At 51.7% G+C, this 105,140-nt stretch overlaps 9 protein-coding genes across 25 annotated transcripts; 6 read left to right on the top strand and 3 right to left on the bottom strand.

The window, feature by feature from the left end:
* Positions 1-4,897: 4,897 nt before the first annotated feature.
* On the top strand, positions 4,898-6,882 carry Ccdc166 (coiled-coil domain containing 166). Its single transcript, XM_036208659.1, has 2 exons — positions 4,898-5,583; positions 5,671-6,882. Exons 1-2 carry the CDS (start codon positions 5,149-5,151, stop codon positions 6,613-6,615), a joined length of 1,380 nt encoding a protein of 459 aa, XP_036064552.1. The 5' UTR covers positions 4,898-5,148; the 3' UTR covers positions 6,616-6,882.
* Positions 6,883-15,738: 8,856 nt separating this feature from the next.
* Positions 15,739-21,958, bottom strand: Znf707 (zinc finger protein 707). 2 transcript variants are annotated; one of them, XM_036208261.1, is made up of 4 exons: positions 21,366-21,958; positions 18,829-18,988; positions 18,393-18,506; positions 15,739-16,822 (listed from the first exon to the last, which is right to left on the bottom strand). In XM_036208261.1, exons 1-4 carry the CDS (start codon positions 21,468-21,470, stop codon positions 15,972-15,974), a joined length of 1,230 nt encoding a protein of 409 aa, XP_036064154.1. In that variant the 5' UTR covers positions 21,471-21,958; the 3' UTR covers positions 15,739-15,971. The 2 variants fall into 2 exon arrangements, with proteins under 2 accessions (XP_036064154.1, XP_036064156.1); XM_036208263.1 differs by having other exon boundaries at positions 18,829-18,982.
* Positions 21,959-28,437: 6,479 nt separating this feature from the next.
* Positions 28,438-36,403, bottom strand: Znf623 (zinc finger protein 623). Of its 2 annotated transcripts, none has more exons than XM_036208790.1 (2): positions 35,991-36,403; positions 28,438-32,235 (listed from the first exon to the last, which is right to left on the bottom strand). In XM_036208790.1, exon 2 carries the CDS (start codon positions 32,157-32,159, stop codon positions 30,663-30,665), a length of 1,497 nt encoding a protein of 498 aa, XP_036064683.1. In that variant the 5' UTR covers positions 32,160-32,235; positions 35,991-36,403; the 3' UTR covers positions 28,438-30,662. The 2 variants fall into 2 exon arrangements, with proteins under 2 accessions (XP_036064683.1, XP_036064684.1); XM_036208791.1 differs by having other exon boundaries at positions 36,289-36,403.
* Positions 36,404-42,822: 6,419 nt separating this feature from the next.
* On the top strand, positions 42,823-47,877 carry Gfus (GDP-L-fucose synthase). Of its 2 annotated transcripts, none has more exons than XM_036208223.1 (11): positions 42,823-42,921; positions 43,595-43,751; positions 44,106-44,220; positions 45,640-45,768; positions 45,856-45,929; positions 46,091-46,224; positions 46,353-46,417; positions 46,674-46,740; positions 46,874-46,953; positions 47,175-47,274; positions 47,551-47,877. In XM_036208223.1, the coding sequence occupies exons 2-11, from the start codon at positions 43,606-43,608 to the stop codon at positions 47,604-47,606; spliced, it is 966 nt and encodes a 321-aa protein (XP_036064116.1). In that variant the 5' UTR covers positions 42,823-42,921; positions 43,595-43,605; the 3' UTR covers positions 47,607-47,877. The 2 variants fall into 2 exon arrangements, with proteins under 2 accessions (XP_036064116.1, XP_036064117.1); XM_036208224.1 differs by having other exon boundaries at positions 42,832-43,026.
* A 4,047-nt stretch (positions 47,878-51,924) lies between these two features.
* Positions 51,925-56,893, top strand: Pycr3 (pyrroline-5-carboxylate reductase 3). Its single transcript, XM_036208291.1, has 6 exons — positions 51,925-52,062; positions 54,114-54,178; positions 54,772-54,951; positions 55,195-55,407; positions 55,964-56,056; positions 56,211-56,893. The coding sequence occupies exons 1-6, from the start codon at positions 51,972-51,974 to the stop codon at positions 56,391-56,393; spliced, it is 825 nt and encodes a 274-aa protein (XP_036064184.1). The 5' UTR covers positions 51,925-51,971; the 3' UTR covers positions 56,394-56,893.
* A 6,763-nt stretch (positions 56,894-63,656) lies between these two features.
* Eef1d (eukaryotic translation elongation factor 1 delta) lies at positions 63,657-78,884 on the top strand. Of its 14 annotated transcripts, none has more exons than XM_036207812.1 (11): positions 63,657-63,931; positions 68,185-68,199; positions 70,299-71,398; positions 73,029-73,149; positions 73,642-73,713; positions 77,012-77,068; positions 77,385-77,484; positions 77,562-77,662; positions 77,867-78,088; positions 78,439-78,633; positions 78,782-78,884. In XM_036207812.1, exons 1-11 carry the CDS (start codon positions 63,893-63,895, stop codon positions 78,818-78,820), a joined length of 2,061 nt encoding a protein of 686 aa, XP_036063705.1. In that variant the 5' UTR covers positions 63,657-63,892; the 3' UTR covers positions 78,821-78,884. The 14 variants fall into 14 exon arrangements, with proteins under 14 accessions (XP_036063705.1, XP_036063704.1, XP_036063711.1 ...); XM_036207811.1 differs by having other exon boundaries at positions 73,026-73,149; XM_036207815.1 differs by lacking the exon at positions 63,657-63,931 and adding an exon at positions 64,667-64,690 and having other exon boundaries at positions 73,026-73,149.
* Positions 78,885-79,950: 1,066 nt separating this feature from the next.
* On the top strand, positions 79,951-83,498 carry Naprt (nicotinate phosphoribosyltransferase). Its single transcript, XM_036208294.1, has 13 exons — positions 79,951-80,454; positions 80,611-80,738; positions 80,835-80,917; positions 81,032-81,162; positions 81,248-81,363; positions 81,698-81,894; positions 81,975-82,115; positions 82,405-82,489; positions 82,583-82,663; positions 82,759-82,861; positions 82,940-83,094; positions 83,180-83,287; positions 83,383-83,498. The coding sequence occupies exons 1-13, from the start codon at positions 80,235-80,237 to the stop codon at positions 83,443-83,445; spliced, it is 1,611 nt and encodes a 536-aa protein (XP_036064187.1). The 5' UTR covers positions 79,951-80,234; the 3' UTR covers positions 83,446-83,498.
* Positions 83,499-85,363: 1,865 nt separating this feature from the next.
* Positions 85,364-90,853, top strand: Mroh6 (maestro heat like repeat family member 6). Its single transcript, XM_036209042.1, has 14 exons — positions 85,364-85,693; positions 85,928-86,080; positions 86,269-86,423; positions 86,943-87,060; positions 87,232-87,416; positions 87,502-87,639; positions 87,770-87,884; positions 87,967-88,110; positions 88,194-88,367; positions 88,620-88,787; positions 89,029-89,148; positions 89,353-89,455; positions 89,549-89,614; positions 89,747-90,853. Exons 1-14 carry the CDS (start codon positions 85,406-85,408, stop codon positions 89,974-89,976), a joined length of 2,157 nt encoding a protein of 718 aa, XP_036064935.1. The 5' UTR covers positions 85,364-85,405; the 3' UTR covers positions 89,977-90,853.
* A 5,435-nt stretch (positions 90,854-96,288) lies between these two features.
* On the bottom strand, positions 96,289-100,960 carry Gsdmd (gasdermin D). The gene is made up of 11 exons (XM_036208396.1): positions 100,793-100,960; positions 99,721-99,941; positions 99,297-99,489; positions 98,529-98,697; positions 98,179-98,281; positions 97,886-97,939; positions 97,521-97,610; positions 97,238-97,410; positions 97,019-97,163; positions 96,842-96,915; positions 96,289-96,706 (listed from the first exon to the last, which is right to left on the bottom strand). Exons 2-11 carry the CDS (start codon positions 99,935-99,937, stop codon positions 96,464-96,466), a joined length of 1,461 nt encoding a protein of 486 aa, XP_036064289.1. The 5' UTR covers positions 99,938-99,941; positions 100,793-100,960; the 3' UTR covers positions 96,289-96,463.
* Between the last annotated feature and the right edge of the window lie 4,180 nt (positions 100,961-105,140).

Here is a 105,140-nt window from a genome sequence, read left to right as displayed (position 1 = left end):
TGCTTCTGCCACATCCTCTCCTCCCTTTCCTCCGGGGTTTCCCTCTTGTTAAATACTTTCTCTGCCTCCTTCAGCAGATCCGAAAGATTCAGTGTCGACAGTCCTTCTAACCTCTGTATCTTAGTCCTGATATCTGGGCTCGACTGGTAGATAAATGACAGGATAACTCCTGGCGCCTGCCCTGGGTCCTCTGGATCATAGGGGGTGTACATTCTATAAGCCTCTTTTAGCCTTTCTAAGAATGCGGCAGGCGTCTCCTCCCTTCCCTGGATAGTGCTTCTTACCTGGGCCAAATTAGTGGGCCGCCTAGCAGCGGCACGGAGACCCGCTAAAAGCAACTGGCGATAGAGACGTAGGTGTCCCCTACCTTCATCGGTGGTATAATCCCAATTCGGGCGCGTGAGGGGAAAGGCTATGTCAATGAGATTGGGGAGCTGGGTAGGTCTCCCATCTTCGCCGGGGACCAGCTTCCGTGCTTCCAGGAACACCCGCTGCTTCTCCTCCACAGTCAGGAGGGTCTGCAAAAGCTGTTGGCAGTCATCCCAGGTTGGCCGATGGGTCACTAGGATAGACTCAATCAAGTTGGTTAATGCCACGGGATCTTTGGAAAACGGGGGGTTAAATTGTTTCCAGTTATAGAGATCAGAGGCCGAGAATGGCCAGTACTGGAGATGGCGGCCGGGCCCTTCTCTGAGGGGAAAGGCCCTTGGATTCCAGGGGGGTGTCATCCCGGCGGGCCCGAAGGCGACCGGCAATGGGTGAGGGAGCCGGGGTCCCCCCTGTGTCCCCGCCAGTTGCCATCTTCTCAGGGGCTGCTGCCCCTCCGATGGCCGTCATCCCTGTTTCCGGTCCCGCGGCTGGCGCGGCCGGTGCCGCGCGATAAGGCGGCGGCTCAGCTGTTAGGAGGTCAATGAGGGGAGAGTCTAGGTCGGAGGGGAGGAACGGAAGGCTTGAGAGCCTCTTTGCGGGGAAGTATAGGGTATAAAGAGGAGGAAGAAATCGCAGGAGGTGCGGAGGGCGGGGGAGAAGCCAAAGGGGTTGTAGAGGGACCTAGGAGGAAGGGCTTGACCCATGGAAATGGGTTTTCTACCAGGGATCTCCAGATGGCTATGTAGGGGACCTGGTCCGGGTGCCCGTGGGGTTTGGGGGCAAAAATCTTCCCTTCAATCTGTGAAATCAAAGAGAGGTTAAAGGAGCCCTCTCGGGGCCAGCCAACACCCATCATAACCCATTCGGCCTCGCAGAGAGTGGTCCATTTATTCTTTTTGATGATGACTCCTTCATTGTTGCCACGGCCTTTTACGTCCGACCAGCGGTCGAGAGTGAGGCTCAGGGGCGTAGCGACGGTTTGTCCCATTCTGGTGTCCTAGATAAAGAAGAATTAGGCAGCAAACAAGAAACAGACAACAACAGACGTTACAACAAATCGCGCTGCGCGGCTTCGGCGCAAAACCGAAAGCAAGAACTCAGTCGGGGATTGGGAGGGTTGCGCCCCCCGTCCCCTGCCAACACCACGTATCCCTCGGATACCTGGGAGGCCCCGAAAAACCGTGCCCCAAAGGGGACTTCAGACTCCCATGGAACGTCTTCCAGGGTTGGTGAGCGAAGTCCGGGCTCGTCAGCCCCTTCAGCCTCACCCCGATACAGGGCACTAGGGGAGATACCCTAGGGCGGGACTCAGGCGGCCCGGCCTCACGGCAAGTCTGCCTGCCTCCTCTCCCGGCACTACAATCAGGCGGCCCGGCCTCACGGCAGACCTTGCCCGCCTCCTTTCCTGGTCCCTCCGGACGCTGCGCAGGAACAGAACTCAAACACAGAAACAGACAGTACAGAGACAAAACGGACACAGGACGGCTCGAGCTTAAACATAAATACCGAGGCCGGCCGGCTTACCTCCTGATGGTGGGTTAGTGGTCCGTGAGTAGAGGGTCTCTGCCTCCTGGCTGGCTTGCCAAATGAAAGACCCCCGGAGAGGTCTCCCCTCAGGAGAGACCCCCGGCTCAAGGAGCACACAGCGACCACGGATCAGATGCAACAGCACGAGGTTTAATTTAAACACAGGTACCTGGGGCAACCAAGTCTCTCGGAAAACTTACGCACCTCTGGGTTGGTAGCATGGGTTTTTATAGCAAGAAGCGCGGGAAAGCATTAGTCAAAGGGTTCTGATTGGATAATTTAAACAAGGCGCGAATGGTTACAAAGCTCTGATTGGGAACAATTCAAAGCTGAGGGCGCGAATAGTCAAAGGGTTCTATTGGAAAGTCTGTCAAAGTGAGGCGCGAATAGTCAAAAGGGTTTGGACAAAGCTCTGATTGGACAATTCCAAAGTGAGGCGCGAATAGTCCAAAGGGTTCTAAATTGGACAAAGCTCTGATTGGACAATTCAAAGTGAGGCGCGAATAGTCAAAGGGTTCTAATTGGACAAAGCTCTGTCAAAGTGAGGCGCGAATAGTCAAAGGGTTCTAATTGGACAAAGCTCTGATTGGACAAATTCAAAGTGGAGGCGCAAATAGTCAAAGGGTTTCTAATTGGACAAAGCTCTGATTGGACAATTCAAAGTGAGGCGCGAATAGTCAAAGGGGTTCTAATTGGACAAAGCTCTGTCAAAGTGAGGCGCGAATATATGAGCATAAATCAAATGGGGTGTGAACTCAGGCTCAGGGCGGTTTGTGGGTTTTTCCCTTGGTAACCAGATATGTGTGTTGGCTCAACCCCTATCTAGAATTCCAGCTGCTCTGGCCCTCCCGCACTGACGCCAGGCAGTCTGCCCCTGACATCCTGCTTATCTATCGGCTATCTGGGCTGCAGTGGGGCCATTCTATTTCCTGGAACTGTCTTTTGTTCCCTTATAAGCCTTGCAAACATAGCATTACTATGGGGGTGCCGGGGGGTCTTTCATTCCTTGTCTTGAAATTTGGTATTTATTTGTGTGTACCAAATATGAAAAAAAATATGAGACAACTTGCATCATGTGGATTCCAGCAATCAAATTCTGGTCATCAGACTCAGTGGCAAGTCCTGCTGAGCCATCTCACCATCCCCTAACCCCAAACTTAGTATCATTTTTTAAAAATATTTTACTTACACTTTTCTTTTGAGACAGGGACTCGTGTAGCCCAGGCTAGCCTTGAACCCCTTGTTCCCTCTGCCACCACCTTTCAAGTGCTAAGATTACAGGATCAATGACACCAAGTTGTGTTTATATGTTTTTATGAGGAGGTAATGCCTCAATTACCCGGCCACACCTACCCAGCCAGGCCTAACTAATAACAGCAAGTTCTCAAAACATTTTTTAAAAAAATGCTTTGTAGTACAGCAAATTCCACACAATTGTAACATTCCCTCTTGGAGGGAGAGCTGCTCCTGATGCTCAGTGTCTTAGTTAGGGTTTCTATTGCTGTGAAGAGACACCCTGACCACGCGGTAACTCATATAAAGGCATTTACTTGAGGAGTGGCTTAAAATTCAGGGGTTTAGTCCATTATCATCACAGCAGCGAATATGAGGGCCTGCAGGCAGAAATGGCGGTGGCTGCATCTTGATTAGAAGGCAACAGGAAGTGAACTATCTCACTGGGAGTAGCTTGAGCATATATGAGATTACTTCTTCAAAGCAAGCATCCCTGATGACATCGTCGGCATCTGTGTCTACAAACTTCTCACCAACCATAGTGAGGGACATGGTGAAATTGACGGAGCCTGGTGCCTCATTCCTCACAGTGTCCAGATAGCCATCAGCTAGATTTTCCCCCAGTGAAGCAAGGACACCATGCAACTCTTCCTTGTCCAGGAAGCCAGGCCTCTGTTCAGATCTGTCCCACTAGCCAGCTCTTAAATAACCACACTGAGTCTTATTAATTATAAATGCTCAGCCAATAGCTTAGGCTTATTAATAACTAGCTCTTGCATCTTAAATTAACCCATATTTCTTATCTACACTCTACCACATGGCAGTACCTTTTTTCAGCATGGCATGTTCATCTCCTGCTTCCTCTGTGTCTGGCTTGCAACCCCACCCTCCTTCTCCTGAGCTCTCTTTTTGTCCACAAGTCCTACCTAACCTCTACCTGTCCAGCTATTGGGCCTTAGCTCTTTATTAATCCAATCAGAAGGCTCCTTGGTAAAGACACATTTTCAAAGTATAAAAAAAGATTATTCTAGCTGGGCGGTGGTGGTGCACGCACTTGATCCCAGTACTCGGGAGGCAGAGCCAGGCAGATCTCTGTGAGTTCGAGGCCAGCCTGGTCTACAGAGCGAGTTCCAGGATAGGCTCCAAAGCTACACAGAGAAACCCTGTCAACAAACAAACAAACAAAGATTATTCCATGTAAGTTTTAATGTGAGGGGCATTAAACACTCACTAATTAACCACAGACAAGGAGGGGGCACTAGTTCCCTGTCTTCCCTAGCTAGATGCTGGCACCTTCTTACCTGGGGCCCTTTTTAGTTTATCATAGGTTGAAAAACTACAATCTACTAAGCGACTATGCCCGTGAAAAGGAAAGGGATGAGATCTTGAGTGCCAGAAAACTGAGGAATTTGCGATGGGAATTACCCTAGACAAGAAGGAAAAAAATGTACTTCCCTGAAATAGACTTCACAAGGACAGGCAGGGAAGGGCTCGCTCGAGGCTGGATGGAGGGCGCCTGGGAAAGAACCCCCTTATGCTGTGAGACCTGAAGAGTCCCTGGTGGAGTGACAGAGAGCCCTAAGCCCCTGGCGAGTGGGGGAACGGGACACGGAAGTTAGTTCAGTGTCTTGAAGCTGACTGTTTGCCTGACTGCAACTATACCCCTGCAGAATCATGCAAAGATAAGAAACCGCAGGGAATGAAAGAGCGAATCAAGCCGTTGCCAGGGCAACAGAATGGGGTGGGTGGGGGACAGCGACTTCATTCTGTCTCCATAGAGGTTGCGCAGGCTGAACATCAACATTCCTAGATGCATGCGCCAGGACGCGACAGCCGAGGTCTGGAGCGAGCCCTCAGACACAGGTTGGCCACTATGCTTTCTGATCTCTAATCCTGCCTGCTCTGAACTTTCTAAACCGAAGACTCGTCCCTGAACCTAGGGTGCAGTTCTCCAGAGTTTTTGGGGTAAGGAAAGGGGGTAACTGAGCAGAGGGAGCGGGTTGGCCCGGGCCTCAAGCCATGGCGCCCAAGAAGAAGCGCGGGCCAAGCGCCGGGCGCAAGCAGGCGAGCGACAATGCAGAGGCCCCGCTCTCGGAGCGCGCGCAGTACCTGCAGCGCGAGTACATGCTGCTCTCAGAGAATCTAGTGGCCTGTGAGCAGCGGGTGGACCAGGTGCAGCGGGACAATGCGTTCTTGGACCAAGAGGCTAAGCGCTTGCGCGAAGAAAACCGGCTTTACGCCAGTTACGTGAGCGCGCACGCGCAGCGCTGCGCCAACACCATCGTGCGCCTCGAGGACCAGAACCGCGTGGACCTGGCGCAGATTCGGTGGCAGCGAGCCGAGCTGGCGTCGCTTTACCTCGGGCGCGAGGACGGGGTGCGTGCCCAGCTGCTGGAAATGAAGATGCGCGCAGAAAACATGGCACAGCAGGTGCAGGAGCTGCAGCCGTACAAGGCCAGTGCGCGCGCCCCCGCGGACCGGGCGGGGTCGAGAGGGATGGGCGCGCTCCCACCCGTGAGCTGATCCGCGCCCCCGCTGCAGGAATTGCAGCTGGAGCAACTGGCGCGAATCCGGACCCTGGAGCGTGAGCTGCTGCACATGCGCGTGGAGCACACGCAGCTCCTCCACCGGGTGAAGCGACGCTTCCAGGAGGACAAGTCTGCTTTTGAGCGCGAGGCGCGCCTCCAAGTGCAGTCCCTGACGCGCCGCTCAGAGCGGGAGGCCGCGCGTGCCCTCATTGCTCACACACAGGGCATCAGGGCCGACAATGGGCGTCTCCGACTTGAACTCCTGAGGGTTATCCTCCGGGCCCAGGTACTGCAGGATTTGAAACTACAGCTGCTGGAGCAGCGGGAGCAGCTGCGCAGGGAGCATGAAGACGTGCGGAACCTGAAGTGTGTGCACGGCTGGCTGCACCGGGGTCCCGGGGGCCCAGCACTCTGGCAGCCGCCCCAAATCCAGCAGCCCAGTTTGCGCATCGGGTCACTTGCCACCGTGTTGGAATCACACTATGCAACTTTAGGCGCCCAAACACATGTGGCCTCCCGGGCCTCGTCGTTGGCCCAGTCACACCGAACCTCCCAGACTCCTTCTGTGAAGTCTTTTGAGTCTTCTCTGACCCCGTCTCAGAAGGCTGGGTCTGTGGTTGCTCTCCTGAGTCCGTCACATCTGGGATCCCGAGTCCCATCTCTGACTCCCTCGCACCCGGGCTCGCGGATCCCGTCCCTGACCCGGTCGCAAAAGAGCTCCAGGGTTCCATCCCTGGCTGTATCGTCAGCTACTTCTGTCTTGCAGCCGCGCAAGAGCTCTCGGGTCTCTCCACAGCCCTCCTTGCGTGAGTTCTCTCAAGACACTGACATCTCTTCAAAGTCTAGCTCCAAGCTTCTCTCCGTTCTGTCGCAGGATCGGGTCCCTCTCAGCCCACATTCGGAGGAGACAGCAAACACTGATGATGATGCCACAGAAGGTGTCTTGGGGCAAGCCTAAACCTACGGCAGAGGGGAGGCCAGTAGGACTGTGGGGTGGGAGAAACATACCCTGAAAGCTTTCTTGGTACATAAAGATGTTAATAAAAATGTAAAATAAACCCCATGATGGCACCTGCCTGGTTCGCTGCCCCTGTATTTCAGGTGTGCAGAGGCCTGCCGTGCGTGACACAAGGGAGCTTGATGTCTCCTTGTTTGCTGGAATTCGATGTCCTTCCACCAACAGCCAACCTGGGAGCCAGCAAGGCAGGCTGGGGCTGTGCACAGGGAAGTTGAGTAGTGTTAATTTCAAGGGAACTTCCGCAGAAGAGAGCAGGTTGTGTCCCCATCACCACAGGAGAATCTACTGGGGCTTTCCCCATCATTTAAAACATATATTTTCCAGTTTAGGGAAGACTGCATTAATTATCCAGAAATTCCCATTGCCACGCATCTAGACAAACGGGTATACGATTATGTTTGGGTCTTTGAATCATCTGGGATTCTGCTGGAGACGGCTGTGCCCCTTAATTTTAAACACAACCCTGTGTGTTTACTGGCTAGAACTGGCCTGTTTTTTTCTGGGGCCAGGGTTGAACCAGGGCTACCTGCATGATAAACAAACCTGAGCTACCTCCCTAGCCCTGTCCAATATTTCTTCAAGACACGATCAAAATTAGGAAATTTACCCTGGAGAAAATACTATCAACAAAATTATACGGGCCAGTCAGATTTCATCACTTGTCCCAGCGGTGTCCATAGATAGCTATGCCCTTTCCTGGGTCACATCTTGCAATCCATTGTCCTGTCCTTTTATATTTGTTTTGCTTTTTGTTGTTGTTGTTTGTTTTGTTTTGAGACAGGGGCTCTCTGCCAGATCAGGTTGGCCTTGAACTCAGAGATCCTCCTGCCTCTGCCTCTCGAGTGATAGGATTAAAGGTGTGCTCTACCACCACCCAGCAACAAAACTGTATTTAAAAACATTTTTTTTTAGGGGTTGGAGAGATGGCTCAGCACTGGTTGCTCTTCTGGAGGTCCTGAGTTCAATTCCTAGCACCCATAAGGTGACTCACAACTATCTACAATGGGATTTGATGCCCTCTGTTGGTGTGCACATGTACATGCAGAGCACCATATACATAATACATAAATCTTTAAATTTTTTTTTTGAGCTGAGGATCGAACCCAGGGCCTTGCGCTTGCTAAGCAAGCGCTCTACCACTGAGCTAAATCCCCAACCCCTAAATATTTTTTAGATTTGTGTGTGTGTGTGTGTGTGTGTGTGTGTGTGTGTGTGTGTGTTTTACTTTCATGTACATATATGTACCATGTGCATGCCTGGTGCCTGCAGAGGTCAAAGGGGGTGGCTGATCTCCAGGAACTGGAGTTACAGATGGTTGTGAGCCATAGTGTGCGTTTTGGGAACCAAACCTGGGTCCTGAGCAAGAGCAACAACTACTTACTTATCACTGAGCCATCTTTCCAGCTCCCTACATGTAGTCTTATAGACAACAGTCAAGTTCCAGGACCTACAGAATTGCTGAACAAAGAGAGGAGCATGTAGGCTGTGGGCATCCTACTGCCCAAGAACAGCCTCATGACCATCCCTCTTCTCTGTCAGATCCAACATCAGATACTGAAATCTCCCTTGTATGTGCTATGTATGTCTAGAAGCAAGTTTGCATGCATATGGGTGTGCTTGTGAAGGCCGGAGTTCAACATCATTGGGTCTTCCTCCATCATTCTCTGTGATTAACGAGACAGGGTCTCTTGCTGAACCTTGGCTAGTCCAGCTAGCCAGCTTGCCCCAGCAGCCCTGTCTCCACCTCCCGAACTCTGGATGATGGGTGGGCCACATGCTCATCCAGCATCTTTCTGTGGGTGCTAGGGATCCAAACTTGGGTCCTCCTGCTTGCATAGCAAGGTCTTTAGCCAATGAGCCGTCTCCCACTCCCCAGACGCTACAACCTCAGTGTGAAAAACTTGCTGAATATTGCTACTGCCATCTGGGCTGATTGCCCAGGCACCCTCACAAAATCAAGCCTATCAACATTCCCTGTCAAGGGGGTGGGTCATCAGACCACATCTAAGATCCAGACCGCTCCCTACTTCCAGTCTCCAACTGTGTCTAATACTGCCCCAGCTGCAAGCGGGCCCCAGAAGTGCTAGAGTATAGGGGAGGGGTGTTCAGTGAAGGTGGGACTATGCGTGAGGCTTTTCCATTATGTAGCTGCTATGAAATAAGTCAAAGGCTGGCTCGCCCCGGCTGGACTCGAATGGCATCCTTCCCTTGATCTCTCGGCGGTGGCTGATGTCTGGTGAGTACCATGGCTTCTGGGGTGATATGAAGGAGAAATGTTCCCCACAGGCTCCGCTGCTTGAGGGCTTGGTCCCCAGTTGGTGGTGCTGTTTGGGGAGGGTGGGGAGGTACTGGCCAGCTAGAGGAAATGCACACTGGGGGCTTTTCATCGAAAAAAAGCCTCATCCAACTCTGTCTTTGCTTAGTGCTTATGGTTGAAGATGTGAGTTCTCAGCTTCCTGCTGCTGCCGTGCCTTCCTGACTCACGGACTCTTCTTCCTCGGGCACTGTAAGTCAAAATAAACTCTTCCTTAAGTTGCTTATGGTCACTGGTTTTTGTTGTTGTTGTTGTTGTTTGTTTGTTTGTTTGTTTTGTTTTGTTTTCTTTTTTTTTTTTAATCACAGCAACAGAAAAAAGTAACTCATACAGCTTTCCAGGAAAAGTCATGAAACACTCAGCTACCTTTCACACTTCAAGTGCCTTTAAAAAAAAAAAAGGTACTATTGGGCAGTGGTAGCGCACACCTTTAATCTCAGCACTCGGGAGGCAGAGGCAGGCAGATCTCTGACTTCGAGGCCAGCCTGGTCTACAGAGTGAGTTCCAGGACAGCCAGGGCTACACAGAGAAACCCTGTCTCAAAGAGAAAAAAAAAAGTATGGTTGCCCCTCTTCCTTTGTATGGGGCTTTGCAGTTTTCTGCATGGCCTGTGGGCTGAGAGCATGGGAGCTGTGGTGGGCACTGGGGACAGTGAGCCCACGGCAATTGCTAGATGCAGATTCAGGACAGTGCAGATGCTGTGGTGGGGCAGGTTTGTGACCCCAGCACTTAGAAGGCTGAGGAGGCAAAAGGGTCAAGTGCAGGACCAGCCTGGGCTACATAGTAAGACACTATCTCCAACAAGCAAGACAAAAATAACACTGTAGTTGTAGATAGGGGACAGCAGGTGGGAGACACAGGGGCACAGTGCAGCTGGCCATCGGTGTCCTCCCATCCCCCTCTAGTGAGGCTCTCGAGCCCTGACACAGAATGTGCAAGTCACCATGCTCAACAAAACTGAGACAAACCCACCAAACAATTCTTAGGTCCAGTCAAAGAACCCACTTACTTGCTGGTGCCGGGTAGTCAGTGAGCATGCTGGGAGACAGATGGATCACCGCAGGCTTGCCTTCCCTTGGCTTTGGAATGGGGAGTATCTCTGTAGCTCCCATCTAGCAGGGAAAACTGATACAGGTTGTCAAGTCCCCTAACAAGTATGCTGAGGCAAGGGCAGGGCCGCGTGAGGTGTCAACTCTACTTAGGTGTAGAGGTGGCCCCAGACTCCTGTCATCCTCAAGTGGCCACTGTGAGTGGATCTCAGGTTCCCACAGTGTTCTGAAGACGTGGTTGGCACCACACACACACACACACACACACACACACACACACACACACACAAAGATGCCTTTCCAAGTTTTCAATCCAATGTGCTTCCAACATTAGGTCACTGAAGAGCCAACTCTTTCTGTCACTTGAGGGTCTACAATGCAGATCCCAGATACCAACACAGTGACCCTTAGGGATAGACATGTGCTGAGAAACAGGTCTTCCACCTCCACAGAACTCCTGTGGGTTGAAGAATCTCCAAAACACACACAGCAGACAACATGTCATAACTGCCACGTGCCCCAAATCCTCACCTAACTGGTGTTCTATCTAAGGAACCCACTTATCCATGGCTTCCAGATGCTGAGGGAAGGGTGTGCTGGTTCTGGAGGAGACACACTGTGTTCTTCCTAGCTCTGTGGACCTCATCTCTGAGTCAAGGTAACCATGGTTTACCAATGGTACATGGTTTATAGCTTGCTGGTCAGTGTCGCCTGAGATCAGGGTCACAGGCATAGTGCTGCTGTTGGTCCCAAGTAGCCCCATGCACACATACCCTATAGGGCCGATGTGGTCAGGAGACACTGCTGACCACTCACCTGCTTACAAACACCCAGTGAGACCCCCCCAGTCTGAGAAGGTAGTGAGATGAAACCACTCTGACTGACGTTGTCTTCACTGTCCCCGGGCCAACTGCCGGAAGTTTCCTAAGTGACAGGATGGAGGAAGCGTCTCTGAGCAGCCAGGGGCACAGTGCTTGTCCACAATTGTATTATAACTCTCTAGAGGTGGCAGGACAGAGATGTCTGCCTGTTCTAGAGCCCACTTAGCAGGGAACAGGAAGCAGGCTGGCCATGCCTTGGCTATCAACTGGACAAAACCGCAACCAAGCACTCGGACAGCCTGCTCGGACCAACAGGCAACAATGAGCAAATAACTCACAGTTCACTACCAAGTTCTGTCACGGTTAACCTCACACAACTATGGTGAAGTGAAAGCATTATGGAGGGTCAAAGTCAGGTCTGTGGGCCTGGGGGTGACTCAGTGGGTAAAGCGCTTGCTTGCTGCTCAGGTAGGATGCTCACTCATTGGCATCCCTCAGCACCCACATAAAAGCCAGGCATTGTGGCACATATGTATCAGTTCAGGGGAGGGAATGTCACAGAGGAGTGAATAGCCTCAACTTCCTCGCCATCCATTTTAGCAATTGGGGAGTTCCAGGCTCAGTGAATACTCTGTCTATAAATATAATAAATAAACAAACAAATAGTAGAGTGACAGAGGACCACTAATGTCTACCTCTGGCCTTCACATGTACACACATGCACCCACCTGCAGATACACACACATCACACCAAACCAAACCAGGTAGAGGCCAGCTGGTTCTGGAAAGTCACTTAAAACTCAAGTTTGTAGGGCCTGGTGGTACAAGCTTGTAAACTCAGCTACTTGGGAGGCTGAGGCAGGAGGATGGAAAGTTCAAGATCAGCCTGGACAATGTGAGGCTGTCTCAAAGAGGGCTGGGGTGGCAGTTCAGCCCTTGCCCAGCTCCAGCTAGGTTCAATCTCCAGAACTGCAAACCACTCAAGTCCAAGTACCTACTCCCCACAGACACAAGGCAATGTGCTCCAACAACAGGCCTTTGTACCACCACACCCATCTCTGAAAGGCCTTGCCAACTCCACCTACTAGACATGAACTGACACCTGGCAGTCCTTCAGTGGAAGGTGAACACGCATTTTCGTTTAACCAAGTTTGTATTGTTAAGTACAGGGAATGCCATCTGCATCCTAGATGTACATCCACTCACTGGCTCCTGACCCACAGCAGCCCAGATAAATTGCCGCAGACTTCACAGTTCCTTTGTTGGAACTCCAGACTCAATGGCATGAATTTGGATACGGGGTCTTGAAGAAGTGACCCAGCCTGAATGAAATCACACAGGTGGGGCCCCAGTGAAATCAGCGCCTTTGTAAGATGAGAAAACAAGGCTCCAGCTGCCTTTAGAAAGCCAGGAAGAGCTCGCACCAGAAAGTAAGATGTTGCCATTCTGGTCTCCCAGCCTCCAGATCTGAGGAAAATGGTTTCTCTTTAAACCACTCTGTGGTATTTTGTCACGGCCTCCAGCACAGACTAACTTTGAACAATGGTCAGTATGTACCAATTAACTTAAGGAAATACTGAAACTTAAACACTCACTCAGCTAACAACTTCCTGTTCCGTCATACAGCCTAACACCCAAGCTCTGTTCACACTGCCATGATTGAAAAAATTACTTTTTACAGGGCTGGGGATGTAGCTGAGTTGGTATACTGTCTACCTAGCATTAAGTCCTGGGTTTGATTCCCAGCACTGCATAAAACCAGGAGTATGGTGGTGTACAACTGTAATCTCAGCATCTAGGACGTAGAAGCAGGAGGATCAGAAAGTCCTGATTTCCTGGAGCTTTATGAGTTCAAGGGCAGGCTTGGCTTAAGTCTTGAAAACTGGAACAACAATGTCTTGGGGGTTACGAGCTCTAACACTCTTGCAGAGGACCTGGGTCGTTCCCAGCACCTATGGTGCTCACAATCATCTATAAATCTAGTTCCAGGGTAATTGAGTCTCTTCTAGTCCCCCACGGGCGCTAGGCACACACTTGCTGCATACAAACATGAAGACAACATACTCATATACATAAAAAAATTTCTTAAAAAAATCTTAAAACTTAAAAGCTGGACATGGTGGCGCACGCCTTTAAACCCAGCACTTGAGAGACAGAGGCACGTGGATCTCTGAGTTTGAAGCCAGTCTGGTCTACAAAGCAGGACAGTCAGGATTATCTCAACCCTCCCACAGAAAACCAAAACCAAAACCACAACTTAGAGTAGCTTATTAAGACCAAGGCCATCTCTCAGCTCCACCTTATTCCTGGGTTATCCAGTATCATATCCTATGGAGTGTAGACCAGCACTTTCCCAGCAGAATTGGACCCTTTGCTTCCCATTTCCTTTAAACTCCTTCCCAATCCATGTGCATTTTAAAACTGGAACTTCGAGACAGGGTTTCTGTGTAGCCCTAGCTGTCCTGTAACTCAATCTGTAGACCAGGCTGGTCTTGAACTCAGAGAATCCTCCTGCCTCTGCCTCCTGAGTGCTGGGATTAAAGAAGTGTGCCACCACCATCCCGCAACTAAATGGAACTTTTAAAAATTAGGTGGATAGGCCTGCATGCATATCGGTATACCACATGCATGCCTGGTGCCCACAGAGGCCAGAAGAGGGCTGTGGTGGAATAATCTTTTTGCCCACTGTGAAGATGTCTTTGCCAAGGCACCTTCTGATTGGTTTAATAAAGAGCTGAATGACCAATAGCTGGGCAGGAAGAGGTTAGGAGGGACTTCTTCTGCACTGAGAGAGGAAGAGATGAATCTAGACACTAGATGCCAGAGGACACGGAGAGGAAACAGGAGGTGCAAGATGGAAAAGAGGTAAAAAGCCATGAAGCAAAATGAAGATTAATATAAATGGATTCATTTAAGTTATGAGCTAGTGGGATGAGCCTAAGCTATAGGCTGAACTTTCATAGTAAGTCTGTGTTGTTTTTGTGAGCTGGTGGCCCATAGAGAAATCCATTACAGAGGCTGTTGTATCCTCTGGAACCGGAGTTAGACTTGTAAATTGTCTTGGGGATTCTGTTATTTGAACCTGGATTCACTGGAAGAGCAGTCGGTGTATTTAATTGCTGAGCCATCTCTCCAGCCTCCTGGAATTCTTTCAAAGTATAATCTGTTATCAGACCTAGAGCTAAAGCTAGAGAACCTGATTTACAGTGGAGACAAGTGCTTGGTCTCTTGAAGAGCTTGAATGCAGAGCTATGCCATGAGAACCTGCCTGTCTCCATTTTGAAGGCAGGAGCCATTATGTGCTTTTTGGGGGGTTTTGGGGTTTGGTTTTTTGAGACAGGTTTTCTCTGTGTAGCTTTGGAGCCTATCCTGGATCTCACTCTGTAGCCCAGGCTGGCCTCGAACTCAGAGATCCGCCTGGCTCTGCTTCCCGAGTGCTGGGATTAAAGGTGTGCGCCGCCGCCACCCGGCCTCTATGCTGTATTTTTAAAAATAAGTTTCTATCTACTGTGAGAACTGAGTGGCTCTTTCCTGGAACCTGACCTTCCCCAACCCATGACCTTGATTGGTTTTACTCCTTATAAGGGGCCCAAAAGATGGATTCAGGGCTGCTCCCTTTAACTAGACTTAGGAGGCAGTCGCTGGCCAACTCTTGGATGCACCCAAACAAAAAAAAAAAAATCAAGCTTGCTTCAAATTTGGCTCAAATTGTGGTAGAGGTCTTAATCTCATCGTTGGGATTAACAAGACATTTCTGGCTGAAAGTTGACATGCTGCTTTAGAACTGAAGACGTCCTGTGATGCACAGGGCCACCTCACACTGCTGTTAAGGCCTGGCTTATTTCTAGGGACATGACCAGCTCCCAAGGCACCAGGGTCAGAGCTGAGCACAGGAGCTTCTAGAGCAATGGCAGGCAAAGGCCACCGCTTCTGCATGGGTGGACCTGACCCAGCCAGCTCCTGAGCACCACCTGACAGCCAGCAGCAGAGGAGCCTCAGGGCCACAGCCTGTGATAGTGTAGTAGAGGAGTCTCATTCCTGAGGGGCCCAGCTTGGTGGCCATCTCTACAGCTCATGAGCCTGTGCAGAGAAACAGGACCAGTGAGAAACATCCAGCTCTCAACCACATGCCCAGCAGAGGCTCCAGCTGCCCCTCCCTGCCCAACACTAGAACAGCTCTATGCAGGAACAGAGCCATGCCCGAAGCAAAGGCTCACCTAAGTTCCCACACCATTGTGACATAACCTTCTGGTTATGCTTTAATGAGACCAAATCAATAGAACCAAAGATCCGGTACCTCTAGCTGAATAAACTGCTGGAGAAACAATACTGAGGACATTTCAACAAACTTCTACCCAGGTGGTCCTGTACAGTCTGTGGCTGCTTCTCCACATACCCCCACACTGGATACCCGTGTGAACCCAGGTCTCTCTGCAGCCCTTTAACATAACAAGGGTGTTTGTTTCTATGGCCACTTGTTGAGGTTAAAGAAGCTTTTCTTTTTTGGGGGGGCTTTTCGAGACAAGATTTCTCTGTGTAGCTTTGTGCCTTTCCTGGATCTCACTCTGTAGACCAGGCTGGCCTCGAACTCACAGAGATCTGCCTGGCTCTGCCTCCTGAGTGCTGGGATTAAAGGCATGCACCCAGCCTTAAAGAAGCTTTTCTCCTCCCATTTATTTATGTATTGATTGTGCGTCTGTATGCACACATGTGCTGCAGGAAGTCAGAGAACTTAGGGCACCTGGTTCTCTCCTCCAACCCTGTGGGTCCCTGGGAACCAAACTCCGGTCCTTGGGCTTTGCCGCAAGTACCTTTACCCACTGGGCCGTCTTGTCAGCCCCAACCTCCCTCCCACAAACAGGAGACATGGTCAAAGAACCAGAAGAGAGAGGGATTCAATAAAGTGCACTCAAGCTGACACTCAGGACAGGGACAAACTCCTCAGCGGACACAGCCAGAGCTGTGGCCGGCTCTGCCTGCATGCTCGATGCCCCCTCCCCTGTGTCCATTTCCTGGCAGAACTTCCTCAGAGACTCGGGGACCACAGGGCCTTTAGGCTTGAGGTTCCCACAAGGCCCAGAACAGGGAAGGACAAGCTGCCTACAGCGGCCTTCATACCTCCCCACGCCCGTGAGTCCTCTGATGCCGCGTGAAGAAGCCCAGGTGCCGGAAGCCCTTCCCACAGTGTTCACACTGGTAGGATCTCTTTGTCAGGTGCAGCCTCTGGTGGATGCTGAAGCCCTTGGGCCACCTGAAGGCCTTCCCACACTCGCCACAGGTGTAGGGCTTCTCTCCACTGTGAATCCGCTGGTGGTGGCTGAGGTTCTCTTTAGTCCGAAAGGCCTTCCCACAGCCGTCACAGTAGAAGGGCCTCTCTCCAGTGTGAACGAGTCTGTGACGGAGAAGGTTGGACTTCTGTTTGAAGGCCTTCCCACAGTCACCGCACACATAGGGACGGTGCTCGGTGTGGATTTTACGGTGCTGTGCCAGGCGGTCCTTCAGGCTGAAAGCCTGCCCACAGACCTCACAGCAGAAGGGCTTTTCACTTGTGTGATTTCTCTGGTGGCGCAGGAGGTTCGACACCCAGCGGAACGTCTGGCCACACTCACAGCACTCGAAGGACCTGGTCCCGGTGTGCACTGTCTGGTGAGCAGCCAGGCGGCTGTGGCAGCTCAGTGCCTTGCCACACGTGCCGCAGATGAAGGGGTGTCCCTCCGCACCACTCCTGCACTGCTCCTTGAGGCCTGGCTGCTTCCTGCAGGTTTTTCCACACATCCGGTCCTGGAAAGCTTCCTGTGTGTCCACTCTCTTCCCAGAGCTGGCTCTGGGGAGGCGCACCTTACCCAGTGTCAGGACACTCTTCATCAAGGGAGCCCCCATCTTGGCTCCCATCCGTGGATGGGCCCTCTCGTGAACTGAAGCCAGAACACGGGGTCTCTTACGATCTGTGGACTTTCTGCCTCCTGTGGAGGAACAGACACATTTATCCAGAACTGGCCCTGGGGACAAGCCAACTTACAAAGCAGCTATCCAACAAAGGACAAAGGAAAAGCTATCAAGTGCCAATCAACGCAATCTACTTAAGGACTCAAAGGAAAATGCCATGAATTATGAAGAAAATGTGTTCAGTGTACACAGGGGAGCTAAAACTAACAAGACTTAAAGTGAGCCCCAATGTTCACCTGACCCAGCTGGTGGAAGACAGGGCCAGGTACTCTGACACAAAAGAAACCATAAGTGGGTTTAAATGGCCCCAAATTCACCAACTGTCCATCAAGCTTGGTCGGTTCAAGTAACAGGCCTTATTCCCTACCATGGAGGTGGACCTGAGGCAGGCACTGAGAGCTAGCTCTCTGCAAATCAGAACCCTCTGAGCCATAAGCTTCCTGCAAAGAGAGGCCAGATACACTCCCAGCTGGGGGCGCCACATAATCTGGGGGCCTCCCAGCTTGTCTCAGGCATATAAAGTGCCTGGGTCTGCCAGGTGGTGGCGGCACATGCCTTTAATCCCAGCACTCAGGAGGCAGAGTTAGGAGGATCTCTGTGAGTTCGAGGCCAGCCTAGGCTACCACATGAGTTCCAGGAAAGGTGCCAAGCTACACAGAGAAAAGCCAAAAAGTGCCTGGGTCTTACTTCTTGGGAGGATATGAAGTAAAAGACAAAACTCAGGGCAGAGGTGTAGCTCAAGAAATGCTTGCTTATCTAAGGCCTTGAGTTCTATGCCTAGTATGGCAAAAAGAAAACAAAGCCCCAGTATCACAAACCTGGAACATGTCAGATACACACACACACACACACACACACACACACACACACACACACACACTTATTCACTCTGTCTCTCTCTCTGCTCTACCAAACAGCTATCACAGTCAAATCTCAGCCGCTCCTAGACTTATCACAGACAGTGCTAGGACACCGCCTCCCTTTCTCAAACATCTCCCTTCCACAACAACCTCACCACAAGGGTCCATTGACACATGTACACATCTCTCCCATCAGAGCTTAGTGGCAGAAACATGCCAATCATCCACCTCCAGAGACCCTAATTAAGAAGGCACTGTGTGGGCTGGAGAGACAGCTTAGAGGTTAGGAGCATTGGCTGTTCTTCCAGAGGTCCTGAGTTCAATTCCCAGCAACCACATGGATGCACACAGCCATCTGTAACGAGACCTGATGCATTCTTCTGGCGTGCAGGCAGACAGAACACTGTATACATAATAAGTAATTTTTTTTTCTTTTTCTTTTGGTTTTTCGAGACAGGGTTTCTCTGTATAGCTTTGTGTCTTTCCTGGAACTCACTCTGGAGACCAGGCCGGCCTCGAACTCACAGAGATCTGCCTAACTCTGCCTCCTGAGTGCTGGGATTAAAGGTGTGCGCCACTGCCCGGCGTAATTTTTTTTTTTTTAAGGGCACTCTGCATCCACTCTCCCACTGTGTCTGTCTGAGGGGTGGGAAAAGTGGCTTTAATCAGTGCCAGGAAATGTGGGGGGGGGGGCACCCAAGAGCAGCCCAGCCTCCATCCTGCTTACCTGGGCAGACACCTTTTCGTGCTTCTAGAAACTCAGGTCTGTTCCAATCTTCAACCCATGGTTCATCCCACTGATCCAGGTGACAAATAAGGTCTGGTCTGGGGCCACGGTATCCTTTTCAAAAGTGAGAAATGGTATCTGATTTGTGTAAAAGACAACCTAAGTCTAGGACGCAGACTAGCTCTGGGCAGCACAATGACCCCAGCAGCCTAGTCGGCCCCTGTAGATCCCCTGGAGAAGCTGCCTGGCAGTAGGAATGAGGAAGCCAGAGGTTTACAGGAGGGAAACAGGAGTATGCCTGCCTGCACATGAGCACATCCCATGCAGGGACCTAGACTACCTCCAGAGGAGCCCAAAGAGATGACCTTGATCAGACACAGCACAGGGGTCTTATCCAGGACCTACTGGGCTCCAGAAACTGACACGCCGCCCTTACCCAGCTCGATGAAGTTCCTGAAGTTTTCAAGCATCACATCCCGGTAGAGGGTCCTCTGGCTGGGGTTGAGACACTCCCACTCTTCCCTGCAGAAGTACACAGCCACATCTCTGAAGGTCACTGGCATCTGACACACAAATGGCTCCAGAACTGCCTGCAACTGGGTGAGAGTGAGTCAGAGAGAGCATGCCCAAAACCCCCGCACTGTACGGGGAGAAGGGGCGGGGCAGGCAACGATCTCTGTGGTGGTTGATATTCATTGGGAGACACCTAGGAGACACACCCCTGTGAATGTGTTTGTGAGGCTGTTTCCATAGAAGTCTAACCAACCCTGAATGTATGCACTATCATCCCATGGGTGTGGTTCCTGTCTCATGAAAAGGGAAAGAACAGCTAGCTGAGCACCAGCGTTATCTTCACCTCCTAGCCAAGGAGGCCATCAGTCCAGGTGCAGCTCACACTCTTGCCTCCACGATGGGCTGTATCCCTTCTAACTGTGAGCCTCAACAAACCCTTCCTCCCTTGAGCTGCCTATGTCACAGCAATGGGAAACGTCACTGAGACAGAAAACATCCTCACTGTGCTGGGCATACAATTCTCCAATTTGTCCTGTGCCATTTGAAAACGAAACAGAGTCATAGTGGTGCACACCTTTGATCCCAGCACTCAGGAGGCAGAGGCAAGTGGATCTCTGAGTTTGAGGCCTGAGTTTTCCAGGACAGCCAGAGCTGTATACAGAGAAACCCTGTCTTGAAAAAACAACAAAAACCAGAACCAAAAAGAAGGACCATGAACCATCGTTAGCCACTGTTGTGGTTTGGCTGTAGGCAAGCATGACCTTCTCTTCACTGATCCCATTGCTATCAAGAAAGAGATAATCTTGAGTCTGTAGTCAGGACAACAAGATAAGCAAACAGCACAGTAATAACTAGGTGTACTGCAATGCTAATGAGTGTTCACAGTCTAGCAGGAGGGGTGGGCCACAACATTCACTACAATTTGACCCACAATCCCAAGCTTCTTGTGCTCAGCCCTCTTTCCTTTTCACTTGATCCAGGGTCCAGTTCCTGAAATGGTGCTACCCACATTCGGGTGGATATTTCCACTTCAGCCAACCATTTATGAACCCCCACCCCCATGGTGGCTCCTGCCTTTAACCCCAGCACTCGGGAGGCAGCGGCAGGTGGATCTCTGTGAGTTTGAGACCAGCCTGGTTTACCCAGTAAGTTCTAGGACTGCCAGGGCTGTGCAGAGAAACCCTGCCTCCAAAACCAAGAGGGGGAAAAAAAAGAAAAGGAAGGAAGAAAAGAAGAAAAGGAAGTCCCCCCCCCCCCCCCCCCCCCCCCCCCCCGGGTGAGCCGACTACAGAGACCCAATCTCAAAAACAAAGAGTTCAAGGGCAGGAGCCCTGGTGTCAATTCTGCTCCTGAGATAGAATTCCGACAAAAAACAGAGAAGAAAGGCTTATCTAACTTACAATTCCAAGTTATAGTCCATTGCTATGGGGATGTCAAGGCAGGAATTCAACATAGTCACATCGTGGTCAAATGCAGAAGAATAAATAAATAAAACGTTTAGAACTCCAACTTGCTTTCTCTAATCTTCCATAGTTCAGGGGACCCAAACCTGTGTTTGCCCATCAATTAAGCCAATCAAGGCAATGCCCCACAGGCGTGCCTAGAGGCCAACCTCAATTTAACAATCCCTTACTGAGACATTCTTCCAAAAGGACTCTAGATTGTGTCAAGTTGAGAAATTAATCATTACACCTACTTCGCCTACGCGGCTATGTCAAAGACCGCTCGGGATACTTAAAAAGCAAGCCAAACAAAACAAAGCAACAAAATTTAATGGGACCAATAAAACTTAGATTTTTCTGGTTCTAAAAAGGAGTTAGGAAGATAAAAGGGCAAGCTAGAGGAGATATTCCCAATTCACCATCCTGCCAAAGAACTAGTGGTATCCAGAATAACTTTTACAAACTAACGGTAAAAAGAGAAAGACATTCTGTAAGGGTAAAAATAAGCTGTACTAATCCTAGCAGTCAGCAGGAGACAGAGGCAAGGGGGTCAGGCACGATTGGAGCCCAGCCCGACTACAAAAGCGAGACCCTGTCTATAAACAGGGAAATTATGTTTAACACATAGCACAAAAGTTGCGCCTAGGGCATTCAACCCTGTGACATTGCGCCTGGACTAGTTTATCTGCAAACGCGCTGGTCTGCATTCTTATCTACAAACGACCTGCAAGGCCGAAAATTGGGACACACCGAAGCTCGGGAAACTCGGGTTCGGGTAGGGACTGCCAACCACAAACAAGCTGATCAAATGAGAACATTGCTCCTCATCTGAACACCTGAACTGGTGCAAGTGCAGGAAATCCACCTGAAAACAAGCAAGACTGTATGTAACCCTGGAGGGCAGGAGCCGACACAGACCCGGGCTGAGATCCGAGGGCTGCCCGAGCGCAGGACCAGCCAGAGGAAGGAAACCGGAGCGCGAGAGCCGTGGGATTGTGGGGAGAGGGTCCGTACTCACCGGAGGGTCCTCACGGTGAGCCCGCCCGGGAGGAGCGCTGTCCGGTCGGAAGCAGCGCTCGCGTCCAGCCTCCCGGGGAGCAGCGGCAGCGAGATGTGGGTGCATCTGAAGGCCGCAGGGGGCTCGGGGTGTGTGTGTGGGGGGGGGTGTCCAGTCGGCTTCAGCGCAAGCGCGGTGGCGCGGAGCAGGGTGACCCAGAGCTGCACGCCAGGCGGGCACCGGACGATCGCCCAGCTCCTGCAGCTTCAGTCCTCAGTTCGGCTGCGCGCCGCCCTGACTTCAACTCTCTAGCGGAAATACGCCAGCGACCGAAACCGCTTCCGGCAAATCTAGGAGCCGCCACTCAATCAATGATGCGCGCCAGACAAGCCCGCGGGAAAGCGGAAGTGTGCGCCCAGCAGCCCCCAGGAGCCCCGACCTTCGGTTGCTGCGGGCAGTCACACTTGCTGTGCACCTGACTGGTGTGCACCTGCCTCCTTCACCTGCTTGCCCTGGTCCTGCTGATCCCTCCACCGCGGAGGCTGGGCTGGGCTGTGGTGTTCCTGAGCCCTCTAGGAGTTTGTGGGGTTTTGAGACAAGGTTTCACTGGCTGCCCTGGAACTCTCTCTGTAGACCAGGCTGGCCTCAAACTCAGAGATCCGCCTGCTTCTGCTTCCCAAGGGCTGGGATTAAAGGCATGTGCCACCACACCTAACTTCTCTCTTTTTTACTTTTAAGTGTGTAAGGTATAAGTAATCACACAACTTCCATTTTAACCTGTTGAGTGTCCCAGTAGTGTACGGGACCTGCAGTTTTGCGTCTTGCCTTACCATGCAAATCAGAAATGTCCCTACCCAGGGAACTTTTCTCCAGTCCCTCTCCAGCAGCCAGGGCCACCAACATTCCTTGTTTGGAATTTGTCCTAGGACCTTCTCGACCCGATGTTTGCCAGATTCGTTTATGTGGCGGCATGGGTCAGGATTTCCCACCTCCTTCTGCTTACTCACTGGTTAATGGACACTTGGGCCACTCTGGTGCTAAATGTAATCCTAACGATCCAAACTTGTAATTCTAGTTTGGGCAATATTTCATTTCATAAAATAAGATAGTCCCACGAACTGAGCAGATGTCTGTTTTACAGAGAGGAGAATTAGATCTAAGGGAAAGAAAGAAAAAGATTGGTCTTGTCAACTTTCTTCCTAAGGCAGAGAGAGACTACAGGGGAAAAAAAAAAACCTGCAGGGACACTGGGTTAGTCCAGGTTGCTTTTCTGTAAGGATTAAAGCAGAGCAAATGCTACTGTCTCGCTCACTGAAACCCACCCTCTCCTGATTTCTCAAAAGGTCAGATAACAACCCAGCTTCCCTTGATACCTAACACTTGAGTATGGCTGACTCCTTTGCTGATACTGGTCAGCTAAAGGCCCAGTGTAGCTCAAATTCTAATTGGTCTTAATGATAAAAACCCGGAGCCAGATATCAGGGGTAAATGCTGAAAGATCAGAAAGACAAAGGAGCAAGCTACAGCCACCTCTTACCTCGACAACTCTTCAGCCGAAAAGGGGGCTGAGCTCCTGTCTCCAGCCAGTCATATAAAGTCCTGTTTCCTCCTCCCAAGTGCTGGGATTGAAGGCATGTGCCTCCCAAGTACTGAGATCAAAGGCATGAGATCCCAAGTGCTGGGATTAAAGGTGTGTGCCACCAGGGCCTGGCCTCTAAGGTTAACTAGTGGCTAGCTCTGCACTCTGGTCTCCAGGCAAGCTTTGTTAAGAGCACAAAGTATCACCATAGCCCAGTGCAGGAGCCTACTCCATGCAACGACTTCCTGGGGATTTTGTTGAATAAGGGTGCTATGAACACAGGTGTACATTATCTGTTAGCATTCACTTCTTTGGACTATGTATTTAAGAAGTGGAATTTCTGGAATTTTCTAGACTGTGTTAATTCTGTCTGACTTGTTGAGGAATCAACACGCTGTCTTTACATCAGATGCACCTGTGCTCTGAGAAGCAGACCTGAGTGGTTCAAATCCTACATCCTCACCAACCGTGTTAGTTTTCTATCTGGAGTTGTTTCTGGGCCTTTTATTTTGCTTAAATTGTAACCATCATAACTGATTTACAGTGGTATGTCATCTTGGTGTTGCACAAAGTAGCACAAAGCAAAGCCCAAGTAGCTTGGCAAGACAGTTGCTTGCTGAAAGCCGCAAATATATTCAAAGTAGGATCTCAGCCAATGGTGACAAAGCTAACACCTGGAAGAGGCCAAGGAGCTTTGGTGATATTGGCTTTTGATTATCAGGCGTTTCCTGCTATGAGTGTCTTGTGTGCTGTTGTAGCTTTTCCATCATTTATTGGGCACCGTTTCCCCTCTACTAAAGGATCACCTTCTGTGCACAGCCCAAAGTCCGTTCAAGCCTCCCTGTAATTATCATCATTGGCAGCATCCGGCCAGGTCCATCCCCAGACGGAGGAAAGTACCTTATCAGAGATACCTCTGTACTCTCTAGGAACAGACTTAATCATCCAGGCTACCTGTGTGAGAAGGCCTGGCAGATGTGCCAATTAAGCTTAACTACCTCCTTTCCCAAATCTTACCTCCAGTTCCAGATCTCCCTTTAACTATCACCAGAGGCATCTAGCTGTACACAGGTTGCCTAGTGACCAGGGACACTTTCCCCCAACCTGCAGAAAAAATTGGCAGATAGCTTGGGCAGATAGGAGCCACAGGAAAAAAGAAGGCACTTTTATTTTCTCCCATTGACCTAGCAACTTACAGATTCTTAACATTTTCTACCAATCGCGTTTAAGACTATAGTGAAGCACGTAAGTTCCCTCTTCTTAGATATTACCCAAATTTAGCCTTTAGTTAATTCATTTCCCCATTAGTCACTTCCCTTTTGGGTTGCAAATGATAATTAACAATTACTGCCCCTCTTTGTGATTTTTATCACCCCTCTGTTTGACCCTGGGAGCCTGGCTTGTAAGTGTATATATACTGGGACTCCCAGGACACAGGGAGAGAAGAAGATTTGGAAGAATAAATGACTGGACTAAGAGCTCGGTGTGCTGAGATTTTATTTCCCAAAAATAGTCCTCGCCGTTCCTAGTGCTCTCTCCTGAGCCCCTGGGATGTGTAATATTAAGGCTGGTCCCTCTAATATTATACAAGGATTGCTTTTTGTAAAAAGGGTGCACCAGAACCCAAATCCAACTAGTAAGTGGAGTGAGGCAAAAAGTTCTGGGTCTGTTTTCTATTGGCGGGGATCTGACCTCTTTTGCAATTGTCTTGTTTTTAAAGGAATCAGTACAAAGGAAATAATGGGAGAATGGATCCGGCTGTCAAGTTCCCAGAATGCAGCAGGGTCTTTGTATAAATAAGTTTTACCAGGTAGGAGAAATGAAAAGGTTTGCATAAAACTTTTACAGGATGGGTAAAATTGAAGATGAAGGAGAAACCCTCTCTCTCAAAAATAAAACAAGAAACAAAACAAACAAACAAACAACAGAGCCAGGCACAGTGGTGCAGGTCTTTAATCCCAGAATTTGGGAGGTAGAGGCAGGTGGATCTTGAGTTTGAGGCCAGCCTGTTCTACACAGCAAGCTCCTGGACAGCCTGGGTGACACAGTAGAGAGATCTTGTCTGGGAAAAAAAAAAAAAGACAACAAATAATAATGAGGAGGACTTAAAGAATTTTATTCCTTGGCAGGCAAGCTTTTTTTTTTTTTTTTTTTTGGGGCAAGGTCTCACTAGGTAATTCTGGTTGGCCTGGAATGTAGACCAGGTTGGCCTCAAACTCATAGAGATCTGCCAACAAGCCATCTTGGATAGAAAACAAACACTTCTCACATGTCATATATATGTAAATTTCCATTTGAATGCTGTGTTTTTAGTCATCTCCCAATAGTGATGTGTGAAAGGTTTTGGTTTCAAGGTTCAAGGGAGACACTACGATGATTAACCTTTAAGTAAAAGACTTATTAGAAATATTAATGCCATAAACCTTTTCATTTCTCCTACCTTGTAAAACTTATTTATACAAAGACCCTGCTGCACACTGCAGCCTGCAAGGGGCTCTGAGGAGCGTTCAGGCCTACATGGCAGAGCAGGGGTCCTTTCTTACAGTTTCCAGAGGAAGAGGGTGGGAAGGATTAAGTTTCCTCTTTCGGTCGTGGTTGGCCATTGTTAAAGATAATTGGTAAGTGGTCAGTTCAAGAATGACAGGTGACTGGCTCACTTCTCTGGTGGCCATACAGATTCCCAAGTAGGTGACCTAAAGAATTTAGAGAGGGCTGGAGAGATGGCTCAGTGGTTAAGAGCACCGACTGCTTATCCAGAGGACCTGAGTTCAATTCCCAGCAACCACATGGTGGCTCACAACCATCTGTAATGATATCTGGTGCCCTCTTCTGGCATGTAGATAGAACATTGCATTCATCATAAATAAATAAATCTTAAAAAAAGAATCTAGAGAAACAAATTATTTTACTTCTGGTAACCAAGAGGGGTCTCTACAGGTGTCAGAGAAGCAAACCTTTTGAAGAGATGAGAATGATAACTGACTTCATCAACATAGAGTAAGACTTCAAAAGTCTAATGCAGGTGGTTTATTCCCAAAAGATTTTAAACAGTACAATTTGGAAAAAAAAAAAAAAAGTTTTCTGGTATAATACAATACCTGGTGCACAATTAAGCATAATTACATTGAAACTCAACTCAGAGTCAATGTCATTTCCTCCAAGAAAACGGGTTTTAGCCAGGTGGTAGTAGTGAATACCTTTAACCCCAGTACTTGGGAGGCCGAGGAGAGTGAATCTCTGAGTTCAGGGCCAGCCTGCTGTACAGAGCTAGTTCCAGGACAGCTGGGGATACACAGAGAAACCCTGTCTAGAAAAAAAAAAAAAAGTTTTTAAAATTTATTTAATGTGTATGGGTGCTTTCCCTGCACGTATGGCTGTGTACCATGTGCATGGCTTGTGTCCATGGAGCCAGAAAAGGCTCTCAGAACTAGAGTTACAGGTGATTGTGAGCCATTATATGGGTGCTGGGAAATGGACCCCACATCCTCTGGCAGAGGAGGTAGTGCAATTAATCTGAGCCATCTGAGCTTAGTTTCTTTGTTTGAGACAGGGTTTCTCTATGTAGCCCTGGCTGTTCTGGAACTCATTCTGTAGACCAGGCTGGCCTCAAACTCAGAGAGCCACCTGCCTCCGCCACCCAAATGTTGGGATCAAAGGCATGCACCACCACCACCCGGCTTCTGAGCTCAGCTTTAGCACGGACACACATACATGCATGGGGAATGAAAAGGGACTTTTGAAAAATGTTAGCTTTTCTTTGCTGTGGCCACATATCTGGAGTTGACAGGAAGATTTGTTTATGCTCACAGTTTCAAAGGGCTTACTCAGTCCGTGGAGGTTGCTTCACTGCTGTGGGACTGTGGTGAGGCAAAAACATCACTGCTGTCAGGAACACGTAATGGAGGAGCTGCTCACTTCATGGCAGCCAGGAAGTAGAGAGACAGTAAGAATGGGTGAAGGCATAACCCCCACCACCCCAGACTGACTTCCTCCAATCCAGCCCCACCTCCTAAGAGCCATTCAGATTACAGGTGGGAGCCACCCTGCCCAGTTTGGGAAAGTTGTTTTAATTTCTATTTATTATGTGTATGGGTGTTTTACCTACATGTATCTGTGTACCACATGCATTTCTGGAGCCCATGGGGGCCAGAAGAGGGCATTGGATCCCCTGGAACTCAAGTTATAGACAGTTGTGAGCTACTAAGTGGGTGCTGGGAATCAAACCCAGGTCCTCTGGAAGAGGAACCAGTGCTCTTTAGCCACCTGAACCATTTCTCCAGCCCCTTGGAAAGCTGCTTTGCAAAAAAAACCTTGTGGAGGCCCACAAAGGTTTCCTAGTGAGATCTGAGCTTGCTTTACCCAGCAGAGCTGCATTAGAGGATGGCATTGACCATGAGCATGGCTACCAGGTGATTGGAAGGGTCTACATTTGGCTGAGCTAGTGGGAGGTCCTTGCTCCACCCCTTGGCATTCCTATAAATAGCCCTTCAGAAGAGCCAGGAGGGGCCGGTGGATGTTGATCCAGGCCCTCCCGAGGCTATCCTGTGTTTCTGTTTCTCTCCCCTCTGTCCTTCTGTCTAAATCTCTTATCCCTCTCTCCTCAAGAGTACCCTGGGGTAAAATGTGGGAGCCGGTCTCCCACAAAACCTAAACAAAGGTTGAGCATGGTACCACCCGCCTTGAAGTCCAGTGTTCAAAAGGCAGCACCCGCAAGGCTGACACAGGAATATCACTTGTGACCGGCTGAGCTATACAGTCAGTCGTGCCATCTGAACGCATGAAACAAATCAAAGCAACGAAACAGAGTCCAGAATGGGCGATGCTAAGTGTTGGCAAGGTCAGGAGCAACACGCGCACCCGCATGCTGGCAGGAACACGGCACGGTGCAGCAGCAGAGCGCGGTGCAGCAGCAGAGCGCTGTGCAGCAGCAGAGGAGCGCTGTGCAGCAGCAGAGCGCTGTGCAGCAGCAACTTCTTACAGCTAGAAAAGTACTTACTCCCACAGACTGAACACATGCACCCTACGTTGAAATCCTGCTCCCCAAAGCGATGGTGTCCAAAGGTGGGGCTTCGGGAAGTGAGTGACTGTAAGTGTAAGCTTCATAACTGGGACTTCTGCCCTTAGAAGAGGCTAGAGAAATCTCCCTGACTCCCTTCTGCTATGCTAGGCTGCAAGGAGAAGGCACCCGCCCGCCTACAAATGCCTCACCAGACCTTGGGTCCCCCAGACTCCAATACTTCGCGAAATACATTCCTACTGTCCATAAGCCACCCAGCTGACGTTATTTTGTTAAAGTCACCTAAGATTTAGACGCTTATAACCTGTAGTAAAAGTTGTATTTAGGGGCTGGAGAGATGGCTTAGAGGTTAAGAGCACCGACTGCTCTTCCAGAGGTCCCGAGTTCAATTCCCAGCACCCACATGGTGGCTCACAACCATCTGTAATGAGATCTGGCACCCTCTTCTATGTACATAATAAGTAAATAATCTTAAAAAAAAAATTGGTGTATAAAAAAAAGTTATATTTACCTGAAATAAACACGCATATGCACATGAATGCTTTTACACAAATGATCATAGCAGTTTATTCTTGAGAGTCCACACTGGAAACCCAATTTCCATAAGCGAGTGGACCCGTGAGCACATGATGGTCTACCCATACAATGGGACCCTACTTGGCAAAGAGAACTCCTAATGCAAAGCTACTTGACAGGGTCTAAAAACACTTTGGTCACATGCCAAAGTGACCAAGCCAGACACAAGGGCACCTACCTCACCAGTCCACGTGTAGGTGCTTCGAGGACACGCAACGCAATTCTACACTCACAGGAAGTGGCTACCAGGGCAGGGGTTGGATTGGATTGACTCTGGAAAGGGCAAAAGGGGACTTTTTTGAGGTAAAACAAATGTTACTTTTCTTGACTATGGTATTGCTACAAGGGGCAAAGAAAATTCCTGAACAGTATGAAGTCGGAACTGGACTGGACTGGACTGACTGAAATGGTCTGATAACATGTGTCTGCTAGCTATGTCATGGGATAGTGAGTTTCCCAGAAAATGGGCATCATGTCCTTTTTAAATTATCTGCCTACTTGAAGCTTCTAGGGTTGCTGGGATTTGTTCAAAACTCAAAATTGCCCTCTGGGACAAAAATTATCTTCATATTGTCTCAAAACTAGTTGTTGTGGTCAATGCTCTCCTCAAAGGAATCCAGAGGCAGAAACAAGCACATTTGCTGGCCGGAATCCACTGTGGACTAACCCTGAGGAGCAGGGCAACCTGTGTTCTGCCTGTCTGTGGAGACACCGCCCCAAATTCCTGCTCTCAAGCTGACAGATGTCCATGACTTCTCTGGACCAGTTAAAACATCAAGTCCTCGATGGAGCCTCCCTAGATCTACAGTACCACTAGTCAGCTCCTTGGCAGAGCTCTTACGAAGCCGGGCGCCCACTTCACTCACGGTTCTGGGATCTATCTAGCTTCCCCAGCACTCGACACAGGATGCATGGCACCTTCTTACTCTCCTTTTTCAAATATCCAAAACTATTCGTCACAGACCTTAATGCATCTTCAAACAACTGATGTTAGAGAGAGACAGTTGAGCCTGGAGCTGCTAGAATAGAAAAAAGTGATGTAGGCATGAGGGCACTGCCCTCAAAGTACAGTGGACAGCTCTGAATGTAGACGGTGCCACCCCTGGAGGGCAGTAACTGCAGACAGGAGACTGTCAGCAATTCAACAAGAGCAGGTATCAACAGGACTTGGGGAGACAGCACTTCCTAGTAGAGCAGACCACGCTGATGACAAAAAGAATGCCCCCAAATTTAAAAACAGCAATAGAGAACGGTAGCAAGGTGTTGTAGCACACATCTATCATCCCCGCACTCAGGAGGCTGAGGGAGGGCTGTGAGTTTGAGACCAGCCTAGGCCACATGGTGAGAACCTGTCTCAAAAAACAGACAAGATAAAGGATATGCCAATTACACAGATTTGTGTTTTTGTTTTGTTTAATGTCATGTGCTAGCCACTAGGGACATAGGAATCAATGACACATGGTCACTGTCCTCGGGGAACAGAGCACAGTGAAAAAGAGAATTCAAAATTGTGGGATTTAAAAGCAAGTACAGCAGCAGAGGTTAGCACTGAGCAACTGAAGCACAATCCACAAACCCAGCTCGGTACCAAGGAAGCATTTTGGGGCATAGTGCCTGAGAGAGGTCTCACATAATAATCAGGGGCAACTGGGAGGAAGAGGGAGAGCCTCAGGAACAGGAGTGGGAGCAGCCCGAAGGATGTGGGCGGAGGTACTCATCATACACGTCAAATGCATTACCAGGAGTCAAACAGTTGAGAAAGCAAAGGCCAGGGACTAAACCCCAAGGCTGGGAGTTTACTCCCAGACAACAGGGAACCAGCTTGCAGTTTTGCGGGAGAAAAGCCCCTTTCTCCAACCTTTCAGATAGGTAACCACTTCTCAAGTAATACAGCTCTGCTCTGTATACAGTGTGCTGGAACTTCAAAGGAAATGTAGAAAATTCTCTAGAGGCTCTCCCTCGGCTTTCAGCTCAAGGTCAGCTGTCCAGTCCCTCAGCTTTCCTGCCCTGTTGACAGACAATAGACCTAACTAAACCAGCCCATGACTTGGGAGATGTGACAATCCACATCTTAGAGGCCATATCGATCCACTAAGTATGCCCATTTCCTAGCACCACTTGCTGACCTGGAGAGTGACTGACTGTCTTATAAATTATCTGCATGACACTCCTGATCCACAGATGTCTCTCCCAAATGAACAGAGGTCTCACTCAGGGAAAGATCCTCCTGGTGGACAAGATCAGGGGGTGGGGTAAGATCTTTTCCATGCTGACTGTACTTGTAGAGATTCTCTTCAGCGTGCATCTTCTGGTGCTGAAGGAAGTTGGACCTCTGGATGAAGCCTTTCCCACAGTAGCTGCACACATAGGGCTTCTCTCCAGTGTGCACAATTTGATGCAGCAACAGCTTAGAGCTCTGGATGAAGGCCTTCCCACAGTCTTTGCACTCAAAGGGTCTGTCTCCAGTGTGGATCTTCTGATGCTCAGTGAGGTGGGCCTTCTGCAGAAAAGCCTTCCCACATTCTTTACATTCATACACCCGTTCGCCAGTGTGGATTTTCTGGTGTCGTATAAGGTACGAACTCAGAAAGAAGGCTTTCCCACATTCATTACACTCATAGAGTTTTTCCCCAGTGTGGATTCTCTGATGCTGAGTGAAGTTGGATGTCTGACTGAAACGCTTCCCACACTCATGGCATACGTAAGGCCGTTCTCCAGTATGAATTCTCTGATGCTGGATGAGCTTCGAGCTGCGAATAAAGGCCTTCCCACACTCATGACACTCAAAGGGTCTCTCCCCAGTGTGAATTCTCTGGTGCTCAATGAGGTCTGACCGGTGTCGGAAGGCTTTCCCACAGTCTCTGCATTCATACTGTTTGACTTCTGTGTGGATCTGGTAATGCCGAATAAGGCTCGAGCTCCGAATGAACGCTTTCCCACACTCGTTACACTCATAGGGCCTCTCTCCTGTGTGGATTCTCTGATGGCGAACGAGCAAGGAGCTCTGACTGAACCCTTTCCCACACTCTTTACATTCGAAAGGCCTCTCCCTGGTATGGACTCTCTGGTGCCGAAGCAGGTCTGAACTGTGACAAAATGCTTTTCCACACTGGGCACACTTGAAGGGCTTTTCTCCTGTGTGTACATGCTGATGTTCGACGAGGTTTGCATAGTGAATGAGGTCTTTCCCACACACATTACACACATAGAGTCCGTCCCCGGTGTGAACTCTCTGATGTTCACTGAGGAGGGAATTTTGACTGCAGCCTTTCCCACAATGATCACATTGGTAAGGCTTCTCCCCTGTGTGAGAAATCTGATGTGGAACTACGTTGGAATTAAAAGGGAAGCTCTTGCCACCAATACCACAAGAATGGCCCTCCCCCTCTATAAGCTCTCTCTGAAGTATAAGAAGGTTTGAGTTGAGAAGAGGGTTTCTTCCTGACTTACTACACATCTGGGCTGGTTCTCCTGTTTGAATTTTCCAGTGGGTCACTGTCATCTGTTTGAAGCCCCCCTCCTGAGAGGGGGCACTCTCTAGGCCCTGCCTTTCTGGATTCCCCAAGAGCTGCGCTAATCTGTCGTCATGAAATTCCCCAGGCTCAGAGGCAGAAGGCTCCAGCACTGTGAGTTTGTCTGACATCGTATTATGTGAATTTTCATCCCCAGAAATTCAGGCTTCAGGATCACCTTCTTGCCCCCAGCTCCTACAGTAGAATCTGAAATGAGAAAAGAAGATGGTCTTTCCCCTTTGTCAACAAGAAGCTGCTGATCGGGCGGAAGGTGTAAAATTCAACTCCCACACAGGCAAGAGGGGATGCATTTCCTCTGCCCACACTTCGGACCCTTCACTGTCACCAACTTTCACCTTGCCCCAACCAACCGTCCACGTGGAAAGGCTTCTTGTGGCTCCACCTCACATACGTCCAACCCCAGCACAAACAGGCCTGGGCTGTTGAAACAACACTCCTCTACCTTGTGTCCTGTGAGGGAGACTGACGGGCAGGGATAGAGCCAGGGCTCTACTTAAAAGTCAAGACATCTAATTCCAAAGATCACTCCAACAGAACCTGTCACTCCCTACTGCCCTCCACCCTCACCTCTATCTTGTCCCTACCCAGGGCTCACCCCATGGTCCACAACCCTGCAATCACTTCAGCCTACCTGCAGCACACAGGCGACAATGGAGCCATGATCCCAGCAAGACCGCCTCTCTCTCTACTGACCTATCTTAGCAGAGAGACGGTATCTACTGCTGAAAAAACCTTTTTCCTCCTGCCACTGGGCTCTTTCTCAACTTCCACACTTGACTGGCTCTCAACCTTTTCAGGTTCTCAAACCTCAGGTGTCAACTTTCTGACTTCTGTTAAATCTGCCCCCTCTAGAGGGAGATCTCCATCAACTTGTATTTGTTCAGGCCAGAACTGTGCAATAATCCTTGGTTCCCTTTACTTTCATTCATTCCCCACATCCAATCTACCAGCAGACCTGTAGGTCAGGTCATTATATTGCACCCTGCTCCTGTCTCAAAACCCCAGTGCCATCCTCTACTATTATTTCGTAACACACAGGATGACAATCTTTTAACCTGTCTCTATTACTTCTCTACAGAGCCAGCAGGACGACCCCTTAAAAGCCTAACTGGAATGACAACTTTCTATTTTAAAAGTGTCAAGGCTCTCCTATCTGGCTGCCACCAGCATTCTTCTCCAAGCAGGTAGATGAATTAGCAGAAACACTTGAGTCACTCACTTACTAGGCATTTGAGGACAACCTATCCCACCACCCCTTCTAAGAGCTAGCTGTTTCCAGGGGCTCTACTCTGCTTCACACAAGCTTTCCACCTCAGAACCACTGAAGCCACAGCAAGGCAGTGTGTGTGGCCAGACTGCTGCACCAGAGTCTAACCGGCACTCAGCATAAGGAAGGCCAAGGCAACCCAGCCAACCACGGTGCTTAGAAAGGACCTACTTTGCCGGGCGGTGGTGGCGCAGTACTCGGGAGGCAGAGCCAGGTGGATCTCTGTGAGTTCGAGGCCAGTCTGGTTTCCAAAGTGAGTTCCAGGAAAGGCACAAAGCTACACAGAGAAACCCTGTCTCGAAAAACAAAACAAAAGTAAAAAGAAAGGACCTGCTTCATCTCACTCGTGTGGCGACGGCTGCACTATTTACAGAGAAAAAACAGACTAGAAGAGAAAGTAGACCAGTCAGGAGCGGAGTGAAAGTTCAAATTCAGGTCTGCAACCCACAGAGTCCATTTCCTGCTTTGAGAGACTTTATCCTTTATAAATACATGTAAGTTTTACAGGGTGTTTTGTTTAGAGATGGACAGGATCAGTACTATGAAGAAATCTGCATGTTGAAACTTAAAATGTTTGAAAAAAGGGTAAAATGGACATGTGGTTTTGGTTTTAGAAATCACTGATACCTTCTGACTTTTACTATTTTACATAACATAGTAGCACTAAGGATATTATGCATTAGGTAGAACTCAGGGTATGTGCATGCTAGGCAAGTAAGTGGCCTACCAGTGAGCTACACCTCAGCCTCTGATGTACTTAAAATGACTATGCTACCTGGAAAGAGCCCTGCATCTGTTTACAAGAACAGCTTAAAACCATGTCTGCCTCTTTGTGACGTTTATAAGTTCTTATTTTAAGGGAAGTTTCTTTGTTTTGTTTTTGTTTTTGTTTTTTCGAGACAGGGTTTCTCTGTAGCTTTGGAGCCTGTCCTGGACTAGCTCTGTAGACCAGGCTGGCTTTGAACTCACAGAGATCTACCTGCCTCTGCCTCTCGAGTGTTGGGATTACAGGTGTGTGTCACCACCGCCTGGCAGGGAAGTTTCTTAAATTAAATATATCTGCTTGAAGAAATGTTCATCTCAAAACCAGCCAATTGGGAGCTAGGGAGGTGGCTTAGCAGTTAAGAACACTGGCTACTCTTCTAGAGGACCTGAGCTCAATTCCCAGAACCCACAGAGCAGTTCACAATTCCAGATCTAGGGGATCCAATGCCCTCTTCTGGCTTCTGAGGGCACCAGGCACACACGTGATGGACAGACAGACTTACGTACATTACAAAACACCCATACACAGAAAATAAAATAGGAGTAGCAGAGCTTGGATAGCTTCAGCCTTGGGAATAACAGGCAAGTGGGCCTGCCTCCTCAGAAGCCTGTGCAGATGCCTCTGCAGTTGTGCAGGTAGCTGAGTGCCATGTGTGCAAAGCAGATTTGAACCATATTCTCCTCACAATCATCCGTAAGTTTACCAGAGGCAGCTGACTGAGGTTAAAAAGAATACAGGCAGTGGCAGGCTGCCCTCTTAGGGCTTCTCTTCTGAGCTCTGCCCCTGGTGCCTGCATACAAGGTCTCCTATAGACATACAAGCTTCTTTTCCTCACAAGCCCAGGAGCCTTTCAGCAGCCATCTTCCAGAAGCCAAAAAAGCAGTTAGGAGGGCTCTCTGATTCACTTCAAGGACACCGTTCTGTTCTGGCCTGTTGCTTCTCTCAATGCCATCCACTTCCAGCTCAGATCATGAGTCTGGGGGCGGGCGGAGGCTTTCCCAGCTCTGCTGCTCTCTATCATCCCCCAAATCGTTCCAGAACCAGGAATCCACCTTCAAAGAACCAGGACTGTCCAGAGCTAAATGTACCAGCTTGTGAAGTTTCTCTATACCTCTCATGAAGTATTAAAACAGAGAGATACAATGCCACATCCAGGACAGGAACAAAGGTCTGCTCTCTGTTAATAGGGAGTGAGGCACTGCCTTAAGCTGGGCATGGTGGCACACGCCTTTAATACCAGCACTCCGGAGGCAGAGACAGGCGCATCTCTGTGAGTTTGAGGCCAGCCTGGTCTACAGAGCAAGTTCCAGGTCAGCTAGGGTTACAGAGAGAAAACCTGTCTCAAAAAAAACAAAAAAACAATAAAACCCCTTCGTGTAAGGGAGTGGCTGGAGTGGGGAGCGGGGGGATTTCTCATTTCTTCGTGAGCAGATGTCATTTATTTCTCTCATTCATTGGGATGGGTCTCAGAGGAAGGATGTGTGCGAGTGTACAGGTGACCGTGAATACCAGGTCCTCCTGAAAACGGCTTGAGTTTAGAGCCTATTCCTACTAAAACCCATGGCAAACGTACTACTCAGGCCCTGGACTCCTGGACCACAGTGGGGCAGGATGCAAAGAGGGTTAAATGCCCCTAGCATCATCACAGAGATATCACAGACACTGACTCACACACTTTTGATTATGAAAAAGCTTCGTGGAAAAGCTAAGGACAGCTTGGCTGATACCTGACCCCACCTGAGAATCCTCCTTCAGGTCATAAGGAACTAATTCTGCTCAACACGCCCATTATCTACAACCCCTGAAGCGCTGGGATGCCTGCAACTGCATCTCCTCCAGCAGAGGCGAAAGGCCTGAGGGAAGGCAGGAGGGCAAGATCCAAGCAAAACAGCAGATAGATGCGCGCACCTGCACTCCATCACCTGAGCAGCCAGCCTGCAAGCAGCCAAACGGAGGCCTGATCTGCAGGCGCCGAAGCTGAGTGTGCAACCCTTGAGGGCCTCCATGTCCTCGGGCGACCCGTCCAGGCATCTACCACTCCCAGCTGGGCGAGAAAAAGACGCCGGGCTCGGCCCGAACGAAGCGAGGAGCAGCAGACACCTGCAAGAGCGAAGTGCAGCCGGGCCCGGAACACCAACCGAATCGCTGCACCCCGCTGGCCTGGAGCCAGCCCGCCCGCCTGCGTGATCCACGACGCCCCACTCACCCGGAGCCCGGCGGCAAGAGAACAGCGCGGAACCAAGCCAAGCCCCACCCGGCCGCGCAGCCCGGGGCGGCCACAAAGCCCACACCTCCGCTGCACGCCCCGGCCGGAAGCTGCCCGAGGCCCCGCCCGGAGGACATCCGTAGCCGCTCTAGGATGAGAGTGGGGACCAGAGCTTTCTCAGTGCCAGACTTCCGGCCCAGACCACTGCATCCAGCCAGAGGAATGAGTGCGCAGACGCGGGGGCTGAGCGGACTTGTTTGCACACGCGGGTGTGAGGGTAGCCGCGATGCCCAGCAGTAGATGTCGCCAGACTTCCCTGGAAGAGCTGGGAAAGGCAGGCCCTCTAGAGAGAGTTTACCGAAAGTGTCTTGTTGGTTGTGGTTTGGTTCTGTTTGGGGCTTTTGGTTTTAGTTTTGGGGGTTTAAAAATCTTTATTATTACTATATTGTGTACACGTGTGGTCGAAGGACGACTTTGAGCCACTGTGCCTGAGAAACATGATCTCAACTTTGTAATAAGCCGCTCAGAGTAGTGAAATCAAGACAGGTTATTTTACTACCTTGCAAAGTCTGGTGTAAGCCTGGAATGCCAAGCTCACTGATTGAGGCAGAGAGCTTTATTTACTCATTTATTGATTTAGTTAGTTATATTGTGCATGTTAGTGTTTTGCCTGTATGTCTGTCTGTGCACCATGTGTGTACTTGGTACTCATGGAGGCCAGAAGAGGGCACCAGACCCCTGGAACTGGAGTTATAGATACAGTTATTAGCTGCCACGTGGGTGCTGGAAATCAAACCAGGATCTTTTGGATGAGCAACTGTAATCTGTAACATCTTCCTCTGTCCTGCCAGCCAGCTCCCAAATAACAACACGGAGACTTACTAATTATGAAAGCGTGGCCTATAGTTTAGGCTTGTTCCTAACTAGTTCTTATAACTTAAATTAACCCATTTATAGCGATCTATATTCTGTCACGTGGTGTTGCCTCTCTTCCACCTTGCACCTCCTTTTTTCCTCTCCTTGTCTCCTGGAGTTTCTTGCACACCTCGATTCCTCTTCCTCTTCCTTTCTCTCCCTGGAAATCCTGCCTATACCTCCTGCCTGGTTATTAGCTTTTTATTATACCAATCACAGCAAATACATCTTCACACAGTGTACAAATATCCCACAACAAGCAATACATGTTAACGGCTAAGTCATCTCTCCAGCCCCATGGAGGGTACAACCTTAATAGTCAACCTTATCAACAAAAAACTGTGTGGGTTTTAATAGGTTTTATGCTAGCTCCCCCCCCCCCATAAGTTTCTCGTTAATGCAGTAAGCCAGATCAAGCCTAACTGAAAAAGTAAAACAACAGGTATAATGAGCAAAGCAACTCCCGGGCTGGTTCTCCAGACCCAGAGATCAAGGCCAAAGAAGTTGAATCCCCTAACTAAAGCCGGGAGATTTTATAGGTTATAGGCAAAGGGTGATGATGTGTCTGCCACAAGCTCTTGGTGCCTTTCCTTTGGAGACTGTCTGAGCGGGCTGGGTTTGGAGAGAGAGAAATAGGTCTTTCTGGATGAGTTGGAGGCTCCAACCGAACAGATTCATCTCTACTCTATTTGTTTGTTGTTGTTGTTTCTCTGTGTGTCCCTGGCTGTCCTGGAACTTGCTCTGTAGACCAGGCTGGCCTCATACTCACAAAGATCCGCCTGCCTCTGCCTCCTGAGTGCTGGGAGTAAAGGCGTGTGCCACCACCCAGCTTATCTCTACATTTTATATCCTGTTTACTTACCAGACCTTACAGGCAAGCTTGACTGCAGTTTTCTACTCTAAACTTCTAGGGTTCTGTGTTTTGTTGGGAGAGAAAGCCTAGCAGAGATCGGTGCGGTTGTACGGGATAGCTAAACTAGCAGGTATAGCAGGGGCTAGTGTTTTCTGTTCATTTGTGTATGGACCCAAACTGGCTTGAGGAACCTTTGGAAATTAACCATTAGGTTTCAGTTCTAACGTTTTAGAAGTGGTTTTAGTTAGGGTTTCTGGTGCTGTGATGAAATATGACCAAAAAGCCAGTTGGGGAGGAAAGGGTTAGTGTTCATCAAGGTATGCGTGTGTGTGTGTGTGTGTGTGTGTGTGTGTGTGTGTGTGTGTGTGTGTTTATGTGTGTGCACACATGTGACAAGGACAGCCTTGGGTGGTGCTCTGGCACTATCCACCTCTGGTTTTTTTGTTTGTTTGTTTTTGTTTTTGGGTTTTTTGTTTGTTTGTTTGTTTTGGGGGGGTGAGACAAGCTTTCTCCATGTAGTTTTGGTGCCTGTCCTGGATCTTACTGTTAGACCAGGCTGGCCTCAAACTCACAGAGGTCCACCCGGCTCTGCCTCCTGAGTGCTGGGATCAAAGGCTTGTGCCACCGCCGCCCGGCCCACCTCTGTTTAAAACAAGCAAACAAAAAACAAACAATGGAGCAATGGTTTAGCAGTTAAGAGCACCCATGTTTAATTCCCAGCACTTACAGGGTGGTGGCTCACAACCATACATAACTCCAGTCCTAAGGGACCCAGCACCCTCTTCTGGCCTCCCAGGACACAAGACAGGCAGGTGATATACAGATATACATGCAGACAAAGCACCCATACACATTAGAGAAATGAATAAATAAATAGTTATAGACAGAGTTCATCACTGGCCTGGAACTCACCACGTAGGCTAGGTTGTCTGGCCAACAAGCCCCGAGATCCCTCGGTCTTTGCCTCCCTGCAGAGCTTGCCTTTTTTTGTTACGTGTATGGATATTTTACTAGCATGTATGTCAGTGCCAAAGATGCCTGAAGAGGGTCACTTTTTAAAAAGCCACAGGCCCAAACTCCCCTCTTTGTGCCTCCAAACCAGCACTTCACTGACTGAGCTACCTTCCTAGTCCCAACCCAGGATTTTCATGGCCAAAGGGTGGGTGGAAGCTATTTGACTTGTGGTAAGTAACCCAGTGCCTTCTGGAGCCAGACTTGTGCTTCAACAGCAAATGTGGTCAGTTATCTGAGATCTTTCAAGTGTTTTAAAAGCCTTACAGTAGCCGGGTGAGGGTGGCGGCGCACGCCTTTAATCCCAGAGGCCAGCCTGGTCTACAGAGTGAGATCCAGGGGTACACACAGAGGAAAAAAGGGCATCACAGTTGCCACAAGTGTAGTTTGACTGGACAGAGAGGGTCTGTTTAGCTGACAGTTCTCCCTTCTAGGAAGCTAGGCACTATAGTCTAGTACTTGTTAGTTAAGGATTCAATTTAGGACCGCCACCCACTATCTTACCTTATTTACAGGAAAAATTAACATTAAAAGGCATGATTAGTTGTTGCAGGATGTTAGTTGAAGATTTGTTACATTGGTGTATGCTGTGGAATATTTGTTCAATGATGCAAAAGATGTGTTGCAGTATTTGTTTAACTCTGAAGCTTTATTGCTTTTCTTGTCTAAAATACCTGGTTTGTCTAATAAAGAGCTGCATGGCCAATAGCTAGGCAGGAGAAAGGATAGGTGGGGCTGGCGTTCAGAGAGAATAAATGGGAAGAAGAGAAGAGTCGAAAGGAAGAGTAAAAAAGGGAGGAGAGAAGGACTCCAGGGCCCAGCCACCCAGCCACACAGCCAGCCACTGAGTAAGAAGAAAGGCATATAGAAAGGTAAAATCCCAGAGGCAAAAATAGATAGGATAATTTAAGAAAAGCTGGCTAGAAATAAGCCAAGCTAAGACTAGATCTCAGCTCTAGAGATAACCACCGCCAAGGCTCCTAACACATCTTGCCAGTCAGGCTCAAAGACAACCTCTGCTCTGGAGAGGGGTACTCCAGAGGCTCCAGCAGGCTCCACATGACCCCAGCTAAAACCTCTCTAAATTCCTAGAGAATTCAGGTAAGGGCTTTGCACTCTGGAGGGGTCTTTTCCACCCAGCAAGGTCTTTGGAAGACCTGAATGTCATTCCTTTGAAATGTAATCAGCAAAGATGAGTTCTAAGTCTGTCAGCATGGGAAAATGCCATGCTCCAATAAATGATCTTATACCCAAGCTCATGAAAGCAACACTAAGTATATTCAGTGAGTCATTAAAAAGACTTAAAATTGGGGGGTGCTTGCTCAGAAGAAGGGGCTCAGAGGGAGTAGGGGGGATAGAAGCTAATGAATGTGAATTAAATAAAAATGCATTGTATACATGTATTAAATTGTCAAGCAGTAAATAAAAGATGTTGAAACATTCCACTCTAGAGAGAGGTTCCTTAAGACTTGGGAAGCAAACAACGCACGGGCCTCAAGACGTCCCTAAAACCGGATTCCTAAGATTCCATAAGCAGTAAGGACAGCCGTGGAGGGGAGACCTGCCCTGCTAACTGCACATCGTGCAGAGAGCTGCAGGGTCTCAGCTTTCCAGACTCATTACTCATTCTCGGGTGGGCTTGTCAGTGATATACCTCCTGTTAGTTACCCCAGCAAACTCATTGGTTCGCACAGGTGAAGGGGTGTCACGGGACCGTTACCAGTTTGGCTCCCACCCACTCTTGTCCTTCCTTTCAGCTGTCTGCTTCTGTCTCTCCAGCCACCTTGGAACGCCCCGAACTCTGCTGAATCCCCTGTAACCCACTGAAGACATTCTGTAGCCTACACGTAGATGGATAGATTCACTGTGTGCTGTGTAATCTGTAACCTCAAAGTTACTGTTCATCTTTGAGATTGGAATCAAGCAACTTGTGTTTGCTTCAGCTCCATATCAAGGAAATCAGGACTACTTGGTATATTGCTCCCAGTGAAATCAGTATGCCTTTTGAATTTGTTATTGTCCAATTGTGGTGGCCAACAGAGGCTTCCTAGTGAGACTGTACTCAAGGTCAGAGAATCTGAGCTTGCTTTACCCAGCAGGGTTGTGTAATAGGATGATTTGGCCAGGGGCGTGTTTACCAGGTGTTTGGAAAGGTCTACATTTGGCTGTACAGTGTGATTTGATCTTGCAAGGGGGAGTCCTATTGCCTCATCCCTGGGCATATTATAAAAAGCCCTTTTGAATAAAGTTCTGGAGAGCTGGGTATGGACCTTCCAAAGCTATCCTGTGTCTCTTTCTCCTTGTCTAGGTCTATCTTTTTTTTTTTAAGATTTATTTATTGTGCATACAATGCTCTGCCTTCATGTATCCCTACAGGCCAGAAGAAGGCACCAGATCTCATTACAGATGGTTGTAAGTCACCATGTGGTTTCAGGGAATTGAACTCAAGACCTTTGGAAGAGCAGCCAGTGCTCCCAACCTCTGAGCCCTAGGTCTATCTTTCTACCTAATATTTTCTCATTCCCCTCTCCTCCACCTAAGAACCCTTTGAAAGGTGGGAGCAGGTCTGAGCTGGACTCTGGCAGACTCCCATGTCCAATAAATTCTGATATTGTGGAAAAACACAAGTGTGCCAGTTCTTTCCTTCCATAATTTGGGTTTGGAGAATTGAACTCCAGTGATTGGTTTGTTGGCAAATGTCCCTGCCTATTTGAGCCATATCCTCAGCCTGTGTCTGTATTTTTAAGTCAACACTACCAGCCCAGTTGATATAATTAGCTAAATTCAATCATCTGTTGTCCTACTGACATCCTTATAACACACATATATAAAACCTATATATAGATACAGAGATAGATGTGTGTGTGTGTGTGTGTGTGGTTTTTCAAGACAGGGTTTCTCTGTGTAATAGCCTCGACAACATCGTAAAGTATGTTTCATAATGAAAATTTAAATATCAGCCAAAGGGTCCCGTGCCAGGATTGTAGGGATTTTTTGTGTTTTTTTTATTGGTCTTGGTTTTTCTAGACAGCATTTATCTGTGTAGCCCTGGCTGTCCTCGAACTCGCTCTGTAGACCAGGCTGGCCTTGAACCACCTGCCTCTGCCTCCTGAGTGCGGGGACTAAAAAACGTGCACCATTACTGCCTGGTGGTAGGATAGATTTTATTCATTGCTTTAAAATACTGTATTTAGGTAAAGGAATCCGAGTCTTTTGTGTATTTTTGGCTGAAACACAACTGACCACCTAGAGGTTCGGTGCTGAAGGAGGCCCATGGCCACTCAAAGACATGCAGAAGGGTCAATAGGAAGTGATTCTTCTTGCAAGATAAGAAATAAGAGAATGCCAGGTGGTGGTGGCGCACGCCTTTAATCCCAGCACTCGGGAGGCAGAAGCAGGCAGATCTTTTTGAGTTCGAGGCCAGCCTGGTCTACCAAGATTGTTCCAGGAAAGGCGCAAAGCTACACAGAGAAACCCTGTCTCGAAAACAAACAAACAAAACAACAACAACAACAACAAAAAAAACCAACAAAAAAAGAAATAAGAGAATCCTGGCCAGCCCGCTACTGAGTTGCGGGACCTGTGTCCGTACAACCATCAGAGTATTTGGGTAGGCAGCTCGTCTTCAGCGTCCGGGTTCCGGAGACCAAAGCGGTAGTGCCCACGCCACGCCCACAGAACTCTGTGCGAGGCCCGGAAGAGATTTCCCAGAAGCGCCCGCGCCGCACTGGTGCATGACGAAGACTCCATTTCCCAGAGCTCCCCGGGAGGGCCTCGCCCCCTCCACCTGGACCGGGAGTAGCTGTAGAATTGTGCACCGGAAGCAGCTCTCGGACTGGTGGAACCCGGCGCAGGTGAGGCTCTCCAGTGGGCGCAGCGCAGCAAACTAGGGACCCCAGAGACTGGCTGGTCGAGGCCGTAAGAGTGCTTCTGGCATCGGAGGTCTCTGTGGGCTTGGGGTGAGTGGCCTGCGAGATGGGGGACCATGGGTTGTAGGAACTGGGCCCTTGCTCATCTGGATGATGGTGGAGCCATGAGGCTGGGCCAGAGCCATCCTGCTGGGACTGTAGCAAATTTTTAGCGTCCCGAGGCTTTCCAGCGGTTCACCCTGCCCTAGAAGAACTAGGCCTTCCTATGCCATAGGCTATTAGCTCAGCACTAGTGGATACCGGGCTCCAAGCAGGGCACCGCCCCTTGTCTGTCTGTAGAAGGTGAGCGTTGGCGTAAAGCAGCTGCTACCCACGATCTGTTCCTGGAACTGCCAGCCCTAAATTTTCAGTCATAGGGATGGGATGTACCTTTCCCCTGCCTAGTAGGGTCATGAGTTGGGACCAAGCTGCTTTGGTTTGGATAGCAGCCAGCAGGAACCTGTGGCGGTCAGGGCAAAGGACTTAGGGGAACAGAGCTGGGTGTGTCTAGCTCCTCAGGAGTTTGATTCTGTGCCTGTTGCCCATTGGCTGAAGAGAATGGGGTGGGGAGAACAGCACATCCTATATCCTCTTTAGCTCTCAACATTTGGCCCTCCAGGTGCAGCCACAATGGGTGAGCCCCAGGGATCCATGAGGATCCTAGTGACAGGGGGCTCTGGACTGGTGGGCAGAGCCATCCAGAAGGTAGTCGCAGACGGGGCCGGCTTACCTGGAGAGGAATGGGTGTTTGTCTCCTCCAAAGATGCAGATCTGACGTGAGTTGGGGCCATATTCAGACCCAACCCCTCCTCCTGGGTCCCTCTCCAAGCTGAAGAGTGCCCCTATGGGTCTGGGTCTGTTCTGAGCCTAGCAGTAGCCCCCCCCTGAGTCTGGGTCCTCCCTGCCAGGTGACTGATCTGGCTGTGGTTGCTGGCTGTCCTAAGTAAACATCCTCCTATAGTTCCGGGTGCCCACACCCAATACCTGCTAAAGCCCTGAACTTGGCTACTTGTCCCTTTGGCTGCCCATCTAGCCTTAGACCCAACCAATTTCTACACCCACTGCCCAAGCTCCTAATTTCTGATTTCCTCGGGCCTCACTAGGCCCCCTGACATACTGGCTTCCCTCAGGGATGCAGCACAAACCAAGGCTCTGTTCCAGAAGGTACAGCCCACCCATGTCATCCATCTTGCCGCAATGGTAGGCGGCCTTTTCCGGAATATCAAATACAACTTGGATTTCTGGGTAAGTTGGGGTGCTGGGGACAACAAACTTTGGGAGCCAGGAACTTAAGCTCTTAGAACTTCCACAGAGTCACCCCCAAGAAGTCCATGGTTTTGCAGAGCCCTGGGGTCATTTGGCCAAGTGCTGACCTGCAGGATTAGGAAGCTGAAAAAAGCCAGCATACCACACTGTGTAACTGGAGGCATGTTCCTGCTTACTGAGCCTGCTCGGCTGCCAGATCCTTGAACTCTCAGGCTTGGTTCATTCAGCTTCCTGAATCTACCAACCACTCCGAGTGGTGGACTGTCTAGCATATGCCTTAGGAGGGCAAAACATAAGAACTCTGCTTCTGCTGGTGTGTTCCTCAGAGTTTGGCCCACATGCCTGTGGGCAGTGGCTTTGGCTGGCTGGCCTGATTAGAACCTGCAAAGGTTCCCACCAGATTTTGACAAAGGACTCTGTCACCCAAAGCTCTCCTTGCCTATCCCAGGGTTTTCAGCAAACTGCTTGGTCACCACCTCTTCCCTATTCTTAGACCAGTGTGCCTCATATCAGTTTAGGGAAGAGAACTGGAGAGAGGCAAGGCGAAGCATTGAGAAGTAGAGCTGGGCGTGACTCCTCTGGAGGTGGGAAGTCGGTGGAGGGCTGCTGCTTTGTAGTGGGAACCCCACCTACAGTTTTCCTCATCTCTATCACCTGCCCAGCACTGGGTAGCCCTGGGAATGCCAACTCTGGCCTCCACACCCAGGCAGGCAGGGCAGGACCTTCCTGTGTCTCTAGAAAATGGCAGCTTCTAGAAGGTCAGTGCTGGGAGACTTAGCCTTATTCCAGAAACACCAGATAAATAGGCACAGATAGTGCTCATATCTGAGCCAGAGTATGTTCCTATGTCTCTTCCTGGAGGAACAGATTGTAGTTGTTTGTTTTGTTTTGTTTTGTTTTACTCTTTGGGGGCCTGCTGCCCAGCTCCCAATTAAATACACGGAGACTTATTCTTACTTATGAATGCCCAGCTTTTGCTGGGCGTGTTTCTAGCCAGCTTTTCTAGTTTAAATTATCCCATTTCTCTTTAACTTCGTTTTGCCGCTGGGCTTTTTACCTTCCTTTATTCTGTGTCTCTTTCTTTCCTTCTTACTCTGTGGCTTGCGGGAGGCTGGCCCCTGGCATCCTCCTCTCCTCCTTTTCTCGCTCCTCCCTCTTCTTTTTCTTCTATTTATTCTGTTTGGCAGCCCCGCCTATCCCTCTTCTGCCTAGCTATTGGCCAGTTAGTTCTTCATTAGACCAATCAGGTGTCTTAGACAGCCACAGTAACACAGACCTACAGAGTTAGACAAAGGCAGCATAAAAGAATGCAACACGTCTTTGCATCATTAAACAAATATTCCACAGCATAAACGAATGTAACATCTTTAACTAACCCACCTGTGCTACCCACTGCAGAGGAAGAATGTGCACATCAATGACAACGTCCTGCATTCAGCCTTCGAGGTGGGCACTCGCAAGGTGGTCTCCTGCCTGTCTACCTGCATCTTCCCTGACAAGACCACCTATCCTATTGATGAGACAATGGTGAGGGCCAGGGCCCTCCTGGGGTAGGACCTGAGGACGTGGGCAGAGCCAGGGGGGCGGTTCTCAGTGCATCTCCTGCTCCTTCAGATCCACAATGGTCCGCCCCACAGCAGCAATTTCGGGTACTCGTATGCCAAGAGGATGATTGACGTGCAGAACAGGTGCTCCCTTCTTGGTCTTGCCCAGGCCTCCTTGGAGAGGGGAGGATGGACATTTGGGTTAGTGAGGCGTTGTCGCTGCCTCATGTGTCCAGTTTGAGAAGGACTTGGGGACACCAGAGGCACATTCTGGGGATGAGGTCAGGAGACGCCGTTCTCCTCAGGGCCTACTTCCAGCAACATGGCTGCACCTTCACTGCTGTCATCCCTACCAATGTCTTCGGGCCGCACGACAACTTCAACATCGAAGATGGCCATGTGCTGCCTGGACTCATCCATAAGGTGCACCTGGCCAAGAGTGAGTGAAGCTGTCCAGCACACGCCTGGCCCAGGTTACCTGCCTGAAGGGGGCCCTGGGCTCAGCTGTGGGGTGGGGGCAGGGAGCTGGCTCTGGATGCAGAGCTCTGACATCTGCCCAATCTGTAGGTAATGGCTCAGCCCTGACCGTGTGGGGTACGGGGAAACCACGGAGGCAGTTCATCTACTCACTGGTATGTATAGAGGCAAGCACGGCCGTCCCAGAAAGCTGTGTGGGGAAGTGGTGGCGTAGGAAACAGTCCTTGAACCTTGCCAGGTCCCCAGGGTTGCAGCTTTGGTTCAGTAGGAGAAAGTGTGGCCTGGATGAGGGACCTCCATCCAGGGTGAATCCTGACTGTGCCCCCAGCGGAGAAGAAACAGCGGTACAACCTCTCCACTAGGGGCATTTGGTACTCACTCGTGGATTTGACCTAACTTTCTGACCTCCAGGACCTAGCCCGGCTCTTCATCTGGGTCCTGCGGGAGTACAGTGAAGTGGATCCCATCATCCTCTCAGGTGGGCACTCTGCAAGCTGTCCTTTCCTACAGCAGGGCAGGACCTGTGTCCACCCTGAGGAGTGGGAGCAGACATGCCCCTGGGGGTCTGGACAGGGAGGCCTGACTGACTACTGGCCTGTGGTTCCCCACAGTGGGCGAGGAAGATGAAGTGTCCATCAAGGAGGCGGCTGAGGCTGTAGTGGAGGCCATGGACTTCTGTGGGGAAGTCACCGTATCCTTGGACTCCAGTGATGGGCCGATAGTGAGGTACCGGGCAGGGGTACTGTGGCTTCCCCTTGTAGGATGGCCAACATAACTCCATTTTGTCTCTGGTGGTGCTTGCCCTGGCAGCAGGAGGGCATCTGCTGTGTCTAGACCCATCCCAGGAAAAGCCAGCTTCCTGGTAGGGCAAATGGGTGGTGCTCCTGCTATGTCCTTGACCAAGGTGTCCAGTTCGATTCAACCAAGTCCGATGGGCAGTATAAAAAGACAGCCAGCAACGGCAAGCTTCGGGCCTACTTGCCTGACTTCTGTTTCACACCCTTCAAGCAAGGTGAGCTCTCCCTCCCCAAACCCATAACCACCCCAACCCATGCTGAAACTTGCAGGCTTCGGCACCAGCTGCCCCTCCGTCTTCCCTGTTGTGGTTTCAGCCTCCATGCTGTGACCATGGGGGTTTGGTCTCCAGACCCTCATTGGAGCCGATATCCACTGGGAAGCAGGACACTGAAGTTTGGGATGTGTGGGAGGGAGCCCCCATCCCTACCTCCTGGGGGTGGGCGGGATGGGACAAGTGGTGTCACCAGCTTTCACCTGTCTGCCTCTGCAGCTGTGAAGGAGACCTGTGCGTGGTTCACTGACAACTATGAGCAGGCCCGGAAGTGAAGCACGGGACCAGCTGGCAATGCCCAGTCTGTGGTCAGCACCCTCAGACCTTGCCAAGAACTGAGGATAGTATCCAGCAACCTAAGCCACATGCTGGCCTCCCTGCCAGGGGGCTCCATGCAGCTGTCCAGTAGGTCCATGTTTGTCCATCCTCGGGGAAAAGCCAGACCAACACATTGCTTGTCTGCTTCTGCCCCAACCTCAGTGCATCCATGCTGGTCCTGCTGTCCCTTGTCTAGAAACCAATAAAATGAATTTTCTTAAGCCTGGACTCAGAAGCTGTGTCCAGCCTTTCCCTCCCTGCAACAGAGCCTTCCTAGCTTGTCCAGGGCCGGGACCCACTGTCCCTGTGGGCTTCTTAGCGCCTAAGAGCTGTGAGGCCCAAGGCAAGAGTCCACATGTGAAGGACCAGAGGACGTGGGTGTCAGGAAGCAGGCAGTGCAGGTCAGATGTGAATTGTCGGTGGGCTCAGGTATAGGACAGGGTACCTCCCCAACAGTCTGAGTTGGATTTTGGCCATGCTTAGCCCTTCCTGTTGTTATCTTTGCTTTTGGGGGGCCGCCACCCAGCGGCTTTTTTGTTTGTTTGTTTGTTTTTCTAGACAGGGTTTCTCTGTAGTTTTGGAGATATCCTGGACTAGATCTGTAGCCTTGAACTCACAGAGATCTACCTGCCTCTGCCTCCCAAGTGCTGGGATTAGAGGTGTGCGCCACCACCGCCTGGCCAGAGGCTTATTCTTAATTACAAATGCCTGGCCTTAGTATGGCTTGTTTCTAGCCAGCTTTTCTTAACTTTAAATTAACCCCTCTATCTTTTGCCTCTGGGCTTTTCCTTTTCTATTCCTGTATACCTTTCTTTCTTTCTTACTCTGTGGCTTGCTGTGTAGCTGGGTGACTGGCTTCTCTTCAATCCTCTCTTCCCAGATTTCTCCTGTTTATTCTCCCTGCCTACCAGCTCCACCTATCCTTTCTCCCGTCTTACTATTGGCTGTTCAGCTCTTTATTAGATCATTAGGTGTGTTAGACAGGCACAGTAACACAGCTTCACAGAGTTAAACAAATGCAACATGAACAAAAGTAAGACACCTTAAAATAATATTCTACAACACCTTCCAACACACAGGCTTCTCCGCCTTAGACTTGAGGATCTTGGTGGATCTTGATTGGGACTGACTCAGTGAGCCATTTGGGGACACAAGGATGGACCTGCAAGGAGACTGGTGATGGATGACTCAGACTTTATTTTTTAATATATTTTTAAGATTTTATTAATTTATTATATATACAATGTTCTGCCTGCAGGCCAGAAGAGGGCACCATATTTCATTATGGATAGTTGTGAGCCACCATATAGTTGCTGGGAGCTGAACTCAGGAAGAGTTGAACTCTTAACTCCTGAACCATCTTTCCAGCCCGATGACTCAAGACTTTACCATGATCCCAGGCCTGGCCTTGTTTGCTCTAGCCACCTGAGCGGTGATATCCTGGACCTTTCTATTCTCAGTGTCAAGGTTGTCAAATCCATGGACTGGAGAGATGGCTCAGAGGTTAAGAGCAGTGGCCTGCTCTTCCAGAGGTCCTGAGTTCAATTCCCAGTAACCACATGGTGGCTCACAACCATCTGTAATAAGGTCTGGTGCCCTCTTCTGGCCTACCTGTATACATGCAGGTAGAACATTGTATACATAATAAATAAATCTCTTAAAAAAAAAAGATTGTCAAATCCAAGCACAGGGGAATCTACCTAAGGGTACTGTGCCTAGAGGCAGGTCACCTTGGGATTGCTTGTCAGGTCTGTGTCCACTGCAGCTCTGGGTCATTTCCAGGCTCCCATCCTAGACTCCATTCACCTAAGACTGTTAGGAGTTTTCCTTCTCCATGATGACATGGGGCTAGAAGCCACAGGCCCCTTGACTCCTCTCATTCTTGAAAAGGAGCTGCCACTGTCCCTGAAGACTGGGGTAAGCAGAGGTGAGCATTTACTCCAAGACAGCTCCAGGCAGGCGGAAGTGATGGTTGGCACCTGTGTAATACATTAACTTTCCCAGGTGGTGGTGACTCATGGCACCAGCCACATAGCTAAAACGGACAACGGGCTGCTAGACTCGTCGGGGTTCCCTAAAGGGACAGAACTGTTGTACATACATGTATAGTGATTTATAGACTGGCTTACAGGATGAACTCTGGGTAGCCCAACAATGACTAATACAGGGGAGGCCAAGAATCCAGTAGTTGTTCAGTCAATGACGCTGGATGCCCCAGCAGTACCAGCCTGGCCTGGAGGACTCCTGGAGAGTTGCTGGTCTTCTGTATACTGTGTACCTTGGGATCCTAGATGGACTTGGCAGCATCAATCAGGCAGAAAGGTTTCCTTCCATGTCCTGTTACCTGGGCTGCCACCAGAAGGCACTTGCTGCCTTGATTTAGGGCGGGTCTTCCTGCTTCAGATAAGCTTAAGAAAATCCTTCGCAGGCTTGCCCAAACACTTGTGTTTTAGTTAGTTCCAGATGCAGTCAGAGTTGACTACTCAAACCTCCACATCCCCTCCCCTCAGAAACCACCTTTATTCCACCCCACTGCCTTTTTCCGGGTGATCTGCCTGTCTGCTGCGGTCTCATCAATTGCTCAGAATTCCTCAGCCCAGCCCAACCTTCCTATACATTCTGCCTCTCACCTCCCAGAAATGCTAAAGACATCCAACTGTTTTCCCCCAACCGCTTGCAACCAAGGCCTTTTGTCCTGCAGCAGGACAGTCCATGGCCTTGCCTGGTCTTTCACCCTCTAAAGCAGCGTCTGCTGGCCTCTCCTATGTTGTCCTGCCCAGTGTCCCTCTGGCTCGTGCCTTCCCAGGTCACCCACTCCCCATCTTCAAATTTCCTTTAAGCTTCATCCTCTGATGAGAGTCCGCAGAGGGACTAGGGCATTAAGGATGTACCCTTCTGGCCCCTAGAAAGCTGAGCTGAGCTGATCAGAACCTGCCAGACACTCAGTTGTCTTACGCCCACCAGTCTGCTAACTGCATCATTGTATCAAGGAATACACTGTCCTAAGAATCAGAATGCCTCGACCACTCTGACCAGACAGTATGCATTTTCTGGCAGGCTTGAGGCCAAGTCTCAACCTCGAATATTTCCAGGTGTTGGTTGCAGCCCAGAATACAGAAATTCCTTGTCCCTCACCTCTCCATGGACATTGCTGGGAAGATTTTTGTCCCTGTATATAGTAAGAATTCTGCAAGTTCCCTGTGTCAGCCTGTTTTCTGCTGCTACCAAAGACAGTTAACTTGTAACAAGGGAAAGTTTTATTTAGCTTTAGTTTTTAGCTCCTGGCTTTATGGGTTTCCATTCATCATTGGGCAGACTCGTCACTCTCAGGCTTCTCGTAGGGCCTGGGGGAAAGATGGGGAATACAACTCTTCCCTCAGGCCACGCAAGAGGAAAGAGTTGCCCATCACATTCCAACTGTGGTAAGCAGGGGACAACCAGCTTTAACTATGGGACCTCACAGTCCAAGGACAGCATTGCCCTTATAAATTTGTTGTACTTCTAAATGGTCTGTTCTGTTTTGCTTAATTTTACACATTGAAAACAAAAACAGCCAAGCAGTGGTGGTGTGTGCCTTTAATCCCAGCACTCGAGGAGGCAGAGGCATGCAGATCTCTGTGAATTTGAGACCAGCCTGGTCTACAAAGTGAGATCCAGAACTGCCAGGAATGTTAGAGAAACGCTGTCTCAGGGGAAAAAAAAAAAAAAAAAGCTGTGTACTCGTGACTGATTAGTGCTGCCTTTAACCTGGAGAACCAGAACCGGCACCGAGGATGCAACCCAAGGCACGCAAGCTACTCAAGAGCTATACTAGTTTGTAGTACCATACAGCCCCCAGCCCCATCCTGGACATCTCTCTGCACGGCTTTTGGGGAGATTTCAACTTTAGGTTTTCCAAGTCGAATCAGAGAGCCTGTTTAGGACTAGCTCTTCATCATTTCTCCGCCTTTCCCCTCAGCAAAATCGCCAGCTGCTTCACCCAGGCTTGTAGAAAAATCCCAACCTCAAGGAAGAAAATGCAGGGGTTTGAGCCCCGCCCCGCCCTTGCCCCACCCCGAACCCGCCTCTTGCTCCTCCCCGAGCCCGCCCCTTGCCCCACCCCGAGCCCGCCCCCTTGCCCCGCCCCGAACTTGCCCCTCCCCGAACCCGCCCACTGCTCCTCCCCGAGCCCGCCCCTTGCCCCACCCCGAACCCGCCCTTGCTCCACCCCGATCCCGCCTCTTGCTCCTCCCCGAACCCGCCCAGCGGCTTCTATCCATCAACGCGGCTGCGGTGGGCGGGGCTCGTGACGTAGGGACGTGAGAAGGCCAGCCCGGAGCACGATGGCGGCGCCAGGTTCTGAACCTCTGCGTGTGGGCTTCGTGGGCGCAGGCCGCATGGCGGAGGCCATCGCCCAAGGCCTCATACGAGCAGGTGGGAGGCGAGGCCTGGTTGGGGAGCTTTCCAGTGGGAGGAGCCCTCAAGCCTCGGCGGAAGGGGCGCAAATGGTTCGCCCCAAGGGCCAGTGGGGTGAATTCTCCCTGTTCCTGGGTGAGAACCGTATAGCAGGCTTCCATCAAGGTCTCCAGGGTCCCTAGGTGAGCCTGCAGGAGGGAGGGTGGTGGGCGAGCCAGGCGTGGTGTAGAGAAAAGTAACACAGCTTTTTGTATGGAACACTGATTGTATTGTTGAATGATATTCCTGAATTAAAGAAAATTACCATTAACTTCATTCGTGACTTCTTTGTGGGGGTTTTGCTTTTTTTTTTTTTTTTTTTTTTAATTTCCTGTTTTATAGAGAGAGTTTCTGGTTTCCCGATTTCTCCGTGTTGCCCGGGCTGTCCTGGAATTCGCTTGGTAGACCAGGCTGGCCCTGAACTCAGAGGTCTGTTTGTCTCTGCCTCCTGAGTGCAGTGATTAAAGGCGTGCGCCACCACTGATGATCTTGCTTTTGACTTATAGCCTTAATGTGGCTGTGATTGTATAGTTCCATATGTGGCATAAACCAATTTTTTCTTAGATTGGACTGGCTTAATGCCAAGTTAGGTCCGACTTCCTGGCCTCCGCCTCCTGTGCCACTTTCTCTGTTTTCGGTTCGTGCATCAGTGCCACTCTCAGGGGTGGGCAGCTGTGTGGACGTTTGAGAAGAGGAGGATTGGCTCTGTGTACTGAAGAGTGTCCTGCCATCACTGGTCTGTCATCTCTAGATGTCAGCAATACCTTGAATGTGAAGGCCAGAGTGTCTCCTACACTGCCAGATGTCTCCTGCCTGGATGGGGTGAGGAGGGAGGCAAACTCTGCCTAGCTGAGGACTGCTGGTGATCAGCAGGGCTGGCAATACTGGCCTAACTGCTTACAGAGTTTAGAAGACTTTATCTACAGATTGCAAGCAGAGAAAGTTGGTGACCTTTGGCTCTCTGCTTTCAGCTGAACTTGAAAGTCCAGAGGGTCATGATCATTAGAGAATGGCTTTCCTACAAGTCTCATGGTGTTTGCATCTAAAACTGGCGCACGCCTTTAATTCCAGCACTCGGGAGGCAGAGGCAGGAAGTTCTGTGTGAGTTCGAGGCCAGCATGGTCTACAGAGCGAGTTCCAGGACAGGCTCCAAAGCTACACAGAGAAACCCTGTCTCGAAAAACAAAACAAAAAAACAAAACAACCCGGCAGTTCACCTGCCTCTTGGTGCTATACCAACCGTCACTGACATGATTAGCTGCCCCTGTGTTCAGGTTGTGGTGTGCACTTCCATCTGGCCCAGTCTTTCTATCTCTGTACCCTCAAAAAACACGATTTCCACCAAATGGGCACTTAGTCTTCCCCTAGACATCCCAGCATACTTTGCCCTGCAGGGGAGCTTGTTGTCTGTTAGGTCTTTATCAGATAGGCTTTTTTTTTTTTTTTTTTTTTAAGATTATTGTGTTGTGTGTGTGTGTGTGTGTGTGTGTGTGTGTGTGTGTGTGTTTGGTGCTTGCTGAGACTAGAGGAGGGCACTGGTTCCACTTGGAGTGGACAGTTATGGACAGTTGACAGTGCCATGTGGGTCCTGGGAACCTCTCCCAGGTCATCTGCAAGAGCAGCAAGTACCCTTAGCTGCTGAGCTGTCTCTCCAGACCCTTGACCAGCCATCTGCCCATCCTACTGAGCCATCTTTCCAGACCCTTCACCAGCTATCTCCCTATCCACCATGCTGTTCCAGGCCTGGTGTTCCTGCACAGATGTTGCATTTTTGGCCAATAGACGTAAGTGCTCCAGTCAGCTGCCCCTTCCCTTGGGTTCTGTGTCTTGTCAAGATCAGGTAGGTTCCTGGCCCATGTCCCAAGAGCAGGCAATGGCGGTGGTGTTCTAGTACAATTGAATTCACCGCATTGCTCAGCACCATGGACAAGCATGCCTGCTATGAACCTATGGCGCCTTAAGCTAACAGTGGGCTAGGCATGCTGCTTCCTATCTTCCCTGCCCTCACCAGCTTTTGCCTCTCTATTCAGGCAAAGTGGAAGCTAAGCAAGTGCTGGCCAGTGCACCAACAGACAAGAATCTCTGCCACTTCAGGGTGAGTGGGACTCGGGGGCTTGTCCTTCTAAAGCATTTTCCAGGGGCAGGTATGGCTGAAGGTTTGAGATGGTTTGGTTTGTCCTGGAGAAGGCGAGGTCAAAGGTCAGGAAGAAAGTCAAGCTTCCGGAAGACTAGAGTACACTGAGTGTGTACCTATGTACGGTGATTGTGGACACTAATTAGGAGGGAAGGTTCCAGGAGGTAAATCTTGGCATCTGTGAGGAGCAGGGCCTGTTGGGGTTTTTCTTAGGCATTTGAGAGTAATGGCTAGTATAGACATTTGTCTTTTTTTTGGGGGGGGGTTGTTTTTGTTTTTCTTGGTTTTTCGAGACAGGGTTTCTCTGTGTAGCTTTGTGCCTTTCCTGGATCTCACTCTGTAGCCCAGGCTGGCCTCGAACTCACAGAGATCCGCCTGCCTCAGCCTCCCAAGTGCTGGGATTAAAGGTGTGCACCACCACTGCCCAGCTAGTATAGACATTTGTAACAACAGAGGCCTGAGGGAACCCGTGGAATGCAGGATGATTGATGGCACTCGGGTGGGTTGCCCGATGCTTCCTCACACAGTCACTTCTGGCCCTGGTGTCTGTGCAGGCTCTGGGTTGCCAGACTACTCACTCCAACCGGGAAGTTCTGCAGAACTGTTCACTTATCATCTTTGCCACCAAGCCTCAAGTCCTGCCAGAGGTTCTGGCAGAGGTGGCCCCTGTAGTCACCACTGAGCACATCGTGGTATCTGTGGCTGCTGGCATCTCTCTGAGCTCCCTGGAGGAGGTGAGTGCTTTGTGGTGTGAATGAGGCCTTGACTATGAAATAAGTTTTGTTGGCATACTTGGGAGGCAGACGGTATCCCAGACAACCTCCAGAAGTAGTTAGTTGGCCCACCAGGGTTAGGTAGGTGGGGTAATGTTCTGCCACTGTATCTGGGAAGTAGGGACTAGAGGCTGCATTTAGCTGAGATGTTTACCTAGCAGGCTCAGTCTCAGGCTGCCTGACACTAAGTTCTCTTCTGTCCAGCTGCTGCCCCCGAACACACGAGTGTTACGAGTCTCTCCCAATCTACCCTGCATAGTCCAGGAGGGGGCCATGGTGATGGCACGGGGCCACCATGCTAGGAATGACGACGCTAAGCTCCTGCAGAACTTGCTGGATGCCTGTGGGCAGTGCATAGAAGTTCCTGAGTCCTACGTAGATATCCATACTGGCCTCAGTGGCAGTGGTGTGGCCTTTGTGAGTATTGTCTTAACCCATACCCTCGAAGGCAAGCCCTTAGCAAAGGCCTTGCTCTCAAGGTCTCAGAGTCAAGCCTTGGGGCCTCAAGTGGTCCATGGTCCACCAGTGAGCTCTGCTGTCTCTCAGAACATCATGCTTTGTTGGACCATTGAGGCTGGCCCCTTTACCAAACTCTAGGTTTAGGCCTTATAGCCTCAGGTATCTGTGACCACGTTTGGGACCTTGTTTCTTGTGGTTCTGAGCCAGTGGTTCTCAGCCTTTCAAATGCTGCGACCCTTTAAAACAGTTTATGTTGTGGAGACCCCAGCCATAAAATTATTTTTGTTGCTACTTCATAACTAATTTTGTTACTATTATGAATCATAATGTAAATATCTGTGTTTTCTGTTGGTCTTAGGCGACCCCTATGAAAGGGTTATCCTACTCCCTAAAGGGGTCGTGACCAACAGGTTGAAAGCAGCTGTTCGGAGCATTCTCTAGCTGGGGAGCTGTGTCCAGCAAAATGTCAATTTTGACATTCCCCTTCCCACTTCCAATGCTATTGCTTCTTCAGGTGTGCACATTCTCGGAGGCCCTAGCTGAAGGTGCCATCAAGATGGGCATGCCCAGTGGCCTGGCCCACCGCATTGCTGCCCAGACCCTGCTGGTAAGTGAAGGATTCCTCAGGAGAATGTTGGGAAGGTTTGTGCTCAAGGGTGTGTGCCGTCTCCAGCAAACAGGAAGACAAGGCTGCAAAGTCCAGACAGGCTGGGGAAACGTGTAGCTGCCTTTCTCAACTCTCCCTTAACTCTTCTACCCAGGGGACAGCCAAAATGCTGCAGCAGGAAGGAAAGCACCCAGCCCAGCTTCGGACAGATGTGCTCACACCAGCTGGAACCACCATCCATGGGCTTCACGCCCTAGAGCAGGGCGGCCTTCGAGCAGCTACTATGAGCGCGGTGGAAGCGGCTACCCGCCGGGCTAAGGAGCTCAGCAGGAAGTAAGCCGGGCTCCGGGGGAGACTACAGGCTCCGGGGGAGACTACAGGCTCCTTGCCCAGCTCTGGCCTCTGAGAGGTGAGAATAGCCTTGAGTAGTGTGCTGTCGTCCAAGTGTCACAGCCATCGTCAAAGACACTGTGACGACCTGTAAGAGACCCTCAAGATCGAGTCTGTTGCCTGTGACATTCAGTCAAGAAAGGAGGAGGTGGGGAAGGTCGCTTGGCCCCCCGATTCCAGCTCCTTCCTTTTGCACCTCTCGGCCAGTTGTAACTGTCCTAACTGCACATGGCCTCATGGTCTCAGGAGATGGTAGAATATGTAGCCTGCAGAAGATTAACTGAAGCGGGAGAGGGTTCCGTCTTTGCTGATATGGGGGACATCATCATCCGTGCTGGCATGAGATGTTTTCATGGTGTGGCTGCTTTGGGGTCACCCACACTCCTGTAAGCAACCCCCCATCCATGCTCTGTAAGCCCAATAAACTCATTGGTTCCTCAAGTTGGACGTTGGTAGAACTGTACTTTGGTTTGTCCTTGGTACCCTATAAAGAGGGGGTAAATGTTTATATCTCCTCAGGGACAGTATCTACAACATTAGGCACTAGCCTCCTTGCTTGCCTAGGTTACCCCCATCTTCCCCTTGTCCCACCTCTAAAGACAACGGTTCTCTATCCATCACACAAGTGTTTCTACTTTCTCTGCACTTGGAAAAAAGTGTCCATCTCTGCAGGCCTCCTCACCCCCCAAAGTATCAAGAATCGTACTTCTAAAGAGTCATAATAGACAATGCTGGTTCTTGCTGGGCGGTGGTAGTGCAAGCCTTTAATCCCAGCACTCGGGAAGCAGAGGCAGGCTGATCTCTGTGAGTTCGAGGCCAGCCTGGTCTACAGAGCGAGTTCCAGGACAGGCTCCAAAGCTACACAGAGAAACCCTGTCTTGAAAAACCATAAAGGGAAAAAAAAAAGTCATAATAGGCAATACTGGGTCTCAGGTAACTAAAAGGTGGTCTTTGTGGGGGGTGGGTGTTGAAATCCTTGACAGAGCTGCTAGCAACAAGCGCTACTGAGCCTGGTCTAGAGCTCTGAGCCTTCTGTGAATTTTCGTGGGACTGCTCAGAAACCAGTGGTCATCCTAGCAGAGGGTAGGGCGGCAATGGCACAGGAATAGATAGCACTTGCCCAAGAAGCTCCTTCCCTCGCCGTGAAGCCAGAGCCTTGGCCCATAGGAGGAAAGAGTCCCCAGGAGAAGCTGAAGAGCCCCCTCCCCTGAGCAGTCAGCAGGTGACATGCCATTCTGTGGTTAGAAGCTTTACTAAGGGGTCTCACTCTGCAGACCTATGCTCTCCGACTTGCCCTGTGCTCAGGTTGCACCAGTCAAATGGAGGAGCTGTCTGAGGTTTCAAAGGTGGGTCCTAGCTAGCTTTGGAAGACAAGACCCCCTGCCTCCAGCTGCACCTACGCTGGCTCCGGGGCAGGTAGAGCTGGAGCCTGCTACTATCACCCCGGGGACTACCCTGGGAGGATTTGACTCTTTAGTATATCCTTTCCTAGACCAGCAGGTCAGGAAAACCAGGATATAGGAAAAGTGAGGCTATGGGATTGAGGACCAGAGCTCTGAGGCTACTGTATAGGGAGGACCTGGTATGACTCTGGCCACCACCCCAGGTACCCTCTTCCCCAAAACTCTCTTGGCCACCCAGACCCCAAGATGCTGACTCCATCATGTTTACCCAGCAGCCTCCTGAGACTTGGTGGAAGCATCCATCAGTGTGGCTTGGGGCACTCCCACAGTGGCATCTGCCGGCTGGGTGACTCCAGACACCTATCTATAAAGCAGGACTAATGGTATTCACAGAAAAGAAGAATCTCTTTCCCGGTTCCACTGCTCCAACGCTGCAGCCCTTCCTTCGTTTGGTCCCTTGCCTTGGACACCTCGCTCTCATCCCATTTCCAGTGGGTGGCTTCTCTCAGCCAGGGGCTACCTGATTGGGACTCAGGCATTGTCACTTGTCAGAAGGGCCATCCTGAGTCCAGTCTGTACCCTTATTTCCTCACTTACACGGACTTAGAGAAAACAGCTCAGCTGCTGTGGTTATACAAAGCGCTGAGTGAGCTGGCCAATGATAATGATACAGCAGAGGGGGGGTCCATTTGAGCTGCAGCATCACTTGCCTGTGTTGTGCAGACACAAGACAATCGGCTTCCCTGGCTTCCAAGCCATGCCAAGTCTAGGTATGATAGAGTCCCAGGGTCTGGTAGAAGGCACCCCCTTAGGGGAACTCCTTAGGGGAACCTGCCAAGAGACTGATGGTAAACCAATAGATCTTTCTTTCTGGGACCAGGGCTGGGAAGTGGAAGGCACCCCTTCATTGCCCAGTCATGGTCCAGAGGTGACAGGCTGGGACACTGGCTGTTAGCTCCTCAGAGAGGCAGCTTTGGGGCTATTCGGCTGTGATACTGTCATCCAGGCCTTTCTAGTGTATGCTGTTCACCTAACCACTGCTTTCTGAGATAAAACCTGGTAGATGCTCATCATATTCTCTTTATTCCCACTTTTATGCCTTCCTCCTTCCCCATCCTATGGAGTGTTCCAGATCCAAGCATTAGATCCAGTCACAATAAGACTAAAACAGGGTGGCTGATGACGCTGACCAGTTTGGCCTTCATTACACAAGTGCCATTATACCCTCTGGCCAGGTGAACTTAGCTGTGAGCGAGGGTGAGTGCCAGAGAAAGGGCCCTACAATAAGATATGAAACTCACAAGCCCAAGATCCTACTGAGGACAGCTGCTGGGCTCAAGATGCTCTTGGGAGCCCATTTAGAAGAGGCTAGCCTAGACCAGGTCCCAGCTGGGCTTCCCATAGTCGGTCCTAACTAGGTAGTGTAAAGGGCTTAGTCCTCAGAGGACCAACCTTCCAACTTGATTGGTTTTGTTTCACCTACAGCTCAGTTGCTTTCATTTTCTCAGTACATGGACCTCGGGAACAAGGCTGCCTGTGACCACCGCAAGCTCCCAACCCCCAAAAGCGGTGGTGGTGGTGGTGGTGGTGGCGGCTCCATCAGAACTCACACCCACCTTTCTTTGCTGGGTGCCTTCTCCAGACATTGTGTGTATGAGTCCACGGCAGGACCACCCACCTGAAAAGGCTGCCTATTCTTCCCAAGCCGAAGGATCACTATGCTCTGTGGGGGAACAGGCAGGCCTCCAGGGAAAAGAGATCCAGGATTCCTGCATGATGCCTTTTACGTAGCAGGTCGCAATGGCTGCTGAAGAAAGGGACTGAAGTTTCACCTTCCTTACTAGTTCATGTAACTCAGTGCCCGTAGGGAACAGCAGTGCATGCAACACAGGTAGGTACAGTGAAAGTGTAAGGCTCTCTTGGGAGGCTCATGAGCCCCCAGGGGGCCCCATCAGACACTCAAAGTGAGGCGACCGCACATCTTAGGCCCAGCTGCCACTGGGGCTAAGGCCCCGTGCAACAGGATATGCCGTACTGCAAGCCCCAGAGTTACAGGACCCTACTGCTGGGACATATGGGCACTTGGGCAAAACAGCCTCCTCCACAACTAGGACTCAGCCACCAGCACCTCTGTCTATGGCATGTAAAGAACACTGCATATGCCAGCCTTTAAAAAAAAGCACTTTTAAAAAATAGTGCTGTGCCTTTAATCCCAGCACTCGGGAGGCAGAGCCAGGCTGATCTCTGTGAGTTCGAGGCCAGCCTAGTCTACAGAGCGAGATCCAGGACAGGCACTAAAACTACACAGGGAAACCCTGTCTTGAAAAACAACAACAACAACAACAACAACAACCACAAATAGTGCTGTTGTTTGAACTCAGGGTCTCGGGCATCCTAGCAAGCACCATAGCATCCTTCGTCTGACATAACACCTTGGCACCTCCTCAGGGGCGTCTCCCCAGCCCACTTAATGGTAGTATACAGACACAAACTTGGCAGGAACTCTCTGTGACCCAGTCAGCCCACACTTGTTCATAGGGCAGCAGCAATAGGGGGCCATGGAAACCTCCTGGACCTTGTGTCCCCAGATGAAGGGGGCTTGGACAGTTAGAGAGGCTGGTGAGAGGTCTCACTCCTGAGCCCTAGTCTCTGTCAACTCTAGTCTGTCTGGGCCCAGGCCAAGTGGAAACACAACAGAAAGGATAAAGACAGAAACGGACGGAAACCTCCCCAAAAGAATAGCACAGGTAGCCTAGGCTGGAGCAGCTACAAGAGGCTACCCAGGCTGGATGTAAATCCAAGGCCCAGGCAGGTCTGTCTGCCTCTCTGCAGACCTGGAAGTAGGTCTACTGAAGCCTGATGGCAGCTCCTAGCCTGGGTGCCTGGCTGACATGGAAGCTGCTGATATAAATACATTAGACTTCTGAAACCCCACCCAAGTTGCTAGTGCTGGAGACCCTCTACCAACCATGACTGCTCAAGGTTCTCTAGGTCTTTAGGCTTGAGGAAGCCAGGTACATAGGTGACCAGATGGGCTCCAGTGTGTACAGATGGAGTCTGCGGCCTGAGCCTCTGTTCTCTTATTCCATGTTGTCCTTCAGTTGTTAATATTTGCGTAGATTTTTATTTTATTTTATTTTTTTATTTTTATTTTCCGGAGCTGAGGACTGAACCCAGGGCCTCGTGCTTGCTAGGCAAGCACTCTACCACTGAGCTAAACCCCCAACCCCTTGCGCAGATTTTTGACTGGGGTGCAGTGTGGTTCCAAGCAGCTGTATCTTTGGACTTACATAGAGACCACTTTTGGAGACCTCATCCGAGACTCCATCCATTGCCAAACTCTTGCATCCCTAGCCCTTCCCCACTTCATGTTTTCAAGGCTCAGACTATGAGGAGAGACATGAATAGGGGAGAGTACAAGGACAGGGGCTCAGGACAGTATTTCTGCAAAGGCAGTACTGCCCCTCCCGAAGGCACAGGTGCCTCGGCTCTAGACCACCAGGAGCAATCTGAATCTAAAGGTGAATAGAGCAGCAGACAGCAGAGTGATTCAAAAGCTGCACATTCCCCCGAGCCTTTTCTCCTCCAACCTGGGCCATCCAGCAACAGGTCCTCGGCAACACCCTTGGCAATACCAGGAGGTGGACGAGTCTAGGGGGAGGGTCGATGCAGGAAAAGCCTAAGGGCATAGATGTTGACTCTAAGGCACCGCAGAGTCCCCAGATGGTTGCAAAGGCTATGACCTTTTTCCAGGTAAATCAGATAGCCCAAGAGCTAGACAAAGTGGTTTGTGGTTTGTCCTGCCATTGGTCAAGACACCTGGGTCCAAGTTCAAACACTTGCCAACGTCGTGAATAGAAGATCTATGCAGAATGGAGTATTTTTGTTTGTTTGTTTTTTTAAGGACTAAAAATCCAAGTAGAACACGATCTACTATACTCTGCTGCATCCAAAACCTCACCAAGTACTTGGCTTCCATTTTCCTGCTTCCCACTCTCTCGTGAGCACACACACACACACCCAAGGGACCAGGGGCCTAGCTTGGGCTCTGACCCAGCACCACAAGAGCTTTCAGTTACAGAGCAAGGGCAAGAAAGCCCAGAGACCACCTCACTCTGCCAGCACTCATGTTTCCCTATGAAGAGCATCTTTTAAAACAGGTTTAATGTGTTTTTGTTTTTAGAACAAAACCAAGTGCTTTCCCACTGAGATGAGACCAGGTAGCACCAGGGAGGCAGACGAAACAGAAGCAGCAGCCTCATCCAGTGCACACGGGGGGTAAGGGTGAGCCCCATAGGGGCCAGAATGGAGGTCCAGTCAACTGTTCTCCAGTAGGTGCTGTGCTTATGGGCCCACATGTGCCTACCCAGCAAAGAGCATTTGCCTCTTTAAGCGATTTCCCCAAGACGCTGTGGATCACGGGGCAGGGCATCCTTTACCAACAGAACTCCTCCAAGCTGTGTTGGGCTTGCACCCCTGGAACTCTACAGTGGACTATGCCAGGGAGAAAAGGTGGAAGATGGCAGACTGGGTATGCCCCCTCTCTCCCAGTGCAGCAGGAAAAAGACCAGCGGGCCACAGTAGTCACACACCGTCATGAGAAGCTGCTGGTGTGGGCCCAAGGCCTCCAAGCCTCCGTGCCATGGTAATGAGGGAACGTAGCTGCACTAGCCTCAGGGGCCCTACTTCTCTGGGATCCTGGCTCTCCAGCCACCTCAGGGCTGTCTCTAGACCCCAAACAGCTTCCCCAGCCGTAGGTACCAACATTCCTCCTTGCTCAGTGGCCTCTTCCTCCTCCTCTCCAGCCCCCATGCTAGACGGCAGGCTGGCTGGGGATGGAGGGGCTGCGGGTACCACCTCCTCTCCGCAGCAGCCCTCGGGGAGACCTCCATCATCGTCCAGGTGCAGCCACTCTGTCACCTCTTCAGGTGCCAGGCGCTTGTAAGCCAGAGCTGCCAGATGTGTGAGGTCACTGAGCACCCTGCTGTGTTCAGCAGCCTCCTCGACCTGGTGGGATGGCTGCTGCCCAGGCTCAAAGGCCGCTCGAAGACCCAGCAGCCAGCAGCGCTCTATGCTGCCTGCCTGGACCAGGTCCCAAGAGAGGCCAGCCAGGTATAGCATGTCCTTGAGCATGAAGCTTCTCATGAAGTCCAGCGGGGAGCCACTGGCACAAGACACAGCAAGCCTCAGCAGCTCTCGTTTGTACAAATGTTTGAAGGCTGCCACCACACCATGTTCCAACGGTGCAGGGATGTGTGCTCGGCTGTTGCCCTTGGACAAGAAGAGCACTCGCACGGCACCATCAGGTGTCTGCAACTCCTCTGGGGACCCAAGGAGCTCAGGCTGGCACTGCCTGGGAGTCTCCCCATTCTCCTCCAGGGCCGGCATCCTAGCGGCCCAGCTTGGACAGGGTGGATGGGCCACCAGCAACACAGCTTTCTGCTGCAGGCAGCTTCGGCGCAGGTAGCGCTTGACTCCAGGGACAAATTCCTCAAAGAACCAGCCCCGAAAAAGAGGACGACTGAGCCAGGCATCAGGACTGTAGCGGTAGGAAGCTGGGAACTTGTCCTGGTTGTGGTGACGCAAGCTGGGTGGATCTGGTAGCTGCCCGATTACTAGTGGTTTTAACTTGTGGCTGCCCGTCAGGTTGGCGGCCAACAGTACTGTCACTCGGTCGCCGGGCCAGCGCCGGCTGCACCCACCAGGCCCACTGGAGTTCCCAGTGCCCGGAGTTGCGGCCTGCTCCGGAAGTAACCTCCAGTAGAGACCAGTAACGTTGGCGTTGTAGATCTGCTCGTCACCATAGCCGCCCTCGGAGTGGGGTAGAGTGGCCAGCGCACCGTCGGGTAGAACTGCGCCGGGTGGCTGTGCAGGCTCTTCTTTGACAGGCGCAGGGCCTGCGGCCGGGGGCTCGGCTTCGCCATAGATGCGCTGGCTGGAGATGCCATGGCGCTTCTGCCAGCGCCAGAACCAGCCATGGCTAGCCTTGAAGGTGCACTCGGGGCCGTAGATCTGGCGAGCAAAGGCCTCAGCCTGAGCTTGGATGACCGGACCGGACAGCGGCACGCCGTGCTGGCGCAAGGTGAGGAACCACGAGTAAACGGCGCGGTCGATCTCCTCCTCGTTGGCCAGACGCATCTTCTTGCGCTGCGTGCCCACCTCTCCACCAAGCTGGTCCAGAAACCAGCGCAGCTTGGGCTCGTCCTTGAGCCAGCCGCGCAGCGTGCCTCCCGGTACGCCGAAGTCGCGGCACACGCTGGCCTGCCGCTCACCGCCCTTGACGCGCTCGATGGCCTGCAGCTTGTCTTTGATGGAGTAGGCTTTGCGGAAAGTCATTTTTACGGCCACGCGGGGCCGCGGCCCGGGCGCGGTAGGCGGCGGGCGCGCCGTGGGACCCTGGCCGGGAGCCGGCGATCGCTGCGGCTCGGCAAGGCGCCGGGGCGGGGGAAGACGAGCGCGATGAGGGACCGGGTGCAGGGCCGGGCCGGCCGGTGAGCTCGTGGGGTACATGGCGTCGGGGGTGCGGGACCACCGGGCTAGTGAGCCTGACACCCCGCACGGGCCGCTCGGGGCGGGGCTCGGGGGCGGGGCTGTCCGGGTCCCTCCCTTTTGTCTTGCCAGCCCTGCAGGCACGGGCGCGCTACTCCCGCCCCTCCGCTTCCCGGCGCCTGCGCAAGGTCTGGACTAGGGCGCGTCACCAGCGCCTGCGCACACCAACTCCATTTCGTGCCCGCCCTAGTCCGGCCGCTCCACTCTTCGGGCTGTGCAGGGGTGCTGCGTGTTGGGACGCCCGGTTCTCGGCTGTTTGTGACAACTCCTCGGATAAAGTGCGGCGCCCGAGGTAGCTGTCCCCTGGCTTCTGCCATAAGTGGTTTCTGCATGCATCGTGGTGCATGCTCCTCGGGCGAGGCAGCGCGTGCTCAGGGTTGTGTCCCCCGCCGGGCCTCTCGTGGTCTGTGCCGCTGCGTTTTCCGGGAGCTGCGCGGTCGCCCTCTCTTTCCTTTGCAGTCCTGAGCTCGCAGTTCCAGATCTTGGTTGCTGCGTCCTTGGCTGGCGTGTGAGTACCGTGGGCCCCGCCTCAAGGAGCGCACGTGCGGCAAAGGCTGGAGTGCCCCGGGGCCGCGCCGATAGGGTTGGCTCCAGCGGATCAGTAAGGGCTACGGGCGGGCGTCTGGTCCAGTGTGGGGCCGGGCCGGTGGCCACATGGTTGCTAGCTTCCTGAGTGCTGCTTCAGGCGGCCTGCCACGGCCATGACTGACACCCTTGCCGGGTCAGCGTTCGTCTGCCCCAGCTGTTGCCGAGGTTCTAGGTCCTTGCGGTTAAGCACCGAGGACATACCGAGCCCTAGGCATAAAGAGAACTTGGCTTCGGGTGCAGCCTCGTGGAACTTAGGGGGCCCACGAACACAGGGTAGAGAAAAGGCATGTGATGCTGACTGGCTCAGAATGTAACAGGGCTATGTACTGATTTGAATAAGATGGTCTGGGCAATTTTCTTGGGAAAAGGTCGTTGAAGAGTACGGCCTTTCTTTTTCTAATACGTGAGCGCTCTCTCCTAGCACCATAGTTTTCTAGAATAAAAGGCTACCTCGCATCAGAAGAACTTGTTGAAGCTCATCTTGGGGTGCCACACCCCAGAGGTGCTTCTGAATCGTCCCTGTCACTCAGGGTTAACTGGGTCTTAACCTCAGGCGGATCTTCATGGATGAAGCAAAGGATGGATGTGACAGGACCACCAGGTGCCCCTGAGCCAATCCCGTGGGGCAGCAGAGTCGAGAGGAAGAAATCCTCACAGGAACAAGGAGTTCCCTCCCAGGCTCTGTGGTGGCTAGTTCAACATGAGCCTCCCCTTGGACTGCTGGAGACTTCAGTGAAGAGTTGGAGAGTTGGCAGAGGGAGCCACTTACACTTTCTTAACCTAGGATGTGTGCTCTGCATGTACTTTCTGCCCATCTCAGGAAGAAGCTGGTACAGGGCTAGTCCTGCAGGCTCAGCTTTTGGATAGCTGAGGCTCCGGGGCTTACTACAGATGAAGCGGAGGTGCTTGAGAGGGTTTGCGTTTGATGGTCGGAAAAAGTGGCTTCTGGGGGCTGCAGGCAGGAGATAATGGCATGGAGCGTTGCTGTGCCAGAGATCGCAGATGGTATGTGCTTGTTGAAGGTTGGAGTCATTGAGACATTCTGTGTGGCATACAGGTAATGGAACATGCCTTGGTCTCTGGCTCCACTCATCACTTAATTCAGCGGCGGACTTGGGTGGTTACACCAGTCAGAGCCTTAATTTTCCTTTCTGGGTCTAAGATGTCACACAACCATCTCCCACTGAAGTGGGAGGTTTGGCGCAGGTGTGTTAGCAAGTGTAAAGGAAGTGCTGAGAAAGGATGAGCTGTCAGGTCAGGGTACCACGGGTTAAAACAGAAATAGAGCTAACAGTGGCATTTGGGACAAGGAGATTGGGGCTGCCTGGGCTTAGGCTGGGCATTCGCCTCAGGCTCTCAAGATGGGCAAACGTCACAGGCCAGTGTTTCTGAGTAGGAGTGGGATATCCCAGGGGCAGAGTGGGACCTTGGAGATGTAGGATTTAGCTCATGAACAAAGACCAAAGGCATCGTCGCTCCTGTGCCCCACTGCATGCCTCTTGTGACTAAAGAGCTAGCCTTTGCTCCTGAGCCCTCCACATTCCAAGGGCTGCCAGCTGCCCCTTTGGACACTTGACACAGAAAGTCTTGATGGGCAGCACTGGTTCACAGATTCAGGCTAGGTGAGCCCAGAGGGTGTTGCTATTGGGGTAAAGGGTGTGAGTTGGGCTTGCTGGCAGACCCCATTCCCTACTCACCTTCCTCATGGGGACAGATAGTATTGGAGCCCAGCAGTGATATGACTGATGGAGTGACAGGCTGTTTCGGAACGTCCAGAGGACAGAAGGTACGGCGCTTAGGGCTCAGCAAGCCAGCTCTTAGGGAGATTTTTTTCTCTGTCGTTCCCTGCACATGGAACCCTTCAGATGTTTGCGGCTGTGGTGGGGCACAGCTGTGACATACCAATTCTCATCTTCTCAGGGTCCAGTCCCCAAGCCAGCAGTGTTCTTGGCGGGAGCCGCTGCCTGGTCTAAATTAGTGGAATCTATGAGAGTAACACCTGTGCTCTTTGCAGAGCAGATGTGGGTTGGCCCTCGGAGGCTGCAGCTGGCCAGTAAGCTCTTGGCCAATTCCTTGTGAGTGGGGTTAGGGCGGGGTGCTGGACTACATGGCCATGCCTAGCTGTTGAACATATCTCAGGACCTAGGACCTATCGGGCCTGTCTGCCACATGAGCTGCCTGCTTCCAGGGCCCTCCAGAGCTCAGGCATTGTCCGTCTCTCACACCAAGGGTCTTGACAGCTCACCCCTGGTGGCCAGTCTTGCATTCTAGACTCCAACCTATATCCGAGAGCAGGGTGAGGGCTCCTTAGGCCCTTTCTTCCTAGGTCCTTTGATGTGTCTGAGCCTGCATCTCCAGAAGTTGGCTTACTTTCTGGTACTTCAGTCTCTTTGGCGTGTGTTTCTGCTATTGTCCAGATAAAACCTCAAGAGAAAGAAAGGGCAACCCTGTTGTAGGGATGTGGGTATTGGCAAACCCGTCCTTGTTGGGGGTTTGAGAAATTCACTGCTACTTGTTTCCAGACTATTTTTCCTGGACAGCTGCAGGTGTGCATATGAGGGTCCTCCAGGGAAGTGATGGAGTTCAGATATGCCCATTATGGGTGCAAACTGGCCAAAGTCCTCAGCCTATTGTACACCTGTTGGAAAAGCAGGTTGGGGAAGACCTTGTCCCTTGGGAGCCTTTGCTGCTTGTGCTAATGTCTTGGCTTGGCATCCCAACCCAGAGGTGGCACCATTTCAGTAAGAGATCCAGTACCAGTGCGCACACACTGGACCTTGGTGGCAGCAGAGCCCACAGCTTGGAGCTATCTGGCCCCGGACCACTTGGTCCCTTGGAGAGACAGGGCAGTGGGGGAGTGTCCTGATCTTCCAAAGCCTTGCCAGGGAAAGGAAGGAGCTGGTCTTCTTCCACAGCTAAGGGGTCGTCATCTGTAGGTGCTAGCTCACCTTGATGCAGGTTGGGTGGGAGCAGGCAGCTTCCATGCTGGTTTCTGCTTGTCTCCTGGATAGGAGGAACCCTAAGAGCTACATATCGGGGGGCTAACGGAAGAGCGCTGCCTCTCACTTTGTCCTCTTTAGCCATGGCACCTTGAAAAGCAGCTTCTGAAAGGCCGGCCAGGCTGCCCCAGCTGCTGTCTGCCATGGGTGGCTTTGCCCACTCCTCTAACCTTGCTGCTTTTCCTTCATGCTGTCCTAGGAGGCCGAAGCAAAAGTAAGTACACCTGCAAAGTGCCCTGTGTCTCCCTTCGCCTGCGCCAAGGAGCCCCCAGCCACCGCCTTGCCTGGGGGAGGCATACCCGTGCCGAGTTGAGCTTGCTGGGATAGACAGGGCAGTGGTGTAGTTAGCTGTTCTGGTGGCAAGTGGGTACCCTATGTGGCCCTGACACCAAGCAGGTCAGCACGTAGCCCTCTGCCCTATGGAGAAGTGGTGGCCAGTCATGAAGATGTGGCCTAAGGAGGTGGCCCTGTCCCTTCTAGGGGAAGCATTGGAAGTAACTACATCTGTTTCCTTCAGGAGGGTTCGTTCCAACCTAGTCTTAAGTTTGGGAGGGTCCAGCTGAGTGGGCATTGCTGAAGGGAATGGTCAGCCTAGACTGGTAGTGTTCCACGAGAACAGAGCAGCCTTGGGGACTGAAAGCCAGGAGGTGGGCGTCAGTGAGGTCCTGCTGTGATGGCGTGCATTGCCCCCTTGGTAACAGTGGGTGATGTCACAATGCTCTGCCTCCTGGGATCCTCCTCGGCCCCTGCCCCTGCCCCTGCCCCTTGGCCTTGGTAAGTAAGGGGGTGGCCTGGAGACCTCTCTACGCCGGGCCTCTGACTCCTGGCCCTGGCTCCTCACAGAAGAGAGAGCTTGGGTGCGCTATACTAAAGAACGTTAGATCTCTCTCGGAGGTAGGCTTCAGGGCATGACAGGTAGAGTTCTCCAAGGTCCTGAGCAGAGGTTAGATTTGGATAGCTTACCGCTCTTCCAGTCAAGCATTTTGTTGGCGTATTAGGAAAAGATCCTAGATGGTGAGATGGTTTGCTGTCCAGCCAAAGGATTCCCTGCCACTCCATGAGAGCCCAGGTGTTACTTACAGACCCACAGAAGCAGCCAGATGGCAGCATCTATAACCTAGTCCTCGAGTTTTGTGAGTTGAGTCCAGACTACAAAAATCTTGATAGGACCACCCTTCTAGAACAGGGTGGCAACAAGAGCTTCCGTGTGGCCATCTGGGTTGGCTGGGAGAACCTCTTCCATGGTGCAACATTCAGCTTCAGGAGTAGTGGAGGCAAGTCCTCCCTTGGTTTCTCCTTCAGAGCCACGCCCTGCTGAGAGAGCAGGTACCCAAAGTCACACAGAGCTTGAGGTAACACCGTGTCCAATAAGGAAGCAGAGACCCCTGAGGCAAATGTCTTGTCCACTGATTACCATCTGGAGCAGGGTATAGTATCCTGAGACTCTGGGGTCTCCATGATGACCCTTTGGTTCAGATGGATTCAGAGTTGTAGTCGGGTGGCCTCCTGATTTGGGGGGTAGTGGTGGTGATGGCAGCTGATTAAGAATCCCCGTTGGTGGTGGACACTCAATCCCTGACCCATCCTGGGGAGGTCAGTCAGGCTCACAGAGACACTGTCCCTTTCCAAAGACTTGCCCCTGCTCTGAAAAGGCACACAAGTCTGGGTAGGGTTGTGTGGGCAGGATAGGTGCAGGTGACTTTCAGTGATGGGCCGGCAGCCTGCTGGTGCTCCATCCACCTTGGCAGTCACAAATCCCTGTCACTGAACTGGAAACATCAGCCACCTCAAGGAGGTGCTGATGATAAGCACAGCCCCTGTAAGTTTGATTTCAGTAAACCATGAGTAATTTTACTAAAAGTAAGCATAAAACATCTCATGGGATGTGTTGACACTTAAAAAAAAAAACCAAAAGAAACCATAATTGTTTATATTAAAGTCCATTATCAATGAGTGCAGGTGTTTGTTTTATTTGCCACCCTATCTGGGGATCCCGGGAGAGAAGGTGTCTGCCGAGTTTGGGGGTGTTAAATCCCTTTCTGAAGCTATGGGCTTATTGGGGTACGTGCAATAATATGTGGTGTTTGCATATATACGTATGCTACTTTTAATTTACCAAAGTTCCTGGTGTGGATTTGACTTTTGTGCCCTTGCATGTCATCTGGTAGAGCCCCTTCGGGTGGCTTGCCCTCTCCTTTCCCCGGGCCTCCCTGCCCACCCTTGCCTGCCAGACTGAGGAGGGCGAGGGAGGCAGGTGCCTCTGCTGTGTTGCAACTGCCTTCTTGTGCTTGCTTTTTAATGCTGCGCCCGAAGATGAGGAGCGGGAAGGCCTCTTGTGCGCTGGAGACCGTCTGGGAGGACAAGCACAAGTATGAGGAAGCCGAGCGGCGCTTCCATGAACATGAGGCCACGCGAGCCGCCGCCGCCTCTGTCCAGCAGCTCCTGGCCAAGGTGCCAGCTGTGAACGGGCCCAGCCAGGAGGACATAGAGGACACCGACGAGGCAGAGGCCCCGAACACCAGCAGCAGGAGTGATCCCAGGAAGAGCCATGAGTGCAAGAAACCCCTACAGAAAAAGAGGAAGCGATCCCCCAAGAGTTGGCTTGGCCAGGCGGACCTGGCCCTCGTGGGTCTCTCAGCTGACCATGTATGGCTGGACAAGCCCCTCTTCGACCAGGCAGAAAGCTCCTACCGCCAGAGGCTGGCAGATGTGGCCGCCCAGGCAGCCCAGCCACCTGCTCTGGCTGCTCGGGGCCCCTGTACGCATGGAAGCCATGTGGCCTGCCACCATGTGATCTGGGGGATCTGGGTCAACAAGTCTTGCTTTGATCAGGCTGAGCGGGCTTTTGTGGAGTGGTCTCAGGCCTTGCTGCTGGCTGTAGAAGGGAGCCACAGGCAGGGGACTCCTGACACAGGCCAGCCGGCTGTCTCTCCTGACCTGGCCTTGGCCTGCCAGCCTTGCCCACCAGCTAATGGCCAGCCTCCTCTGGGCAGCCTGCAGGCACTGGTGCGGGAGGTGTGGCTGGAGAAGCCCCGGTATGATGCAGCTGAAAGGGGCTTCTATGAGGCTCTGTTTGATGGCCACCCCCCAGGGAAAGTGCGTCTGCAAGAGCGAGCCAGTCAGGCAGAGGGTGCCCGGAGGGGCCGCAGAGACCGTCGGATGCGCAATGCTGTAGGAAACAAGCGAGCTGGGTCAAAACGGGCTGATGGGGAGGCCCCCTCTGCTCTGCCCTACTGGTACTTCCTACACAAGGACGCAGAGGCCCCCTGGCTCAGCAAGCCTACCTACGACAGTGCTGAGTGCCGCCACCATGCTGCCGAGGCCCTGCGCATAGCCTGGCGCCTAGAAGCTGCCTCCTTGGCTCACCGACCCACACCCCGTTCTGGCCCATCCATGTCCAGCCTGAGACCCAAGTAGGAGAAATATGGCTGCAGGTGTCGGGACTGACTTGGGCTACGAGCATAATAGGGACAGCTGTCTCTAGGCTGGTGTCCCTCATACTCCCCTGTGGACCTGACCAGCTTGAATGTAGGGGTGCGGTGGGCACCCATAGTGCTCCGTCCTTGAGGGTTACCGAGTCCCGAATTGCTAGTGTTGGTGGGGGAAGGGGTCTACATTGAGACAAAGCCCCCCATCAAGGAACCCAGATTGTTGGCAGGGTGAATGGATGGGAAACCTTGTAGCTGGGTCTCCGGTACCTGACAGGTGTTGACACCCGCAGCCCAGGTTAGAGTATGTGTTCATTGAGGTAAGGGTGGGCGTTAAATCCAAGAGCAGCACATGGCTGGCTGCTCCAGCAGCCTCTGAAGGGTACTTGTCCATTTTGACCTCCCCGTGAGGAAAGAAAGCTGCCTTTAGCCCAGGGCCCCCAAGGGATCTTGCTCCAATACAGGTGGATGGAGTCCTAACCAGTGGTCTCTGAAGGGCTGGTGGCAGGTCATAGTGACCGTGGGAGGTGGCCCCTAGGCAGTTAGGTCTGATGGATAGACACAGAAGGGATAGGAGTAACACCAATCTTGGGTGGCGAGGGGCAAATGGGAATGGGAACCCAGTGGTCTGTCTGCCACCTACCTGCCTCTGTGTTCACAGTGGCATGGCTCCTCACCAAGGCATCCTGGGAAAGGGGCACAGTGTCAGGGCTCTGTCCTTGTCAGAAGACGCTTGGGGTGGTCTGGTGATGGCCTGAGGCCTTCCACACAGAAAATTGGCAGAGTGAGATTGGTTGGTCTGTCCCACCTGGCAGGAAGGGCAGGCTAGTGAATGGTGGGCTCTGTGGACACTTTGCAGCCCCTAGCTCCCATCCTGTGCCAGGTGTAGGAGCTACGTGGTAGGGCATGACTTGCAGGAGCATAGTGAGTGAGCTGTGGTCTAGAACAGCAGTCCTCAGTCTCTGGTCTTAGTAGCCATAGAGCTTTTGTTGTATCCTTGTTTGTTTTGTTTGTTTTTTAATCATCTTAATCAAGACAGATAAGTGCTGAAAGTGCTTATATACTGAAAGAGAAGGACAAAGCATGCTGGGATGACACATTTTTGTGAAAACACTTTAGGGGCCAGAGTGGGCTTATCTCATTGTTAAGAACCTGTCTGGCTGCAGGGTGGGCAGGTGGCCGGCTGCTGATCTTGCAGTTGCTTTTGTGCTCTAGCTGCTGGTATGGGTTATGGTTGGGTTGTATGATTAGAAAAGTCAGGGCCTGGGTGTCTAATGGTCTAGAGGACTGGCCTAGGGATACCCCTCACCCAGGCCCTGGTAGGGGAACCCGTCTGGGGGATGGGAGGACTGTTGACTCTTCCTTTAGTGTGTGGAGGGGGCTTGGTGTTGAACATTGTGGTCTTAGGCAGCAAAGAGGAAGTTTATGAGCCAAGCAGGACTGTGAGCTGACCCAGCATGTCACGGTCTTCAAAGCACCCCCGTTGGTTACCTCTGGCCTGGTCCTGGGTACTCAGGCAGGGTAGGCCTGGAGCCTGTGGGGAAGGTGAGGCCAGAGGTTGACTGTAAGTTTTCCTAGCCACATTGACCTAGCCACTCTTTTCCCATCTCAGCAGAAAAATGGCTACAAACTTTCTCGTGCATGAGAAGATCTGGTTTGACAAGTTCAAGTATGATGACGCAGAGAGGAAATTCTACGAGCAGATGAATGGGCCCGTGACCGCCGGCTCCCGCCAGGTGAGGACCGTGCTCAGGGTTGGTGGGACCGGGTGGGCCGGAGGAGGCACATGAGGGCCAAATGGCCGAATGCTGGGGTGCTTCTGCCCTTGGCTCCTGACCCTAACACACGGGACAGCCCACTCTTCATGCCGCCAGTCGGCTGGGGCCAGCAAACAGACAGGTGTCTAGGGGTGGTGTGTGGCCAGGCCTCAGCACGTATGGATGGCCACCTGCAGACTTCGTGTACCCAGACTTTGTGGTCCTGGCCTCAGCCACCTTCCGCTTTTCACTGTCCCGGGAGCTTTCATTCTGTGTAATGCATTCATCTCTTCGTAATGCATTCTTGCTTTTTTGAGTGAGGGTTCTTAGAGATTTTGTTTTGTGTGTGTAGGGTTTTGTGTGTGTGTGTGTGTGTGTGTGTGTGTGTGTGTGTGTGTGTGTGTGTGTGTGTTTAAAAAATTTTTTTTTAACCAAAACAAAAAAGACTGGTTCTTTCTGCACTATCTGCAGGAGAATGGTGCCAGCGTGATCCTTCGTGACATTGCAAGAGCCAGAGAGAACATCCAGAAATCCCTGGCCGGAGTGAGTACCCACGGCCCGTGTACTCATGGGCTCGTGCTCGGCCAAACAGCATGTCTGGTTTTTTTGTTTTTTTTTTGTTTTTTCAACCCTTCAGTACTGCTGACTATTTTGGCCTTTGGAACAAGTTAGGGCACAGGGTGTGGTGCTGTGCTCTTGTAGTGCGTGAATGCTGAGGCCTCCATACCCACATTGCCATGGAAAATGGTCTTTCTCTAGACTTTTCCATGTGTCTTCTTTCAGGTGTCCTGGAGGTCACTCTAGCTATTCCTGCAGTGCCTGCCATGGGCTGCCTGGACTAAGCAGTGTCATTTTGCAGGGTGTATACTGTAAGCACATGCCTTGGAAGCCTGTTTTTCCTGCTTGCTCCCTTGCTGAAGAAGCACACATCCCCTATTCCTGAGACTACTCTATTCCTCCTGATTGGGTGGGGCCCTTCATGGAAGGGGGATAATTATTTAGTGAGGTATGCTAGTCAGCATCATCTTGGACCAGGGAGGGACCCTGCATGGCCTCTAGGTCTCAGACCAAGGCTGAGTATGCCCCATTTGACTCTGGCATTCTGGGCTAGATAAGGAAGGTGTTCCCTTTAGATAGCAGCAGACTTGCTCTGTGTTCCTTACTCCAGAGAAGTCAGGACCTCAGTCTGTCTCTCTGGAATGGGTTTATGCCCTGGAACAGGTTTTCTGATGGGCCCCTAATGGGTCACCACAACCTTACTGCTTAAAGCAATGTGAATTTATCATCGGATGGTCCTGAAGGTCAGAGGCTGAAATAGGGCCAAAGGCAAATAGAGTTGGGTTCCTTCTGAGGCTCTGAGCATCCATTTCGTATCTGTCCGCTTTTCTTGGGGCAATCAATACATGTCCTTTGGCGTCTCGTCCTATCAGCCTCCACTATCTCTGTGGCCCTACTGCATCCCATCATCACAAGGATCCTTGTGAATGCACCAAACCTACCCAGATAGTTCAGGTTCTTGTTTTGTCTTTAAACCCTTCAGTGAATCTTGTTGGCCATTTTTGAAAGCATGCTGTGTAAAGCAACTGATTTATAGTCAGCAGGCAAGTTCCCATTCAAAACAGGGAGATGTAGAAAGGATCACTGGTCCCAAATAGTTTCAGACTCTTGCCAGGCTTCCTGAATAGTGCTTTGTGGCCCATGTGGCCCCTGGGAGAGAGTTTTCACCAAACAGCCCTGTTGAGGCTGAAATTTTAACAACCTGCCTGCCTATGGAAGGTAGAGATCTTCAGCCTTTTTTTAAAAAAAAAAATGTTTTTAATATTTCGTCCTGATTCTCTTTTTGGTCTAAATTTTTGGTCTAAATTGCTAGTTAATTTTCAAGAATGTTGCAGGTGTACTTTGTCACAGAAATCTGCGCCATGGCAGGAGGTTCCTCTGGGTATTTTTGATCCCATTACATTTCTTAGCATCTGTCAAGATGGCCACGGGAATTCACAAGTTGCATCCCTGGTCTCTTGACCTCTGTCCTTGTACCTTCTGGTCTACCCCGGCAGCCACCACTGCCCTCAACAGTTCACTGTCCAGACAGTGAGTTTGTTTTTCTTTGTACTCTAGAGAGGCCAGGGGTTTCCCCAGCCACCTGGCCCTGGCTTTTTTTCTGCTCTACAGTTTTCTCCTACTTTCTTCTCTCCCATAAGTGGCAAAAAGAAAGCAGGCTATGCCTTCCACGCTTGGCCTAGAAATCTCAGCTAGAATGGAATTTCCTGCCTAGGTGTACAATCACAGCACTTGGTTAAGCCAAGGCAAGAGGATGGCCACAAGTTCAAGATCTGCACTTGGGAAACAAACAAACAACCTCTCAGCTGAAGATCAGGTTTTTCTCACTTAGAAGTCCTGGAAACAGTGGGACTAAACTCCCTACTGTGCCTCTTACCTTTTAAGGCCTGTGCCCACTGCCCTGTCCACATTGTCAGGGATTTGTTCCAGCAGCACCCCATTTCCCGTGGCTACGGTCTGTGTTGATTCCTAGGTACTCTATCAGATTATCACAGCTAGTGACTTAAAATGACACAGATCCGCCATCTTACAGTTCTGGAGGTCACATCTTTAGAGGTATCTTGTGGAGCAGAACCAAGGTGTCCATGGGGTCCTTTCGAAGTCCCACCTGTCTGGTCACCCTGCCTCCATTTCCCTTGTCCCGCTGCCATGCTTAGAGCATTTAGAGCAGCGGTTCTCAACCTTCCAATGCTGCGACCCTTTAATACAATGCCCCTTATGCTGTGCTGACCCCTAACCATGAAATCATCTGCTACTTCATAACTGTAATTTCGCTTCCGTTATGAATCGTAATTAAAATTTTTCTGATGGTCTTAGGTGGCCCCTGGGAAAGGGTTGTGACCCGTAGGTTGAGAACCATGGATCCAGGTCTATTAAACCTGCTTTGCTGTGTGAACTAACATTATAAGCGCTGGAGATTCAAGAACAGCCATTTCGAGGGCACCATTCTACCAGATGGCCAGGCGTGCTCCGCCTTTTCAAAAGGCTGCACACACGTGACCCCCTTCTTGGTCCTGCCTGACTTCTGTTAGTTCTCATCCTGTCATTCTCAAATCCAAACTCACCCAGTGAAGCTCAGGCTAGGTAGACATGGGGTAAGGGAGACAGATGTATGTAATTGGTCTGGCACATTGAACTTCAGCAGCCATTTACCGTCTTGGCTCCGCTGGGGCTGTCCCTTGCCAGAGCCTTTCCTTTGTACCAGGCCTGCTGTCTAGAATGGGCACACCCTCGGGTGTTTCAGAAACAGCCCTAGCTCTCCAGCCTAGCTTGCACTCACATGCTCTAGTCTTCGGAACTGTCTGGCCTTGCAAGTAGACAGAAGGTACCTACTTCCCTTTGGTGCTAGCTGTGCCAAAAAATCCTACCACAGGGCTCTGCTGCCATATACAAGTATTTAAAACAAAACAGAAAGCTACATCTGTTGTCAGCCCAAATGCTGCTGTACCGTGTGTTTGGCAGAGGCCTGTGTCTGTGTTATCTCTTGTGTGGAGCAGATTCTGCTCGCCTCCCTCCTTCAGAGGACATCCTAGCAGGGCCTGCTGAGATCATTTAAGGCTAGGACTTGCATGCATCTTTGTTTCAGAGCCAGTAACCCTCCTGCCTGTGAGTGGGACTAACCTCTGAGAGCATGAAGCTAGAAGCCTGGGTTTCCAGCAAGGGGTGCCTGCCCTGTGCCCTCCTGAGCCTTCTGGGGCCACCTCAGGAGCAAGCTCACAGGTGCTGGCACCACCTGCACACTCCTTCCTTCTAGCCCTTCAATTGCTTCCCCTCCTGTTTCTAGCTCAAGGTGATGCTGCCCAGCTCCCCTGAGGCCCTGGGCCAGGCCACCCCTGGGACTGTAAGTCTCTGTTTGGCCCCCTTGTCCTGTCCTCTGCTTGGCTGAGAATGTCACAGTAGGCTGTATAGCCATTCTCCCTGAAGACAACAGCTCTTACTGCTCGCCCTAAGCAGGAAGTCTGTCTTGTGGCCCCTTACCTGCCTAGGCCTTCCTTCCTATGTTGCTTCTCCAGCAGATCCTTGACCAAGTACCATAGGGGACCCATTAAGACTGACTGAGTCTTTGCCAGACCTTCAGCTCAGTCTGGGCTGAGTGGCTATAAGGGGATCCTAGAAGCAGACTGAAGTCCTAAGGCCAGTGTCTCCCTCCCTTACAGAGCTCAGGCCCTGGGGCCTCCAGTGGGCCTGGTGGAGATCATAGTGAGCTCATTGTACGGATTGCCAGTCTGGAAGTGGAGAACCAGAACCTTCGAGGCGGTGAGGGCTTGGGCCTGACAGGTGGGGCTCCAGCTCCAGCCTCCACTATCTGACTGGTATCCCCCTTGTGCCCACAGTGGTACAAGATCTGCAGCAGGCCATTTCCAAGTTGGAGACCCGGCTGAGCACTCTGGAGAAGAATTCACCTGCTCACCGAGCCACAGCCCCACAGACCCAAGTGAGTACCCTTCCAGACTTGGGGAGGAGCCTCGGACTTTGGTGGTTGGTGCTGGTTTCTGCCTCTACCTTCTAACTCATCCCAGGCAAGATTGACCCTCAGGGCAGGCTGCCTTGGTCTTCCTAGGGGCTGGCCTTCCTTCAGTTAGCTGAAATGTAGAGGGCTAGATGAGTCTCAACCCTCCACCCCCTTCCTCTGTGGCAGCATGTGTCTCCTATGCGTCAAGTGGAACCTCCAGCTAAGAAGGCAGCCACACCAGCAGAGGACGATGAGGACAATGACATTGACCTGTTTGGCAGTGACGAGGAGGAAGAAGATAAGGAGGCAGCCCGCCTACGGGAGGAGAGGCTTCGGCAGTACGCAGAGAAGAAAGCCAAGAAGCCCTCCCTGGTGGCCAAATCCTCCATCCTCTTAGACGTCAAGCCTGTGAGTGGTGGCGGGATGGGCCTCTGGGAGGCCAGGAACAGACCTTACAAGCTGGAGGTGGAGGGTGGGGTGTTGTGTGGCCTGACCACAGGCTCAGGTGCTGAGACACTGTAACACACCCTCCTGACACAAGAACAGAAATGTGGAGCAGGACTCATGATGCACATTTGGGGCTATTCCCAAGAGCTCTTTAAAGGAGCAATGTTGTATCTTGTAATGTGGCTGGGGCGGGGGGTGGGATGATGGGGGGACGGGGAGGAAGGGGTCGTGGGTGTTTCCCCTGGTGTTCTAGAGGTTTCTGAGATGGCTTACTCAGCTCCCCGCCCTCCCCCTCCCCCATTCTCTCACAGTGGGATGATGAAACAGACATGGCCCAGCTGGAGGCTTGTGTGCGTTCCATCCAGTTGGACGGGCTGGTCTGGGGGGGCTCCAAGCTGGTGCCTGTTGGCTATGGCATCCGGAAGTTGCAGATCCAGTGTGTGGTGGAGGATGACAAAGTGGGCACCGACCTGCTAGAAGAGGAGATCACCAAGTTTGAGGAGCATGTGCGTAGGCGCGGGCACCCGGGGGCGGGAAGACCGGGTGGACACAGGGACACTGCTGCCCCACACCCAAAGGAACATCCCTCTCAAACCCCACTACGGAGCTTGAGCAGGAAGGCCTTGCGACACCACCCTTTGTCTCCACCCACAGGTGCAGAGTGTCGACATCGCAGCTTTCAACAAGATCTGAAAGACCAAGAGTGTGGTTCGCGCGTGTGTGAGCACCTGTTGAGATTAAAGGCTGAGACTCCGCACTCTGGCTCTTGTGTTACTTGGTGTGCCATACTCTGCCAGGCTCTAGCCATTTGTCCCAGCCCAGCCCACCTCTGGCCTCTTCAAGCTGTTTGGGCCCACGTTTGTCCACCCTCTGCCTCTTGTCCCTGCTGCTGTGACCATGTGGCTACACCCAGGCCTGATCTAACATCCCTCTTCGCTCAGGAGGGGCACTGCAGTTACCTGGAGTGAGGCACATCTTTTATGTTCTGGGGTGGTTAGATATGGACAGCCAGCTGTGTACTGTGTGGAATTTTGCCTGCCCATTCCACTTAAATCCCTTGTGGTCGGTGCTTGGGTATTGGATGAAGTAGTGTGGACATCTAGGTGAGGGGTATCGTGTGTGACTGTTTCCTGTCAGTGGTGTTCATCATGACCCTTCAGCCATCAGGAAGCAGCGTGGTCCCTCCCCCTCCAAAGCTTTCCTGTGGGGCCTGAGATGCAGGATCCAATGAAAGCTGTCACTGGAGGAAGGATGACTCAACAGTTAAGAGCACTGGCTGCTCTTCCAGAAAGAAGATGCGGGTTCAATTCCCAGCACCCACATGGAAGTTCACAACCAGCTGTAATGTAACTTCAGTTCCAGGGTATCTGATGCCCTCTTGAGGCCACTGGGCATTAAGTCTGCCCGTGGTACACAAACACTCATACAGCACTTTTTTTTTTTTTTTTTTTTTTTTTTTTTTTGAGAATAAAGTTTGCTATGTACTTTGGCTGGCCTGGAACTTGTTAGAGATCCCCCTGCATCTGTTTCCCCAGGGCTGGGATTAAAGGCATTCACCACCACATAAACTGTCCTGGGACATTGACTCACTATGGGCCTAGTAGTGGGGCTGAACAAACACCCTCCTCACTGGTGCTGCTGGTGGTTGAGATCTAGTCTCACACCTGAAGGGCAGCTCTGGCTTCTAGGGGCGCCTGGCTTGCCAGGCAGATGGCTAACAGTTCTGTAGGTAACCCCATTTGCCCATCCCTAGTCTGGGGCAAGAGGCCAGGGCGAAGTACAACCTGATCAATTACTCCAACCCTGTTTGTGGAGTTGCTATTTTGCATTTACCGCTGTTAGTTGGGGTCCACTATCCTGTAAAGACCATCGCAGGGGCAAGCGGCTGGCGAGCTGGAGTCAAGGAGGCCGGGATAGGGTGGTACCTGTCGTCTACAGTGCTGGTTTGGGTCCCTGAAACTATCAGTGAAGGTGGCTCGCCCCGCCCACTGCTGCCGGGAAAGGCCCCGCCCCTGGGCCAGTTAGTTCCCTGGACCAGTGCCCTGGGGGGCGGAGTAGGACGCCATTAGCCAGGCTTGTCAAGCTGCGTGTACTGTGCAGAATTGCGATGGAGCTGGACCTCGACGGGCGCGCGGTGGTGCGGCCACTGCTCACTGATCTCTACCAGGCCACCATGGCGCTGGGCTATTGGCGCGCAGGCCGGGCATGCGAGGCAGCAGAGTTCGAGCTCTTCTTCCGACAGTGCCCGTTTGGAGGCTCCTTTGCCTTGGCTGCCGGCCTGCGGGACTGCATGTGCTTCCTGCGCTCCTTCCGTCTGCAGGACGCAGGTAGCTCCGCAACCCGCCCTAGTACTCCTGGCTGGGAGAGAATCCCGCTCCCGCTCCGGTGCCCTCTAGATGTGCCCCTGACCTACCTGAGGGCTCCTACCTGCACTTGGCTGCCCAAGTCCTCCCCCAGACCACATGTATTCTCTATTGTCCCAGACGTGCAGTTCCTGGCTTCAGTGCTACCCCCAGACACTGACCCTGGGTTCTTCGAGCACCTTCGGGCCCTTGACTGCTCTGGGGTGACGGTGCGGGCCCTGCCAGAGGGTTCCCTCGCCTTCCCTGGCGTAAGTGTCCTGCGAGCTGCTGGGTGGGTTGGGAAGGGGAGGGGGTGGCCCAGGAGGTCCCGCTGTGGATCTAATTACTCGCCGCCGCCCCCGCAGGTGCCGCTGCTGCAGGTGTCTGGGCCCCTCCTTCTGGTACAGCTGCTGGAGACTCCGCTGCTGTGTCTGGTCAGTTACGCTAGGTGAGCGGAGTTCCTGAGAGATGCAGGCTGTCGGAAGCTCTGGGGGCTAAGCCGGCCCACTGGGGTGACTTTGCAACCCTCACCTGGGCTCTCCTCGCCTTTCACTCTCCACAGCCTCGTAGCCACCAATGCTGCTCGGCTTCGCCTGATTGCAGGGCCGGAGAAGAGACTGCTAGAGATGGGCTTGCGGCGAGCTCAGGGTCCAGATGGGGGCTTCACGGCCTCCATTTACAGCTACCTGGGCGGTGAGGCCTGGGAAAGGCATAGGTTGGGGAAGGGAAGGTACCATCATACGCGGAGTCCCCCAAGCCTGACTGCCTTCTCACCCAGGGTTCAACAGCAGCAGCAACACCCTTGCTGGACAACTGAGGGGTGTGCCGGTGGCAGGGACCCTGGCCCACTCCTTTGTCACTTCATTTTCGGGTAGTGAGGTGCCCCCCGACCCGGTTAGTACTGTTTTATTTTGTGTCAGGGTCTTATGTAGCCCAGATTGCTCTTGAAATCCTGATCCTCCATCTCAGTGTGTACTTCCCAGTCAGTACCTTTCTCAAACAAGCTCTACTGTAGAGGACAAGATCTCAAAACCAATTCCTATCCCACTAGGGTGGGCTGCACCCTGTTGTATACACTGACAGATACTGCCCTGGACTATTGGTCCAAGGCTGCAGTAGAAAGCTGGCGTTACGTGGCATCACCTTTGCCCTCAGGCCATGGTATACTGGCCCCTCCCAGGTTTTATGCTGTACTCTAGGATCATCTTTTACTAATCTCTTTCTACAGATGTTGGCTCCAGCTTCTGGTGAGGGCCCCGCAGTGGACCTGACGGCCAGTGTAAATTTGTGGCTGAAGCGTGTGTGCAGCTATCTGGGGTTGGAGGTGCAGGAGCCACATCCAGGGGAAAGGGCAGCATTTGTGGCCTATGCGTTGGCCTTTCCCCGGGCCTTCCAGGGCCTGCTAGATTCCTACAGTGTACGCAGGTGAGCTGGGAGCATTCTGTCAGGGTGGCCTCGGCAGAGCCACTGAGCTCCTGATCCCGCCCCCCCCTTTTTTAATGCAGGAGTGGTCTTCCCAATTTTCTGGCCATCGCCCTGGCATTGGGGGAGCTGGGCTACAGGGCAGTGGGCGTGAGGCTGGACAGTGGTGACCTGCTTCAGCAAGCTCAGGAGATCCGAGGGATCTTTCGAGCTGTTGGTGCCCAGTGAGTTCCCAATGAGGGGTGTGGTGTGCCTGCTAGAAACTCCTTGTGTGAGTCCCAGGGAGATGGGGTTAGGACAAGGAGGGATTGTCTCTCCTATAGTGAGACCATGGGCCTATGTCAGGGGCAACTGAAAAAGCCCTAGAAAGGAAGAGTAGGGTAGGACCATCAGGGGCTCCTAAGAAAAGGGCAGGTATAGGCATGGCTGATGGGGAGGGAGGGAGCAAGGGAAGAGGCCAGGGTGAATCAGGAGCATCGGAGGGGCTGCTGCCTGTGAGCCCATTACATGCAGGTTCCAGATGCCCTGGCTGGAGTCTGTTCCCATTGCAGTCAGCAACAACATTGACGAGAAGGAGCTAACACGACTGTCCCAAAAGGTAGTGTGGAAGGGGACAGGTGGAGGGCAGGCTAGGAGGCCCTGGCACCCTACAGGGGGCAGCTCGGCTCAGCGTCACCTCCTCTCCCCACAGGGCAGTGAGGTGAACGTCATTGGCATTGGCACCAGCGTGGTCACCTGTCCCAAACAGCCTTCTATGGGCTGTGTCTACAAAGTAAAGAGAGTGTTGGGCCCCAGGCGGGCAAGTCTGGAAGAACATGGGTGGTCAGGGGACAGGGGTCCAGCTATCTGAACACCCTATCATTGCAGCTGGTGTCTGTGGGAGGCCAGCCTCGAATGAAGCTGACAGAGGACCCCGAGAAGCAAACCCTACCAGGGAGCAAGGCTGCCTTCCGGTTCCTAGGCTCCGATGGTGATTCCCCTCCGCCTCTCCCTTGGTTCTTTTTCAAGTCTCCAGCCCCCGTTTGACATTATTCTTGCCTTTGCTCAGGGTCTTTCCTACTGGACCTACTGCAGTTAGCAGAAGAGCCCCCACCCAAGGCCGGGCAGGAACTCAGGGTTTGGCCCCGAGGGGCCCGGGAGCCCCGGACTGTGAAGCCAGCCCAGGTGGAGCCCTTGCTGCGACTCTGCCTGCAGCAGGGACAGGTGACTGCCCCCATCTGTGCCTTCACTTCCGCTGAGCTCCGATCCCCAGCCAGCATCTCTACCTTCCCCTTCCCCTCCCCTGCAGCTGTGTGAGCCACTTCCAACTCTCCATGAGTCCAGAACCTTTGCCCAGCAGTCCCTGAGCCGACTCAGCCCTGCTCATAAGCAGCTGCAGAACCCTACAGTGTATCCGGTAGGCTTGTCAGTGGCCTGCCCTGTGTATCCTTCCGTGCCCGGTGCCCCACTCCCCAACCCCAGCTTCCCGAATCCCTCTTTTCCTCTCTACAGGTCGCGCTGTCAGAGAAGCTGCGGGCACTGGTAGACCATCTGAGTGCTGGAGGGCCCTTGTAAAAATCACAGGGGTGGTGAACTGCCAGAAATAACATGACTCACTGTCCCCACAACTCGTCGTGTGTCGTTAGTTCACGGATTTCTGCTACTCACTTGACTTCTAGGGATGGGGCCGGAATTGAGTTGAGGCAGCTTAGGAACTGCTGGGCAAAAGTTCTGGACTCATCCAGGGATGAAAGTGGTTCACACAGCTGCAGGGGTGGGGAAGGGGCAGGGGAGGGTAGAGATGCTGGCTCGGGATCAGAGCTCAGTTGCGCTGGGAATCTGGAATAATGGGAAGTACAGGTCCAGCATGTGGGAAGGCAGCTATGGGGCTGGACTGTGGGGACCAGGTCTGGGTGGAGCAGCAGGGCCATGACACACAGAGGGTTTATGTTTACCTCTGTTTTGAGGATGTTATTGTGAAGGCCCTTACCTACTAGAAGCAAATAGGGGGTTCCTAAGGTTGAGGTGAAGTGTCAGAGTCTAATATAATAGCCTCAGGCTCCCATATCAACTAAGGACAACGTCCCCCATCAGTAGAAGTATCTCAAGCTTCCCATGCCAGCCCTGCATGACCTGTCATCTGTTCTAGGCCAATCAGGCCCTGGCCTCGGGTCTCAGCTTCTGACCCAATAACCAAGGGAGGAGGAGAAGCTTGGAAAAGCTGAGGCTCCAAGGGGCTGGCTCTATGAGGGCTGGAACTGCCTGGACACAACAAGCTAGGCAAGGCTCCAGAGGAACTGCCCCGGAGGAAGTGTCTTAGTGTTCTATTGCTGTGAAGAGACACCATGACCACGGCAACTCTTATAAAAGAAAGCATTCAATCGGGGGCTTGCTTACAGTTTCAGAGGCTACTCCATTATCATCATGGTGGGGAGCATGGTAACATACAGGCAGACAGGGTGCTGGAGAAGTAGCTGAGAGTTCTATATATATGCAGAAAGAGACACTAGGCTTGGCATGGGTTCTTGAAACCTCAAAGCCCATCCCCAGTGATGCACTTCCTCCAACAAGGTCACACCTCCTAGTCCTCCTTTCAAATAGTGCCGATCCCTGGTGACTAAGCATTCAAATGTATGAGTCCATGGGGACCATCTTATTCAAACCACCACAGGAGGTTCATGGCTTGGCAGGAGGCAGAGTTGGGGCTTGGGCAACCTGGGGTACATGAGCTCAAGAGGGTGAATGCCCACTACTTGGAAGACTTCCACATGCACTTCCGCCTGCCCAAGAAGACTGTCAGACCAGTTCATCCAGCTCCCCTGGCTTAGTTCTGGGGAGTGCCTATAGTGTGGTTGGGTGGAGAGGGGATTTAGGGCAGAGGTTGGGTCAGCTTTGGGGAACAAGAGTCTGGAAAGGGTGCCACTAAGGAACACAGTATACAGACACACTGCCTAGGCAGCCATGAGAAAAACAGTCTCACCTCAGAACCGTCAAGGATACGGAACGGCCCACGTCACAAATCACAACAGTGGGTACTTGCAAACATACTTAGGAGGCATCACCTGCCCTCATCACATTTGTTCCACACCCAAGTATCTTAAGTTCAGAGATGATGACAGTATCCGACCACACCCATTCCCAGGATGTCTGGCTGTGTGATAATACAGGGACCTACACCAACCCCTGACCCTACTAGGCCTCCTCAGAATGACCTAAAACTGCTCTGGGCCCCTCCCCTTCCTCCTCTTTATAGTCCACTATCTCCATGGGTACTGGTGGGCAGAGCCAATCATGTCATACTACTTGACTCCAGCAGCCTGGGCAGAAGAAACCCTTCATAAGCCCATGCTAGGATACTTCTGTGATTTCCCCAGCCAACCACTGGCACATGCTCAGACACGCACACACGTATATGCCTACGCCACCACGCCTGTCTGTAGGCCCGCCTGTGGGCCCGCCCGGGGCCTGATTCTAGGTCAGGTCTGGGCACAACTTCACTGGAAGAGTGGTGGCAGGTGACGCTGGTAGGAACACCATGGCTGGGGGTGTGTGGGGCCGGGGCCGGGATGGCCCTGTGGGATCCCTAACTCTTACAGCTCTAGCTGAAGGGATCCGGGCTAACCAGGGGCAGCCTGTGGGACCCTCTTCCACAGGCCCTCAGGCTGAGCCCCCGGAGCTTGGGCCTGAGGCTGAGATCTGCCCTCAAACACTCACCCCTGCCTTTGAGGCCCAGCCTGGGAATGAAGTGGTTGCCCCCACAGCTGGCAGTGGGAACTGTTCCCCACACGATGCCCAGGAGCCAGCCCCCGAGAGACCCTTCCAGGTGAGTATTGAGGAATGACAATAGATAATGCAAAGTTTGGCTGTTGTTCCCTTGAGCACTAGAAAGACAAGAAGTACTGGAGCTGGGGAAAGTATTAAGGGCAAAAGAGGGATAGAAAAAGATCACAGGGGAAGAGGGTGTGATATTGGAGGGAGGAGCAGGCTGGGGAACTAAGGAAGATAGCTGAGACAGGCTTGGGGACTCCATAAACTCCATGTTCCACGCCCTCCCTAGGCTTCCCAGTATTCCTGGGAGGAAGGAGCCCTTGCAGACCTTGCGTTGTATACAGCTGCCTGTCTGGAGGAGGCTGGCTATGCGGGAACCCAGGCAACAGCGCTCACTCTGTCCTCAGCCCTGGAAGCCCGGGGGCAACGACTGGAGGACCAGGTTAGCATCCTCACCCCCCACCCAGTGAATCCTGCAAAGCTTCCCTTCTGGGTAGGAGGAGAATACAAGCCTCAACCACACTCCCCCTAAAGGCGATTCTTCTGAGTGAAGGTGGGCGCCCGTGCAGGCAAGAGTTTCCTTTTGCGTTAAAGGGACCCTGACCACTTACATTTGTCCCCTTTACCCAGGTTCACGGTCTGGTGCGTGGGCTGCTGGCACAGGTGCCTAGCCTGGCGGAGGGGAGACCCCGGCGGGCAGCCCTACGGGTGCTGAGCGCACTGGCTCTGGAGCATGCGCAGGATGTGGTGTGTGCGCTGCTCCCCAGTTCTCTGCCCCCGGACCGGTAACCCGCCCCGCCCCCCTCCAGCCGCGCTGCCCCACGCGGCTTCCTTCCCCCTTCCCGCTTGATTGCTTAATCACAGAATGTGGTCCCTGAAGCACCGGGCTGTAAGGGAGCAGGGCCTCAGAATCCCCTCCCTTGACTGTTGTTGCAAGCACACCTTCCTGCTTTTTCCTGTGGATGTGGGTGGGGTAAGCAAGCAGGGTGGCTTGGATGCTTGGAAGCCTCTGGCTCTTTGAGTCATTTACCCCAGAAGTTATCTTTGGTATAACAAATTAAAATAGTGGTAGTGGTAGTGGTCAGGTCTGTTTCCTGTCCCTGACCTAACAGGGCTCAGTGTGGTCCAGATGGCTGCTGATCTCTGGGGCTGGCTCTGCTGTAGTCTGCATTTATTTTCTCTGCGCGATGTGGGCCAGTGGGAAAATGGTTTACATCAGGAGGCTTTTCCTAGGGTCCTAGTGGTAGTCTTCCCTGAGGATTCCATGCAGCTCCTCCTCACTATGTGGCCCTTCACCCCCCTAGGGCAGCCGCTGAGCTGTGGCGAAGCCTAAGCCGGAACCAGCGTGTAAATGGCCAGGTGCTGGTGCAACTGCTGTGGGCACTGAAGGGCGCAGCTGGTCCTGAGCCTGAGGCTCTGGCGGTAAGTGGCTCCAGGAGGTGCCTTCAGGGGGCGTGGCCCAGCCACAAACAGCCAAAGAGTAGCTTTGTGATCGTGGGACTACAGATTAGCTCCGGAGGCACACTTGTGCGGGATGTCCTGCACACATCCAAATTTGGCCGAGTTCCGAGGATGGGCTCACTTGATCTGCAGGCCACACGCGCTCTTGGGGAGATGTTGGCAGTCTCTGGCTGCGTGGGAGCCACTCGGGGTTTCTACCCTCACCTGCTGTTAGCCCTGGTCACACAGCTGCATGAGCTGGCTCAAGGGGTCCATTCCCCTGACAGCCCTAAGGTTTGGGAGCCTTCTCACCGAGGGCCACCTCACAGCCACGCCAGGTGAGAAGGTACATTGGGGTAAGAGAGGGATGGAACAGGCCCTTCTCACCCTCACTGCCCACTGCCCTACTGTTCCCACCTCCAGCTGCACCGTGGAGGCCCTGAAGGCCCTGCTCACAGGGGATGGTGGCCGAATGGTGGTCACATGCATGGAGCAAGCAGGAGGCTGGAGGAGACTGGTAGGAGCCCACACGCACCTGGAGGGTGTCCTGCTGCTGGCCAGGTGAGGAGACACCCTAGGACAGCACCACAGGAGGAGGCTCCCTGCTGGCCAGGTGCGGTGGTGACATGGAGGAGGTGGTGGGGATGAGCCCTTCCAAGTGAAGGAAGAGCTGCCTTTTACCCTTCTCCAGTGCCATGGTGGCGCATGCCGATCACCATCTGCGAGGCCTTTTTGCAGACTTGCTTCCTCGGCTACGAAGTTCCAATGACCCGCAGCGCCTCACAGCTATGGCCTTCTTTACTGGGGTGAGCCTGCTTCCCAGAACGGTAGTGAGGGGTGACTGTCCCCACGACGCAGAGAAGCGCTGACTCTATGTCCCTTGCCTAGCTGTTGCAGAGCCGGCCCACTGCACGGCTCTTACGGGAGGAAGTCATCCTGGATCGGCTTCGAACTTGGCAAGGCGACCCAGAGCCCACCGTGCGCTGGCTAGGCCTACTTGGTCTTGGCCACCTGGCAATGAATCGTGGGAAGGTGCCAATCCGGTAGTGCCGGGCGGGCCAGGTGGGTCGTAGGCCGAGTCTGGAAGGGTCGGGCCCACAGTCCTGTCTTTACAGATAAGGCATGTGAACACGCTGCTGCCGGTGCTCCTTAGAGCGCTGGGCGAAGGCGATGCGCGGCTCGTGGATGCTGCTCTAGGTGCACTCCGGAAACTACTCCTGCAACCGGGAGCACCGGTGAGGCTCCTCAGCTTCGAGCTGCGACCACGCCTCCCGCCGCTACTGGACGACGTGAGCAAAACCCTGCCCTGTGGTCCCACCGTGTTCTGCTTGGAATTATCCACAGATGTGCAGTCCCACCCACAGGCTCTCCTCAGGCTCTCCCTAGGGTGCCCACCCAGTTGCCTGTGGTCCTGACATCAGATCGAGGCTTAATCTGAAGCCCGGATCAGCCCCCCCCCCCCCCCCCCCCCCAGCCTTCTTTGCACTGACCTCCTGTCCCACTCTTGCTTCCTTGAGTTCTGATTGTATTTTCACATGAAGGCTCGGGACTCTGTCCGTGCTTCAGCGGTAGGACTTCTTGGAACGCTGGTGCGGCGGGGTCAGAGAGGGCTCCGGCTGGGGCTTCGGGGACCCCTGCGGAAATTGGTGCTGCAGAGTCTGGTGCCGTTATTGTTACGCCTACACGACTCCAGCCGGGACGCTGCTGAGGTCGGTATTCTGTCCCATATCTGTCTCATCCAGTACTTCCACTCCTCCGCTGTGGCCTCTCTGAAGGTTTCAAGCCAGGGACAAGGACCTCAAGGACTCCTAGGTCCAGGTCTTCTTCCCTTGGGCTCTTGTACTAAGCGCTTCACCCTGGCCTTTGCCAGCCTTTTCTGGCCACAATCCCTCTTCTTCCACCGCTTACCATCTTCTGGACCCCTAACGCTGCTTGTTTCCTCCGTTGCAGAGCTCAGAGTGGACATTAGCTCGCTGTGACCAGGCCCTTCGATGGGGCCTGCTGGAGGAGATGGTCACTGTGGCTCACTATGACAGCCCCGAGGCTCTCAGCCGTGTCTGCCACCGCCTGGTTAGTAGAGAAAGCACCGTGATGGAGAGAGGGTGTGGTCAGCTTGTCCCGGGATTCTATAGACCACGCCCCCTCCACCTGAGCTAAACATGACCACCATGCTCCTATGAGGCCAGTCCATAGCCTTTGCTCATGCTGTCTGCTCCAGCCTCTTTTCCAAGAGGAATGATACTTCTGTGCTGTCACGAGCCTTTGTGTTCCTAGGTTCAGCGATATCCAAGCCATGTTAAGCATTTCCTGAGTCAGACCCAGGGCTACCTGCGGAGCCCACAGGACACCTTGCGCCGCGCAGCCACGGTGCTCATAGGTGAGGCAGTCCTACCCACGCGGCTAGGGCTCTGAGAGCGGAGCCGACCTCTTCTAGGGTTGGGCCAGACCTCACTGGTTTGCTTTGGTACAGGCTTCCTCGTCTATCATGCTAGCCCCCGTGGAGTCAGTCAGGACCTGTTGGACTCTCTGTTCCAGGGTGAGGACTAGATCTGCCGTGGGGTGGAATACTGGAAAGATGGAGGATGCTGGAGAGGAGTGGACAAGACAGAATGGGTGAGGGCCGGCCCCAGGCTCCTCTGCCATGCATCCTAAGTGCCCCTTTATACAGACCTAGGACAGCTGCAGGGCGACCCGGAGTCTGCGGTTTCCGCGGCAGCGCACGTGTCTGCCCAGCAGGTGGCGCTGCTTGCCCGGGCGCAGGTCCGACCTCGCCGCTCCAGCCTCTTACGCTTCATCCGCCATCACTCATACCCTACAAGGCCCCATCCACTCTATGACGATAGTCCGTTCCTACGCCGGAGCCTTGCAGGCCGATGGAGCTGTCCTGAACCTCGGTGAGCCAGGCCCGGTATCCAGATTCATGGGCACACGCTATCCATGCTGTCACCTATAGCAGATCTGCAGAAGAGGCTCTATTCGGGTCCCCCTGGGCCTGGTGCTGGATGGACACTGGCGCTCATTGCCCTTAACTACTTTCTATGGGCCCACCATGTGACAGCTGCGTGGCGGATGGCACGTTCCATCCCAAGTCCCTCTTGTAGTGTTGGTATTTATTCTCTGCTAGGCCAGTTCTGTCAGTTCCCTGGAGTGTGTGCCCTCTGCCCTAGCTTGGACTTGGCGCCTGTCTGGAATAGCCGCTGCTTCCCAAGCGAGAGTCTGATGGAAGCACTGAAGTTGATGCCACCATAGGCTGCCCGGGCCGCTTCCTCCGGCTCAGTTTGCATAGCTACGGTTGTACCTGTCATGGCTTTCCTAGTTATGCCATCCGTCTGTCGTCCCTGAGTCAGACTTCTTCCAGCCGCTATTCCTTACAGCTGTCCTGGGTTATGTCCCCAAGAGGCATTGACCTGCTCTCCTGTCCATCCCTACTCCTTTGGATAACCTATCCATTTCCTACTCCGCCCGACTCATGTCAGAACCACCTGTACAATGGTGTTCTCTAGAAGGTATCTCTAACATCCCTTTGTGCTGGAGAGCCCAAGGCAGGATTGTATCCGTGGGTTGAGGTATGGGAAGCAGGCACTCCACACCCACCAGACTGTGAATGGGTATGTCATTACCCACTGTCCCGTACGGGGCTCAAATGGAAGGCATAGCTGGACAGACAGGAGGAGTCAGCCATAGTTGTGACCCCACCCCTCAGCACTTGCCTAGGAGCTTCCTCCACTTCAAATGCGTACCTCAGGCTGCAGGGTGAGGACAAACACAGGCTATGCACAGGGTGCTCATGAGTGGGGAGCTGTTTCCCCACCCTGGAATCTGTCTGGGACAAGCACGGGGTCCTGTTCACCTCTGCTTCCCTGGCACCTACATGGAAGGTGTGCAGAATAAACATGACTGGGGTTGGATGACTGTCTCAGAGAGTGGTTGTGATGAGCTGGGCCCTGCACAAGATGCAGCTTGGCTCGTGGTGAGCAAAGCAGTGAGCAGCAGGACGACTGTAAGGGAGGGGCTGGGGAGATGGCTTAGTGGTTAAGGACACTTGGTGCTGTAGCTCCAGTTCCCAGGACCAGCTTCTGCAGAAAGCCTTCCCACTGCAAGTCTGGCAGCTAGGGGTTGGAGCCTGAACTGTGCCTCACTTTTCCTTTATATGGGGGGGGGGGGGGGGGGGCGGTTTACAAAACAGGGTTTCTCTGTGTTGCCCTGGCTGGCCTCAAACTCACAGAGATCCACCTGCCTCTGCCCCTCTAGTGCTGGGATAAAAGGCCTGTGCCTTTTTTTTTTTTTAAAGTGTTTTGTGTTTTGTTTGTTTTGTTTGTGGTACCCTCCCTTTCCACACCTCCCACACACACACACACCTCCCATCCCCCCCCCCCCCCTTGTAGGCCCAGCCAATCTCCTGTTTCAAATACTCTCACATGGGCCCTTTCACTGGAGATCTCACTAGACCTTCCCCTGGGCTTTGGGTGTGGTTGGCAAGACCTGCCAATGTTCTGCCCTCCAGGACCTAAGAGTCCTGGAAGCATTACTGTGGTACCATGCTTTCTAGGATTTGGGTTGCTTCCGTTCTGTTCACTCAGCCTTGCCTTCCAGGAGTTTCTCAAGGACTTCTGGGTAAGATGGCTGTCCTGGCTAATTTTATGTCAACTTGACAATAAGGTAGAGTCATCTGAAAGGAGGGGACCTCAATTGAGAAAATGCCTCCATAGGATCCAGCTGAAGGGCATTTTCTTAATTAGTGATTGATGGGGAAGGATCCAGCCCATTGTGAGTGGTGCCATCGCCTGGGTTTGTGGTCCTGGATTCTATAAAAAAAGCAGGCTGGATGCCAGGCGGTGGTGGCACACGCCTTTAATCCCAGCACTGGGGAGGCAGAGGCAGGCGGATCTTTGTGAGTTTGAGGCCAGCCTGGGCTACCAAGCGAGATCCAGGGAAGGTGCAAAGCTACACAGAGAAACCCTGTCTCGAAAAACCAAAAAATGAAAAAAAAAGCAGGCTGGGCAAGCCATGATGAGCAAAGTCAATAAGCGGTACTCCTCCATGGTCTCTGCATCAGCTCCTGGCTCCTGCCCTGTTTGAGTTCCTGCCCTGACTTCCCTCAGTGAAAGGCCATCATCTGGAAGTGTAATCTGCAATAAACCCTTTCCTCCCCAAATGGCGTTGGTCATGGTGTTGTATCTTAGCAATAGAAACCCTAATTAAGACAATGGCAGAACAGTGGCTGCCTCTGTGAGGTTGGGGAGACTTAATTGGCCTGCCATATCTGGGAGAAAGAAGGCCCAGAAAAACAGATATGGGGAGTGGGAGGCCCAGACACTAGCTGGCAGAAGTGTGTAGATAGTAGGAGGCTGGTTCAGATCAGAAGATGCCTAAGGGAAACAGTAACAAAAAACTGCCATCCCCCTCTGCCCCGCAGAGTTCCTCTGTGTAACTCTGGCTGTCCTGGAACTGGCTCTGTAGACCAGGCTGGCCTTGAACTCACAGAGATCTGCCTGCCTCTGCCTCCCAAGTGCTGGGGTTAAAGGTGTGCGCCGCCGCCGCCGCCGCCGCCGCCGCCGCCGCCGCCACCACCACCACCACCACAACCCGGCAACTTTTTTTTTTTTTTTTTTTTTTTTAGCTGAGGATCGAACCCAGGGCCCCAACCCTGTTTTTGTTTTTTATTCCCCTGTATTCATCTAATTTTGTAGCTGAGCTTTTTCACTATTGGGAAATCTTGTTTTGTTTTTGTTTTGTTTTGTTATGGGTTTTTTGGTTTGTTTGAGATTTCACTATGTATCCCTGGCTGGCCTAGAACTCACAGAGATCTGCCTTCCCCTGCCTCCTGAAAGCTGGTTTTAAATGTCCAGCTAAACCTATCTTTTAAAATAGGAATAAAGACATCCTAAGGCGAGCACAGGCTAAAGCAGTTGGTGACTGCTGGGTTAGCAGTGCAGAAGACACTTAGAGAACACTCTCTAAGAGGAAAAAGCAAACCTCAATTACAAGAGCACAGGAAAGGATACATTTCCTGAGAGGAACAGCAGAGCAAAAGGCCCCACCCACCCAGTCTAGCAAGCCAGCAATAGCCTGATATTAATAGGGAAGAAAATCACAACCAACAATCCAGCTGATCACAAAACAGTTACAAGGGTTTGTACACATATCTCAAAACTAAGCTTAAATGTACATGGATAAAACTTACCAATGAGGGAGACTGACCAATGAGATTATAGAACTAGATCCAGCCGTATATTTCTCCAAGAAGCACATGCATTGTTCAAGATGTCCAGGGATGATAGCTAAGTAGGGGAAGCAACCCATCAAATGAAAGGAAGCTGAGCACAACTGATATGGCTAATCTCATAAGCTTCCAAACAGAATTACATAGCAGGCCACTGGATATTAGTAAGGGGAAATGTCTATCTAGAAGATGTAGTAATTGGAAATATGAAGGCAGCAAGTGTTGGGTTTCATAAGACAAACATGAATAGACATATAAGGTCAGATAGGGCCAGATAGATTAATGGTGGGTGGTTTCACTATCCCACGCTCATCTCTAGATAGGGCATCCAAATGATAATGAAAGAACCCTCAGTGCTGAACTCTGCAATAGAAGAAATGGACTTAAATGGAATGACAGAATAGTCCATGCAACAGACACAGAATGCACGCTTTTCTCAGGACACCGTGGAAACGTCTCTAAGACTACAAATCAACTCTTTCCAAATACAAAATGATCAAATAATCTCTTGTATTTTATCAGATTATAGTGGAGTGAGGAATCAGTAATAAGAAAAACAACAGAAACTGTACAAATACATGGAGAGTGAATAACACCTTTCAATGACCAGTGGGCCACTGAAGAAATCAAGGAAGGAATTAGAAAGTTTCTAAAACTAAGTGAAAACGAAACACAAGTTACCAGAATTTGAGATGCAGGTATGTACACGAGGGCTTTTTGGAGGATGCGAGCAAGGTGAGGAGGTGAGCTACTTGCTATTCTGCCTCTCTGAGGAGCAGAATTCCACCTCAACCTTTGAATCTTGAGTTCTTTAGAGGTAAAGAGATTTAGTTAAGTTCCCTTCATAGCTTTGAAAGAATCAGTGCCTACGGGAACAGACATCTAATTTTTGATAAATGTTTCAAAAATATACATGAGAAAAAAAAAAGACAGCCCCTTTAACAAATTGTTCTGAAAACACTTGATTTCTCCATGTTACAGAAGGAAACTAAGCCTGGCATGGTGGTGCACACCTTTAATCCCAGCACTCAGAAGACAGAGGCAGGGTGATATCTGTGAAATTTGAGGCCAGCCTGGTTTATATAGCAAGATCCTGGACAGCCGGAGGTACATAGTAGAGAGACCTTGTGTGGTGATAGTCTGTTTGTGCTCTAACAATAAAACTTGCCTGGAGATCAGAGTAGGGAGCTAGTCACTGGAGGCCAGGCAGTGGTAGCACACACCTTCAATCTCAGCACTTGTGATCTCATGCCTTTGATCCCGGTACTTGGGAGACACATGCCTTTAATCCCAGCACTTGGGCGGAGGAAACAGGAAGTGGGCGGAGAGAGGAAGTGATAAGGCAGGGTGGGGACAGGAGCTTGGCCTTTTTTATTCTGAGGATTCAGTAGAGTAAGAAGTGGCTGTGGCTTGTTCCTTTGTCTCTCTGATCTGAGTGGCCATGGTCATTCATGGTGTCTCCTCACATCAATAGAACAGTGACCACAACAAAACGCTCCAGCTACAGTGGAATGTTCAGTACCTCTGCATAGTAAATCCTGAAAGTTGCATGTCTGCGGTGTGCCAGGAAGAAGGGGACTCCGCTGCTGCTTCTACTTCTTGGCAAGCTAAGGCTGAGCTACACTGTGTAGGTGGTGTAGCCCCCACCAAGTACCAACACACTTTTCCTGGCTGTACAAGTTCCCAGAGGTGACCATAACATCTTGGCCTCATCACTTAGGGACGTCTCTCCCTAATCACAGAGCCCATGGGCTGCTAAACCTTGTGAAGAATGGACTCCTCCATGCCATGAAATCTGTTGAATTCCCAGAATCTGCCTGTCTGTAGGTCACATTTGTATGCCTGTAGCATTGTCACAGAGCATGGGTCTGCTACCTTACCTGTGTGCCCCAAATCCCCTGAAGCAGAGGGTCGTCCTGACCTAAGTATAGACTTACTCCTAACCTGTTCTGTGCATCTTTTCTAGGAAAGTATGTGTGTGGGGGGGGGGGGCATGCTGGGGTATGACCTTGTCTACACACAAGTGCTGTGTAACTGTTTCCTCCTTCGGGGAAGTTCAAGACAGGAAGTAAGTCAGATTTACTGGGCCCATCCCTCCCCAAGAGTGTATGAACGGTAAAGACTGCAAACAGTCACTCCCAGAGAAGGCCACTTGTCCAGCAGAAGCAGAGACCAACAGAACTGCCTGGAAGAAACAAAGCCGAGCTGCCTGAAAGAGGCACCAATAGAACCTCCTAGAAAGGTCACTCTGGGTTGGGGACTTAGCTCAGTGGTAGAGCGCTTGCCTAGCAATAAAGGTGTGTGCCACCACAAAAAAAAAAAAAAAAAAAAAAAAAAAAGAAAGAAAGAAAGAAAGAAAGAAAGAAAGGTCACTCTCCAGGCTGGTGAGCTGTCTGTAGGTTGTACAGTGTGCCCCAGGTGTCCAGATTTTATGACCTGTCACCCATGCTGGTGAGGCCTGTTGGTATTACGGCTGTCTTTGAGTCATTATCTCTGCTCCTCACCCATATTCCTGTGAGTAATCGCAATACAATTAATTGGTTACCAAGTTGGACTTTGGTCATATCCAAGTTTTGGCCTGCCGTTGGTTCTCTAACTGGGATAAGTAGACGTTGGTTCCTGTCTCCCTGGGAAAAATCTGTCACACAACAGGGCAGGCTCGCTTGGGCCTCACAGGTTGGCAGGAGTAAGGTGATGGCCTTCATAGCCATCTTGCTTCTGTGTGGGCAGACCCCACTCCTACCCATCCTGCCGATGATCCAGGACCCCTCAAAAATGCAGTCACATCCAAGTAGTGGTGGCACATGCCTTTTATCCCGGCACTCGGGAGGCAGAGGCAAGCAGATTTCTGTGAGTTCGAGGCCAGCCTGCTCTACAGAAAAAGTTCCAGGACAGTCAGGGAACAAGAGAGAAACCCTGCCTCGAAAAACCAAAACCAACCAAACACACACAACAAACAACCAACAACAAAAAACAAACTCGGTTGCTATTCTTTTCTTTGTACATTTATTGAGTTTTCCCAACTCGTGGGCCTGCGTCATTGCATGTTAGCTCTATGGCTGAGTTAGGCTCTTGGCTTTCCTAGTAAGGCTTTGCAAGGCAAGATTCTACCCTGGGTGGAGGGTGGGACCTGAGGATGTTGGGGGAAGGGAGGCATACAGGCTAGAAAGGTTCCTGGCTTAGACTTGACAGCAGGGCCAAGGAGGCATAGAGCGCACACGTGGGGCCCTGAGACTTTGGTTCCCAGAGCACCTGGGGAGTGTCTACCCTCAGCGTTAGGCCACATTCTTCTAGCAAGACCCAGGTGGGAGCCTCCTCATCCCAGCTGTTGCCAAGGAGACTGAGGGGCAGGGACATAGAGATCGGCTCCTGCCATGGGGTGCTCCGCTCCAAGATATGCTCCACCTACCAGCAAAGGAGGGTAAGAGGTTGTAGGTGGTAGACCTGTAGCCTGAGCCCCAAGGCTGCAGCACATGCCAGTGTCAACCTTCCGGGATGTACCCAGGGCCCCACTGCATCCCCAATGCCATGGCCTCTCACCAACTCCAGCTGCTTCAACAGCATCGTTGTTTCCAGAGCCTCCGCCAGCAGCTTCTGCTGGGTTTCACTCAGCACTGAGAAGAGATTGGGGCTGAAAGAGGGTTCTGGAATGCCCAAAATGGAACCCAGTCCTCCCTGCCTGTCCCATACTAATCTAATCCTCCATGGGCTGCTCACCATTCAGTGCTCCCAAGAGGTAGAAGACAGGCGCAGCAAGTTCCAGTACCAGTTCGCCAGAGGGAAGCACCAGACACTCGAGGATGCTGCCTGCTGGGCCATCCAGAGGTTCCACCTGTCCACCACGGCACACGCCCTGCTCCAGCTGAGGCATAGGTGGGGTAAGTGAGGCTGGGCACGCCTGGGTAGGCCCTGTCCACCTCCCACACTCTCACTCACTGAGGCCTCCAAGGCTTCCATGCTGGGTTGGTCGTGCAAGAGTCTCCCGAGGTCCTCTAATAGTTGTTGTCTTAATTCCGTTTCTAAGTGCCTCAGTTCTGCAGAGCCAGCCTTCACCTCTGCACGCAGGCCTTGAAAGTCTTCTCTGGTCGCCTGTTCCTCATGGATTCCATCTGTAGGGACAGAGGGCAGCAGCACCCGATGCCTATGAGGTCTTGGGGAACTCTAGGAGGAGTAGATTCAGGGAGCAGAGGAGTCTCACGGTGCATAAGTGGGTACTGACCTGTCAGGAGCTTGAGTGGCACACACAAGGATTGCAGTGCGGTGAGCAGGCTAAAGGCGTGCCGCTTCTGGCCGTCCTCTCTTCTGTGGCCTAGGCAGGGCATGAGGATGGTGGAAGGGGGAAAGGCTGAGATTTTCCCTGGATTCTCCCAGCTCCATCTCTCCTGTACTGCTGGCAGCCCAGGGCAGATGGAAAGCTAAACAGGCCCAACACACTTTACCCTTTGTGTGTGTGTATGTGTGTGTGTGTGTGTGTGTGTGTGTGTGTGTGTGTGTGTGCTCACCTCCACTGGAGGCTGGCCACCTCATGCACTGAGTATGGAACACTTCATAGCTAACAGATATGTGGGACCAGAGGGGCCTTACTTGATGAGGGTAGCTCAAAGGTCCTCTTCTTATCATCAGGAAAGAGAATGATATCTGCCAGCAGGAAAAAGTAAAGAGGTCACCAACTCCCTTATCAACAGGGCTCTTGGGACCTCATGAGGGATTGCCCCTATCACCCACACCTCAGTGCCTGGCACACTTGACCACCCTGTCTGGGACATTATGCAGCCAGATGCCCATTGCATCACTTGGTTAGCTGAAGCATCCCAGACTTCCTGCTTCCTGGCCAGGTAGTCTGGGCTCTAGAGACAGGCCCTTGATCCTACACTCACCCCATGTAGGGTCAATGAGCAGCTGGGCCACCCGGAATGCAAGGATGCTGCCTGCAGGAATGGTCACCATCTTCTTCTGGCTTAGGTGGCCCTTGCTTTCACCCTGAAGGATGGATATAGGCTCAGGGATGTAGAGTGAATTACTGTGGGTGAGTCCTGGTGAGAGGCTCATAGTGGCCAATCCAGGCTTTAGCAGTTGCAGCTCACTGGGCAAGGGAGGCTATGGGTTGCTTCTGGAAGGGTCTTGGAAGAGCCTAGACCAGCTAATTGCATAGGAGGCTGTTCCGTGGCCTCTTAAGATTCATGTCATAGCTCTGTGCTCAAGGCAGGGCCTAGGGCTAGCCACACACCTGCAAGCATGTGACTCCAGGCAGTGCAAACTGGCCTGAGCCCTCCCGTTCATGGGTCCGGGTGACTTGCACCTCCTCCAGTGTCTGCAGCACCTCTGTCACCACGAACACATCGTCTCCACGACTCCGAAGCTGTTGCAGGATTTTATGCTCAGGCTGCTGCAGGTGCCTACAGAAAGAGTGCTGGGGCTTGCCCACCATAGACTAGCTCCCTTTCCTACCACCTGATGACAGGTGGGACGAAAAGGCTAGGGAGAGCCAGGCGGTGGTGGCACACGCCTTTAATCCCAGCAATTGGGAGGCAGAGCCAGGAGGATCTCTGTGAGTTCGAGGCCAGCCTGGGCTACTAAGTGAGTTCCAGGAAAGGCACAAAGCTACACAGAGAAACCTTGTCTCGAAAAACAAAAGCAAACAAACAAAAGAACCAGAACCAAACAGTGTCTAGGTGGTTGTGGAAGTGGACACACGTGCCCGTGGAGAGATTCCATTCTGTACTGTTCATAAACTTCCAAGTCCACTTCACTCCTTTCTCATAGCAGCAAGGAGCTCAGCCTGATCCTTAAGACACAGCCCTGGCAGCTGAGGCTGACTGGCTCAAGCAATGTCCTTCCCAACCTGCCATTGTTCATAACACTCCCTTCCTCTGGGACTTCCCTTGCTCAGGGCTGAGAGGTACTGCTGCAGAACCCTCCTGATGCCCAGCACCCAGCCGACTTCGCATGGCTGCTCAAGGTCAGAGAGCCCTCCTCATCCCTGCAAGGGGCTCACCTCTCTTGTTGCATGACCTCCCAGGTGTTCTGAGTCACACGCAGTATACACACGTTCATGGAGGCACTGCAGCTGCCAGACATGGCAGCCGCGCCAGAAATCTTCCCCTGGTCCATGCTTGCCAGCGCCACACGGCCCTGCACGTTCCCATCAACGGCATCAGAGATTTGGAAGCGGCCACAGCATTCGGGTTCTGAAGCAAGACTGGATCTAAGGTTCGAATACACTAGCCACTGCCTCGCCTTTCCTCCGTAGCAGTGGGTCCTTTAAAGAACTCCCTCCTCTGGAAAAGGGGCCAGAGCTGGCGGAGCAAGGGGGCAGAGCTGATAGAGGACATGAGGAGGACAGGCTGGGCTTAGCCCCTGCCCTTCTACTCAATCTGGGGGCTCAGCATGGGGGAAGAAGGGAGCAGGGAGAGAGATACCTGGTTCTGGAGCATTGGGTTCCAGGATGTCTTTGATTGACAGGTTGACACACTTATAACGGGATTTCCAGAACCATGAGCTTGAGAGTTTCCTGCTCAGGAGGCTGTAGGGTCTGAAGCTGGTGGAGTTCCGAAGGCTGTCCACTGGGATGAGGTCTCCTCTGCAGTCCAGCTCTTTGATGGCACTCTTGACCACCTCCTCAAAGGCCGATGGCATGATTCTGAGGGCAGATAGATCGCTCCTCTTAGTTGCCTCCAGCACTTGCTAATGCTATCCCTCCAAAGTGGCCTTGCCTTGCTAGTCCTGACACATTCTGACTGACCACTCTATCAACACAGACCCAGTGTTCACTTTGTGGCTCACTTGTCTGTCTCTCCCTGGAGCCATGGGCACTGGAGAGAGGAAGCAGCCTATAGCAGGTCCTGTGCTAGCCCCACCATCAATTCCTGTGTGTGTAGCCCTTGGCCATCTGTTAAGGCCTGGGACATCCTGTTGCCCTCCTTGGCTGAGGACCAAGGCCGGGGAGGGAACACAAGCCCCCACTTCTGGGATATTTGGCACAGGAACCCACAGCAAAGCCAACGTTCAGATTTCAGTGGTTTCCTCCAAGGCTCTCTCTTATGCACAGTTCCATGAGACAAGTGTCCTGGATGAACTTTCATGGGTCAGACAGAGTTCAAAACAGGCCCAGGACAGACAGACAACTGTTTAGTGTGGAGAAGCAGTCCTACCCCTAGGAAAATGGGTTCCTGGGGCCTGCTGATGGTGGAGAGTGAGCCAGGAAGGCACTTGCAGGACAGGGAGGGATTTGTGGGCCAGGGAATCAGCATGAGGCCCAGAAGCCTAGAAAGTCAAGCCCAAACCAGGCTGGCCCCACTGTCTGAGCTAGTGGGTGGCCTTCATAGAGGCTATGCCCTAGATGCTAGAGTGTCCACAAGCTATCTGGTATAGTGGGGTTTCTAGGAAAGGCTGCATCCCCCACCCGACAAACAGGCTTCTGGGCCATAGAGCAGACATAGCCAGAGGAAGAGAAGCTGGACTCTGGGAGGGCTGAGTAGAAGGGAGGCTCACCTCGATCTTCAGATCTTCACCTCTACTTAAGGTGCCTGGGCCCACCAAGCAAAGCGAGGAAGTGCTGGAGTCCAGGGAAGGGTCTCTGGTCTGCTCAGCCGGGGAGCCACGAGATCTCAGCTGCTAGGAGGCGCCAGGACACAAAAGTGAAACTGTGAAGCCAGCCGCGGTCCCTACGCAGAGGCACGTCCAAGGAGCCCTCCCTCCCTCCCGGAACAGCTGAACAGCCCAACAGCTGCAGTCTGGCTGCCCCAGCCTCCTCCTCTTCCCGGGAGCTCACCCGGACTGCGGGAAGCACCTCTGTTCTCAGTAACGGGGGAGCTTCGGTTTCCTCTGGTCCTGGTACCTAAAACGGCGCAGCACTTTTTCTTTCTTAAACATCTGGGCAGTAGTAAAATATCTAAGTGGACTTCTGCAGAGATACACAACTGCGCAAATTGTCCAACAAGCACATCATTAGTTATCAGGAAAATGCAAATCAAAACTAGATAGCATCAAGGCTGGCTTTCATCCTAAGTAACTAGTAGTAAGAACGTGGAGAAACAAACCTGGGGGCCCTTGCAGGCAAACGGCGCGGCAGAGCAGCTTTAGAATACGTTGGCAGTTTTTCAAACAGGTGTATGTTTAGTTACCAGGTGACCTAGGGATTGGACTTTTAGGTGCATATCCAAAGCAAGATGTTAGCGAGGAAGAGGAAGAGGAGGAAGAGGAGGAGGAGAAGGAAGAGGAGGAGGAGGAGGAGGAGGAGGAGGAGGAGGAGGAGGAGGAGGAGAAGAAGAAGAAGAAGAAGAAGAAGAAGAAGAAGAAGAAGAAGGTTGTGCCTGTTAAAAGTGAAGCATTAGCCTAAAAAGCAAACAAGAGGTCAAACAAATATGTATACACCAATGTTTACGGTAGCATTTACATTTTCTCTTTAGATTTTTACATTTTTATTTTATGTGTGTGAGTGTTTTGTCTGCATGTATGCACCTGCACCATATGTGGGTGCTGGAAACTGAGCCCCGGTCCTCCAGAAGAGCAGCAAGTGCTGTTAACCACCAAAGCAGTCCCCATGGTGGCATTTTAAAGAGTCAAACAGATAACCCTTAAATAACCTGAATGTCCATCAATTCATACACAGATAAGGAAAAAAATAGTATTTCTTTTTTTTTTTTTTTTTTTTTTTTTTTTTTTTTTTTTTTGGTTTTTCGAGACAGGGTTTCTCTGTGTAGCTTTGTGCTTTCCCTGGATCTCACTTGGTAGACCCGGCTGGCCTCGAACTCACAGAGATCCACTTGCCTCTGCCTCCCGAGTGCTGGGATTAAAGGCGTGTGCCACCACCGCCCAGCATAAAATAGTATTTCTGTATAGTATTTTGCTCTGTTTTGAACCCTGCACATATTCGGAAAGTAGGTGTTTTCTGACTAAGCTCCCTCACCTACCTACAGTGGGGTGCCATGGCAACTGGAAGGAGTAAACACACTTCTAGGATGCACTGCAGGATGTGGATGAACTGTGAAAACACACCACCACAGGCAAATGAAGCCAGCCCCAAACCAAACCAACCAACCAACCAAACCCCACTCATTACTGTGCAAGTTATTTTGTGTGAATATCCCAGAATAAGCAGATCCGTTAGTGGCTGCCAAGGTCTAAGGGAAGGGGGCACAGTAACTCCTAATGGTTTTGGAGCTTTTGGGGGGGGGGGTGAGTCATCATCACACACTTCTATTTTATTTTACTTTTTGAAACATGGTCTCATTATGTAGCCTCTGCTAGCTGGAACTCACTATATAGACCAGACTGGCTTTGATCTCACAGAGATTCACCTGCCTCTCCTCCTGAGTGCTGGGATTAAAGGCGTGTGCCACCATGCCCATACATTTCTGAATATGGTAGACTCATGGGATCATGCACTTTTTAATAGCTGGAGTATAAGGTAGGTATATGAATTGCTTCTCCGGCATTTATTGTAAAAACTCTGGACTCCCCAGGAGGGAGGGGGGTGCTGTAGAGATGGGTTCAGTGGTTAAGAGCATGCGTGCTCTTGCAGAGGACCCGAGTTTGGTTCCTAGCACTCACATGGTGGCTCATGACCAACTGTAACTCCAGTTCCAGAGGATCCATCGAGGTCTTCTGGCCTTCACAGGCTCTGCACAGACGCACATGAAGGCAAAAAACCCACACACATAATATAAAAATAAAGACATTTTTATAAGTCTGGAGTTTAGTAGAAGCACTCAATCTAGCTACAGGCTCCTTGGGGCCCTAGTGTTCTGGTATCTCGTGCCTTAGAGCTGTTCTTGACACACAGTTAGTTCCTTACAACCAACCTCCTCAGGCCTCTCTTAGGTTGTGGATTGGAACAATGTGGCTTGAGCTCCAGGGTTAGTGTAGATAGAGCTCTTGAAAGTGTCCCCTCTCCCAGGCCCGGCCACGGCAGGGACAGGCTACTGTCAGGTCCCTTCATTGCCATCCCCCAGCTCTTCAGGGGTTATCTCTCCAGTTGGGCCAGCTCTAATCCAGGGACAGTGGGAAGTGGTCTTTGTTTTTGTTCTCTGAGACAGGGTCTTTTTATGTAGACCAGGCTATCCTCAAACTAGATCCCCCTGCCTCTGCCTCCTGAGCGCTGGGATTAAATAAGTGAGCCACCACCCCCTGCTGGAAGTGGCCTTTTGAGATTAGAGTGGACTTGATCTTGTGGGTTTTCAGCAGGATGTGATGAACTCTGCTTTACTTTTGGTTTATTTTTTAGTTTTAGGGTTTTTTTTTGGGGGGGGTTCGAGATAGGGTTTCTCTGTGTAGCTTTGCGCCTTTCCTGGAACTCACTTGGTAGCCCAGGCTGGCCTCGAATTCACAGAGATCCGCCTGGCTCTGCCTCCCGAGTGCTGGGATTAAAGGCGTGCGCCACCACCGCCCGGCTATTTTTTATTTTTAAAAAATTTGTATTACATTCGATGTATTTGTGTGTGTGGGTTCATTTGTGTGTACATGCATGCCCATGGACTACAGTGGGTTTGTTGAGGTTAGAGGACAACCTTCCAGAGTTGGTCATGGGGATCAAACTCAGGTCCTCAGGTTTGGGAATGGGTGCCTTTGTTCACTGAACCATCTTGCTCGTCCCTGGTGTATGCTTTTAGAGGACCAGTGTATGGGGAGACAGGACTCTCTGAGACATGAAGGCCAGGTAGGTGCCATCCACAGGAAGGGCAAAACAGGTGTGGCACATTGTCCTGCCATCTCCAGGCAGTGCTTTGGAGTAGCCACTGGCCTGGATGCAGGCACTGTTGGTGTGTATTCCTTATTTGCATTTTCAATTTGTTTGTTTGTTTTTGTTTTTTGGAGACAGGATTTCTCTGTGTTGCCTTGGCTATCTTGGAACTCCCTCTGTAGACCAGGCTGGCCCAAACTCACAGAAATCTGCCTGCCTCTGCCTACCGAATGCTGGGATTAAAAGTTGTTCACCACCACCACCTAGCTCACATTTTCAGTTCTTTAATAATAACCCCAAACCAAAACCAAACCAAAAGGTTGGCCCCCAGACAGCTGGTCTGAGAGGATGTGAATAAACATAAAAGGAAGGCATTTGTGTAAGTGCAGGGCAGGTCCCCATGCCCTCTCCAGCCCCCATTCACCAGCTAAGGGCCCCTAGTTCCTCTTGAGGGTTAAAGAGTCTGGGACACATTGCTGCAACTCCCAGACACCCTGTGTGACAGGCTTCCTCCTTCTGACTTGGTTATGGGCTTTGATAGGCCATGGGGGTGACCAAGGCTACCCTGGCCAAGATCTGGATAGGTCTTTTGAGTTCAGAGCCAGACAGGTCTTTGGGGTGGAACTGTGACCAGGGCCTAGAAGCCTTGGACCAGGATTCTAGGGAGAGAGGGTCTCAGACGGGTCATTTAGGTGAGGTGAGCCCATATAGGGCTGTGCGAAGAAAAGGAAGCTTCCTGTACAGCGGTAGCCTGCCAGGATTGGCACTCGGCCAATAACAGCAATGAACCTCAGGGACCAACGAGCCTGGCCGTGGAGCAGGGACGGGTTGTGGAACACAGGAAGCCCAACGACAAGAGGGACACTGGACTAGACTAGCGGCCAGCTTCCGTGTGGGGGGTGGGGAGCACCGTCAAGGTGCTGTGACCTGCAGACCTAGGAATGTGAGGGAGGGGCTTCTATTTTGTACCTAGGCTCTTGGTTTAGCTGCCTAGCAGGCCCAGGGGGAGGGAGGCATCACCTTGGCTCCTCCTTCCATCTTCTCAGCTTTTAGCCTGGTCCTGTGGCTAAGGCGAAGCTGAGCGGGACAGGGACAGCGTAATGCGAGCAATATGATAGGTCCTTTGGGTCCAGACGGTCGCTTTTCAGAGTGGTCGGG

Source organism: Onychomys torridus, chromosome 16, assembly GCF_903995425.1.
Source record: "Onychomys torridus chromosome 16, mOncTor1.1, whole genome shotgun sequence".
NCBI lineage: Eukaryota > Metazoa > Chordata > Mammalia > Rodentia > Cricetidae > Onychomys > Onychomys torridus.
Note: the sequence above shows the minus strand (reverse complement) of the source record. Positions and strands in the feature narration are given on the sequence as shown.

Excerpts from the sequence above, each read along its gene's own strand:
- Ccdc166 (XM_036208659.1), top strand. The coding sequence starts at position 5,149 with ATGGCGCCCAAGAAGAAGCGCGGGCCAAGCGCCGGGCGCAAGCAGGCG. Across the intron at positions 5,584-5,670 it reads AGGAGCTGCAGCCGTACAAG|GAATTGCAGCTGGAGCAACT; the intron begins GCCAGTGCGCGC and ends CCCCCGCTGCAG.
- Znf707 (XM_036208261.1), bottom strand. The coding sequence starts at position 21,470 with ATGCACCCACATCTCGCTGCCGCTGCTCCCCGGGAGGCTGGACGCGAG. Across the intron at positions 18,989-21,365 it reads CTCACCGTGAGGACCCTCCG|TTGCAGGCAGTTCTGGAGCC; the intron begins GTGAGTACGGAC and ends ACTCTCACCCAG. Across the intron at positions 16,823-18,392 it reads ACGAAAAGGTGTCTGCCCAG|GAGGCAGAAAGTCCACAGAT; the intron begins GTAAGCAGGATG and ends GTTCCTCCACAG.
- Znf623 (XM_036208790.1), bottom strand. The coding sequence starts at position 32,159 with ATGTCAGACAAACTCACAGTGCTGGAGCCTTCTGCCTCTGAGCCTGGG.
- Gfus (XM_036208223.1), top strand. The coding sequence starts at position 43,606 with ATGGGTGAGCCCCAGGGATCCATGAGGATCCTAGTGACAGGGGGCTCT. Across the intron at positions 43,752-44,105 it reads TCCAAAGATGCAGATCTGAC|GGATGCAGCACAAACCAAGG; the intron begins GTGAGTTGGGGC and ends GGCTTCCCTCAG. Across the intron at positions 46,741-46,873 it reads GGATCCCATCATCCTCTCAG|TGGGCGAGGAAGATGAAGTG; the intron begins GTGGGCACTCTG and ends GGTTCCCCACAG.
- Pycr3 (XM_036208291.1), top strand. The coding sequence starts at position 51,972 with ATGGCGGCGCCAGGTTCTGAACCTCTGCGTGTGGGCTTCGTGGGCGCA. Across the intron at positions 54,952-55,194 it reads CTCTGAGCTCCCTGGAGGAG|CTGCTGCCCCCGAACACACG; the intron begins GTGAGTGCTTTG and ends TCTTCTGTCCAG. Across the intron at positions 55,408-55,963 it reads GTGGCAGTGGTGTGGCCTTT|GTGTGCACATTCTCGGAGGC; the intron begins GTGAGTATTGTC and ends TTGCTTCTTCAG.
- Eef1d (XM_036207811.1), top strand. The coding sequence starts at position 63,893 with ATGACCGGACCGGACAGCGGCACGCCGTGCTGGCGCAAG. Across the intron at positions 71,399-73,025 it reads ATGTCCAGCCTGAGACCCAA|CAGAAAAATGGCTACAAACT; the intron begins GTAGGAGAAATA and ends TTCCCATCTCAG. Across the intron at positions 78,634-78,781 it reads TCACCAAGTTTGAGGAGCAT|GTGCAGAGTGTCGACATCGC; the intron begins GTGCGTAGGCGC and ends CTCCACCCACAG.
- Naprt (XM_036208294.1), top strand. The coding sequence starts at position 80,235 with ATGGAGCTGGACCTCGACGGGCGCGCGGTGGTGCGGCCACTGCTCACT. Across the intron at positions 81,163-81,247 it reads CATTTACAGCTACCTGGGCG|GGTTCAACAGCAGCAGCAAC; the intron begins GTGAGGCCTGGG and ends CTTCTCACCCAG. Across the intron at positions 82,862-82,939 it reads CCGGTTCCTAGGCTCCGATG|GGTCTTTCCTACTGGACCTA; the intron begins GTGATTCCCCTC and ends GCCTTTGCTCAG.
- Mroh6 (XM_036209042.1), top strand. The coding sequence starts at position 85,406 with ATGGCTGGGGGTGTGTGGGGCCGGGGCCGGGATGGCCCTGTGGGATCC. Across the intron at positions 86,081-86,268 it reads GGCAACGACTGGAGGACCAG|GTTCACGGTCTGGTGCGTGG; the intron begins GTTAGCATCCTC and ends CCCTTTACCCAG. Across the intron at positions 89,149-89,352 it reads GCCGTGTCTGCCACCGCCTG|GTTCAGCGATATCCAAGCCA; the intron begins GTTAGTAGAGAA and ends TTGTGTTCCTAG.
- Gsdmd (XM_036208396.1), bottom strand. The coding sequence starts at position 99,937 with ATGCCATCGGCCTTTGAGGAGGTGGTCAAGAGTGCCATCAAAGAGCTG. Across the intron at positions 97,940-98,178 it reads GCTCATTGACCCTACATGGG|ATATCATTCTCTTTCCTGAT; the intron begins GTGAGTGTAGGA and ends TCCTGCTGGCAG. Across the intron at positions 97,411-97,520 it reads GCCACTCAAGCTCCTGACAG|ATGGAATCCATGAGGAACAG; the intron begins GTCAGTACCCAC and ends CTGTCCCTACAG.